The sequence below is a fragment of the Equus caballus genome, chromosome 10 (genome assembly GCF_041296265.1).
Source record: "Equus caballus isolate H_3958 breed thoroughbred chromosome 10, TB-T2T, whole genome shotgun sequence".
In the NCBI taxonomy this organism is placed as follows: domain Eukaryota; kingdom Metazoa; phylum Chordata; class Mammalia; order Perissodactyla; family Equidae; genus Equus; species Equus caballus.
Window position 1 is genome coordinate 20,650,221 of NC_091693.1, and position 104,016 is coordinate 20,754,236.

A 104,016-nucleotide genomic window follows, 5' to 3' on the forward strand; every position below is an offset into this window, starting at 1 on the left:
TATTTATTTATTTTGAGGAGGATTAGCCCTGACCTAACATCCACCGCCAATCCTCCTCTTTTTGCTGAGGAAGACTGGCCCTGAGCTAACATCTGTGCCCATCCTCCTCTATTTTATGTGGGATGGCTGCCACAGCATGGCTTGCCAAGTGATGCGTAGGTCTGCACCCGAGATCTGAACTGGCAAACCCCGGACCACCGAAGTGGAATGTGCAAACTTAACTGCTGCGCCATGGGGCCAACCTAGAGGTTCTTAACTTTAATGTAGTCAAATTTCCGAGTGCTTATGCTAGGTACTTTGGAGGACTCATTTAAGAAATTCTTCCCTCCCTGAGGGGGATAACGACATGCTCCTTCATTATCTTCTAAAAGCTTTGCATTCCACATTTAAGTCTTTAATCCATCTGAAGTTGATTTTTGTGAGGTGTAATGTAAAATTTTAATTTCATTTTTCCCTATGAGGATGATTAATTATTTCAACAGCATTTGTTGAATACTTATTCTTTTCCAAGTTCTCTGTGGTCCCTGTTCTGTCGTATTTTAGAATTTGTGGGTCTTTGTCAGAGCTCTCTATTCTGCACATTGGTTAATTTGTCTAAGCCTGCAGCAAGACCACGCCATCTCAATAATCATTGCTTTATACAAATTTTCACAAACATATATAGTTTGTATAAACTCTCCCAGAGATCATAAAAAGAAGTAACACTCCCTAACTAATTTTATGAGGTTACTACAATGTTAATACAAAAATTAGTCAAGAACAGAATAAGCAAGGCAAATCACAGTCTATTTCTCTCATGGATCAAAAAATCCTAAACAAAATGTTACCATCTGGTTTCATCAATATGTGAAAATATAATGCCTGATGAGGTTATAGCAGATATGCAAGGTTGTTTAGCATTAGAAGAATCTGTTAATTAATTCAGCACATTATCAGATCAATTGAGGAAAACCAGATGACAATCTTCAGAGATGGAGAAAAAGCATTTGATAAAAACTTTATCCAAAAAATTGTTTTTTCTAGAATGAGCTAAGCGTCTAACTCAGATGGTTTGAAAATACCAATAAAGCAAATCCACAGAAGCAAGAGCAAAATAAATGATTAAGAATATGGGCAGAAATCAAAGAAATGAACTAGGGGAAAAAAGAAGATTAATAAAACCGAAAGGTATTTTGATTTTTTTTTAAAGATTTTATTTTTTTCTCCCCAAAGCCCCCCCGGTACATAGTTGTACATTCTTCGTTGTGGGTCCTTCTAGTTGTGGCATGTGGGACGCTGCCTCAGCGTGGTTTGATGAGCAGTGCCATGTCCGCGCCCAGGATCTGAACCAACGAAACACTGGGCCGCCTGCAGCAGAGCACGGGAACTTAACACTCAGCCACGGGGCCAGCCCCAGGTATTTTGATTTTTGAAAAACTTCCTAAGATAGGCTGACTTTTGACAAAACTGAATGAGAAAAAAGTGATAGACTGCAAAGAAAATACAAGCTGTAAATGTAAATAATTATAGCCAGGGCAGAGATACAAGGAGTAATGAAATAATACTATGACTAACTATGGGCTAACATTTAAAAACCTAGATGAAATGATTAAATTACTAGAAAAACAGAAAGTGCTAAAAATTATACAAAAATAGAGAACTTGAATAAATCAGTAAGTACTAAAGTATTTGGGGTTATAGTTAAAGATCTCCCCCGTCTCTCTCTCAAAAGAAAAAAAAAACCCAACAACAACAATACACACAGAGATGTTATTTTAGGCAAGTGATATCGAACATTCAGGAATACTTAGTTTTTATCTTATATACATTATTCTAGAAAACAGAAACCAGGTAAAATCTATCTAGTTCACTTTTGGAAGCTAATGCAACGTTGATTCCAAAACCAGATAAGGAACAACAAGAAAAGAAAATTTTAGATCCATTTCCCTTGTGAATGTGGGTATAAAAATCATAACTCAAATAATAGCCCATGAAATCCAACATTGTATCATAATTCATCACGATCCAGTAGGATTTATCCCACTAATGCACGGATGGTTCAAAATTTTAAAAAAGAATCTTTCAATATAATACACCATATTAATAGACCAAGGAAGAAAGTGTAATAATTTCAATCAATGTGGAAAAATAATTTGATAAGGCTTTATATTTATTTGTGATCAAAAATTAAAACTAAGGAAAAAAGTAAAGGAAATTTACACTTAGTAAACTAGGGGAAAAAAAGGAAATGTTCTTAATTTCTTAACCTTTCCAGCATATGCCATAGAAATTTTGGATGCTTTCCTTTTAAGATCAAGAACAACGTTAGGATATCCTCATTATGGCTGTTGCTTACCATAGACTGCACATAAGTCCTAATGCTGTATGAAAAAAAGAAAAAGAGAGAAGAAGTGTAAAGACTGGAAGGGAATAGAGAAAGCTGTCATTATTTGAATGTGATATAATTATATACCCAGTAAAACCAATAGAATGAACAAGTTCTGAGAACAAATAATAAAAGACATCAGCAAGGTCCCCAGGTACAAGATTAACCTACAAAAATCCATTGCATTTCTCTACACCAACAATAAACTAACATAAAATGTAATTATGCTGGCCCAGTGGTGCAGCCGTTAAGTTCACACGCTCTGCTCCACTGGCCTAGAGTTCACCGGTTTGGATCCAGGCCACGGACCTATGCACCGTTCACCAAGCCATGCTGTGGCAGCAACCCACATATAAAATAGAAGAAGATGGAGGCATCACAATCCCTGACTTCAAAACGTACTACAAAGCCATAGTAATCAAAACAGCATGGTACTGGTACAAAAACAGGCACACAGATCAACGGAACAGAACTGCAAACCCAGAAATAAAACTGTACATCTGCAGACAGCTAATCTTCGACAAAGGGGCCAAGAACCTATAACGGAGAACGAAAATTCTCTTCAATAAGTGGTGCTGGGAAAACTGGACAGCCACGTGTGAAATAATGAGGGTAGACCACTATCTCACGCCATACACAAAAATAAACTCAAAATGGATCAAAGATTTGAAGATGAATACTGAAACCATAAAACTCCTGGAAGGTAATATAGGTAGTACACTCTTTGACATCAAACTAAAAAGGATCTTTTTGAATACCATGTCTTCTCAGACAAGGGAAGCAAAAGAAAAAATAAACAAGTGGGAATTCATCAGACTAAAGAGCTTCTGGAAGGCAAAAGAAACTAGGATCAAAACAAAAAGACAATGCACCAATTGGGAGAAAATATTTGCAAATCACATATCCAACAAGGGGTTAATCTCCATAATATATAAGGAACTCACACAACTGAACAACAGCAAAACAGATAGCCTGATCAAAAAATGGGCAGAGGAGATGAAGAGACATCTTTCCAAAGAAGATATACAGATGGCCAATAAACACACAAAAAGATGCTCAACATCACTAATCATCAAGGAAATGCAAATCAAAACTACACTAAGATACCACCTCATGCCTGTTAAAATGGCTATAGTCACAATAGCCCAGACATGGAAGCAACCCAAGTGCCCACCAAACGATGATTGGATAAAGAAGATGTGGTTTATATATACAATGGAATACTACTCAGCCAGAAAAAAAGACAAATTCATCCCATTTGCAATAATATGGAAGGACCTGGAGGAAATTATGGTAAGCGAAATAAGCCAGTCTGAGAAAGACAAACACCGCATGATTTCACTCATATGTGGAATATAAGCAAACACACGGACAAAGGAAACAGCTCAGTGGTTACCAGGGGAAGAGGGGTAGGGGGTGGGCACAGGGGGTGAAGAGGGGCACCTATGTGGTGACAGTCAAGAAATAATGTACAACTGAAATTTCACAATGATGTAAACTATTATGAACTCAACTTAAAAAAAGACTAAAGGGACCGGCCCCGTGGCCGAGTGGTTAAGTTTGCACGCTCTGCTCCGGCAACCCGGGGTTTCGCCGGTTTGGATCCTGGGTGTGGACATGGCACTGCTCATCAGGCCACGCTGAGGCGGCATCCCACATGCCACAACTAGAAGGACCCACAACTAAAAATACACAACTATGTACCAGGGGGCTTTGGGAGAAAAAGGAAAAATACAATCTTCTAGAACATATCAATTGTTTTAAAAAAATAGAGGAAGATGGGCACAGATGTTAGCACGGGGCCAATCTTCCTAAAAAAAAAAAAGTAATTAAAAATGCCACTCACAAATCCCAACAAAAATCTAGCAATTATCTAGGAACTAGCAAATAAGAAAATGTAAGATTCTGTGGAGAAAACTTAAAGGCTAATAAAGACCCAGTAGATGTTCTGAATCAAAGCAAAGACACTATGCTCTTGGTTGGGGGTGATTAAATATCATACCGATGTCAATACCTCACAAATAATTCATAGATTGAATACAATTTCAGGCAAATTTCTGCTTGGGTTACTTTTAACAGCTTTCTTCAGATCCTTATACCATACAGTTCACACAAAATGTACAATTCAGTGGTTCTCAGTATATTTAGATACGTGCAGCCACCACCACAGTCAATTTTAGAACATTTTCACCATCTCAAAAAGAAACCCTGTGCATTTTAGCTGTCACCTCCCTATCTCTCCATCTGCTCCCAGCCCTAAAAAACCACTAATCTATTTTACGTCTGTATAGATTTGCCTATTATGGGCGCTTTATATGAATGGAATCACATAAACGTGGTCTTTCGTGACTGACTTCTTTCACACAGCGCAACGTTGTCAACATCCACCCAAGTTGTGGCGTGTGTTAGTCCTCATTCCTTTTCATGGATGGATATCATCACGCTGTATGGATATACCACATTTTGTTTGTCATCCGCCAGTGGATGGACTGACGTCTGTTGATGCTTCCACCTTTTGGCTATTACGAACAACGCTGCTGTGAACAAGTCTACGAACTTCATCGTGGACGTTGGCATTCGTGTCTCTTGGATATCTACCTGGGAGTGGAATTGCTGCATCACAAGGTGACTCTATGCTTAACAGTCTGAGGATCTGCCAGACTGTTTCCCAAAGTGGCCGCACCATTTTACATTCCCACCAGCAGGGTATGAGGGTTCCGATTTGTCCACATCCTTGCCAACACTTGTGACTATCTGACTTCTTCATTCTAGCCATCCTAGTGGATGTGAAGTGGTGTTTCCATTGTGGTTTCGAATTGCATGTCTCTGATGACTAATGATGTTAATATTTTCATATGCTTTTTGGCCTTTTGTGTATCTTCTTTGGGAAATGTCTATCCAGATCCTTTGCCCATTTAAAAATTGAGTCGTCTTTTTATTATTGAGTTGTGTTCTCTACATATTCTGTTTTTTTTTTTTTTAGTTGCTACTTTGGGGCTTGTCATACACATTTCAATGGATCAGAATCAGCTTCAGATTTATATTAGCTTAATTCCAGTGAGATATAGAATAGTTATTCCTACATAGCTCTGTTCTCCTTTCTCTCTTTTTGTAGTATTATTGTTATAGATATTAACGTTACAGCCCAACAATATGTTGTCATCATTGACACTTCACCATCTGTAGTCATTTCCTCAGCTCAGTGTAGCTTTCTTCCCACCTACCTCCTTTGTGTTGTTATGGGCAACTATATTACAAATATTATATTTTTATCTTTCCTTTGTCTTGTAAAGAGATAACTCACATACCTAGGCCGTAAATTTAGCCCTGCCCTCAACCTATGTTTGCAGCTCTGCCCTGCCCATGGGTCCTGTCCCCCTGCTATTCTCTGAATAAAGGAGCACTATTACCAGAAAAAAAAATTGCATTTTTATATGTCATAGGCCCAACAATACATTATATACATATTATTTTATACGGTTGCTTTTAAAATCGATTAAGAGAAAACAGGGGAAAAACTATGCATTTATACTTTTTTTTCTAATTACATAATTGCCTTTACTAGTTTTGTCCTGTAGATTTGCATTACCATCTGGAAACACTTTCCTTTCAGCCTAAAGACCTTCTTTTAGTATTTCTTTTTTTTTTTTTAAGATTTTATTTATTTATTTATTCCCGTCTGCCCAAAGCCCCCCAGTATATAGTTGAATATTCTAGTTGCGAGTCCTTCTGGTTGTGGCATGTGGGACGCTACCTCAGCGTGGCCTGATGAGTGGTGCCATGTCCGCGCTCAGGATCCCAGCCGGCGAAACCCTGGGCCGCCAAAGCAGAGCACATGAACTTAACCACTCGGCCACGGGGCCGGCCCCCTTTAGTATTTCTTTCAGGCAGGTCTGCTAGCAAAAAATTTCTCTCAGTTTTCGTTTGTCTGGGAATGTCTTTATTTAGCCTTCACTTTCGAAAAATAGCTTTGCTGTGTGTAGGATTTTTGGTTGACAATTTTATTCTTTGAATACATTCTTTGAATATGTTATCCCACCGCCTTCTGGCCTCCATCATTTCTGCTGAGAAGTCAGTTATTAATCTTATTGGAGTTTCTTTGGACAGGAAAAGTCATTTTTCTCTTCCTGCTCTCAAGATTTTCTCCTTGCCTTTGACTGTCAACATTTTTACCAGGCTGTATCTGGTTGTGGGTCCCTTTACATTTATCCTACTTGAGTTTATTGAGCTTCCTAGATGTGTAGGTTAGTGTAATAAATTTGAGAAGTTTTCGGCCACTATTTATTCAATTTTTTCCTGTTTCTTTCTTTCTCTCCTCTCCTTCTGGTACTCCCATTACGCATATGTTGGTCGGCTGAAAGGTGTCCGTAACAGCAGTAGTTGTTACTGCATCTGCTACAGACCTTCTATATTTGGGTTTAATACTTTAAAATATGGAAATTCATGAAAGAAACCTCAACTAGATTGGAGTTGAGTGGACCTGAATGGGGAGTTCTCACACCCTGCTGCACATCGTCAATTACACCAAACAGGAAGCGAGGGACCTTTGCATCTTGGACAGAAAGTAAAACTACTTTGCTACTGAAGGAAGATTTCTTTCCCCACCTGGCAACAGCCCAGCCAATGAGAAACACTGCAGCCCAGCCAATGAGAAACACTGCAGCCCAGCCAATGAGAAACACTGCAGCTCAGCCAATGAGAAACGCCACAGCTCAGCCAATGAGAAATGCCACAGCTCAGCCAATGAGAAATGCCACAGCTCAGCCAATGAGAAACACCACAGCTCAGCCAATGAGAAACGCCGCAGCTCAGCCAATGAGAAACACCACAGCTCAGCCAATGAGAAATGCCGCAGTTCAGCCAATGAGAAATGCCGCAGCTCAGCCAATGAGAAACACCACAGCTCAGCCAATGAGAAACGCCGCAGCTCAGCCAATGAGAAATGCCGCAGCTCAGCCAATGAGAAACGCCGCAGCTCATCCAATGAGAAACACCACAGCTCAGCCAATGAGAAATGCCACAGCTCAGCCAATGAGAAACCCCACAGCTCAGCCAATGAGACGCTGTTGCCACCCTGAACTGTTACTCTCCCCCAATGGACTTTCCTTTAGAGCAGCCCCTCCCCCTCCCTCTCCCCCTTTTTCTCTATAAAGGCAGCTCCCCTCCTTTGTTCTCTGGATTTGAACTATGGTTCGTCACAGCACGGACATCCTGAATTGCAATTCTTTTGGCTGTTCCCAAATAACTTTGTTCTGAGGCTTTTCAAGTCGACAAGAACACAGAATGTCTAGGAGAAAAGAATTTCCTGTTTGTCATTTCAATTCTTTTAGCTCCCCTTGTTTTAAAATACTTAAAATCTAAAGGGGTGCAAGGGCACTTTGGGGTGCTGGAACCGTGCTGTGTCTGGGTTGGGGTGGTGGTCACACAATGTATGCACTTGTCAAAACCCTAAAACTGCCCCTGCAAGCGTGAATAACACTGTATACAAATAATGCCTTAATTTAAAAAATACTTAGAGTCAATTTTTTTCCTTTTTTCTCATATTAAGGATACAGATTTGACAACCTTAAATTTAAGAGCTCTGTGTATAAAAAACAACTCACACTAAAATTAAAGGTGAAGAAATAGACTTGAAAAAAACTGTACCTCATGTGACAGAAATAGCGTTAATAATCTTATCATGTAAAGTGACAGGAAGGGGAAGAAAACGGCTGGATTCCAGGAGGCAAGTGGGCAAAGGACACGAAGAGATAGATCACAAAAGAGGGACTACAGTGAATCACCAACCATTCCAGGAGGATGTTCCCTCACACAGGAAATCAAAATCACTCCAGTCACTCAATAACCAGGGGGAAATTTAACGAGAAGACCCAGAGCTGGTGGGGGAGGCTGGGGCAGACTCTCTCCTCCCCCGTTTTCTGTCCTCACCTCCTTCTGGGTAACAAAGTCAAGATCTTTTCTTCTTTGGGGGCCATTTCTGAGAATCCAAAGAAATAATCCTAAACATGGGGAAAAAAAGCTTTATCCCCAAAGATGTTATTTGCAGCACTATTTATAAAAGCAAAACACGTGCTGGGGGGAAATCAACTTAAATTGGTGCAAGAAAGAATTGTGTAAAACTGTCACAGTCACGGCATGAGTACTATGATTTTTAGAAGGTTGAAGAATGTCTACCAGCAGGGGAAATGACTTCCTTCTCAAAACCGATTGTACAAAACAAGGCTACCCACTTGAACATAGTATTTAGGATTTCACCATTGCAGGAAGTAATCCCCAACATGCAGGCAGAGCACAGCCCGGTGAGAACAATTATCATCTTACCAGCTGCCCCCAGTGTCCCCCTTAGAAAAAGGACTGGCTGTGATAAAGGAGGACATCAAAAAGGTAACGTATTTGATCAATTCTTAGAAGCACATTTCCCTACATCTTGACCTCTCTGAAACCGGGAGGCATCATCCAGAGGCTGGCACCCCACAGTTGCTGCTGGCAAGGCCCGAAGTCCTGCAGGAGGGATGTCCACAGCCTGGAAGAAAACCCTGCAGACAGAATGAGGCACGCTGAGCCCCTGAGAACCAACTGGATGTGCCTGGGGGGTGGGGTGGGGGGTTGGTGGTGAACAAGCTGTGTTTGGAAATGCTCTGGAATCAGAAATCAATGACAGGCTAGTGCACGTAATTGCAAAGCTGGCTCAAGAGCCTGGTGGCAATGATTTTTTAGCTCTCGCATGTCGTCATTAAACAAAGACTGCCTCACCAAAGCCAGCCCAGGGTCTAGTTTGAGGGTTGGAAAATCGCGGCCCACTGCCTGTAATTTGTACAGCCTGTGCGTCAAGAATGGTTTTTACGTTTTTAAATGATTGAAAAACAGGTCGAAAGAGTAATGTTCATGACGCATGAAAATTACATGAAATTCAAAATTCAGTGTCTATAAATAAAGTTTTATTGGCACACGGCCCCGCGCCATCAGTCACCGTTGTCTATGGATCTGCTTTCCACAGCGCAGGATTGCACACTTGCCACATCATTTGAGTGGCCTGCAACGCCGGAAATGTTTGCTCTCTGGCACTTTACCGAAAAAGTTTGCCCACCCCCGATCTAGATGGCCCCGGGGATGGTATTGTACAGAAAAACATGGACATGAACGATTCTGAGTCAAAAAGTGACCCAGAACAGTTGAGTCTCCCCTCAAAACGCTGTAATATTTATAAGACAATTGGAAATGTAAGCACTGACAGAATTTATTTTGTATGTGTTGAGGAATTGTTATTTTCGAGGCATGATAGTGCTGTTATAAATTTTTAAAGGAGTTCTTTCTTTTGGAGATAGAAGTTGAAATCTTTGCAATAAAATGATATGTCTGCAATTTGCTTCCAAATAATCTGGTTGGGGGAGAATGGATGGGAATACAAACGAAGCCAGATCATGGAAGTGGAGTGACGTGTCCAGGCGAGGGTCATTATACTATTTTGACTGCTTTTCTATGTGTTTGAAATCTTTTGTAATAAAAGTTTTTCAACAACAAGAAGGCACTCAAGCATGAAGAAATTTTACAAACACTTTCATCTATTTCACTTTCATTTTCCTTCTTGGCCGTGCACAAAATTCATCTATAGGGGATCTTTCAATAAATATAAAGGAAAATACACAGTTGTAAGAAGCATTGTGCTGTATTTTTACAGGTTTTCTTTTTTTTTTTTTTTTTCTTGAGCAAGATTAGCCATGAGCTAACATCTGCCGGCAATCTTCCTCTTTTTGTTGAGGAAGACTGGCCCTGACCTAACATCCGTGCCCATCTTCCTCTACTTTATACGTGGGATGCCTACCACAGCATGGCTTGCCAAGTGGTGCCATGTCCACACCCGGGATCCAAACCAGCAAACCCTGGGCCACCGAAACAGAACGTGCACACTTAACCGCTGTGCCACCAGGCCGGCCCCTGGGCTGTGTCTTTTCTTTCCTAGTGGTACCTATAAAAATGGCATGTCTTAGAGTCTGTGAAAGGCAGCAGCTAAAACGTTCTGCAGAAGAAATAGTCGCATGAATCAGGAGAGCTGACAGTTTTTGAGCACCTGCTGTGTGCCAGGCACTGTTCTAACGCTTTGCATGTATTAACTAATGTCGTTGTCCTGACAGCCCCTGCGGCATAGAGAGAGGAGAGAGGGGTGTGGGCAGATGGAGTATGGAGGGCCCTGTGTGCCAGAGACCAGCATGGGGCTTGCTAGGAGCAGTCGCGTGTCCCGACTCCCATGTCTTGGCAGTTTCCCAGGCCCCGGTGACATGAATCCTCAGGACCACGAGTTCAAGGGCACCCAATGTCTGCAGGGAAAGGAAGACGTTAAACCTTGAACATGGATGCTCAGAGCTTAATTCATTCCTCCTGTGTCTTAGCCCCTTTGGGTTGCCACCACAGAATACCACAGACTGGGGGCTTACAAACAATAGAAAGTTATTTCTCACGGTGCTGGAGACTGGAAGTCTAGGACCACGGTGCTGGCAGATTAGCTGCCTAGTGAGGACCCACTTCCCTGGTGAGGGAACTTTGGGGGATAAAGATGTTCGTATCTTGATCACAGTGCTGTTGATATGGGCGTATACCTTTCAAAGAAACTAAATGAGTATACGCTAAATTGGAAAATTTTCATTATACGCAAATTATATCTTAATGAAATTGATTTTTTAAAATATTGGACCTTGTCAAAGCTGGTTTCCTGGCTTTCTTCCGTGGAGATAAAAACATTTCACGCTCCATATTTTATTTGCGAATAATCCCTGGCTAAAAACTTGCTTCCCATATTCAGAATTCAAGTGTTACAAGCCTGCTGTTTTCTCTTAGCTGCAACCAAGACAGTTCTGGTGCTTGGTTTGGGAAATTCCAGCCATGCCAAACGGCCAGTAAAAGAAATCTTAGCAAGATAAGGAGAAAAGAAAAGCAGATACGATCCTCAGGGCCTTTGCACATGCCGTTCCCTCTGTCTGGAACACTCTTCCCTTCCTCTTTGCCTAGTGAATGCTTATCATCCTCAAGTGTGGCTTCCCCAGCAAACCTCTGGCCCTGACACCGTTTTCTTTGTTACAACTCTCATCAGACTATGTTCCCTTCCTTTAGAACCCTCAGTCCCATTTGTGAGTATGCTTGTTTCACGTCTGTCTCAGCACTCAGTTTCCCGTAGGTGGGGCCCCGGTCTGTGTGTGTCCACCCTTTTCTCCCCAACAACCAGCCCAGCGCCTGGCACAGCGCAGGTGCCTGACACGTATTTGAGGAAGACTGGGTGAGAGGGGCCGTTTGCCTGTGTACCAGTCAGCCTTTTCCTGAGACAAACCAGCCCCAAACCTAGAGGATGAAAACAGCAACCATGATTGTGCTCATGATTCTCCAGGTCGTTCTGATGGGCTGGGCTGGGCATTGCCGCTTATCCCCATGGAGCCTGGGCATCTGGGGGGGCCCTCTAGAGCTTGGGGTTTTCAACACCATGTCCCCACATACACGTACATTGGGAGAACGAGTGGAGAGCACATACATCTTTATTTTGGCTTTTAAAAAGGAAAAACACTACCCACCATTACACTGACCATCATCTCCCCAGAGGAGGGAGCAGTAGGAACGAGTTCCAGAGAAAAAAAGGACACTTTTTTTTTTTTTTTGAGGAAGACTGGCCCTGAGCTAACTACTGCCAATCCTCCTCTTTTTGCTGAGGAAGACTGGCCCTGAGCTTACATCGGTGCCCATCTTCCTCTACTTTCCATGTGGGACGCCTACCACAGCGTGGCTTGCCAAGCTGTGCCATGTCCGCACCCGGGATCCGAACCGGCGAACCCCAGGCCGCTGAAGCGGACCGTGCGCACTTCACCGCTGCGCCACTGCACCAGCCCCAAGGACACTCTTTTCTATTGCACACACACAGTCAATGGATTTGGAAAGAATCTTCACTGCCCTGTGGAAGGATTAATGTTTAATTCTATACAAAGAGCTCTAAGAGCTCTGAGAATTGGAAAAGAGAGAGAGAAAAAAAAGAAAAAGGAAGAAAAAAGAAAGACTTTCATCAGCAAACCCTCCGATGGCTCCCCATTTCCCTCAGAACAAAAGCCAAAATCATTATGGAAGCTCAAGGCCCCATGATCTGCCCCCTGTTAACTTTCTGACCTCGATTCCTATTACTTCTTTCTTTGCGCACTGGTTTCCAGTTACACAGGCCTCAGGGCCTTTGCATGGGCTGCTCCCTCTTCCTGAAATGCTCTTCCCCCAGATATCCTCAGGGTGCACCACCTCATCTCCTTTCATGGTCCTACCTCAGGACCTTTGCACAAGCTGTTACTGCTGCATGCAATCCTTTTCCTCCAGATGGTCACATAGCTCACATCCTCACCTCCTTCGAATCTTGGCTCAAATGTCACATTTTTAATGAGGTCTTCCCTGACCACTCTCTTTGATACTATAAGCAGCCTGTTTCTGCCTCATCCCCCACATTCCCAATTCCCTTACCTTAATTAGAGATTTTTTTCTAACCATCTTCATTCCTCTCTCTGCGTGTATGAGTTACCGTTTGGTGTCATTTCCTTTCAGCCTAAAGGACTTCCTTTAGCATTTCTTGTGGTCTGCAGGCAACCAATGATCTCAGATGTAGTCTGTCTGAAAATGTCTTTATTTCACCTTCATTTTCAAAGGATGTTTTCACAGGTTACAAAATTCTGGATCGACAGATTTCATCTTTTTTCGGCACCTTAGAGATACCGTTCCATTGTCTCGTGGCCTCCCCCGCTCTGTGGTGAGAAGTCAGCTGATATTCACATCATTGTTCTCTTGCTCATAATGTGTCATTTTTCTCTGGCTGCTTTTAAGATTGTTTCTTTAATTTTGGATGTCAACAGTTTGATAATAACGTTCCTGGGTGTGATTTTCTTGTATTTATCCTCCTTGGAGTTTGTTGAAATTCTTGGATCTGTACGTTAATATCTTTCACCAAACGTGGTAAATTTGGGGCCATTATTTCTGCAAATACTTTCCTGTCTCATTCTCTTTCCCTTCCCTTCTGAAACTCCACCTACTGGTAGGGTAGATTGATGGATATTATTCCACAGGTCTCTGAGGTTCAGCCACTTTTTAAAAATGTTTTTCTCTCTGTTCTTCAGGTTGGATAATTTCTCTTGGTCTATCTCCAAGTTCACTGGTTTCATGTCCAACCTTCTGTGAAGCCCAGCCAGTGAAATTCTCACCTCGATTGTTGTATTTTTCAGCTCTAGAATTTCCACTTGACTCTTTTTTCATAGCTTCTCTTTCCTACTAGGATTGCCTAACTGTTCTTTAATTGTGCATATCTTTTCCTTTAAGTCTTTGAACACATTTGTATTAGGAGCGTTAACATTTTTGCATATTGCAATACCTGTGTTATCTTGGCATTGGTTTCTAGTGACTGCTTTCTTTGTTGTCTATGGTTCATACTCTCCTGTTACTTCACATGTGTAATGGTTTTTAACTGGATACTGGCCACTATGCATGAAATACTGTAGAGACCCTGCATTGTGTTATGTTCCTCTGAAGAGTGTGTGTCTTGTTCTGGGAGGCAGTTAAGTCAGCTGGATTCCAACTCCAAGCTCTGTACTCTCTGCAGTGGGCGGCAGCTGAAAGGTCTGCTCAGTTCTTTCAAATTCCAGCTGTCGCTTTTTCACCAGGTGTCCCGGGTCCCCTCCGAACAGCAATAATCTAGTCAGCCAAGGATTTGGATGGATTTCATATGCAGATTTTTAAATTTACCTTCTCTGGGGCTTCCTTCCCTCCCACAATTTCCTCCTCTCTCACTGTCTTTCTGGCTGATCTGTCAGCTTCTAACTCTTTCCTCTCACACCTCAAGCCAGTGAGGATGCAGCAAGGGCACAGAGCCGACACCCAGAGGACAGACTCACAGCTCTGACCCCGGGCAGCTCCCCCCTCAGGGGTACACTCATCTTCAGTTTCTGCTTGATTTTGATCACTCTCCAATGTCTTTGAACAGTGAATTCGTTTTTACTATATTTTTCCAATTCTATAATTTTTTATCCGCCAGACTATTTGTCTGACAAACCTACTCTGACATAACCCAAAGTCAGAGGCCCCTCCTTTTAATTTTGTATTATTTTGTAATCTTCTAGAGCAGTTATCGTGGATTTGTTTATTATAGGCATTATGTTTCCCATCTGACGTCCCCCACTGGGATGTGAGCTTCATGAGGGCCTGTTTTGTCACATGACTCACTCCCAGTGCCTAGAACAATATTAGAGAGACATAGTAAGCGCTCAACAAAAAGATACTGAATAGAGAAATCAACGAAGGGGTCTTAGAGGGGCCCATGGGCTCTGAAAGGCAGCCTGTGGCTCTGACATGTGGTCATTCCTGTTCTAGAAAGATGAACCTTATCTCTGCTTCCAATTGCCCACCTCAGGAGGTGGCGTGCCTCCGCCAGCTGACGGCAGCCATCCTGTCTGTGTCCTTTGTGGTTGGCGTAGTGGTCAATGGGATGACTGCCTTCCACATGGCTCGCCCTGTCGCCACCATCTGGTCCTTCAACCTGGCCCTTGCCAGCTTCACTGTCTCATGGTCCCTGCCCGTTGCCATATACAACATAGCCTCCGGCCAGTGGCCCTTCAATGAGTTGACCTGCAACCTCTCCCTGGCCTTCACCTTCTTTCCCAGCATCTGCCTCCTGGTCTTCATCTCTGTTGACCGTTGCATCTCTGTCCTCTGCCCCCTCTGGGCTCAAAATCACCACACTGTGCAGCAAGCCACCTGGCTGGCTGTCGGCGTGTGGCTCCTGGCAGTGACCATCATTCACTTCCCGCTGGGCTTCTCGGCGCCCCTGGCCATCATCAGCTCCTGTGCCACCTCGTCCACACCACGCTCCGGCGGGAGGGCTGGGTCCACGCCAGCCGGCGGGCAAGGTTGCTGCTGGTGTTGGTTAGCGCCTTCTTCATCTTCTGGTTTCTGGTTAACTTGGTGCTTTAGGTCCAATTGGGGCGATTTTTGGTGCTAAAGAAGTCCTGCGACCCCACGATGCTGCTCATCCTCTGGGCTACCTTCTCCCCGGGCTATTTCAACAGCTGCCTCAAGGCTTTCCTCTATGTCTTCATTGGCAGAGATTTCCAAGGAAAGCTTTTCCAGTCTTTGCCTTCTGCCCTGGCGAGGGCATTTTAGTGAGGAGGGATTTCTCAGCCAGTCTGTCCCTGAGGTGAAGCCCCCAGGGGATGACGGAGACCTTCAGGTGGAAGCTGGAAAACTCCTGCTTAATCTGCAGCCTCTTCTCTAGGCTGGCTTCAAGGACTACATTTCCCAGTGTCCTTTGCAATGAGGTATGGCCATGTGACTATGGTCTGGCCAATAGGACGTGCGTGGAAGTAATCAATGTAACTTCCTTGAAGTGCCCTTAAAGGGAAAGGGGCCTGCCCTCTTTCTCCATTGCCCCCTTTGCATCATCTAGAATGCAGCTGTAACAGTTAGCTTCTGCTGCGTAACAAACACTCTAAAACTTAGACCCTTAAAACCATAACCATGTCTGATTTCTTGAGCCAGCAATTTGAGCTGGTCTTGGCTGGGCTTCCTCATGCATCGTCTTTGGGTCAGCTAAGCAACTCGACTTCTGGGTGGGGCGACTTGCTTTCAGCTGGGGTGATGGGATTGACTGAGCCATGTAGCTCTCACCGTCCTGCAGGCTGACTGGGGCGTGTTCACATGGTGGCTGGGGAGGGCTCCAAGACCAAGAGGGGACACATGAGACATAGACTTGACACTTTACACCATGTGACTAGTTTCAAGGAGTGGGGAAATCGATTCCACCGCTGGATGGGAAAATCTGAAAAGTGACATTGCAAAGGAGCATAGACACGGGAAGGTGTGCAGAACTGGGGCCACTTTTGCAATCTGCCACAGCACTCGCGGTGGCGTGCCACGTGGAAAGTGACCGTGAACCCATACTAGTCGTGGAATGCTTACACCCAGGCTGTGAAGAGAGAGATCTCAATTTCTAGCTCATCGAAGCCACTGTTATCTTGTGTCTCTGTTATAGCAGCTGAATCTATACTTTACTGGCCGTCGACCTTGTGTGAAGTGACATAATACATCTCCTTATTGTCAAAGCCATTTGGAGTCAGGTTTCCTGTTATCTTAAACCCACAGCAGCCCTGTGGAAGCATGCAATAAGCACTCCTTCCCGGGGACAGAAATCCTGGTGGTTCCTGGTCACAGTGGACCATTTCCTTAGTTCTAGGCAGAGGCAGAGAAGAACTTTCATCCAAACCAAAAGCTATCTGCTACTTGTTCATAATCTGAAAAGGCAGTTCTGGTCCCGCTGTGATGAGCCCTGAGAACTCCCCTCTCGGAGCCTTGATTCTCTCGACTCTGTAAACCAGGGCCAAATGCTTTCATCTTTCACAGATGCAGAGAGGCTGAAATGATATGATGACTGAGTATCAACGAAGAATAGAGGCGCCTTAAAAAAATAAGCTGGGAAAAGAGGTTTACTAAAGAACAAAAACGTTAAAACAAGATAGATACCTGGCAAAGAGAAAATGATTCTATCTTTCCAGACCCTGAAATTCCAACTTCTTCTCACTAGAGTCTGTCATCAGTTTCCTGTGCATCCTTCCCAATAGCCTATGCATGCATGAGCATTTTAGACTGAAATAGAGCATGCCATTTACATGATCCTACATCGTGTGTGCGTGTTACTAAGAGTGTATCTTGGAGGTGGTTGCCTATAAGAGGTTTGCCATATTATTTTTCAGTGCTGGCGGACAAGTGTTTCCCCGTCTGGATGTACCGTGTACAGAGGGATTTCGCTGATCTCCCGCCGATGAGCATTTAGGTTGCCTTGAATCGGCTTTGATGATATTTTTGAAACTTAAAAATCATTCCGTACAACCCACATTCCGAACAATTCGAGGAACTCATTGATTTATCACAGGGCGAACACCATGCCGCTTAACCAGGTCACGGAGCGGAACACTGTCAGCCACCTCGGCACCCCCTCCCAACCTCTCCTCCTCCTTCAAAGATAACCTCTCTCCTAACTTTTATTGTAAACCTTTTTCTGCCTTGCCTTTTTTTCCCTCTCAGGTTTTTCATTGGAAACATTTCAAACCTACAGTTACAAGAATAATACAGTGTACCTTCCAACTAAATTTATCAAATGCTAATATTTGCTCATCCCTGTATCCCCTATATTTAGTTTCTCTCTCTCCTTCTCTCTTTCTCCTTATTTGTGTATCTCTCTCTCTCTTCCACCCTTTATCCATCCATCCATCCATCCATCCATCCATCCATCATCTCTCCACACACAGGTGTACGTACCATGGTACATCCATCATGATGAGCAGATCAGGATCCCAGATGTCTGGGAGGCTGAGGGACGGAGCCCCCTACACAGTTACTATCACTCGATGAGCCCAGTTGTAAGAGGAACCTCTAGAAATCTTTGAACCTTTTGAAAGTAGGTGCACACATCACGATATTTCACCCACAAATTCTTTAATCTGTGTCTCCTAAGAACACGGCCGTTTTCCCTGTACAACCCTAGTATCATTACCACCCTCAAGACCTTTAATATTGATACCATCTAATAAATAGTCCATATTCAAATTTCCTAGTTGTTGCAATAATGAACTTGATAGCATTAAAAAAAAAAATCAGGCTCCTGCCTTGATATTCTTTTTTCCCCGACTAAAATGGACCATGCGTTAGGTCACAAACACAGCACGGCTCAATTCTCAAGAGCAGAAGCAATCCAGGCCACATTCAAAATTAGAAATTAATAGTGAAGGATAACCAAAAACACTCAAATGGTCTTGGGCATTTCAAAACACTCTTCTAAGTGACTCCTGGGCAAAATGGAAGAATAAAACTGAAGTGCCACTTTATTTAGACATGAGCACACTCTGCACCAAAACTGGTGAGGTGGGGCCAAAGCTGCACCCTGAGGAAAATCTATAGCTTTCAATGTTAATGAGGAAGAAAAAAGTCCAAAAGGAGACGAGAAAAGTGAAGAATTCGGGAAGCTAGAAGAAGAATAAATAAATACATAAATAAATGCGTGCCAAAAGTTGAAAGAAAGCCTTGATAGAGATTATCAAGGAAACTAACAAAAAAGAAGGAAGTGGATAATGACAAGAAGCTGGTTCTCTCTCTCCCAACAATAATGTCCTTTGACTTTTGTGCCTGCGTGCTTTGGTGAATACTCCAAGAAGGCAGATGGCATGATGGCCGCTTAGAGCTGGGTGACACCAGTTAAGTGGCTTCCACTCTCCATGCCTCAGTTTCCACCTCTGTGAAATGGGAAACTTATAGGACCTTCCCCAAAGAGGTGCTGGGATGGTGGTCCTCGTTCAGCGCCTGGCACCGCAGGGGGTGCCGTGTAAATATTTGCTGTTACCAATATTGCCACCTGTTAGAATAGACTCTCCTGGGGCACCGGCGGGGTCAGAGGGCACGGTCCACGTTGCCAGACTCCCCGCAGGGCGCCGGCCAAGCTGTTTCCCACTGTTTCGCCTGCAACCACGAAGTGAGTCTCTTTGATTTTCGCCTTCTCAGAGGAGAATAGTGGGATCCCAGTGAGGTTTTTAATTTGCATTGATTTTCTAATGAGCGCGGTTAAACAGTCTTTCAGGAGGACTCTGCGGTTTCTGGAGCCGCTGCAGGATTCTCCTCTGGGAGATGTGGTCCTGGCGGGGGAGAGCCCGGCATGGCGGGGAAGGTGGCGCCTTGAGACCCAGGGAGCGAGAAGCAGCGAGGAAGCCAGCGTTTCGGGTTGTGGAGCGTGCCCTGAACCTCGGTGTTTCGGGACTGAATAATCTGCCAACTAGGGACTGAAGATGCTTCTCTAATAAGATTTCTGAGAACCCGAGAAGGCAGTTCATTCCTTCATCCATCAAATATGGACAGCTCACGGGTATTGAGCGTGTCCTGTGCCCCAGGTCCTGTCCAGAGGGTTACAACCGTGGGAACTCCGGAAATCGGTATCCCAAATCTACGAGGGCGGTGTACGATTGTACAGCTGGGGAAACTCCAGACTCAGAGAGGTGAAGTCACTGACCAAAGGTCACACAGCGAGTAAGCAGTAGTCAGGACTTGAACGGTCTGACCCTGCTAATCCATTCGGTCATGGTTACTGAGTGCCCGTCAGGAGAACAGCAGGGTTCTAGGCACCGGAGACAGGAAGGAGAAGGAGACAGAGATCCCTACCTTGGAAGCACTGACCTTCCAATAGGAAGCACTCGCATCCCAGGAGAGGGGCTGACGTCTCAGGGGGAGAGGCTGACATCCCAGGGGGAGAGGCTGACATCCCAGGGGAGAGGCTGACATCCCAGGGGGAGGGGCTGACGTCTCAGGGGGAGGGGCCGACATTCCCTACCCTAAGACCCCACAGCCTCCGCCTCCCCACCATACTCTGTCCCTATGAGTACTGACTGAGCTCCTCGCAGGCACACATCTCTGTCACCCCTGGGATCCCAGCGCGCCTGACAGGAACGAGCCTCTGCCCTCGCGGAGGCCGCAGCCCGGGGAAGACAGGCCCGAACGGGAGGATCCACAGAGAGACGCTCACCTCCCAGGCAGGAGGGCGGCAGGTACGCGCTCTTAATTACAACCTCTGCTTCTCTGTGCCAGGAGAGAGGGGAGGCGCCGCCCCCAGCCTGGCCTGGTTTGAGATGTTCCCAGCCGTGGGAGACAGACAGACTGTCACCAAATGTCGGAAAATAGCTGTCATGAGACTCCTCAGCCCCTGACACCTGACACCTTCCCCTCCCCGCGCCTGAAACCCTCCCCGGGCGGCTGCAAAGTCGTAGGTTCTATTCCTGTCGGCTGAGCACCCAAATGGGGGTAGAGACTTCCTTGCTGAGGTCCCAGCCGGGGTCAGGAGGTCAGGGTCGGGATTCGAACTGGGGACCTCGGCCTGCTGTGGCTTTGATGGGCCACAGTGCAAGGCCAAGCTGAGGGGCTGGGACTTCGTCCAGGGGTACTGGGGAGCCATGAGCGGTGTGTGAGCAGGGGCAGGGCAGGGTCAATGTTGGGCGTAGAAAGATCCCTCTGGGGCCCGGTGGGGGGGTGAACAGAGGCCAGGAGAAGGCTGGGGCGGGGGTCCCGGGGGACAGGAGGAGGCCTGAGCAGGGGCCAGGCCGTGAAGATGGAGAAGAGAGAGTGGGGGGCGCGGCAGGACAGACAGGGCTGGAGGGAGTGAGGGAGGGAACGGCTGGGTGGGGGGCCTCTCATCCAGGGCCCCTCTGCTCCTCCCTCGCCTGCCCCTCTCTCAGTCTTGGGCACGTTGAAGCCACAGGAGCCGCAGCCTGGCCCAGCCTCCCATCCCCGCTCCCCCTCCTTCCTCTTTCCCCGACACCAGTCCCGCCCCTCCCACCCCAGCCTGGCCACTCCCGTCTGCGTCCCCACCCTCCTCTCTCTGCGGCCTGTGCCCAACTTCCCACTCCCCTCTCATTCCGTAATTGAGTGACTATGTGACCTTCACAGAGCGCCATCTGCTGGTCTGTAAGATGAGTGCATTCGTTTCCTACGTGCGTTGTCACAAATTCCCACAGACTCAGCGGCTCAAAACCGCACAAATTTATCTCATGACCCTGGGCGGGGGGGGGGGGGGGGGGGGCAGATCCTAAATAGATGTTCCTGGGTTCTAGGGGGAAACCCATGTCTCTTCCTTTTCCGGCTTCTAGAGGCGGCCCCCATCCCACGGCTCAGGGCCCCTTCCTCCGTCTTCAAAGCCGGCCGGGTAGTGGGTCTCTCTCCTCCTCTTAGGAGCATCCAGGGACCGCGCTGGGCCCCCCGGTGACCCGGGCCCCTCGCCCTTTTTTGGGGTCAGCTCCTCAGCGGCCTGACCTCCGTGACTTCAGTCCCTTTCGCCACCTCGTGTAACACACGCACAGGCTCTGGGGGGTCAGGACGGGGACATCTTTGGGGCCGCGGATGTGCCTGCCACCCCAGCATGGGGCTCCCTGTTCGCACCCACTCATCCATTTATTCCACGATATTCAGGGAAGACCTACTACGCGCCAGGCACTGCTTTAAGATGAGAATCTCCCCTCTTACGGAATTTCTGTGTTGCAGCCTTCCTGGCAGGGGTGCAGAGAGACAATTAAACAATATAGAGATGAAAAATAATACAGGGCCGGCCTGGTAGCCTACTGGTTAAGTTCGCGCACTCTGCTTTGGTGGCCCCGGGTTTATAGTTTCCAATCCCACGGACCTAGCACTGCTCATTAAGCCACACTGTTGCGGCGTCCCACATAAAATAGAGGAAGATGGGCACAGATGTTAGCTCAGTGACAATCTTCCTCAAGTGAAAAGCAGAGGATTGGGAACAGATGATAGTTCAGGGCCAATCTTCCTCAGCAAAAAAATAAATAAAAATAAAAATAATAATACACCATCATCCATGCTAAGGAGGGGCCAACAGGAGGGATCAGGGGAGAGTGAGTAATGAGGGGGCTGCTGCTCGGGGGGGCGGACCTTGAGGAGAGCCCTGAATGACGTGAGGAGGCTGGGAGGATAAGGGGGGGAAAGGCACTCCAGGTTCCAGGCAGAGGGCACAGTGACTGCAAAAGCCTGGAGGCGCGAATGTTGCAGGTGTTTAAGGAACAGCAAGGAGGCTCTGAGACGGCGATCTGTGACTTGCCAAATTATTCACTTACCGAATTGTTGATGGGTCCTTGTTCTCCCGCTGAGAAAATGGGCTCGTGGATGCACGAGGGATGGGGTCACACAAGGAGGCTGGAGAGGAGGGAGGGCGAGAATGTGGGTCGTCGCTGGACTCCCAAGACAGTGCTCACTCGGCCTGCCTGTCTCTTTTCTGGAGAACCAGCCCTAGGTTGTGCACATCTTTCTCATCCTTGGCTTTGAGCCCCTTTTCCCCCCTGGTCTGTCTCCAGACCATCAGCTGCACATGCAAATATGTCCCGAGGCCTCCCGTGGGCCTGGTCCTCAGCTGGGGAGTATTGGGAACACAGATGTGAACCAGTCTTGGGGGTGGGGGATTCCAAGGCTGCAGCAGGACACAAATAAGGCGCAGATAGTTCCAGCCTGGGGGGAGTAAGGGGATCAGAGAGAGAGAGGGAGGCTGTAGGAAGACTCTGCCTGGAAAAATCCAGGAGGGCTTCTTGGAGGAGGGGACATTTGCAATGGAAATTGATGTATGAGTAGGAGTTCACCAATTGGAGGTGGGAATGCATTCCCTCGCCTCTTCATTTACACATGTCCTGAGGCCATGTGTGGGTTGGTTGTTCAAGGACGATTTGTTCATTCATTCATTCATTCCATATGTTTTTGTTTGGGCGAGATAATACAATGGTCAGGACTTCAGATCCTGGAGTCCGTCAAACTCGATTCCTTTGTTAGTTCTTTCATTTACTGGGTGGCCCAGTTACCCAACCTTGTTATGCCTCAGTTTCCCCCTTGATAAAATGAGGACAGCAATAGTATCGTCCCCACACGGTTCTTGGAAGAATAATTTAAAATGCTGCGTGTGAGGGTCACAGCACACCGCCCCATGCATAGTTGATACTTAGTTCCTGCCCTCGGTGTAGCTGGAACCCGCTCTCAGAGACCCCTACAGACGAGGAAAGTTGACACCTGACCCAGTCTGGTGGGGTGAGCAGCAGACAGAGAGGAGTTTCTGGGGAAGGTGGTGCTCAATGGGGTTTTAATGGATGACTAGGAGTTTGCTGGCTGAAACGATGGGGTAAAGCAAAGTTTTTCCAGGATGAGGGAACAGCAAGGACAAGGATGGGTGTGCACATATGTGCATGAAACCCTGTGGCTTGTTCTAGAAACTCCAGAGCACAAGGGAGGGAAGGGGTGAGCGACCTATGAGGCTGGGGATGCAGGTGGAGCCACAACAGGCGGGGCTGCCAATGCCGGGCTCAGGGGCTCGGACCTTATCCTGGGGGCGATGGGAAGACAGCGCCCGGGCGAACAAGCTAATCCTTCAGTTCACAGGTGGGGAAACCGAGGCCGGTGCTCAGACCTGCGTGGTGGCCCCTATGCTTTCCAGCTCAGGCTGCCAGCTCCCGCTCAGACACCCCAGAAGACAGCTGCCCCCCACCTGCCGGCGAGCTCAGGACAACGAGGGAACGGAGCAGGTAAACCGAGGCCCACGAAGAGAACGGGCCGTGGGTGCAGCTCCCCTGAGTCAACAGCGGGCCTCTGAGGTCGCAAAGACGCGAGTTTGAATCCGCGCTCAGTCTCTGCTTTGTGTGCTTTGATTTTGCAAGTGGATCTCCACATCTGAGCCTCAGTTTCTCCACCTGCATGGTGGAGCCGTTAAGAGGAGCCAACTCGTCGGGCTCGGCACAGCATGGAGCCCGCCATCCTTCAAGGACACGGGCTTCCTGAGAGAATGGAGAAGGGCCGTGGGAGTGAAGGGCGTGAGACTGGAGAGGGGCTGGTTCCGGCAGCGGGTAGGTTTGACGCGACAAGAACAACAGGAGAAGGGGCTGCGGAGGAGGGTGGGGCCGACCCCGGGGGTTTCCACTCCAGGCTGAGGGGCTGGGATTTTGTCCAGGGGTACTGGGTAGCCATGGGAGGTGTGAGAGCAGGGGAGGAGGGCAGGTCAGCTCTGGAGCCACGTGGAGGGGGAGACTGGAGGCAGGGAGGCCGGGAAGGAGGCTGGGCTGGGTCCAGCCAGGTGAGGTGGAGGCCTGGGCGGGGCCAGGGTGATGGGGACAGAGCAGAGAGAATCAGAGGGCGACTTGAGAGGTGAGAAGCAGAAAGGGAAGAGGACGGTGCCCAGGTCTGGGTGGACGGTGGGGACGTCCCTGAGACGGAGGTGCTGGGGATGTTTGGGGGCACGAGTGCGGGACGAGCGAACGTGGAGGCCTGTGAGTCCGCACAGCACCGTCCAGCCCACGGGGACCCTCCGGAGACTCAGCGGCCAGCACTCCCGGGAGCCGTGTCCCCCCGGGGGCCGCCCTCACTCCTGCCTCCTCGAGGCGGGCCCACCACAACCTGCTGATGGGAGCAGCCAGCCCCCTCCTGCCTCCCCCCGTGTGGGCCGCCTAGTTTGGCCACCAGGTCACGACCCATGTCACCGTCATGGTCCTCCTGCCGCAGGCCCTGACCTGGAAGCGCTCCGCTGGCCCCTGGGTGGTGCCTTGGGCCACCAGGACCCTGGGCTCGTCTTCTTGACCTTCCTTGCAGTGGCTGCCGGCTACCCCTCGGGGCTGTAGCCGCCAGGGTGCTGGACCACCTCGCGGCCCGCAGTGGGGTGTCCTGGGTCGGCGGGTTCCGGCTCCTGGTGCTGGAGCTGGGCACCCGGGCCCTGCAGACCCTCATAACAGGGTGCTACCCAGGGGGGCCGCCCCCCCAGCCCCCCACTCCTCCAGCCGCTCTTTGGGTTCAGGGAGCTGCTGGGGATGCTGAGCGGCCCCCACAGCCTCCTGAAGGCTAGGCTGCAGCCGGCAGGGCACCTGGGGACCCTTCCACTGCCGGGGGTCACGGGGGCCACGTTGTTTCTCTCTGGTTCCCCTTCCACCTGCTGCTTCGGCTGCGGCCGCTGGGGAGGTGGAGGCCAGGGGGCTGCTCAGACCCCTGGGGCTCCACCTGGCGGGGCCGGCGGCTGCCTCAACCCTCTGCTGTATGGGTGTGGGTCTGAGGAGGGGAGGGTGCGGTCAGGCACTGGGGGTGGAGGCCCCGCCATCTGGTGAGAACCTGGAGGGACATTCTTGGGGATGGGGGAGAGGGCAGGGGTGAGGATGGCGGGAGGGGGGTCTCCCATGTCCTCAATCTCTGGAGAATGTGAAACACTGGGAGGTGTGGAGAGATGAGCAGAAGTGGGAGGCACAGAGACGGAGGTGAGAGAGGGGGACAGGGACCCAGAGAGAGGGGTCGGGGACCCAGAGAGAGGGGCATGGGGACCCAGAGAGAGGGGGACAGGGACCCAGAGAGAGGGGGACAGAGACCCAGAGAGAGAGGGACAGGGACCCAGAGAGAAAGCAGACACAGTGGAAGGAGAGCCGGCTGAGGGAGGAACGGGCTCCGATGTGGCCACGATGGGGTGACACAGACGCCGGAGGCCGAGGCTGAGGGACGGGGTGAGCGACAGGCCAGGCTCCGGGGAGGGACCCAGTGGGTGACACGACAGAAGACGACATGGAGACAAAGACCCGGAGAGAGACGGGCACGCGGAGAGCTCTGGTGCTGGATGGAAACGGAACTGGCGTCGGCCTGAAGGGGAGGAGGATGAGGGGAGAGAGACAGACGGACAGTGAGAAAGGGACAGAGAGGGACAGAGACTCAGAGACAGAGAGAGCGAGCCCTGGGATGGGGATTTGGAGCCGGGTGACCGGCCAGCCCAGTTATTCCCTGCTGAGCCGTTCCTGGGATGTGGGGCTTTTGGGGCTAAATCCAGGAAAGTCCCGCGCACACGGGGACCCGCTGGTCCCCCTGGGTGGGACCGAGGAACAGGACAGCACTGGGCCCCCGGATGTCCTGGGTCCCCGGGGCGTGAGTTGTCCTTGTCCTCTCTTGCCGCACGCGCCTCCCACCACCCCTGCAGGCCCTGCCCTGGGAAACGACGTTTTCTGCCATCTTTGGTTTTCCGACTCCCAAACGTTTCCAAACCGAAGGTTAATTTTTGCTCCGCGTTCTGCGCGTTTTCATGTACCCACGGAGCCACCTGAGAAAGGGCACCGACTCCAAGGGGACAATCTGTCACTTCCGTGTCTGGGAATCGCATTCCGGCGACGCCTCCCGCCCCCGCCTGCGCATCTGACTCTCGGGGAACCTTTTAAAAGCCGATCGATGCCCAGGCCCCGTCCCCGGACGCCGCGGTTTCAGTGGGCCCGGGGGTGGGGGATGGGGGGTGTGTGGGGGGGAGCTGGGCTCCGGGAGCTTCAAATGCTCCCCCGGGGGGTCCCGCGGGCGAGTGCCTGTGGTTGTGAAAATGCAACACGATATAGCTTCCGGGAGGGACTGAGAAACCCAGCACTGAGTGGTTGCAAAGCCCGCGGGCGGGGCAGGGACGCAAAGACCGACTTCTCTATCAATATTTGTTTGTTTTCTAAACCTCCAATGCCAAGACCCAAGCTGGGGGTCCAGCAGGAGTCAGGTCTTATTCTGGGCGGCCCCACCTCTCCCCCATTATCAAGCTCCCAGTTACAGCCACCAAAGATGGGACGGGAGAGGAGCGGGCGGTGGGAGGGAGGAGGCAGGCCGACTCATTGATTGGCAGGGATTTCCAGGAGGTCTTCCAGGGGGAGCTGACACAAAATAGGGCACTCCAGGCAGCGGGCACAGCATGTGCAAAGGCACTGGGGAATGCCATGGCGTTTTTTTTTTTTTTTTTTCTCTTCTTTCTTTCTTTTTTTTTTTTTTTTTTTTTTAACAATCTCTGAGTTATATGTGGTTAAGGATATACCACGGAGGGGGCGTAGGAGGTGAGTGAGGTGAAAAAGAAAGACGAGAGGGAGTCAGGTCACACACAACCTCCAGTGACAAAAGGAGGGTCTGGGACTCTTGTCCCAGGGTGGACTGAGGAGCCAAGGGAGGGCGGGTCAGGGTCAGCTCCGGATGTAGAAAGACTCCTGGGAGGACGGGAGGAGAGATGGAGGACCGAGGAGAAGCCCAGAGAAAGACCCGCCATCAGGCATCAGCTTGACGCTTTTGCGAAACCGACTTCCTCCAGGAGCCGCGGACCGACGGGAAAATGGGCCAGCACCGCCCCCGCGTGGCGGCTCCGAGTTCTGCACCCGGGGCTTCCCGCGAGGGAGACCGTCCTCTGTCCACACGCAGGAGGAGGGACCAGGGCGTCTGCAACCCTCCAGCGAAAGTTCCAGCGACGCCGTGAGTCCGTTCCTAACGGACGTTCGCGACGCCTTCCCCGGAAAACGCAAGAGTTCCCGTCATCCTCTTCAGAAGCTGCCTTTTCGGATCGTGAGCGAAATGAAATTGTTTCTCATCAGATGAGAAAGTGGGTGAAACTCAACCAAAGGCTGGGGTGTCACCCGGGGCGTCTCCCACCTGCTGGGAACGGAGGCAGGGGGTGGGGAGGAGCGAGGGAGCTGGTGACAGACCCTCTGTCTGGGGGCCTGGATGTTTCTATAAGATGGAGGCATGGATGATGGTATTGAGGGTTGAATAGGAGTTTGCTAAGAAAAGAGAAAGACGTGTTGATATGATATAACGGTGAAGATGATAACGGCAGACCCTTTGCAGCTTACACATTCCATTCACGTCTTTGATCTCGGGCCGGCCTTGCCGTGGCCTCTGGGGCCCATTGGACAGAGATTTTCACTGTTGTCTGGCCGAGAAGAAAACCGGGGCTCAGAGAGAAGGAACGGATCTGAAGTACCCAGCAGTCCGTGTGGGTACCAGGTGAATCGGCCCTGCTCTATCTCTCCTCTGTGCTCTTGCACCCAGAGTTGGAATGTCCGTCCCCCATCTCTAAACGCTCCTGACAGACTCCTATGCATCCCTCAAAACCCAGCTCAGACTCTGGGCCCCTAGCCTCAGACCTGAGAGTCCAGGCCCCCAGCCCCTCCTCCCTCAGACCCAGGAGTCCAGGCCCCAGCCCCTCCTCCCTCAGACCCGGGAGTCCAGCCCCAGCCCCTCCTCCCTCAGACCCAGGGGTCCAGACCCCCAGCCCCTCCTCCCTCAGACCCAGGAGTCCAGCCCCAGCCCCTCCTCCCTCAGACCCAGGGGCCTGGCCCTGAAGCAGAGCCGGCGAGGCTGTGACGGGTGGGGCAGTGGGATGGAGCACGGTGTGCTGATCGGTCACATTTATTTGGTCTCAGAGGCCGGAGTCACGGTCCGGGGCGAAGGCCGGGCTCTGGGATTGGGGAATCCTGTGTCTTCTCATTGCTGAGCCTGAGAGGAAGAGAGACAGAGACACACAGAGACATGAGCGAGAAAGAGAGACCAAGACGATAAAGTGGGGACCAAAGAGACAGACCCAGCCCGCCACCGCCGCCCTCTTCCCACTCACCTTGTTGAAGAAGTAGATGGAGGCGAGGATGGTGAATACGGCCATGGCCAGGGTTACATTCTGGGGGGAGGGTTCAGAGGTCAGGGCCCACCCCTCCCTCCCTCCCCTCCCCCCTAGGCCTCCCCCACCACCGCTGGACCCCTCCTCACTTCCTGAAAGTTCATGGCCATGGGGACTGAGCCACACGCGTTCATTCACGTGACCTCTCTCTCCCTTTCCTGGGTCTCTGAGCTAGAGAGGGGAGACAAGCCACCAGAACCTGAGAGGGGTTGTCTGGGAGACCAGAATGGTGGCCATGGTGACAAGAGAAAGGCATTCTGGGTAGAGGGGACCTTGGGGCAGAGGCTTGGGGGAGAAGAGGAATTGGATGCAGAATGTCACATGCAGTATCTGAATTTGGGATTGGGACATTTGAGATGGGACAGCCCAGACCTCCAACACCATTCCGAGCAGTTTGTCTCCCCTGAGGGTGCTTGGGAGCCATGGCGGGGCTGTGAGCAGGGGAGGCAGCAGTCAGCTCTTAGTGCCAGAAATATCCCGGAGCAGGAGGAGGGTGAGGCTGGAAGAGAAGGTGAGGTGGCCCAGGCCGAATTTCCGCCAGCAGCGTCTGCCAGAGCAAAGTTAAGAGACACGGCGCTGGCTAGACTGGGCATCCCAGCGCCTGGTCACCAGCTGTGGGGGTGGGAGTGGCAGTTCTAATGGTAGAAACCGTGGTAGTGGCAGCAGCTTCCAGCGGTCCCTGACTTTTACTCCGCCAGCCCTCCTGTTACTTTTGCAGATACTTCTTTTTGTCCGTCACGCCTTTAGAATTAACGTCCAGATTACCAGAAACACAGGAGAGAGAAACAAGTACAGTCGACCCTCTCTACCCGCGGATTCCATCTTTGCGAATTCGCCTGTTCGCTAAAAGTTATTTGTAACCGCCCAATGAAGACTCGCGGCGTTCTCGCGATCATTCGCGGACATGCGCAGAGCGGCTAAACTTTGGAGTCGGTGGATGCGCGCATCCCCAGCTGAGGTCAGACAAGGTGGTGCTCTGCCCTCCTGTCCCAGCTCTCAGCAGAGAGACGCCCAGAGAGGGTGCCTGGAGTGGGGCGCTGCTGTGCGGGGAGCTCCCACCCTGGGGCCAGCGGGAGGCGTTTGAATCCCAGCTCTGGTACCTGTGAGTGGGGCGGCCTCAGGCAAAGTTTCCAGTTTGTAAAATAAAGAAAATTGAATTTCCGTGGATGAGTAGTTCTTAGGATTTAAGATTATAATCTATGTGAGAGACATATACATATAGATTTTTATATATATACTTTTTTTCTTTTTTTTTTGGTGAGGAAGATTGTCACTGAGCTAACATCTGTGCCAATCTTCATCTGTCCTATGTGGGACGCCTCCGCAGCATGGCTTGACGAGCGGTGCTAGGTCCACACCCGGGATCCCAAACTGCGAACCCCAGGCCAGCAAAGCGGAGCACAGGAACTTTAACCCCTATGCCACCAGCGGGCCCCTCTGGGGTCTCTTGCATAAGGGCACTAATCCCATTCCTGAGGGCTCCACCCTCATGACCTCATCACCCCCCAAGGCCACGCCTCCTAAGACCATCACATGGTGGGTCAGGATTTCAAGATAGGAATTTGGGGGGCGCTGAGTATGAAGATGCATCTTTACTTATTTAAAGAAATTGCCCTGGGGCCAGCCTCCAAGACAGCCCCCAGGGATTGTCCCCTTCTGGTCTTCACCCCCCGTGTCCCCTCCCTCATCGGATAGGGCTGATCTGTGAAAACAACCAGATAAGGTGGAAACGGGTGACTTCTGAGGTGAGGCTATAAAAGGTACTGCTGGGGGGCCGGCCCGGTGGTGCAGCGGTTAAGTACACACGTTTCGCTTCAGCGGCCTGGGGTTCGGTGGTTCGGATCCCAGGTGCGGACATGGCACCGCTTGGCAAGCCATGCTGTGGCAGGCGTCCCACATATAAAGTAGAGGAAGATGGGCACGGATGTGAGCTCAGGGCCAGTCTTCCTCAGCAAAAAGAGGAAGGTTGGCAGTAGTTAGCCCAGGGCTAATCTTCCTCAAAAAACAACAACAAACAAACAAACAAACAAAAGGTACTACCAGCTCCTGGGTCCCTGGCTCTGGGGGGAAGCCAGCGGCCACGTTGTAAGGATGCTCAAGCAGCGCTGAGGACAGGCCCACGTGGGGACCGGCTGTGGCCTCCTGCCGGCAGCCACGTCCCTAAGCTTGGAAGTGGCTCTACCTGCCCCAGTCAAGTTTTCGAACGACCGCAGCCCTGGCCTGTAGCTTGACGGCAGCCTGGTGGGAGACTCCAAGCCGGAATCTGCCAGCTCGGCCACTCCCAAATCCCTAACCCGCAAAACCCAGGGATGATAAACAGCTGCTGTCTTCACCCAGCAAGTTTTAGGATAACTTGTTACGCAGCAATCGATCACTGACGCCGTTTGGCAGTTACTCTGCCAAACCCGGCTCGGAGTACCGACTATATTAGAACTCATGAATCCTCAAAGCAACTCTCCCAGGTACAGATTGTGCTCGTTCCCAAATGAGGAAATTAAGGCACAGAGAGGTGCCGCAACTTGCCCAAAGTCACACAGCTTGCAAATGGGAAAATTAGGGTTTGAACCCAGCCTGTCCAGCGCCAGGGTCTGGGGGTTCGACCACTGGGCCACGCTGGCTTGGGCCACCTGGAAGAAGGTGACATCTCCAAGAAGGCCAAGGGAGCCTCAAAGAGCCCTGACATTGAAGGGAAGCGGAAAGGAAGAACAGACTCAGAGGGAGGGGAGGGGAGGGAGGAGAGAGCAGACAGTGGGAGTCTAGAATGTGGGGCAGGGGTCTCTCTCCCTCCTGCTGTGCCCAGCTTTGCTACTCACTAGCTGAGTGCCCTCAGGCAAGGGACTTAACCCTCTGTGCCTCAGTTTCTCCGTTTTCAGGAAAGACGAAATGGGTAAATCCACGGGTTAATCCAAGGCGCTGGGGCCCCTGCGTCCCGGGAGGCTGGCGAGGAGGCATGTTGGGACGTGCTGTCCTGGGGCGCTGAGGCTAATGAGCAGCTGGGGCTGTGGTGCAGACTGCGGGCTGAGCTCAGCGTCTGGGCTGTGTGGACATGGCCGGCCCGGGGTTTTGGGGCCACCCAGCCGGTCGTCTCCTGCTGCTGCTGCTCCTGCTGCCGCCGGCCCTGATGGAGGGACCCCTGGTGTTCGTGGCTGTGGTGAGGAGCGCCCCCAAGCCCGGCCTGGCCCCTCTCCCGCCCCAGGCCAGCCCTGACCCCGTCCTGTCCCCAGGTGTTCCGCCACGGCGACCGCGCCCCTCTGGTGTCCTACCCCACCGACCCACACAAGGAGGCCGTCTCCGCCCTGTGGCCGCGCGGCCTGGGCCAGCTGACCAGGGTGAGGAGCCGGGTGGGGTTGGGGGGGGGTTGGGGGGAGGGGCCTGCTGAGTCTGCCCTGTCCCCAGGAGGGGGTCCGCCAGCAGCTGGAGCTGGGCCGCTTCCTGAGGAGCCGCTACGAGACCTTTCTGAGCCCCAAGTACCGGCGGGAGGAGGTACTGCCACGCGGACCCTCACCGGGCCTCCTGACCTCCCCCTCTGACCTCCACGGACTCAAGGCTTCCCTTGGGCCTCCACCTCTGGCCTTTGACCCCCATCCACATGACCTGTACCCTATGTCTGATCTCGGACCTCCAAACCATCCACTCAGTCACATTGACCTCTGACCCCATCTCAATCTGAGTCGCATCTTGACCTCTGACCTCCATCAACTCTGACTTTATTTTCTGGCCTCCACCTCTGTCTTCTGACGCCGACTGACTCCAGCCAGACCTCCTGACCTCCGGCCTCTGACTCCAAAGCTTGACTGAGTCTGTCTTTGACCTTCATTGATTCCACTTGCCCTCCTGACCTCCAACCTTTGACCTCTACCCTTCATCAAATAGGACTTTCCTTTCCTATCTCCTTCTCTGTCTTCTGACATCCCCCAGTCAGGATTTCCTCCTAACCTCTGACCTCTAATCCCTGATAGATATGTCCTGAACTCTGACCCCATGAACTCATCTTGACCTCTAACTTCCAGCCTCCAGCCATTCTCGTTTTCCTGACCTTCATTGACCCCACTGACCCCCTTAATCCTACATGTCCACCCAACTTCTGACCTCCAACCCAGCGGCTCTTGACATTCACCTCTGACCCTTGGTCCCAGCTTCCAACATTGAGGGCCAGACACTTGAACCCGCCCTGAGTTTTGACCCCCAACACCCGACTTTCGACCCAGAACTGAATCTGAAGCTTTCGGCTTGCCGCTGTAGCTGACCTCTGACCCCGACCCTGGTCCCCTTGCCTGCCCCGTCCCCACCCCCCAGGTGTACATTCGCAGCACAGACTTCGACCGCACGCTGGAGAGTGCTCAGGCCAACCTCGCGGGGCTGTTCCCCGAGGCTGCCCCGGGGCGCCCCGAGTCCGCCTGGAGGCCCATCCCCGTGCACACGGTGCCCACCTCTGAGGACAAGGTCAGGGGCGGGACAGGGCCAGAGGGTGGGAGGGCTGGAGGGAGACAGAGACGCAGATGGAGGGAGCCGGCGTCTCTCCTGGCTGCGCGGCTCCCTGGAGCCTGAGCTGCTCTGAGCCCAAGACCTTCCTGGGGGCAGAGCTGTCCAGATGGGGTGAGCCGGGGTCCCCACGCTGCACAGCCAGCACTGGGAGAGACCCTGGACCAGAGAGCAGGGCCCCACGGACCCGACTCCCCCGCCGGCTGTGGGGCCCCAGTCATGCTACTGTCCTCTCTGAGCCTCAGTTTCCCCCAGCTGCTGAGGTTCCCCATGCGCAGCTGTCCCCGATACCACGAGCTGCTGCGGGAGGCCACGGAGGCTGCCGAGTACCAGGCGGCGCTGGAGGGCTGGACGGTGAGCGGGACCTGCGGGGCGGGGCCAGCGGGATGGGCGGGGCTTCAGGAGAGGGGCGGGGCCGGAGGGGGGGCCTATGGAGGGGGCGGGGCCTGCCGGAGGGGCGGGGCCAGCGGGACGAGGCCAGTGGGAGAGCCGGGGCCTGTGGGGAGGGGCGGGGCCACCAGGGCCTGTGGAGGGAGCAGGGCGGGCGGGCGGGGCCTGTGGGAGGGGCGGGGCCTGTGGGTGGGAGGGGCGAGGCCAGCGGGAGAGGCGGGGCCTGTGGGGAGGGGCAGGGCCAACGGGAGAGAGGGCCGGCGGGTCCAGGTCTGCGGAGAGGGGTGAGGCTAGTGGGCGGGGGCCTGTGGAGAGGGGCGGGGCTTGAGGAGAGGGGCGGGGCCTATGGAAAGGGCAGGGCCTGTGGGAGGGGCGGGGCCTGTGGGAGGGGTGGGGCCAGCGGGACGAGACCAGTGGGAGAGCCGGGCCCTGTGGGGAGGGGCGGGGCCACCAGGGCCTGTGGAGGGGGCAGGGCGGGCGGGGCCTGTGGGAGGGGCGGGGCCTGTGGGAGGGGCGGGGCCTGTGGGGAGGGGCAGGGCCAACGGGAAGGCGGGCCGGCGGGTCCAGGTCTGGGGAGAGGGGTAAGGCTAGTGGGCGGGGCCTGTGGAGAGGGGCGGGGCCTGCGGGGAGGGGCGCGGAGATCTGCCAGGCTCACCCTGCGCGGTCCATCCAGGACTTCCTGATTCGCCTGGAGAACTTCACCGGGCTGTCGCTGGTCGGGGAGCCCCTCCGCAGGGCGTGGAAGGTTCTGGACACGCTGATGTGCCAGGTGAGTCCCCCGCCCCACTCACCCAAGCCAGGTGGTTAAGGGCACTTTGGTTCACATCCCAGCTTTGCTGCTCACCACCTGTTTTCCCTCAAGTCACTTAACCCTTGGTGCCTCAGTTTCCCCATCTGCACAATGGGCTTGGCGACACCCGTGTCAGCACCCCCTGGGGTTGCTGTGAAGATCCAAACGGTGTGATCCACGCGATGCGCTCGGAACAGCGCCTGGCACGCCGTGAGGCGCGCACGAGGGTGTGCGGCCACGTGTTTGCAATCCCTCCTGCGCATCCCGCTATCGGAAAAGCGCCGAAACCAAAACTTGGGCAGCAGGGGCTGACCCGGGGCGGGGTGGTGCTCTTCCTTCCCCCAGTTCATGGAGATGTTCCCAAAGGCACGGCGGGAATAGCAATGCGTACCATTAAGGGGGCTGCCGCACTCCCCACGGGCCGTGTTCTGAGGTACAAGGCATTGGCACCATCGGACCCTTCTAAAATCGAAAACGTCTGCATTCTGAGACCCCTCTGGCGCCAGGGGTTTCAGATAAGGGCTTCTGGACTGTGGACTGATGGTCATTACTATTGTTAATTAATATTTGCTATTGCCACCCCCCCCCCAACTTCCTGGCCAGACCCAGACCATGAGGGGGTCAGGTGAGGGGCGGGAGAGATGATGGCAGCCAATGGGGACAGCACGGGCATTGGGAGAGCCTGAGAGGAGCATGACGAGCTCGGGATGACCCGGTCACTTTATCCTCTCTCCCTCTTTCTCCCCAGCAAGCTCACGGGCTTCCCCTCCCATCCTGGGCCTCCCCGGATGTCCTGCAGACTCTAGCCCAGATCTCGGCTTTGGATATTGGGGCCCACGTGGGCCCACCCCGGGCAGCAGAGAAGGCCCAGCTGACAGGGGGTGAGGTGTGGGGCTGGGAGGCCAGGAGGCTGAGGACCCTTCCTCTGGGGGCTTCTCCGCATTCTGTTCTTGCTCTCTCAGGGATCCTGCTAGATGCCATCCTTTCCAACTTCTCTCGGGTCCAGCGCCTGGGGCTGCCCCTCAAGATGGTTATGTACTCAGCTGTGAGTCTTTGGGGAGGGAGGCAGTGTCATGTGGGCACAGGGATGAGGGGGGTGGTGATTTGGGTGAGGAAGAGCTGGTGGTCTCAATGGAACCTCAGTCTTGGGTAACTCCTATCTCCAAACCATACTCTTGGGCCATATCACTAGAGGAATAGACTCTGGAAGGAGGGAGGTGATAGTGTTATGAGAGAAAGAATTTACTTCTTCTGGAAAGACAGGCTGTGTGACTGAGCTGGCCAATCATATCTTGCGTCCATTTGACCAACCTTTATTAAATGATCACCTGTAACTGGTGGGCCTGCCTCCAGGGCGAGCAGATGGGGTGGGAGGGTTGGTGCTAAGAGGTCCGGGGGACCTGGATGCACCAGCCTAGAGTTCGGGAGAGGAGACATCCGGAGAGGAGCCCTGTCTCAGCCCTGGGATCCACCTGCAGCACGACAGCACTCTGCTGGCCCTGCAGGGGGCCCTGGGTCTCTATGATGGGCACACCCCCCCATACGCTGCCTGCCTTGGCTTCGAGTTCCGGAGACGCCTCGGGGACCTGGACGAAGACTCAGGGTGAGGAAGGGGGTGGCGCCTGGGAACAGGTGGGAGAGAACTCTGGAGAGGAGGGACGGGTGCCCGGCCCAGGTGGGTCAGGATGGCATCAGCAGGTGGACACATAGGAGTCAGAAGCCCAGTCTCTGCACTGAGCTGCTCTTCTCCAGATTGAAGGTCGGGGGAGGGAAGGCGAGGAGGGGCCTGCGTGCCACCCCGTCCTCTCTCCCTCCAGGAACATCACCATCTCCCTCTTCTACCGCAACGATTCCGCCAGCCCGCCCCTGCCCCTCCGCCTCCCCGGGTGCCAGGCCCCCTGCCCGCTAGGCCGCTTCCACCAGCTGACGGCCCCCGCCCGGCCTCCGGCCCACGGGGTCCCCTGCCACGGCTCTCGAGAGCCTGCCGCCACCGCAGGTGATGGCCCTCGGTGCTGGGGTGGGAGTGGGGGGGGCACGTGTCGAGATTCACACCCCCGTGTTCTCCCCGCAGCCACCGTGGTGCCCCTGCTGGCCGGGGCTGTGGCCGTGCTGGCGGCGCTCAGCATGGGGCTGGGCCTGCTGGCCTGGAGACCGGGCTGCCTGCGGGCCTGGGGGGGCCCCGTGTGAGCCGGGGAACCGGGTACCCCCTCCCCATGGCTGACGCTGGACCCCAACACGTCTGCTCACCTGCTGCTCTGGCTTTCTGTGATTTCCTGCGTGTGCCTGTCCGCGTGGGGGACACGGGGAGGGCTCCCTGGCCTGGAAGCCACAAGTGGTTCTCTGTGTGCTCAAGCGTTCATGTGTGTGTGCGCGTATCCACGGGCCTGTGACAGGCTGTTTCTGTGTACGCGTGCACGTGGCACGTGTGTGCATGCAGTGGTACCCGCACACGGACATTCGTGTGGACGTCCCTGCACTTGTCTGTGCATGTGCGTGTGTACAGGTGGCTGCACACGTGGGTAATGTGTTTAGGCAGTTTATGTCTAAGTTTCCAGGCGTGCGTGAGAGCGTGCAGTATATGGGCGGGCACATGATGTGCAATGAAGCTGTGCCTGCTGGGCAAGCCCCTGCTCTGTTGGGACCCGGCTCTGGTGCCCGCTATTGAGAGGAGACCTCAGAGTACAGGGTTCAAAGCCCGGCCCCACAGCCAGCCAGCTGGGACCAATCCCGAGACTGTGTGACTCCAGGCCAGTGACTGGCCTCTCTGTGCCCCCATCTCACTTGGCAGAGACAAGATTCCTCCCTGAGGCTCCACGAGCCCTGAAACTAACCTCATGGGGCCCAGCAAAGCAGGTGGGGCTGGGGACCGTCCCCAGGGCTGCCCAGCACAGCACACGCTGCCGTAATTTGGACGGGACAGGTCACCACCTGAGTGCTGTCCAGTGCAGCAGCTACTGGTCACCATGGGACGGTTTAAATTACATACAATGTAAACTGGAGGTGCCAGTCACAGTGGCCACAATTCAAGTGCTTGCTGGCCGTGCATGGCTGGGGGCTGCCCCCTGGGCAGTGCACAGTTTCCACTACCGCAAGTGTTCTCTGGGACAGCACAGTAGGTAAGGACAGCCACCACACACCTGCTAAGCCAGGAGCCCAGGCACTTGTGCTCCTGCACCCCAGAAGGGGGCTCCACCCTCCTCACATGCCGGGTGCTGGGCAGCAGTCTGGGGGCTGCCTCCTCTCGGTGTGGCCCTGGCCAAGGCACCAGTCCCAAGGGTCTTGTCCCTTGTGCACAGCACCAACGGCTGTGCCTGCACCATTGGGCAAACGTGTGAACACCCACTGGACTACCCGGGGAGAGCCTGGTGTACAGCAGGCACTCAGTAAGTCACTTGGTGCCCGTTTAAAGGGGTAAGAGGCTCAGAGGCAAGGGGAGCTTGTGACCAGAAGCAGAGCCACTCCTAGCCACCGGGACCCCTGGACTGTGGGAGGGAACGGGCCGGGGCCAGCAGCCTTGTCCTCATATCCAGAGAGGCAGGGACATCCCTTTTCCTTGTTGGGGCACCAGCACACCCTCCCCACAGGCCCATCCACTCCCAGTGCCATGGGGCGAGGGAGCCTGCCATGGGCCCCCCAAGTAGCCTCTTGTCAGGAGCACCCATCCCCAGGGACCTGCAGGGGGTGCGGGGTGGTCCCGGGGCCTCCGTGGACAGCAGCAGCACCCAGGGAAAGCCTCGGATACCCTCTGCGCTTCCTGGTCCTGGGAGTGCGTGCAGCTTCTTGCTTAGAGATCCAGGAGAGACCCAGAGTTCTGGCAGGTTCCCTCACTGCTGTGAGCGGCTCCCAGGGGCCGACAGAGCCCAGCCCGCGGGGAGGTGGCCACCCTGTGTCCCACCTGCCCCTGCCCCGGGAGGGGCCTGGATTAAGCTCCACCCAGGACTGCACCAATACTGCAGTGCACGCGCAGCGCCAGGCGCGCTCTGTAGCGCGCAGAGTGTGCCCAGCACTGACTGCAGGGCTGTCCACCCTCACGAGGCTGTGGTTCCCGACACTCTTAACCCATGTGACAAACACTGGCTGGAGGCTACACAGGCAGCTGGACAAGCCGGATGGGAACAGCCGCACCTTCCCCAGGTGAGTAAACAGCACGAGTCCACTTCAAAAGGGAAAGCCATGGCCAAAAGGTTTAAAAAACACTTACAAGAGAAATGAGTGCCCCTAAAACTAAGTGTCATCTATGCTTAAAGCGCTAAGTAAAAACAGTGCATTTGAAGAAACCTTAAGAAAAAGGGCACAAAATTCAAGAGGCTTACATGCCACGGACCATGGGGTCTCCCCGCTTGGCCTGTAGTGCTTTGCGGGCCCGGGTGGGAGAGGGGTCCACCCGCCATGCCCATCGGGCTCCAACAGACAGACTGAAACGTGCCGGGCTGTGTTGGGCTGGCTCACCCAGAGGGGCCACCACACCCGGCAGCCACCAGCCAGCCCCTTCCCCTCCACAGTTCTGGCCGGTGATGCCCGTGGGGTGGCCGGGGGCGAGGACCCCTCTGGGCTCCCCCAACACGCTGTCGGGGCCTGCCCACAGTAGGCTGGAGAACAGGCGGGCAAATGGTCCCTCAGTCTGTCCTGGGGACGTGCAGGAGACTCGTGGCCCTTGAGGTGCTCGCCCCCTGCCCTGTTGGCTCCCCAAGAACGTGGCCTCCCGCCTCCTCTCCGAGGGCCATGGAAGGCCAGGCCTGGGGGTCCTAATTGCGATGCACCGGTGGCGGCGGCGGCGGCTTGTCCCCCAGCACACAGGCCGGGTGGCCACGGCTGCGCCTGGCCTCTCTGATGTAGAGTTCCATCAGGACCTTGGTGGGCTGCTTGTCCACCCTCTCCCTGGGCACGCCGTGGCTCAGGAGCCAGCCCAGGAGGTCCTTGTGCGTCGGGTTGGGCCCCAGCACGAGCTTGGCGCCGCCCGGCTGGCTGTGACGCCAGAGCAGGCCGACGTCGGCGAGGGCGTGGATCTTCATCATGGCCTCCAGCACCGTCATGCCCTTGACCAGCAGGTTGACCAGCGAGACCCGCGCCTCAGAGGGCGCCGCCGTGAGCAGGCGCTGCTGCAGGCCGGGCGTGAAGGGCCCGTCCTCGGGCGTGGCAGGCAGGGGCGGCTCGCTGTAGATCCAGTCCAGCATGCCCAGCTCGCGCACCAGCTGGATGCCCTCCTCCATGGTGGTCCAGGGCTGGAAGGGCAGCTCGGTGGAGTCGAAATGCAGGAAGGACTCCCAGCGCTGGCGCCAGGCCAGGAGCAGCCAGGCGAGCAGCGGCTGGCGGCCGCCGCGCAGCGCCTTGCAGCGGTAGTTGAAGACGGTGTCGCTGGTCAGGTCGCCCAGCAGCGTCAGCTCCCCGGGGCTGAGGGTCAGGGCTGAGCCCCCCTGGTCATACACCCGCAGGATCCAGGTGATCATGAGCTCGCTGGGGTTCTGCTTGAAGCGCTGCGAGATGGCCAGGAGCTCGGTGTACGTGTACTGGCGGTCCCCCCGCCCCACCTCCATGGGTGCCAGCGCGCCCTCGGCCATGGCCACAGGTGCCCCGGGCGGGAGAGGCACAGGAGCCTGAGGCCTCGGCCAGAGGACCTGCAGGAAGGACACCAAAGACATCAGGCGGGGAAGCGGCCCCGCCCCCGTCTCTCCAGAGCGGCCCCTCAGAGCCCTCCGGGGTATCAAAGGGCCCGGAGGGCACCATGTCCTCACAGGCGGTGAGAGGCCAGTGCTGGACATTGCGGGGGACAGCCCGTTCAGGACCCCTGACACAGGATGTTGGCTGTGACCCCCCCAATTCATAGGGCAACGGTGGAGATGAAATGAGTCGAGCACTTAGAATGGCTCCCGGCTCAGAGCAAGCGCTCGGCACCTGCCTGTCGCTGCCACGGTCTGTAAGGTTTACTCACTACAAACTTAGAATAAATTTAATGACTAGCATGGTATTAACAAGAGGGAGCTTCTGTCCTTACCGAAGGACGGTGGGGCTGCTCCAGTCCTGGAGAAAGCACTTGCAGACGGAAGGGTGCCGGAGTGGTGCTCCAGCCAAGTCCAGGTTCCTGAGGGAGGGACAGAGTCGCGGCAGTGAAGGAAGAGACGTGAAACTTGAGTCGGTGCAATCAAGTCTGTCTTTACTGTGCACAAGTGTCGTTTTTATGTTTTTCAGATTAGTACAGAAATAGCTCTACAGATGTTCTGAGAGAGATAAGGAAGTACAAAGCGAGCACAAGAATTTTTATTAGCATTCCATTCTATAGAGCACGAGGTTAACGATCATCTTTTCCGCAATTAACGATTATTTATTGTCTCTAAACTAAAGGAGATAGGTAGCTTAGCATCTGTTGTAGTGGAGTATGTTTAAATTTAACTTCTAAACTTTAAAGGGTATAGAAATGACTTCCTCTACTATTTTGGGACGAATATACATTGACGTCAGGGATGGGGTCTATTTGAATCTTCTATTCTTCACGTATGGATTTGTGGGTTCAGAAACAAAGGTAATTTATGGTAAAGTTAGATCAAAGGCGGAGAGAAGGTCCAGACATCCAGACAGGACAGCATTCCATCTGTTCACGTCCTGGGGGAGCTACCCCTGCCCCCATCGATCATCTAGTCATTGTTCCGATGGTCAATGGGAACAAAAAGCAACTCCCGGGTATCTTATCCCCAGGACTATGTGCGTTCTCAGCGGATAAACATCTTTACCTTCCCGCGCCCCTTAGGGGGTGAAAGCATTCCTTTGTCTTTCAGGGGGTAGGACTATTTGTCCCTTGAGCACACTGCCCGGAGAAAATATCATTTTGCTAGTAAGGCATCAGACTGAAAAGCTAAGTTAAATTATCTATCTTCAAGAATGAAAAGCAGAGACAAGTACAGTCAAACCTTGATAGAAAGCATGCATACATTTCAGAAAATATCAGGGGTGACGGTCGGCCATTCTCCACCGAGGGGCGTCCCTGCGCCCCTCGGCCCTTCTCAGCCCGGACCCTGTCAGATGGCTGTACAGGCGTTGGTAACATGGCTCCCGGCAGAAGGGGAGGGTGGGGGCGTGGGGAGAGGAGGTGGGTGGGGTGCAAGGCACCCACGGGCCCCCATCCCTCATCCCCAGAGCAGGGCCCCTCAGACCCCCAGGTGTCAAAGGTCCCGGGGGGCACCGTGTCCTCAGGGCTGGTCGGAGCCCAGTGCTGGACATCACGGGGGCCCCGCGTGCAGCCCCTTTAGCACCCTCTGATGGAGCACCCCCCTTGTCTTACATTCCCCCAGCATCTGCGCGGTGGACTCCACGTCACGGAGGGGATGGCAGCTTCGGGGGCCGCAGAGGCTGGCGTCAACGCTCCCCCCTCTGCCACCACCTGGTGATCCTCAGTAGCACCAGCTGAGCCCTCGGCCACCAGCCCGGGGTCTCCCCAAGCCCTTGTGTGGCCAGCGGGGGGCAGGCAAGTGCTTACAACCAAGCCTGGCTCAGCAAATGCTCAGCATTTGTCTCTGTTAAATTAGTATTACCATAATCTAGAAATTTTTAGTTTATAAATTTTATTTATAAACAATACATTTATAACATAAATTGAATATGATCATCATGGTATTACTAAGAGGGAGCCTCTTCTGTTCTTACAAAGATGGATGGTGGGGCTGCTCCAGTCCCGGAGGAAACATCTGCACACAGAAGAGGGGGAGGGGAAGAGGAGGTGAGTGGGGCGCAGGGCACCCACGGCCCGCCAGCCCTCCCTCCCCCACCCAGAGCAGGGCCCCTCAGACCCCCGGGTGTCAAAGGTCCCGGGGTGCACCGTGTCCTCAGGGGCGGTCGGAGCCCAGTGCTGGACATCACGGGGGCCCTGGTGCCCTCATCCCCCTCCTCGCTCAGGTCCCAGAGTCCCTTGCCTATAGCCCTAAGGGGATGACACAGACAAGAGCTCAGAGACGCAGGCGGGACAAATGAGCAGTATCTGGTCCCTGGGAGGCCAAGTGGCAAGCCTCCATGACTCACCTTCCAACAGCATACCTGCGCCCCCAAGCCCCCCTAGACCACCCCTCCCTGCCTGGCTCCTCCCTGGGTGTCACTTCTTGTACGACCTGCAGCCACAGAACTAAGTGCCCCCCGCCCCGCCGGCTGTTTCTTCCTCTGGAAAATGGAACAGATCCGCCGGGCAGACAGGCGGTTGGCAGACTCCAGTGAGACGAAGGCGGCCTCCCCCGGGCTCAGCTCCCCGGCGTGCCGAATGAGAACACCCCACACCTCTCGTCTGATTTCCCAACTCTTCCCAAGTCTCTTGTTCGGCCGTGATGATTTATTTTTTTTTGGAGGAAGATTAGCCCTGAGCTAACTGCTGCCAATTCTCCTTTTTGCTGAGGAAGCCTGGCCCTGAGCTAACATTTGTGCCCATCTTCCTCTACTTTATATGTGGGATGCCTGCCACAGCATGGCTTGCCCAGCGGTGCCATGTCCACACCCGGGATCCGAACCAGTGAACCCCGGGCCACCGAAGTGCAATGTGCGTACTTAACGGCTGCACCACCGGGGCCGGCCCCGCAGCCGTGGTCTTGAGACAAACTGGCTGGGCGGGACCCACATCACTGCAGTCATGTGCTGTATCCCGTCTCGGTCCATGACGGACCCCATAAACAGTGGCGGTCCCATGAGACCAGCACTACAGTGCCCAGGTGGCTCTAGCATCTAGGTGTGTGCAAGCACACTGGATGTTCACACGACGACGAGCTCGCCTAATAACGCCGTTCTCCGAACGTGCCCCGTCGTTAAGCGACGCGTGGCTGTACTCCCTTGCTCTGTGATTTGGGGAGGCGACTGTGAAATGGGGAACGGTTATGCCTCTCACTGGGACCCCGGGAGGACTCAGAGAGCAAGTGCTCCCCAAGTGTGGGCTACTATTTAGCAAGCACAAACCCTCAAACCCATGTTTTGTGTAGAAATGCACTGTCCAAAGACACAGCTGCTACTTATAGGTACAATTTCAACATCTAGCTCCCAGTTGCACTTGCTGTTTCAGGTACTCGAGCCACGTGTGGCAGGAGCTACTGGAATGGACAATGTAAGAGAGGACGGGCACGTCCTGACAGCTGTCGGCCAGCACTGCCTGAGAAATCGACAGATGTGACACACTCCTCAGGTCTTCCCTATCCTGCTGTCACATCTTCCCTCTGCTTGCTGCCACCCCCCCACCGCCACATATCACTGCCCAGGCGGCCCCTTGCCTGCGCCACGCTTCCCCAGACATTCCCTCTCAGCCCGCGCTGACGGCTCAGAGCTCTACAGAGGACCCCTCGCCTGAGCCCCTCAGATGACCCACGATCTGAGCTCACCCTTCCCAGAAAGCAGCCGCTCATCCCTAAACGCTCATCAGCAAGAGGCGAAACCTGAGAATCCCGGAGAACACACTTTCAGTCCTATTTCCCCGCAGCCCCCATTCTCCCGGCTCCTTGGACCGGAAAATCCCCCCTAGAGCTGAGAACTCTCTTTTCTTTTTGGAGGACACGCAGATCTCTGCCCCTTTGATGATTCAGCTCTTTGAAAGACTTGTGAAACGTTCTCCCGATAATCTGTGTCATTTTAATAAGGGCTGGTGTGTAAAGTAAGGGCAGCTGGAATAACTGTATCAGTTTGTAAGCACAGGATTCATGGGAGGCTGGCTAAGCTTTGCTGAAAGGTACACTGTAGCCAGGCTGTACAAAACCCGCAGTGTGAGCGATGACAGCTGCCAGCCTTTCTGCTTCTTTTCTTCTGCTGAGTTTGAAAATTAGAGTTCTCCTTAGTTGTCTTGCCCCAAACCCAAACACATCCGTATTCTTTCCTTCCACAGCCCACACATTCTGTCTTATTCAACACTTACCTCTGAAGGCGGGAAACCTCACGGCCCACCACCCGCCGTGTGGAGGCCTCGGGCCCATCCACCCCTGATGTGTTGGGTCCACTCTCCAGACACAGAAGCTGAGGCTCGGGAGAGCAGTGTCTGACTAACACTACCAAGCCATCAACAGTGGAGCTGGGATCTGGCATAAATCCCAAGCACAATGGTTGGCACATAAATTAGGTCCCAGAGATACTGGGTATGAAGTCACCCAAACAGAGGGTGAGGTGTTTTCGATGTGGGTGCATGAGGGAGTGGGAGCAAGGGTTCTTACCAAGAGGGGGTGGTGGTGGGTGGCTCCTCCGCTTGAAGACACACCTGTAAACACAGAAAGGACTTGGTGAGGGTGGGGGGGAAACCGTCTGGGGGTACAGAGACTATCAAAACCAGGGCTCCTCAGATCCCCAGGTGTCAAAGGTCCTGGGGGGCACTGTGTCCTCAGGGGTGATAGGAGCCCAGTGCTGGACATCATGGGAGCCCTGGGCCCTCTGCAATCAGGCCCCAAGGCCACTCACCTTCAGGGACAGAGGCCAAGCTGAGAAGAGCACTGAGACTGGGAACCACGAAATCCATGAGGGTGAGAATGCCCACAGCTCTCCCTATGGAGACGGCAGGATGCCCCCACCCCCCCAGCGTCCCAGGGAACTGTCCTCAAACCCACTCTGTGGAGAGAACCAGGGGTCCCCGCGCCCCTGCCCACTTTTGCACATTCTCGGCACTGGCTATTCCTGCTAATAAGCCTACAGTGAAAGCTAAGATGCAGATCTCTTGGAAGAACCTGTTGGGAGGAATGAGGGGGCTATTCTAGGAAAAAAAAGCCAAGATACAAGGACCACGAGCAATGACTGGAGACTCTTCGCAGCACCCATTTTTGAAAAATCAGCCGTGAGAGACATTCTGGGGATGTCTTAGGAACCGTGACCACAAAGCAGACAGGGGACGGCGTCACTAAGGGATCAGTCTCATTAGAGGTGACAACAGCACTGTCGTTCAGAAGAAAAATTTTACTTTAAGAGTCACAACGGTTAACTATTTTGGATGAAATAAATTTACTTTCAAAACACTAAATACACAAAAAAACAAACAAAGCCAAATGGTACAACTGTGAAACTTATGTCTATTTCCCTGTAGGAGGGTTTTAATAATAAGTTAAAAAAATAAGCTATGAAAAAGGAATATATTGGACAACGGCGAAAGAGGGCATGCCAATGATGGATGCCGGAGAAAAAGTCTTCCACAGAAGACATGGCGATGGTGAGGATAAAGTCAAGGGTTTTCTAGGTGGCTGCCTGAAGAGAGGGACACAGCCAGGGGGGTTCTTCCTGGGCCGTGGTGGGGAGACAGAAAATCAGCAAGCTGCCCCGGGCTGGGCCTCCTCGGCAGGGGTGCGGCCTTGCTCGGCCATCAGGAAACGGATGATCAAGACGACCTTAAGCACCAACCAGCCCAGAACTAACCTTTAACAAGACTGTGATGTTGGAGTGACCACAAAACTCTGATATTTGGAGTGACCGTGTCATAACGATTCCTGAAGATGAAATAAGCCCCCGGTTGGTTTCTCCTACGACCACTCCTGGCTGGTTCTCAGAAACAACCCCGTCACTCCCGTAGAGACCCCCACTCCCACTTCTTGCTTAGCCATCCCCGAAATCTTGCCTCCACCTGCCCCATAGGATGTGTTCGGGCTTGCACAAAAACGTCAGCCGCCCGGAATCGAAAAACACAAGTGCGATTTCCTAAAGAAATCACGTGCCTAGCACGCGGGTGGGAAACCTCAGAAACTGAATGTCACCACCCCCCACTCCTGTCCCCCAAGAAGAAGGGCCAAGATGGCGGAGACGTGCAACGTGGGCCGCAGAAATGGCGCGGCCGGGCCGCGGTGCAGACACAGGACTAGCCCGGCGCCCCCGTTTGCTGGGGCAGCAGGAGACCCCCCTGACCCTCGGCGGCCGCCACCACCGCCCCGCAGGGAGCCCCCAGGCTCGCCTCGGAGCGCGCGCGAGCGCCGGGTCCCTTCAAAGGCCCTGACCCCACCCAGGCGGCGACGTCGCAGCTTCGCCGCCGCCCCGGGCACCGCCCGGACCCCAACCCCGCCGCGCAGACAAAAAAGTACCAAAGACGAACAGCACTCACCCTCCACTCATTCTCTTCAAAGCGTGCGCAGGCGGGCGCGCGTCCCACTTTATACTGCGCGCCGCTCGCAAGGTCCGCCCACCGGCGCCAGCTCGGGCTCCGCCCTGAGGCGTCCAGTGCATACGCCGGTGTCGGAAACCCTGCTTTCGTGCTTGGGGAAGGGAAGAACGCATGTTTCCGCGAGAATCTCCCTGAGCAGCGATGAGATGGAGGCAGAGCAAAAGGAGTAGGGAAATGTCGGGGCCCATTGTCCGGTCATGGGCGTCAGGCAATTCTTCGGACGGCACTCAAGGCGGGCCGTGGAGGAGAAGGACCCCCCCGGGAATGGGCGGGGCCAGAAAGGGAAGCCGCAAGAATTGCTCTCGCGGCAGGGGCGCGAGCTGAGGCTGCAGGGGCGGGGCCGAGCCAGGCGAAGTCCCGGCACAGAGCGGGAGGCGGGGTCAGTGCGGAGATTGACAGGGGGGCGTTTCTGGGAAAGCACCCACGTGGCGCAGACTTGGAGGCTGATTCTGCGCAGTGAGAGGATGGGCCAGCCCTCGAGGGAGGGACAGGAAGGCTGGACTTCGGGTCTGAAGGAGGAGGGCGCCGGGGACAGGACTCCTGGGGCTAAGGGAGGACCGGATTTGGGGCTCACCCCCGGTTTAGATCCTCTAAGCCCTGGGGGCTTGGATTCTTGGTAGGGTTGGAGATTGAAGGAGTGTCTTGCAACTGATGTGACTGTAAAATTTTTTTTCAGAGATGAAAAATGAAACTTCTCTACTCCAAACCCACTCACCACAATCGCCACTGTCAACAGTTTTTTACTTGATGGCTACACAGACACACACACACACACACACACACTATGGGTAAAGACGCTTTTTGTCCCGTAAGTAGTCTCCCCCAACATCAGTATGTACAGAGTGACCTCATTCCTTGAACAGGGGCAAAGTATTCCTTTGTGTGACACAACACACTTTGTTTAGCTGGTCCCCTGGACCTTTGGATGGCTGTCTTTCTTCCAGTGAGGAGACTCGTCTCGTCAAGGCTGTGGTCTGGATTAAAACTAAACTCCTCTCTTAAGAATGTTGGAGACTTGGGGCTGGCCCCGTGGCCGAGTGGTTAAGTTCGCGCGCTCCGCTGCAGGCGGCCCAGTGTTTCGTCGGTTCGAATCCTGGGCGCGGACATGGCACTGCTCATCAGACCACGCTGAGGCAGCGTCCCACATGCCACAACTAGAGGAACCCACAACGAAGAATACACAACTATGTACCGGGGGGCTTTGGGGAGAAAAAGGAAAAAATAAAATCTTAAAAAAAAAAAAAAAAGAATGTGGGAGACTTGTCCTTCACTGGCTCCTGCCTCACTCAGAGTACAGCAGAGTCCTCACGGTGGCCCACAAGGCCCGGGGTGACCTGGCCCCTATTCCTCTCTCTCTCCCTCACTCAGGCCACACTAGTACGCTGGCCTCCCTGGCCATCCTGGAACCTGCTCAGGACATTTGTACCTGAGGCCCTTTACATTTGCTGTTCCCTCTGCCTGGAACTCTTCTCCCCCAGCCCCCAGTCTATCCGCATGGCTCTCTTCCTCTCTTCAGCCGTGTCACTGCTCAGGTGTCACCTTAGCATAGAGCCCCCTGTCCCTTCGCTCTGTATAACGCACCCCGTCCTTCCCGGATGGAATTTCTTTACCCTCCTTTATTTTTCTCCTATCATATCTGTTTGTGGGCATATACTTTTGCCTCCCTGCTGAGATGTCAATTTCATAAAGGCGAGAATTTCTGTCTGGTTTGATCACTGCTGTAGACCCAGTGTCGGGCGCCTAGTTGTAGCTCAATTTCTGTTAAAAATGAAAATATTTGAGAGCCTTTTGGGGGAGACATGAGGAAGGGTTATTGTAGCAGTACTCAAAGAGCGCATACTCTGGACCAGGTGTACAGAGTTCATTGACCCTCCACCCCTCCTTCCAAGGACACGGGGCCTGGGCCCCACACAAAGGAATGTGTCTGGGCTCGGGGCCAAAGATGGCCACTTCGGCCTTGACTCTTAGGCACAAGTTACACAAAATACGTCCTGCGTCATGTTACTTGTCTGGCCTGGCCACCCCGACGGGCACCTGACAGGACTTTAGAAACATCCCATCCATGGGAACAAAAAAGATAAAAGCACCCCATCCGTGAGAACAAGAAGAAATAACTCAAAGTATCCAAATGTCTGAAACCCTGAGTCGGAACACAGAGAAACCTTAGGATAAAAGAGAGTCACAGGCATAGAACAATTGGCAGTCTCGCTGAGGAGAGGACGCTTTGCCTCAGACCCGGACAATCGGCACTCCCATCTGCCCTACAAACTATTGGGACTTCCCTGGCTGATTGCGGTGTGGATGTTGTAAGCACCAATTTGTTGTTCCCCTTTATGCCTGCTCCTCGTTCTGTTTCCCTTTATCAATACTCTGATTGCTTAAACAACCAAGTAGCCTTGGCGGTACCTGTCATTCCTTGCCCTTTGCCGCTGCAGGCGACACCAGGCATGTGTTCAACTCTGTCTAGATTGAAGTATTCTCATTATCCTCCTTTCACAGATGAGGACACAGAGCCGGATGGGTTCAACACTTTGTCACAGGTCACAGAGCTCGTAAGTGGCCGAGCCCAGACTCAAAACCTGGCAGCTTAACCCCTGTGTGAGAGGGAGACGGATGGGACCCCCAGGTCCGGGTCCTGCAGGAGGACCCCAGACATTGATGTAACTTTGTACTTGAGTTGCAACCCTGCCCTGTTCAGTAAATGACTCTGTTAGCCGCAAATCATCAGCTACACACAATGGCCTTAAGAAGAAAGAAGGAAAGAAGGAAGGAGGGAGAGAGGGAGGGAGGGAGGAAAGAAGAAAGAGAGAAAGAAAGGAAGGAAGGAAGGAAGGAGGAAAGAAAGAAAATCAGAGAAGGAAGGAAGGAAGAAAGACAGAAAGAAAGGAAAAAGGAAAGAAAAAAATTAGAGAAGGAAGGAAGGAAGAAAGAAAGAAAGAAAGGAAAAAAGAAAGAAAGAAATTTAGAGAAGCAACGGGACCCTATAGAAAATAAACAAAGTTTTTAAGAAAAGAATAGCCTTGTGTTGGGAGATTTGGGGAGAAGAAAGAGGAAGTGGTGGCAGGAGCTGCTGGTAATGGCAGCAGGTGAAGTGTGGGTGCAGGGAAAATTCATCACAGGAGGGGGAAATTATTGGGATTGCAAACAGTAAAAGTATGAAAAAGCACAAAGATACAGAATGACGTCCAGAGAGCTTGGGGAGAATGAGCTATTCAGCAAACATTGATTGAGCACCATCTGTATGCCAGGAGCCATCGGCTCAGCCTCTTTGCTGACCTTGTGCCTCGAGTCTCTTTCCCCTGAGCCCCTTTCCTCACCTGTCCCTCTAGCCTGGAGGGCCTGAGGGATGGCCCCAGGGAGGGATGGCATTTCCAAAGAACATTTACAAGGTACTGAGCTAAAAGAATATTTTGGGCGAAAAATACAGATTATTTAAAAGTACAAATTATTAATCTGAGTTGGGGAGGGATTCAGAAGAGACTGAAAAAGAGTCTTCTCCTTTTTCAAGTCCTGCCAGGTGCTTGGCAGCGAGCTGTGGGAGCAGGTCAGAGGCGGGGTCATTCCCACGTCCTAAGTCCAGACAGCCTGGATCGCCAGGATGGACCAGAAATTCATGTAGTTGAGATAGGACAAGAAACCTGGGGGGAGGAAGAGAGCAGAGGGTGTGAGATGCAGAGGTCACCGGCCCGCCCCTGATCCCAGTCCTCTCCCCATGCCCAACCACACCCCCTACCGAGTCCTCAAGCCCATCCCTAAACTCAAACTCAATCCCATCCCCTACTCTGTCCCCAACCCATTTCCAAACCCAGCCGCATGTCACCCTCTACCCTGTTCCCAAACTTGTCCCTAAAGCTGAACCCAACCCCTCTCCCTATACTTTCCCCAACCCCCACCCTCAAACCCAAACCCGAAGCCATCCTCTACACTGTCCTCAAGCCCAACACCATTCCCAACACTGTCCCCAACCCATTTCCAAACCCAACCCCAAACCCATCCCTACACCCAGCCCTACGCCCAGCCTGTCTCCCAACTCAATTCCATCCTACTTAACCCTGTCCACAACCCCAACCCCACCCCAAACCCTGTCCCACCAAGTCCCCATCTGCATCCCTGAACCCATGCCCAACCCAACCCCACCCCAGCCCAGACCAGTCATCATGAAGAAGAAGACGCTGGTCCATGCCAGGTAGAAGCTCCGCCCCAGCCTGTAGGTCATGCCTTCCTGCAGGAACTCGTCAGCCTGCAGCAGGTAGCACAAGACACCCAAGATCGTGCTCGTCCCTGTGTAAGTACAGGTGTTAGGAGGCCAGGCGTCAGCTGTGTGAGGACCCCTGTCCCACAGCTGTGTGGCCGCCCAGCTCTTGCTCATTATTTTCCCACTTTCTTTTACCTCCCTGTACCTCTGCTCACGAGCAGGAAAATGGGCTCCCACAACGTCATGGTAGAGGACATTGGAGCCTTGGTCTTTAACCAGGTGATGGTGGTGTCTAAAATCACAGGTTGTGGGGCCAACAGACTGGAGCTCTTGTCCTGCCTCTGCCACCCAGCTAGGGCAGCAACTCCACCTCTCTGAGCCTCATTTCCCTCATCTGTAAAGTGGGCATAATCATGGGACCCATCTCCTTGGGCTGTCATGGGGAATTATTGAGATTGGCTCATGTCCTGGCACACAGTGAATCCTCAAGAATTGAGATTGGTTATTATCACTATATTGGGTCTTTAATTTTGGGGCTTCTGAAGCAGTGGACAAGGAACCCAGTCACTCTGGATATTTTAACTTTATTTTGAAATGACATGAATTAAAGCTAATTTGTGAAAAGGAAAAGACTTGGTTTTAGCTCGGGTCGTCGAAGTACTGGGTAATTTTTTCTTTATGTTATCGAAAAATAATATTGGAAGTGTTTTCCATTTCATTAAGAGGCGAAATGGACAAAAATGATTTTCTTAGAGAAAAATGTCCCATTTAAGATGGCATAAAACTGAGGTGTTTTCTACACTTTGTATCTCGTATCTAAACAATCAGGAAGAGCTGCTAGACAAATTGGATGAATACCGTTCACTAACAGGGAAACAGGAAGTTGAGTGCTCTCCATTCTTGGCCTCATTTTCACTCTCCAAGAACGTGCTTCCTTTGATGCAACTGAAAGTTAGGGTCAATTACTACCAGAGATGGGAACGCAATATCCTTCATTTCCAAATTAAAGTGCTCCCCATCTTCTTTTCTAACAAAAGTATGACTTGGCTTGCCAATGGAAAACTAAATTATTCTAATCACAATATCAATTTTGAGTTATTTGGGTAGGGGTGGGAGGATTATCACCATAAGGATTCGTGCAAAGTGAAATAGCTACCATCAAGTACCAACATTTTCTAATTCAATCCTCATGACATCTCCGCGTGGTAGGAAATTTTATCCCCATCCTTCAGATGAGAAAACTGTGGCTCAGAAGGATTGAGTAGCTTGAACAAAATCACCCAGCTAGTGGAGGTGGGGAGACAGGATTTGAGATGGGATTGGAATGGGAAATGGGGTTGGATATTGGGTAGAGGTTGAAGTTTGAGTGACAAGGATGGAGGCTGAGTCTGGTGCTGGGGATGAGGATGGGTTGTGAGCAGGGATGAGGATGGATTGGAGATTGATGAGAGGATGGAGTTGGGAACGGGTTGGGTTGAGTTTGAGAGTGAGGTTCACAGGTGAGAGAGATGGGATTGTGTTTGTGGTTGGGCGTGAGGTTGGAAATTGAGAAGAAGATGGGGTCACAGATGGGTTGGGGTTGAGTCTGAAGTTGAGGTTCACAGGTCATAAAGTTGGGTTGGATTTGGAATGAGTGTTGAGGAGAGTCTGGCATGGGGTTGAGTTGGGTGTTGAGATTTGTAAAGGGGTTGGGGATGGTTTGGAGATTGGATAGAAGATAGAATTGGAATGGAGGTAGGGATGGGGATGGGTATCACAGAAGGGGATGTGAATGATCTTGAGATTTGTTGGTGATGGAGATGGGAGGTGAAGTGGAGGCTGGTATTGGGGCTGGAGATGGGGTTGGGTTGGAAGCTGACATTTTTATTGGGATGGGTTGGAAATTTGGAGGGAGATAGGACCGGGATTAGGGATGAAGGTGAGGATGGGGATGGGACTGGAGTAAGGTGGAGGGGGGTTGGGTATCACGATAGGCACTGGGCCGGGTACACCTCGCCTTGGGTCCTGAGGGAAGGATCTCAGTGCCATGCCTGTCAGGATGCTGAGGACGATGTTGGTGAAGTCCAGTGCTGGCATGTTGGACCAGCTGAAGAAGTTCATGTTTATGAGGATGATGCAGAGGCAGACGTTGGTGATGCTGGCGATGATGAGGAAGGCCCAGGAGAAGTCCAGAAAGTCTGGGAAAGAAAGACAATCAGGGACACCAAGGCAGGCCCTCAGGTCATGAGCTTGTGGAAAGGGTCCCCAGTGAGTCTAGGAGTATTTTTAAACCCTCTCCTTTGCAAACTCTTCATCCTCATCTTAAGAAAATTGAAACTGGGCTCTAGAGAAGGGATACTGAGGCAGATGCCTTCGGCATTGAGGATACACCTCTGGGTCAGTCAAAACAGGTTCTCGGGCAGTGAGAAGTGGGGTGGACATTGAGCAACCAGCTTGATAAACTGAGGACAGATTCCCTGGGGTGAAAAAGCCTCAGGAGACTGTGTAAGCTCCTAGGGTTATGAGGACTCTGAGGATGGGTAGCACGCAGGTGAGGATGGGCATAGCACAATGAGGATAGTCCTGGGGCAGTGAGGGCCATCCCGAGGGAGAGGGGACAATCTAGGGGGAGTGAGAACCATCCCAGGGAAGGCAGAAAGGGGTCTCTGAGACAAAGAGAGAAGACGAGTCCCAGGAATGGTGAATAGAGGGCAGGCCTTACAAATATCCTGGTTGTACTCATGCAGGCAGGAGCTGTCAGGGCACTGCATAAAGAAGATGGTGCTGACGGGGATGGTCAAGGGGCCCGCAGGGTCCCAAGGGGGCAGCAATGGCACCTGGAAGTGGATCCAGGGCTGGCCCAGAGAGATGAGACCGATGATCACCATGCCAGCCAGGCTCAGTGCCAGACTCAGCAGGCGGCTGATCTTCTTGGCCTCATGCAGCAGCCGCCAGCCTACGGGCAGCGGTGAACGGCTGCGTTTATACTTGTTCTGAAACCTGCAGCAGATCACCCCCCACCAATGTCAGCACTGAGTCAAGCCACTCAGCCCAGACACCCCAAGTCCAGCTGCCAGAGCCCGTCCCACCCTGTCTAGCCTTTGGACTCCATCTTCCTTCTCTGGATCCCCCACATCCTGCCTCTAGGACATGCCCACCGGGGTTCAGCCTCCAGGCTCCCTTGCCTCCAGATCTAGCTTCCTGCCATCCCCAATTTAGTCTCTAGGTTGAATCAGAGGTCTAGCCTCTATACCCTGCCACCCCTAGGTCCAACCTCCAGTCTCTGATATGATTCTGGTCTCTCGCCTTTCACTGCTGCCCGTCCCGCAGAATTCTAGCCCTGAGCCTGGCCTACTGCCTGGACCTACTTCCTCTCACCTGCCAGAATTGACCTCAAAGTCGTGGCCTGATGGTGAGCTGAGGGTGCTTTTCTCTAGAGTAGTTTGGTTGAATTGGGAGCTGTCCGTAGAGCCTTTGAGACTCTCCTGGGAGGCCCAGGTAATCGATTCCATGCTTTTGATACTGGCCTCGGGGCTGTCAGTAATTGAAGGGGGGATGTCGACTTTGGCCCGGATTACCGGCCAGATGCCAGTTTTTGGCCGGTGGTCCGGGAGACTGACTTCACTACTGTCGTCACTTGATTCTATACTCCTCAGGGTGGTGTGCGTAATCAATGGAGGGCTTTGGACGCTGGGGCGGCGAGTTTGGAGAACTGGTAGAAGCTCTTGGCTATTGACCCAGCGACTGTAGGTAAGTGGCGGTGTGTCTTGGGTACTGACTCGGCGACTGTTGAAAATGGATGGTGTGTCTTGGGTACTGACTCGGCGACTGCTGAAAATGGATGGTGTGTCTTGGATGCTGACTCGGCGACTGCTCACTGGTGGAGGGTCTTGGATACTGACCCGGCGACTGTGGCTAATGGGCAGGGGTTCTTGGATACTGACCCGGCGACTGTGGCTAATGGGCAGGGGTTCTTGGATACTGACCCGGCGACTGTGGACAATCGGTGGAGAGTCCTGAGTACTGACCTGGGGCCTGTAGGTAAGTGGCGAAGGGTTTTGGGTCTCATCTTGGTTGTTATTTGGAGATTCTGGATGGAAATCTGGCTGGGTGCTCTCGTGGCCAGATTGGGGCCTCTGGGACATGAGGAGACGCAGGGCAAGGTCAGTCCCCAGATGCACTCAACAGCCTGCCAACTGCCTCAGCCCCTCCTTGCAGGCACCTCCATGGCTACCTGGAAGTCCGTTGGTCTCTCTCCGGGGTTCAGGCCCTGTCCCTTGGCCTTTGCATCTCTCTGTCCCTTCTTCTGTGTTTCTTGGTCTCTCCTGCTGTCCACAGGCAGGCCTCCAGGCTGCAGTGTGGCCTGCAGTTGGGGGCAGGGGGGAGGTTCCATGACAGTTGGGGGAGTTCCAGGAGGTTGAGACGTTGGCCATGGACTCATCCTCCGTCCTAGCTCCACGTGAGTGACAATGGGGCTGAGGCTGATCAGGACGAGTTCAGCGTGGGGTCTGAGGAGGGTCAGGATTGGGTCAAGAAGAGGTCACTGCTGGGTTAAAGCATCAGGGCAGGGCAGGGGTGAGATGGAGGGTAGGGAGTAATCAGGGTGGAGACAGAGCAGGGTCAGAGAGGGGCCAAGGTGGGGTCAGAGTGGGGTCAGGGTGGAGACAACAGGGTCAGAGAGGGGCCAGAGTAGGGTCAGGGCTAGGCAGGGCTGAATCAGGGCTGGGTCACTGGCATCTGTGAGATCACTTCTTGCAGCTTCCGGAGGGCCTGAGATCTGCATTTATAATACCCTCCCCCTACATGCCCCCACCCGAGGCCCTTCCAAGATCTTCTCTGAATCAGTTTTATCCCTGTATTCCCTTCTCTGGTTCCACATCTATCCTTGGTCTCTTTCTTTCTCCTCCGTCTCTGTCTCTCTTCACCTTTCTCTGAGGCCTCAGGGATCCAGAGAAGATCGGGCCCTCAAAGACCTCCAGCTGGGTTTGGGGAGAGGCAGACGCAGCCACAGCTGGAGAAGGGCTCAGGAGAGGCCAGCAGGGGTGCGGGCACCCACCCAGTAGGTTCACTCTTTCCAGTCAAGAGAGGCGATTTTTCACACGGCTGCTTCCTCCACCCTTTCCTTTGGCTTCTGTGACGACCTTTTGAAAAAACAAAAAACCCCACAAACGTTTACGTCTTCAACGACATGAATACCTATTTAACTGCTCTGTGCCTCTGTTCCCCCATCAGTCAAAGGAGATAATGATACTTCAGAGGGTTGTCATAAGGATGAAATGGGTTAATAACATGGAAAAGCACTTAGAACCCGTTGCCATAAAAACTTGTTGAAGTTTACACTTCACAGATATTTATTTCGGTTCTAAAGGTTTCTTTCTCCTTGCTGAGTTCCAGACCCGTAGACCCAACTTCCCCTGAAATCCACACTGAGATGGACCACAGAAGAAGAGAAAGGCGTTCTTACCAGTGGATACGCTAAAGCATCCACCCACGCATTGATTCACACATTCATTTGTTGCTCCTTTCCTTCAACAAATAGCAAAGGCTTTGTGCCAGGCAATGAGGGCGCAGCCAGAGACAAAAGGGATTTGTCACCTACCTTCATGGAGATCTGTTCGGGAAGGCTTGTAGGGAAAAAAGTAATCAGTGATGTGATGAACCACAAGACTCTAGGACACCAGCGAAGGAGAATTGCACATGGCACTATGGGAGCATTTGATGGGTGATCTGACCAGGAACCGAGGCTGGGGGTGGGGTGGGGGGCTCAGGAAAGGAGAGGTGGAGGAAGTGACATTGGAGGTGAGGTGATTAGGTGGGCAAAGCTGGGAACAGAGTGCCCCAGCAGAAGGACCATGAACTGAACTGTGTGCAGACCCCAAGGTAGGAAGGCTCTTGGTGTGTGGGAGGGACCCTGTGACGTCTAGTGTGGCTGGAGGTAAGTGGGCAACGTCCCCACCAGCTGGGAAGGTCGGAGGATCCCAGTGGTTGGTGAATGTTGGGTGCACCACCTGTGTTCATTCTTTTAACACTTTGGGTCTTGGCCTCATGAACACACTTTGGGACCTGCGTCATAGTTGTGTGTGTCCTGCGTTGGGATTTGCCACAGGGATGCAGATAAGTGGATGAGGTTGAGGGCAGAGATGGGGCTGGGGTTTGGGGACTAGAGATTGGAGGATGGGGTTGGAGACAAAACAAGTGGGTTTGGGCTTAGGATAGGGTAGTGGATGGGAGATGGGTTGGGAATTAGGGTTAGAGATGAAAATGAGGATGCGTCTGGAGCTAGAGATGGGGATGGGGTTGTGTTTGGGGTTTAGGACAAGGAGAATATGGTGGATGGCTTGGGGTTGTGGATGGTGCTGGAGGTGAAGTTGGAGCTGGCTGTGAGACAGGCACAGATGTGGGGACGAGGACGGGATTGGGAGATGTGTGGGGATGGAGATGTGGCTGTGGCCGGACATGGAGACTAGGATGCAGGTGGATCTGGGCCCCCAGAACCCTATTCTTTCCCGGTGGACGCAGCCTCTTCCTGGGAGGAAGATCGCAAGTTCGTCCTGCGGGCCTGGTGTCTCATCTTCAGCATCCTCGCGACCCTGATGGCGCTCACCATGATGGACGGGCGTATGGCCTACATGCAGGGCTCTCACACTGGCTATGTGGGCATCTGGATTGACTGCAGGAAGCACCAGTGTGCCATCCCGGGCCAAGTCACCGGTCAGTAGGAGCCTGGACAGGCTACGGGGTGCTCTGGAGGGGGGCCGTCTCTGGAGATTATCAGGGGTTGGAATCTCTGGGGAAATCTTTTTGGGTGTTCTTGGGGGGAAATCTTTAGAACTCTCCAGAGGGTCTCTGGGAACTCTCTGAAGGCCTTGCGAGGGAGTCTCCTGGAGTTGTATATGGCTTGTACGGAAATGGGACTGTCTAGCTCATGGGAAGGAGAACATTACACTGGATCAAAAGCCAATCCAACTCATGATTAGATGGCTAAAGACACCATCATCCTCTCTCTCTCTCTCACTTTTTTTTTTTTTTTTTTGGTGAGGAAGATTGGCCCTGAGCTAACATCTGTGCCCATCTTCCCCTATTTTCTATGTAGGACACTGCCACTGCATGGCCTGATGAGCGGTGTGTAGGTCTGCACCTGGGATCCGAACTTGTGAACCCCAGGCTGCCGAAGCAGAGCATGGAAACTTAAGCTCTATGCCACTGGGCTGGCCCTCTCTCTCACTTTTTAAAATAGTTGGGTTTTTTTTCAAGATGACAGGAGGCTCCCAGCTTCTTCAGAAATGTTTTGCCTCCTGGTGGGTCTCTGTGCGTTTCCAGGGCTTCTGAGCATGGCAACAGGGGGTTGGAATCCTGGCTCAACTGCTTGGTAGCTGGGTGATCTGGGGCACCTCTCTGTGCCTCAGTTTCCTCATTTCTAAAATGGCAGCGATGGTAGTCCCTCTTCAGGGACTGTTTGAGGAAAAAGTGAGTTAAAACATGCCAAAGAATTAGAACAGTGCCTGGCACATATTAAGTGGGACAACAGGGTTAGCTATTTTATTATAAGGATTTTCCCCCCAGCCAATGCACCTGCCTTTATTTCAGATCTCAGATAACTGCTTATGAAACTTCCAGAACACTGTGTAGTGTTAATCTTACTTATTTATTTTGGAGGTCTCTTTCTCTTATACTTTCCAAATTCAAGTTAGTATAATTAAAATGAACATGGCTTTAAGTTATGGAAAAATCCAGAGGCATGGATGTAAGTGGGTTCAGGTACTGCTGGATCCAGGTGCTCAAAGGGTGTGAGTAGCAATCTGTCTCTTGCCATCTCTCTGTGACAGCTTCCTCTGTGTTGGGCCCTCAGACAAGCTGTGCTCACGCTGTGGCAATGGGGCCGTCACCAGTGCCCAGAGTCCCTCCTTTCTGTAAACAACCCTGGGAAAAAGAGGACTGATTGCCTTCTGTGGCTCTCAAGCGAAGGTCTCAGGATTAACTCCAATGGGATCAGATGCTCTTCCCTGGCATTTCTCACTCCTCCCAGTTGCTGTGGTCAGGAGAACATCATGCTGTGACTGGCTGGATCTGGATCACATGCTTTTCTTAAAAGTCAGTGGAGCGGTCCCTTCCGTTAGGAGCACAAGGACAGACGGTGGCTGGAGAGTTCCTCGGAACAAAATCGAGTTGCTGTTGCCAGAAGAACAGGAACGGATGCTGGGTGGGCAGAAACGACTGCGCACCATTTCCCCCTATATTTGTGATTCTTTATTTGAGCATAATTCCTTTGGGGGTAAGATTCCCAAGAGTGGAGTAACCGTGTTTCAAAAGGGCTGGTGAGATTTTGTAAGCCTTTGATAGACACTCCCCAGAGAGGTCAGGATTCTCATGACAAGCAGCAGGAGCCAATTCAAACTGGTTTAAGCAGAAAACAGATTTATACGGGACGTCTGTCGGGGAGCTTGTGGGATCTCTGGGAGGCGAGAGAACTGGGCTGCGGGGGTCGAGTGACCAGGACCATACCCAGAGATGCTCTGGAGGACTGGCTGGCTGGGCACACGCCTTGCAGCCTGCCCTGTGGACCCCGGCCTCTCCTGGCCTGGTCTCCCCTGGGGAACCCTTTTCTCCGCTGCCTCAGGACCTTAGAGATGGCTGCGGCCGCTCTGACCAGCCTGCTTCTTCCGGCTGCCGATTTCAGGGCGTGGCTCTGTTTTATTGGTGGAGCCTGGTCACGTGCCGAGGTCCTAGCTGTAAGGGAGGCTGGATTCCTTCCTGGGAGAGGTGGATGCCTACGATGGGAAAATTCCCCAAATGCGGGACTGCTGTTCAAAGGTACTGAGAAGACGAAAAAGGTGAATGTTCATTACATTCCCCGTTTATTCTAAAACGTTAACTTTGTTCACGTGACTTCAAAGTTTTTCTTTATTTGAAAGTTTAAATGACTTTTATTGAATTTGAACCTGTGATATATTTACACGCTTTAACATTTTAACAAGTGCAAATGTCTGCCCGTCATTTCCGTCCTCCTTCCCTCCCATCTCCCTTCCTGGGGGCTTCTGATGTCACCAAACCATTTTTAAGGTCTTTTGTGTTCTAGCCATATTCTCTCCACGTATGACAAAATGGCTATATATTTATACTTGCATATGACTATATATACATATACAAACATAGACATATACACACACACACACATAGGTTTGTGTATATGTATATATGTTTATTTATTTACCATTTTAAAAACACACATAGGGGTCTGGCCGAGAAGCATAATGGTTAAGTTTGTGCGCTCCACTTCAGTGGCCCAGGGTTCGCGGGTTTGGATCCTGGGTGTGGACATATGCACCACTCATCAAGCCATGCTGTGGCAGCAACTCACATACAAAATAGAGGAAGATTGGCACAGATGTTAGCTCAGCAACGATCTTCCTCAAGCAAAAAGAGGAAGACAGGCAACAGAGGTTAGCTCAGGGCCAATCTTCGTCACAAACACACACAAAAAACCCAAAAAACAAAAACACAAATGGCAGTATTGTAGTCTCTTTTTAAAGTAAATCACCATTTATTGAATGCTAGGACTGTGCAAAGCTTTATGGCTGGCATAAAGATGTAACATGTAAGTTATGAAAGTTTTTTTTTAATAAGGTGAAGAAATTTAGAATTTTTATGTAGTCTAATTTCTCCACCTTTGCCTCTGTGACCTTACCAATTGCTTCTCAGCTTTGGGGAGTTCTCCTCGCTCTAGATTTTTGGTGAATATTGAATTCTGGCTGTGTGTGTGTGTGTGTTTTAGGGTTTGACTGTGATTTTGGTGGCTGGTACGCAGGCAGCATTGACCCCTGTGTTCCTTGCCAACCTATGGAATACCTTGAATTAGGAGTTTTTGGGTCACAATGACAGAGACTCTAACTTGAACTAGCTTGGGTGAAGGAATTTACGGGCTCGCCTCAGTGAAAAAGGGTTGGGGTAGGAGTGCTTTCAGGCATGGCTGAACCCAGGAGTCCAAGTGATAGCATCAGACATTTCGGTCTGTCTGTTTCTTGGCTACTTGAATTGGTTTCATTCTCAAGGCTCCATGTAGTGGCAAGTCAGGATCCAGCTAGGAGAAGAAATCATTCTAGATGCTTCAGAGGGTAGTAAACGTAGGGAACTGGTTTCACGGGTCACAGAAGAGCTGAGAAGCCAAGTAGGGAATGATGAGGCAAGGCAGGGGTTAGCAACTCAGCAAGCTGCTAGTCCCTAGGCGAGAAGGACAAAGGGAGGACGTGGTATGACCAGAACCCAGAAGCTGGAGCCATCTGGAAGGCACTGACTCATGGTGGGATTTGCTTAGAGGTGGCTACATTCACCGAAGAAATACAGCTACTCCTGAAGACACCCACTGAAGCAGAGAGAGGGAGATAAATACCCTGGCTTGTCCCCTCCTCCCAGAGCCAGTCTTCTCCCAGTGCTTCCCATTAGCCTAACGTAGTGATAAGCCAGGAAGCAAAGGAGGCTGGGAAATGTAGTTCTTGCAATACAGACTAGGGAAGGACAGGGAATGGATCTGAGAGCAGACAACGACCGGCCGAACTCCTAACCTTGGGCCTCAAGTCGGGCAGGAAAAAGAGCATGAAAATTTTCTGCAAAGTCCTGTGTGGCTGGGTCACACGGGTACCCCAAACCAAGCCTGGTGGCTAGAGCATTGCAATGTACTGATTGATTAGCTTGTAACTGGGGCAGAGTAGGGAACGGGCGGGAGGGTGAAATGCATGTTGGTAAGGTAAGCTGCAAATATGGACTGCTGACCAAAGCACAGAGTGGCCCGGTCTGTGGGACGACAAGAGCCAGGAACTTGAGTGTCATCTCAGCTCTCTTTCTCTCTTTTTCTGGTCTGCCTTCCCTTCTTAGTTTTGCTCTCTCAGAGCTCCTTCCCTTATGAGGCTGGATCCAAGGCTCAGGCAGTTGCAGGCTCCTTATCTTCTTGATTGGAGGAGCGAGAGCTCATCCCTGACAGCTTTAGTCAGAAATAAGTCCCAGGGCAGAGCCTGATTGGTGGGCTTTGGTCATGTGACCCTCTTTGGGCTAATCACCATGGCTGGGGCATGGGGCACAGTGATTGGCTCAGCCGGAGTCACATGAGTACCTCTGTGGTCCCAGAGGGCAGGGTGTGTCTTGAGAAGCCCTTAATCAAGACAGTGTGATTGACCCCGAGAGCGCTATGGTCATTCTGTCTCTATTACTAACCTCCCGCTTTCTGGTTAGGTGTTAGAGACATGCAGTTTGCCAGAAACGAAGCAGAGGGAGTCTTAGCTCATTTGGCTCAAACAGTCTTGCATTGTTGAAAAGCAGACTCAATAGGAAGAGCCAAAAGGAGGAGACGTAATTCTCAGGAGGGGCTGAAGCTCTTGACATACTGAAACGTAAATTGGATAAATATCCGTTGTAAACGGAGTGTGATTGCATCTTTTAGGTACGTTGGCATTAGAGTATTTGATTGGAGGTTTTCCTTGTGTATACGTGTGTGTGTGCGCTCTGGGGGACGACGGGGGTGATTCAGAGAATGTGGGGGGCTCTGGGGTGTGAATGGGGATGCCACTGCGCTACCCAGGGAACTTCTGGGGCTGTGAATGGGGTGACCAGGGGACCTTAGGGTGGGAGTGGCAGAGACTTTAGCAGAAGTAGGGTGTCTGGAGATGACTAAGGTGTCTTGGGTAACTTTGAGGGTGCTATTGGGAGTGTCCAGGGGTGACACTGAGGGTACGAATGTGAGTGGCTGTGGGACATCTTTTGGAATTATGAGTGGGGTGATTTTGGAGCTGTACGTGGAGGTGACTCTAGAAATGGTTGAGATGCTTCTGTGGAGTGACTCAGGGTCATCTGTGGGGTGGCCTTGGGGGTGTGGGTGGGGTTGATTATGACGTTCTCTCGGGGCTGACTGTGGAGTAAGGTGGGTGCGATTTGAGACAGCTCTGAGGGTGTGAGTGGGGATGACTTTGAACAGACTTTACGGGGACTTGGGGATGATTTGTGAGTGAGAGGAGTCATTTTGGGGTTTCTAGGAGGTGACTTTGGAAATGCAAGTGGAGCTGATTTTGAGGATGTCTGTGGCTAAACTTTGGGGGTGTCTGTTTGGGATGCTGCTCGTGGGTGTCAAGCGGATGAGTTTGGAGGGTGACCTTGGAGAGCGTCTGGGGATGACTCCGGGGCATCCTCCCCCCCGCCCTTTGCCCCCCAGTTCTCATCCACATGAGCATGGGCTGCATGATGCTGGCCCTGATGCTGTGTCTGGTCCTCCTCCTCACCATGGGCATCTCCTTCTGGCCAGTCTTCCGCCGCCTTAACAAGATCGACCTTGTCTTCAGTTCCCTCAGCTTCAGCGTTGGTAAGTGTCGGCTTGGGGGAAGGGGTGCCCTCCCCCCTCAGCATCTCTCCCCGGGGCTCTCTTTCCAGCTTTGGGGAGGTGTATCTCAGAGTTTCTGTCCTGCTGGCTGCTGGGTCTCCGTCTTTGAATGTCTCTTGGGATCTCTGCTCCACCTCTCCCTGGTGCATCTGTTCTACTTTATCTTTCTCAGTCGGGGTGTGAGGGGTGTCTCTCACTTTGCCATGTTTCCCTCTTCTTTCCGCCTCTTTGCTGGTATCATTTTAGTCTATCGTGTGTGTGTGTGTGTGTGTGTGTGTGTGTGTGTGTGTGTTTGTCATGGAGGCGGGGAGAGGATGTCTCTGTCTCTTCTCTTTCTGCGAGTCCCGGGGTCCCTGTCCAGCCTCGTGTCCGTCTCTGGCCCCACCCCAGTGCAGGGTTCCTGATTGTCCTCAGCCTCACGCTCTTTGTAGTCAACTGCGAGACACTGCGCCCGAGGCCACAGGTATCCTACCTGGTGACCACCTACCTGTGCTGGGGCGCTGCCGCCCTGATGCTGTGGGCCGGTGAGGGCGGGGCCTCGGGAGGGAGGGGCGGGGCCTCGGGAGAGAGGGGCGTGGCCTGGGCAGGGGGCGGAGCCGAGGCAGAAGACGAGGCAGGGCCCGGGGTCGCATGGGGCGGACCCGAGGGGCATGTGTGCCTCGAGGGACGGGGCGGGGCCTAGGGCGGGGTTCCGAGTCCAACGGCCCACCTAGCCCCCGCCCCCAGGCACGCTGAGCTACCTAAACCAAGTGGGCATGTGGAGCAAAGGGACGTACAGCCGGGAGCGGTGGGTGAGCCGCCGGCGGGTCACGACCCAGAGCACCCCAAGGCACGTATCCGACCAGCAGTCAGACGCAGACCCCTAGCACACCGTGGACCTGCCCAATTCACTCACCCCCCCAGGTTCCCCCCCAAGCCTCTCTAAGCAATTGCACTCGAGCTTCTCGGATCATCTTGGCCACGAGTCCAGCATTACACCTCCCTTGGGGCCCGCTCTCTAAGAACAGGCCACGCCCTGGGAGGACACTCTCGAGCTAGGGCCCACCCCTTGCAGCTCTGTTCCCGCCCACTGAGTCCTCGCCCCGCCCCCACCCCGAAGTCCGACACCGCCCCCTCCAGTTGTGTGCAGCCCCAGGCAGCGTGGCCAGTTGGTGCGGCCCCGCCCCCAAGCCTAGCTAGGCCTCGACCCCAGAGCCACACGCCATCACGGGAAGTCCTCCCTCTCCGAGGTCCAGCCCCACACCCGGGTGTCCAGTCTGGCCGTGGGGGCAAAGGACAGCGCCCAGCATTTGGTGTAGTCCCGCCCTTCTGCGGGACAGTCCCCTCCCCAGGAAGGTGTGGCTTGCAATAACCTCCCTCTGTCCCCTTTCAGGCTTCCCAGACACAATAAAACGTGGGCGCCCCCCAACCTCTCAGAGTCTGACCCTCTACTGCCCTCTCTGCCCCCAGGGCGAGCTCGGGCCCTGCGTGTGCGAACCGGTTCCGAGTCCTTGCCTCGCCCTTTGGGGTCTGAACCTTTCTCTGCCTGTTTACACCTGTCTCAGCCCCTCCCTTCCCCTTCGCTCATGGCTCCAACCTGGGCCAGGTGGGTCCCGAGCTTCCAAGTGCCCGGCGTCTGGAAGCCCAGATGATACCAGGACTTGATGCGAATTCGGTTTTACTGGGGGTAGGGGACAGGGTGGGGGCATTCAGGGATTGGCTGCTATGGTGTCCTGGATCCACTGCACATGGGGTATCAGTTTGGTGTAGACGGCGGGCTTATTGGGCCTGCCACACGGGATGTGGCCCCAGGACGTGACTCCTTGAAACACACCATCGCAGATCAGCGGGCCCCCTGAGTCACCCTACAGCACAAGGGGGAGAGAGAGAGGTCCGTGAAGCCCCGGGTTCTGCCTGCGGGGCCCCAGCTCTCAGACCTGGGCTCACCGATCACACCCAGCGACCCCCCAGCTATGGGGAAAGAGACAGTTATCCCCAGAGTCCACTCCCAGAGAAGGGAAGCCAGATTCCAGCAGAGAGGACAGTGCCTCGAGTCCTGGCCCATGGGGATGGGTCTTCAGGGTCCAGGTTCTGCACATGGGGCAGGGTCCAGCAGGACAGTACCTGCAGACAGGTCAGCGCAGAGGAGGAGCAGGATACGTGTATGGGACCCGTCCACCCTTGGGGTCATCTCAGATGTCACCTCTGCCAAGAAACTTTCTCGGACTGGACAATAAATATGTGTCAGAGGGAGGAAGGGGTGAACTATGATGTGGAAGGAGATACAGGGATGTCTGGATGGGGGTTTGGGAAAGCGAGGGGGCACGGGGAGGGAGCTGAGGCACGGGGGCGGGGCTACAACTGGGAAAAGTGGGACAGATGCCTACTTTGCTCTCACACCCAGTCCGGAATCTGAGTCCCCTCCCCGAAGACTTCGAAGCCCTGGGGGCACAGGCTCACTTACCACGCATGTGTCCTTGCCGCCCTCCAAGTGCCCAGCACACAGCATGTACTCTGTCACGTTCTGAGAGTGGGCGTTGTCACACACATCGTTGGACAGGAGTGTGAGGTCCACACACCGGAGTTCATCCGGGTATGTGACTATGGGCCAGGGAGATAAAGACACGCAGGTGTCCTCAGCCCTCCTCCCTCAGACCCGGGAGTCCTGGCCCCCAGCCCCTCCTCCCTTAGACCCAGGGGTCCTGGCCCCCAGCCCCTCCTCCCTCAGACCCAGGACTCCAGGCCCCCAGCCCCTCCTCCCTCAGGCTAGGAGTCCGGGCCACCAGCCCCTCCTCCCTTACCCCCGGGGGTCTGGGCTCCAGGCTGCAGGTCTGGCCCCCGACATACACTTATCTGGTTCGATGCTGCCCCAGCCGGAGGCATAGCAGGTGCTCCCCAGTACAGGTTCCTGGGTGGGCAGGGCCAGGACCTGCACGGCGACTGTTATCTGGGCGGGCTGCGCCAGCTGGAGCAGCATGAGGTCGTGGCTGTAGTCCTCTCCTGGGAGGCGGTTGTTGTTCTCCAGGAGGCTCAGATTGAAGTCAGGGTGTGGGAAGCTTTTAGCGACGAGGAAGAACTGGGCTGTGTCTTCATCCTCAAACAGATTGTGGCGCCCCAGCCAGATCTGGTAATAGCTGGGGAGAGAGGGGGATGGAGGGAATGAGGAGAGGGGAGGCGGGAGGGGGGTGGGGCAGGGGAGCCTCGGGGAGGGTCCAAAACGGAAAAGAAGAACAAGGAGAAAACATGAGAGAGGGCGAGAGAGAGAGAGAAGGAAAGATTAGAGTCATGGAGAAATAGAGACAGTGAGGAAAAAAAGAATGTGACAGCGTGAAAGGCAGATCCAGGGACAAAGAGAAACGGAGTGAAAAAAAAGAGCTTAAAAAATATAGGGCATGAGGAAGGCAGGGGAACAGTGAGCTAGAGAGAGCACGGACGGGAGGAGGAGACAAGACAGTGAGACTCGTCACAGCAGGAGTGAAAAGGCGGAGAGGCAGGAGAAGGAGAAATGGAGTGAGTAGGCACGGAGGAAGTCAAGAGTGATTGAGAAACAGGACAGAGGGAGGGGAGACAGAGTGAGAGAGAAGGGGGGCGGGAGGTGGGGCAGGGGAGGAGGGGAGGCCTGAGGCGGCTCACCGGCAGCTGGGGCTGTGGCGCTGCTTCCCCAGCAGCTGGGTGGCCTGGCCCCCCCCAAGGCCAGCGTCCCCTCCCTCCCCAGCACCTTCTCCCTTTCTCCTTCTTCCTCCTTCCTCCATTGCCCCCACCCAGTACCAGCTGAAACCAGCCCTTCCCTGTGTCCCACTGAATGAACGACGCCCTGGAGGGAGGGGCTGGGCAGCGTGAGAAGTCCCCCCCCCCATACATGTTGAGGATGATCCCTTCCTCTTCTCTGGGGGTCCCCTGCAGTCCCATCCTGGGGGACAGTGTGCTCAGCAGTGATGGGGGAGAGGGAGTGAGGCAGAGACACAGAGAGAGACCTACAGAGACAGGGATGGCAGCTGAGAGACCCAGAGATGGACAGAGACAGGGAGAGACACAGAGACATGGAGACAGAAGACAGAGGAAGATAGAGACAAATCAAAGTCACACAGAGAGACACACAACAGAGCCAGGTATGGGAGAGACACAGGAAGACAGAGAGCCGGTTGCATGGGGAGACACAGAGAGACCAGGCAGCCATGGCAGGGCTTCCCTGGGGTCGTCCAGTCCCAGCCCCGCCTCTCTCCCTGGGCCCTGGACCAGTGCCATCCTTCTCTCCCTCAGCCCCCAGCCTCCCTGAGGTTATCCCAGGAGAACGGCCCTGGCTGACCATTCCTGTGGGAGCACAGACACCACCCTCCCCAGACCCCCTGATCCTACTTACTTGTTCTTTTCTTTTTCTTTCTTTCTTTCTTTTTTTTTTTTTTAGGAAGATTGGCCCTGAGCTAACATCTGTGCCCATCTTCCTCTGTTTTATATGTGGGACACCTGCCACAGCAGGACTTCACAAGCAGTGCATAGGTCCACACCCGGGATCCAAACCGGTGAACCCCAGGCTGCTGAAGCAGAACGCGCAAACTTAACTGCTTCACCACTGGGCTGGCCCCTACTCACTCGTTCTTGCAGTGAGCGGCTGTGAGCACCCACTGGGGGTCCACCAGGACGCCCCCACACTGGAAGCTGCTGTAATGGTACACAGCCGCCTGCCAGGGTTTGGAATGGTTCTTACACTCCCAGCCTCCTATGATCCGAGACTGGATGGGGGGCGCGGCACCTGTGAAAGGGGGGCTGGGTCAGGGGTGGGGGCGAAGGCTGACAGGAGAGGCCAGGGGACTGGGCTAGGAAAGGGAGCTGTGCTGTGGGGTTGGGGGGACATGTGGGCAGAGGACCAGGCTGGGGGTCTGGGGACATGGGCAAGGGGTGTTGGGAAGGACCCGGAATTCTGGAGCCGTCCTTGGGATGGGGGGTGGGTGGCTGGTCCTGGGTGGGGAGAGTTGATGCTGAGAGCGGAGCTGACCCCAGGGATCAGGATAGGAGATGACAAGACAGCACTGGGGCAGGCATCGAGGGTGGGGGTCGGGTGGCTTGGGGTCTCGGACAAGGGGCAGGAAGCTGTGCGTTCAGAGGGGAAACAGAAACCAGGAATAAAGGCCCCAAGGGAGAGGTTCAGAGCTGGGGGAGGATTCGGAGGGTTGGGGGCTACCAGGTGAGGAAATGGTGAGGTCCCGGATGGAGTTTTGGGGTTCTGGAAAGGATACAGATTTGGGGAATCAGGTGTGAGAGGCCAAGGAGAACATCTGGGCTGGGGAATTTGGGGGTCCCCGGATTTGGGACTGGAAGGGGCCAACTGGGCTCCGAGAGTTGGTAGAAGTTGGGGTTGCAGGTCAAGAGCGAATGAAAGGGTTAGGCTGGGAGAGGGATCCTGTGAGGGTTTGGGGTCCTGCAAACCAGGGATGGCATTGTGAGGGCTCTGGGAGCAGGTTTGGGGTCAAAAGTGGGTTGGGCTCAGGAGGACAGAGAGCCGGATGATAGTCATTCTGGACCAGGTGGTTCCATGGGGATGGGGTTCATGGTCTGAGGGTGCTGGCAGGATGTGGGGTTCTCTTGGGAGCGGTGCCAGGACACGAATGGCAAAGGAGGCATATTGGGCCAAGCAGCTGTGGGAACACGGGGAGGACCCCTTCATGTGGGGCTTTAGAATCACGTGTTGGGGCACTTGGGGGAGGCAGGGCAGGACAGCTGGGCTGGAAGGTGTTTGGGATCCTGGGGATGGGATCCCAGAAAACCAGAGCTGTACAGGAGGATCTCAGCTGGAGAAGGGCTGGAGTTTGAGAAAGGATGGAAATTCTACAAAGAAAGGAGCATGTGGTTGGGGGTTCTGGCTGTTTTTCGTGGGGGAGAAAGCTGGGGGTACTGGATGTGAGCTCTGGGGCAAAGAGTCAGGAAAGGAAGAGACATTCACACAGCCCCCAACCAGGATGGGGGGCCCACCAGATGTCATGGACCAGAAAGTCTGTTTGGGAAGAAGTGTAGGTGTCTGGTGGTATTTGGGGGTCCTGGGAGGATTGGGGGAGACCAGAGGCCACAATCTGGGGGACCTAATTGAGAGCTAACAGCTGGAAGGGAAGTCACCAGGGTGTGGTAGGATATGGGGACTCAGGAACCAGACCATTGGGTCATAAAGAACCAGAGGGTAGGAGCAGGTGGTCAGGGTCCCAGGGTCTGGTGGGCTTGGCAGGGTGGGGGGTGGGGGCGTCCTTGGAAGAGCTGGAGTCGCCCAGAGACAGAGATGGCCCAGGACCTGCCCCTTTGGTAAAGGGACTGGGGGCAGGGTCTGAGTGGGGAGGAGGAGAAAATTCTGGGAGGTCCTGGGAAGACCTAGTGGAGGAGTGAGGCCTGTGAGGAGGGGCTGGGGTAGGATGTTAGGGTAGGGCTGGGAGAGAAGAAAGAGCCTGCTACCCTGATCTGGGGCACAGTCTAGGGTGAAGGGTGACAGGGGAAGGACCTATGGGGGGGAGGGAGAGGGCAGAGAGTCGGGGCCCGCTCCCCCGCCCACATCTTCCCCACTTCTCACCGGTCCCCACCAGGGACAGGGCAAGGCACAGAACTGGGAGCCACATGGTGACAAAGGCGTCCAGGGGCAGCCAGGCGGTGAGCTCGGAGCTGGGGAGCTTCTCGGAGGAGCGTTTTAAAGCCTTCGTCCCCCCGGGCCCCGCCTCTGCCCTGCTGGCAACCCAGACGCCCCGCCAAGGCTCTGCCCCTGCCACCTGGGAGCCGGACACCTCCTCCCACCCCAGGAGGAAGGGAGCGCGAGCACCTGTCGAGCTGCAGGCCCTCAATCATGCTAGAAGCAGTCCTGGGGCCTGAGGCCAGACGGGGCAGGGCCTGGAGCTCCTGGGGCCTTGCTCTTGGGGACAGAGCCAGTGAGGGGAGGGGAGAGTGAGAGGGAGCAGAGACTGCTCCCTAATCCCTAATCCAGACCCCATACACCTGAACCCCAAGTAAGGCCATGCACCCCAAGACCTGTGCACCCTCAAATACCAACAGTGGGGCTCATTCTCTCCTCCCCGCACCACTTAGAGCCAAGATGTCAGCTTCCCAGCTTCCAGCTCCCCCTGAAATAGCTTTCTGATTCTTGTACTCCCAGACTCGGATCTAGGTCCCCCAAATTCCTGCTCCTCTCATGATAAAAGCTTAGGGTACCCATCACCACCATCCTAGCATCCTGGATCCAGAACGTGGAATTTCAATGGTTTCCCTGGATAAGTTCCCTAGATTTCAAAATCAATCTTCCCGCCAAACAATGTTGGGTTCCCATTACCATCCCCCACTCCTTATTCTCCAAATCCGGATGCTCAAGGTTACGTCATCCAAAGTCCCAGGAGTCCCAAACGATCTCCCCTCCAAGGTCAAGAGCGTCCTCTCCTCAAATTCCAATCCACCCCCACAACAATAAATTATTTAGGTCTGAGGAGCCAAGTTCACGTACTTCAACACTGAGTGACCTTGAAAGTCATGTATTTGGGATCTCTGAAGAGAATCAGGAACTGGATTCCTGCAGCCTCAATGGTAAACCCATGGGCTTGCGACAAGTTCCCTTGGCTCTTCAGTAAGATCCAAGCGGGTTACAGGGTCCCAGCCTCCGCGGTAGGTCAGGAACCTGCCTAAGCAAAGGAGAGTATTTGCCTTTTTGCTATGGCTACCAGGAAGCCCAGAACTAAGTCTTGAAGAAAATGAAGTCATTCTTGATAATTTATTGTGTGGTGGGTCCTTTCACCAGAGTCCACAGATATATAGTGTTTTCCCAGTGCCAGGCATTATTTGAATCACTTCATATGAATTTCCTCATTCAATCCTTACAACCCTATGAGGTAAGCAATACGATCCCCGTTTTACAGATGAGGAAACTGAGGCTGAGTGGGGTTGGGTCTTTTGCTGAAGATCACACAGCTGATCCTACGTGCTGAATGAACAGAGTCCTCCTTCAAGCCTCTTCTCTTCACCTAGGGATTAGGGCGGTAGGTGAAAAGGAACAGTGTTCGGTGGCTCTGAGGTCCCCACCCAGCCTCTGTCCCCCATTTCCCTTCACCCTCAGAAGAAAGTCACAGAAAAATTTGCATCAGCACTCTCTGTTATGTTGGTGTTAAACAGGTGGCCTTGAGCGCCAGCTCTGGCCTGAGACGGGACAAGTCCTTGGCTAGCATCTGGGCCTTGGACAAATGGGGTCTTGGGGAATGGCTTAATTCTGTCCCAGGTCAGGACGGGTCTGCTGGCCAGCCGTGGGAGCTTCTGCTCAGTCAGGGACACCGGCGGTTAGGCCAGAACAGTCAGTTGCTCTCCATGGTTTCCCTGATCCACTCCAAGTAGCGGCAGACTTTGGTATAGACACCAGGCTTGGTGGTAGTGTCGCAGGGAACGTCACCCCAGGACACAATGCCCTGCAGGACGCCCCCACAGACCAGGGGTCCCCCGGAGTCACCCTGTGAGAAGAAGAGGAAGCTTGAGTGGGAACCTTCTGGATCCAGTGCCCTCATCCCCATCCTAATCAACATGCACAATCTCAGTCAAAATCCAGTCCAACGCCACCAACTCAACTCAGTGTAACCCAAACCAACTCAACCGGAACCCAACTCAACTCAACGCGACTCAGCCAACCCACGTCCAACCCCACCCCATGCCACTCTAACTCAACCCCACATCTTCCCCATTTGAAATTGAACCAGAGCCACGCCCATCTTCACTTCCAATACAACCCACCCCAGTCGTCACGTGTTTGGCATCCCAAACAAAATTTACTCCCATCCCCAATTCAACCCTGACACATTTCCCACCTCACATCAAACCAAACCCGTTCCCCTTCTCCACACCAGCCCGCGCCATCCCAAACCAAGCAACACTCCACACCACGCACACAACCCACCCCTATCACCGTCTCTAACCCCAACTCCAATCTCACGCCCATTCTAACTGCTCTGCTTTCTCCATCCCCAAACCTACCCGTCGGATCTTCTCCGGCCCCAAGCAGGCAAAACGCGACCCCATCCCAACTCCAGCACCTGTTCCCCTCCCCGCTCCGTCTCCCCTCCGGGCATGGCCCCCGGGCTCTGACCTCACAGGAGTTCGTGCCTCCGCCCTCCACGCCCGCACACACCATGGTGTCCATCAAGCACCCCGGGTAGGCCTTGTTGCAAGATGCGGCCGAGATCACGCTGATGTTGGCACAATGCAACGTATCCGGGAGACTCACTGGGGAGGACAGTGGGCTTGGAGCGAACCCGTACATTTTCAGGCCCTTGTCCCCTCCGCCCAAGACGCCTCGGGAACATGGTCCTTAGGGGCCCAGCATCCAGCTCCATCCTTTCACGCACCTTGGGGCACCGAGCTCCCCGTGGTCCTAGGCCCGCCGCCAGACACCAGGCCCCACCCGGACACCAGGCAGGCGTCGCCGGGCTGAGGGCAGCGCGTGGGCAGCGCCACCGGTCGCACTTGCTCGGAGATGAGCGCGGGCCGGATTAGTCGCAGCAACATTACGTCATGGATATGGCCGCGCGCTTCGTAGCCCGGATGTACGATGACGCGAGAAACAGCCCGCAGTTGCTCGGGGCCATCGCGCTTGCGCAGATTGTGCTCGCCCAGACGCACTCTCATGGAGCTGTGCGGGCGAGTGTTTTAGCCGCAAGTGGAGTGAGGAGTAGACAGGAAAAATCAGAGAGCGGGCAACCTGGGGTCCCCTGACCCTTTAGGAATCTGGATATCCGTTCCCCTCTCCCCAAGGCCCTGAAGCCAATAGTTCCAGCCTCTGCTCTTCAGGGACCAAGGTGTCCAGAGTCGTGCACACACCTGGAACTCACTCCCTGGCTCCAGCTCTTTCTTCCTCAGAATCCAAGATCCTCAGCTCCCTGGACCCTTCCCGCCATGCCCCCTCAGGACCCTGAGCCCTGCCTTCATACCGGGTTTGGCAGTGGGCTGCAGACAGCACCCAGCGCGGGGAGATGAGGGAAGCACCACAGTTAAAACGTCCACGATGGAAGAGGGCCGCTTGCCACGGCTGGGAGTGGGGTGCACACTCCTCATCTTCCAGCATCTTGTCACTGTCGTCCTGTGAGGCTGGGAGAGGGGGGAGAGGAGGATCCCTGAGGACAAAGTACTTTTCCTCGCACCCTGCCCTCATTACATATTTTTTCACCCATGTCTTCCCCCAGTTTCTTAAGATGTCCCTGCTGTTGATTTTTAAGCACTGCTTTCTTTTAGCTTTTACAGCTGCTGCTTGTTTTCTTTAGAACTGTCCCCCTGCCCTCGGCCCCACTCCCATTTGCTGCAGGACTCTGGGAGAGAGAGGAGGGGAGAGGACCAGAGGACAAGAAGTCCTCTGTGATTGGGAGTGGAGGCAGGGACAATGGATACAGGTCCAGACAGATGGCCCCTTGAAACAAGTCACTCAAGGTTACTGAGCTGTCACAGACATCAAATGGATGTGGCCATTCCATAGGTATGACACACAGTCTTGGCTCCAGAGTCTGGACAGCTCAGCCAAAAGCAGTGTGTCATACAAGGACACAGATGTGGCCGCACAAGGTCATGGGGAAACAGACAGCCACAACCAGTCTTGCAAACTCAGGAACTGCTATGGACAGTGTTTTACACAGAAACTCACTTGCGTGTTCATGGGTTGCAGCTTCAAGAATCATAGCACAGACGTGCATATGGGGGTATGAACATGGAGAGTTAAGACGTGGGCGTGCACACACACAGACACGTTCACAGATGCAGATTTGGGCATGGAAGCTCAGACCTAAATTTATAGTGTGGGTCTGCATATACCAGGTCACAGACGCATACACTTGTACATGGGGTCTGCACACACAAGGTGGGGTCCTTAATAAAGGTACATGGGGAGAGACACCGATATGCACTCAGGCCCCCTAAGACTTGTTCACAGACATCAGTCTATAATATCTTGGTTAAAAACCTGGAGTGATAAAGTCCCCTGGGCCCAAGCATATTATCCGTGAGACTTTGAGCAAACTATTTGACCTCTCTGTGCTTCTGTTTCCTCATCTGTAAAATGGGGTTGTTGTAAGAATTGAATAGGAGTCTGTGTGTGTGTGTGTGTGGTTTCTGGCACATTGTAGCTGCCTAATAAATCTTAGTTATTTTAAACAAAGGAGAATAGACTTGGTTATGCAGACATGCACAGCATATGTGGATGTTCAGGTTGTGGACTCAGATATGGCCAAGTTAGCCAGACACGTGTGCAGACCCAGATGAAGATAACCAAGGTCAAAACTGTAATTCATCCCCAAGCCTCTTTGTGGAGATTCAAAGGTATAACCACCGACACAGAGGCCAACACTGGATGTGGAGCCACTAGATCAGACCCCACAGCGACACCTGGACCCACGGCTGGGCAGTCAAGGTCAAAGACACATAGCTAGAGACACAGGCAGCCAGGACGGGACGTATTTATCCATCTCTAGATCAGCCGCCAAATCAGTCACTTGACGTCCAAGGTCACTCATCCGGTTTCGTGTCTGGGGACCTGGTTCGTACAGGTGTGCAAAATGTGGACACACAGGGCCTTGCACACCCACCACACACACACACTGACAGAATAGCACCATGCACAAGGACATAAACAGGGATGTTTCAAGGTCACAGGACTATGACTCCCTACACTGGGCAATGTAGATATGTCCCCTCAAGGTCACAGCCAGGTACACAGACACCCACACTGGGGCAGGATTTGCACAGCTGGACCAAATGCCCACACTCTGCCCACAAGAGTCAGGAACTGGGCCAGGGGCCCCCGCAAGGCAGGGGGAAGGCGGATGTGGTGGACAAGGGGCTTAACAAGAAAAGGGTGGGGTGTCCTGCGAGGGACAGAGGATGTGGGTTGAAGAGCTGGGCACCGAGGCCGCGCTTGGCCAGTCCAAGCCGGAGGAGGGCGGAGGCCCCAGCTGGGTGCAGCAGGCAGGCAGGAGGCAGGGAGGAGAGAGCACGGAGAGAGCCCGAGGGGAGGCTGGCGGCAGGCTGAGGGAGGTCCGAGGGGCCCCCAGGGACGAGGGTCATGTGAGGGGGGGGTTAATGAAAGTCTACCTTCAACTTCTCCAGGGTACAGGCATCAAGTTACAATTAATTTGTCCACGGGTGGTGGCTGAATGGGGTCTGGAGTTTTCCTGCCACACGGGGTCACCTTGACCTAGTGGCTGCCCCTTTCTGAGCCACAGCCCCCTCCCCTGTCAATTGAGGCCAGTAGAGCCCACCCATAGAGGATTAGCTGAGCATCCTAGCACTGAGCACTGTGCCTGGTATATACTGAGCGCTCAGCAATGCTAACACATCCGTACAGGGCACTATGCCCAGCTAGGCACCTTCTAGTGCCTCACGCGTCTGTTGTCATCTCCATGGTACAGTTGGAAAACCTGAGTCACAGAGACGGTAAGTAACTAGAAAGTGGCAGAGGCAGGATTCAAACGCAGAATCTGTGTTCTTGGCCTCTCAACGCTTGTTTAATGCTTATTATGAGCTTTACCTACATTATGCTGTTGAAACCTCATCATCCTACTCACAGGTAGTGCTGTCTGTCCTTCAGAGAAGGCACTTGAGGCCCAGAGAGGGGAAGTAGTTTCCTCAAGGTCACACAGCAAGGAAGAGGCAGCCCCAGAACTTGAACTCAAGTCTGTGTCACCCCGGGCTGTGCTCCTTGTCATGGGAACTCCAGAGCAGCCCCAGGCCCCTGACAGCTGTTGGGGTGGGCTGAGGACTCAGGAAGGGCTGGTGGCTGAGGTGGGGGTGTGAGTGAGGGAGAGATCATCACATGGTCTCCGGGTCAGAGAGGGGCTGGCAGATTGCAGGGCCCAGATATTCTCAGGATGGGGGAGTTAGGGGACATCACGCTCCCATAGCCCCGGACCCAACCTGGCCAAGCTCACCTGCCGATGTCAGCAGGAAGTAGAAGGTAAGGAGAAGCCACATTGTGCAAGAGGGATCAGGGCTCTGCTGAAGTCTGAGGAGCGGAGAGAGCGAACCAGGGTGAGGCTGGACCCTCCTGCCCCCACCTGGTCCCCTCCAGACACAAACTCATCCCACCTGTTGCTTAAGAAACTTCCTTTCACCATCTTTGTTCTCCACCTCCAACCTGCTCTTCCTCTTGCGTTCCCCATCTCTGAAGGATCTGCCATTTCCCCAGGCACCAGAAGAGACCCCAGCACCCTCCCACTTGCCTCCTGGATCTCTCTCGATCCCCAAAGCCTGGCTTAGGATACATTGTCTCCCCTGACCCTGTCCCAGTCTCTTGGGTAGCTTCCAATCTGTCCTTCCACTCATGTTCGCACCCCCTAGCCTGTCCCCCTGTATGGCCAGAGTTGGCCATATTCCCACTCACCGCCCTCATGGATCTCCAGCACCCCCAGTATAAGATTCCAGCCCCACTTTTGAGGACAGGAGTGGCTTTTCCCCTCCTAGCCCCTCTGGCCAGATCATAGCCAATTCTTCCATTTTCCTTCTTGCAATTTCATGCCTCTGTGCCTTTGCTCAGGTTGTTCTTTCTCCCAGGTAGGCCATTCCCTTCAGAATCCACTTCCTCTTTGAGGGCTTTTCTGAGCTCCCCCTCTCAGTGATGCCCACCTCCCCCACCAGACTGAGGACTCCCCGAGGGCAGGCTCAGCCTGACTGGACTCTGGATCCCCAGCATGGCCTGGTGCAGGGTCCCACCTTCAGCAAGCTTTGGGAATGAATTAAAGTCCTTCCTCCCTCCCCCTTCCAAATCCATATTTGCCCTCTGAGGTTCAGCCCCCCCCCCCCACCTCTTCTGAGAGGCCCTGATACCTGAGCGGCATCTCTTCTGGGTCCCACAGCACAGATCCCCAGGAACACTCATGTTGGGGCTTTTCTATGTCCCCAGTACTGCCCAGCCTGGGGCCTGGCACACAGGACGCCTCAGGAAGGGTGTGCTGAGCTGACCGGAACCTCTGATAACTCCTGACCTTGTTCTTGGCTCTGGTACAACCGCTTTTGGGGATTCACGCCCTCCCCCACCCCCCGCGGGTCCTTCTTGCATCTCCAGGACATTTTCTTGGTTTAGGTTCAACTTGGGGCCTCAGTGAAGGACACACAGACCTACCCAGGTGCCCTTGACACTCAGCTCCCTCAGGGTGATCCATGTTTGTCCCTTAGGATCAGGGCATCGGTGTCTCCACTAGACCGGGGCAGACTTGTGCCTCCCAGCCCCACCACTCCTGTCTCAAAGATCTTACCCCCTTCCAGATCCTCCAGCAGCATCTGCGGCAGCTTGGATGCCAGAAAAAGGAGAGCAGGCACCTGAATGCCTGCCTTTATAAGCTCCCAGACCCACCCCGATCTGGGGTGGGGTTGGGTAGGATGAGGTGGGAGGTGACTGAGAGTTGGGTTTACAGGCAGGGACGCCTAGGTGGCTGGTGGGGCGGGGGGATGATGCCTATTGAGCATTTATTAGTCTCAAGCTTTTGTCTGAGTCTACAAGGTGGAATTCTCTGCCAGGGGCAGGGGCAGGAGGAGGAGACAGGAGGGAAAGAGCAGAAAATAGGAGGATATCAAAATATAAAGCCCGGAGTCTAGAGGCTGTAACCTGGAATTTGGGGTCTGGAGTGTTGAAATTGGATTCTAGAGTCATGCTTCTTGTGTCTGGAGGAGGATTCTGGATCTTGGATCCTGGACCTAGATCTGGATCCCTGATTCTGGATGCTCAATTCTGGATTCTAGACCTCAGATCTCTGATTCTGGATTCTGGACAGTGGATTCTGGATCTAGACCTCTCAATTCTGGATCTTGGATTCTGGACCTCCCAATTCTGGATTCTGGATCTGGATCTATGGTCCTGGATTCTGGATCAAGATCTCTGGTTCTGGATCTTCAATTCTGAACCTCCAATTCTGGATTCTCAATTTGGGGGTCTAGATGTGAGCATTCATGGCCTGAAGTCTAGAATGTGGATTTTGGAGTCTGAGTTCTGGAGTTTGGGTTTGGAATCTGGATCCTGGAATGTGGCTTTTGAATGACAAGTCTCAGGCTTGGATTCTAGATCCTGGGCCTTCACATTTAGAGTCTAGACTAGGAGTCTGAAGTCTAGTGTTTGGAATCTAGGACTTGAGATTGGAAACCTTCACACCTGCTGTGTGAAGCCTGGGGCCTGGAGTATGAATGGCAGATTTTGGATTCTGAATTTTGAGACTTGGATTCTAGAGTCTGGGTCTTGATTCTGAGGTTTCATGGGTTGACTTTGGATTGTGAAGTCTAGAGTTTCAAATCTCCATTGTGCATTTAAGAGGCTGGATGGGGAGACACGGGCCTTGCTTCCGTGATTCTGAGATTCTTAGAATCTTGACTCTAGAGCCTGAATTTAGAGACTGGGAGACTGGAGCCTTCATTCTGGATCCTGCAGTCTTGATTCTGGCTTCTGAGGCTTAAAATCTGGATTTTGCTTCTTGAGGCTGGATAGCATCACTAAGATGACCCAAGGCTCTGGGAATTTGAAGTTGTCTTCCAGTATCTTGGGTCCATGGAGGGCCCTGAACAATTGTCTAGAGTCTATCCTGACTCGTTTAACTAGTGAGGATACACAGAGAGCAGTAAGAATCAGCCTCAGAACACCCAGTGAAGGATGGGTTCTGTTGTCAGTATGGCCCCTCCCTGCATCTGGAAAGCCATCACCTTTATGGGAAGAGGCTGCATGATTAGGGCTGACTGTTCAGGAGATCAATGGCCAGTGCCTAGGGGTCCCTGGCCCTTGACTTCCCCACAGATAATATGGGGCAATGATGGTCTCTAAACTCCCAAATGTCTTTCAGACCAGAACCACAGGCCCTCTGTTATTCCAGAACCCTAGGGTTCCAGTCATTCTAGAACCATAGATCCTCAAAATCTCTAGAATACCAGGCCTTCTAGAATCTCTAGCCCTAAGACATTCTGGAAGTCTAGGTCCTCGGACGCTCTAGAACGCCAAGATTTACAAATAATCTAGAATCTCAGATCTCCAGGCATCCTAGAACCCTAGATCTTCGGATGTCCTGGAACCCCCAGACCTTCAGACATTCTGGATTCCCGGGCTGGGAGCTATTCTAGAACTCCTCTCTCCCTTCATCTCGCCGTAATTCTGTGCTCAAAGTCTGTGGGCGTTACAGAGGGCCGCAGCTTCAGCTGAGCCGTCCCTGTTTCCATGATCTCATTTATCCTCCTGCAGCCCTGTGAGGTGGTTATTATGGCTTCCTCCCTAGTAGGGAGGGAACTGAGGCCCAGAGAGGGGCGTCACAGGCAAAGGTTGCAAAGAGGAACCCAGTGTCTTGACTCTGGGAACACCTGGTTGGCCCTTCGCCCCCACCCCTTGAGCCACCTCCCTCTTTTGGGGCTGGGCGGTGGCGAAGGGAAGATGGTGAGCCAGTGGGGTGGCTTCCCAGGTGCCAGGCTAAGCATTTTCCATCGCAGTCGCACGTGCTCCTCCCACTAACGCCCAGAGGCAGGTACTGCCAGAGTCTCCGTGACATAGATGGGGACACTGAGGGAGTCCCCGGAGGCAGCGCAGCCCATGCTCACACGCCCCGAGCGCTCGGGGGCTCCCCGGGAGGGCGCCCCGCCCCCACGCGCTGACGTCAGCTCCCCTCCTCCCGCTCACTCTGGCGAGTTAGACCTGAGCCGTCGACGTCCTCCCGGGCATCTCCTCAGATGTCCTTCACGTCCACCGCGGCCTCAGTCCCGCCTTCTGTCTTGTTCCTGCTCCTCCCCAGAGTCTTTCATCAACTCTCTCGAACTTAAGCTCCCACCAGGCAGCTCTCCTCCGTCTGACCCTGAGCTCCTGCCTGGGGCAGCCACCTGCTCCTGGGAGCCCCCCTCCCCAGTGTCCCCAGGCCCTTCTCACTCACTGTGTCCTAACTCATTTCTCCTTTTCCCCATACCCTCTGCCTCCCATGTTTCTCATCTCAGGGACAGCCTGGCCGTCCACCCAGCCATGTGGCCCGACTCCCAGGGCGCCCCCTCTTCCCCTCATCCCCTACCACCCAACAGTCCCCAGCCGCGCCCTCTTGCTTCTGCCTCTTTCTGCCCCGTTCCCTCCTCTCTGTCCCTTGGGCCTGGCTGTACTTCGGGCGCCCTCCTCTGCCCCTGGACCCTCACCCCAGCCTCTTCCTGTCCTCCCACCTTCCAGTCTAGGTGGCCTCAGAGGGTCTCTCTACACTCAGAGCTGACCCATCCCTCCTTTCCTCACTGCCCTTCTGTGATGACTCCCCATTGCCCCCCGGGCAAGGTCCCGGCCCTCAGCCTGGCATCTGAAGCCCTTTGGGACCCTCCTACTACCACAAGCCTCATCTTGAGCCCCCTCCCCCAGGCAGACAGTCACTGCGTCCTGCTCACCCTGGGAGGGGCACTGGGCTCCTGGTGCCCGAGCGAACCCCCATGTGGCATCTGCCCTCTTCTCCTTTCGTCTCACCACAGCCCCCATCCCTCATGGGGCCAGTCCAGGGTGCTGGCTCTGGAGTCAGACGGCCTGGGCCCCGACCCCTGCTCCCCGCTTGCTAATTTGGGAGATCCTGGTGTCTTCCCTTCTCTGTACTTCAATTTCTCATCCTTAAAATCGGATAATCAGAGGATCCTCTGATAAAGTTTTTTGAGGAGTAGCTAAGGGTTAGTGCGTGTAAGGAGCTAAGAACACGGAGTGAACCACGACTGTTAATCCCACCCCGTTTGACGGGTGAGCAGGCAGTGGGGGAGGGGCGGGCCCCAGTCATTCAAGGTCACCCGGGCTGCAGGAGCTGAGGGGGCAGCCAAGTCCTGTCGCCCCTTGGGCGTACAGCACCACCTCTCTGGTTATGAGGTGCTCGTCTGTGAAGGGGTCTTCGGGTGGGGTAGCTAGGGTTGGATGAGGTAATCCACATGGAGCAGGTGTGTAAATCGTAAAATTAGGCAGCCGCTTGAAAGACCGGTTAATGCAGGACGTGATTCAGACCACTGACTCTGGAGCCAGGCCTGGGTTCGAATCCTGCCTCCAACATATAATGCTGTGTGTCCTTGGACAAGCCACTTGGCCTCTCTGTGCCTCAATTTCCTCATCTGTAAATGGGAATGATAGTCGTTTCTGCCTTGTTGGGGAGTTTTGAGGTGTTAATGCCTGCAATCCGTGGCTGGCACGCATTCAGTGCTGAGTAATCCTGGGCCATTATTATCAGTTTCCCCTGGGAACAGAATCCTGGGGAGGGGTGGTCGTGGGGTCTGTCTCAGATGACATAGCCTGGCAGTGGCAGATCCGGGACTTTGAGAGGCAAGGTCTCTCCTTTTCTGAAACCCCCTTATCAAGACAGATGGAGAAACTGAGGCCCAGGGAGAGGAAACGGATGCGTGAGGCCCTAGTGTGAGTGTGACACCGAGCAGGGAGACGCCGGACGACGCAGAGCCTAGTTTTTCTCTGAGACTATTTCTTGGGCTGTGCTGGGCGGAGCAGGAGGGAACGGAGCCTGAAAACCCGCCTCTCTCTTCTTGTCGTGGGAGTGTCCCGCCGCTAGACGGCGCAAGTGTGCGCCTGTCTGTAGGAGGTTTGCTCCCGCGTCTGAGGGAGGAGGGGCTGGGGGCCAGGTCTCCTGGGTCTGGGGGAGGAGGAGGCTGGAGGAGGAGCTGGGGCTCCGGACTCCAGCGTCTAAGGGAGGAGGGGCTGGGGGCCTGGACTCCTGGGTCTGAGGGTGGAGGGGCTGGGGGCCTGGACTATGGGGTCTGAGGGAGGCGGGGCTGGGGGCCTGGACTGTGGGGTCCGAGGGAGAAGGAGCTGGGGGCCCGGGCTCCAGGAGCTGGAGGAGGAGGGGTAGGGGCCCGGGCTCCTGGGGGTGGGGGAGGAGGAGGCTGGAGGAGCGGCTGGGGCTCCGGACTCCTGCGTCTGAGGGAGGAGGGTCTGGGGGTCCAGACTCCCGGGTCTGGGGGAGGAGGGGCTGGAGGAGGAGCTGGGGACCCGGTTTCCTGGCTTTGAGGGAGGACTGCGCTGATTGAGAGGGCTGGGGGCGGGGACTCCGGGGTCTGGCGGAGGAGGGCTGTGGGAGGAGGGGAAGGACTCAGAATTCTGGAACTCTGAGGAGAGGGGTGGATCTTGGCGGCAGCGGGGAGGGGAGGCTGGAGACGCCTTGGTCCTGGGATTCGTCCTTAATCGGCCTGCAGGAGTTCCTGGATCCAATTGCTGAACGGGGACATGTTTGTGCCGATTTTTTGGCGTGTCGGGTTCCTCACAGGGACGCCCTCGCGTGGGCACAGGCCCGGCAGGATCCTCCCACCCCAGACCAGAGGGCTCCAGCATCTCCCTGGGAGAGAGGGAGAGGGGGACCAAGATTCCAGTCAGGCGGAAGGTCAAAGGTGGGGGAACAGAGAGAGATGGAGAAGAGAGGAAGCGGGAGAAAACAGGACAGAAGACAAAGGCAGGCAGGACAGATCTTTCCCCCCAAACCCAGCCCTCTCCCACTTCTACCCCCCACCCCCGAGAGGTCCCGTCCCAGAGCCTGGGCGCCCTCTGCCCGCTCAGTTGCTTCCTTTTCCTGCCCTCCTCCCGCCCGAGCTGTTCCTCCTCCGTGTGCCTGTCCTTGCTCGTCCTGAAGTTTAATCTGTGCTGTTCTCAGCGTCCCGCAGTGTTGGTCTCTCTCTCGCTGTTTCTTTATTTTACCTCTGGTTCCCTCTGTTTCTTTGTTTTCCTTACCCTTTTCCCTGCCTCTCTGCGTCTGATTTTCTCCCTTCCTCCATCTCTCTCCATCTCAGTTTGGGCATCTCCCTCCTCCTTTCCCCTTGATGTCCCTCATTTCTCTCCATCCCACTGTCTCCATTTTGTTCTCTCTTTATGCCTCCAGCCTCGCGCGTCCCTCTGCCTCCCACTTCTCCTCTCTCTTCCACCCTCTTTCTCTGAATGGGGCCTCACTCTCCTTCTCTTTGACCTCCCCGGGTCTCCATATTTTGTGTCTCTCCATCCTGGGGTCCCGGTTCTCACTCTCTCCTTCTCTCTGCCCCACTCCCGTCTCCCTGTGTGTACAGGTCTCCTCCTTTCTCCCCGAACCTGCCTTTCCCAGATCTGACATGCAGGGCCCCTCGCCTTTTGGCCTCTGCTGGAACAGAACATGCCCGGAGGGCAGAGCAATGGGTAGGTGGCTTTGCGGACCTTCTCGGTCATCTCCCGCACGTTGACACACTGCAGCACTGGGGGACTGGCCTGGGACACACCATAAGGAGAGCAGAGAGTCAAGCACAGAGACACAGTGAGGGTCAAAGTCAGGGCTCCCTTTTCCTCCTCCAGCCCCAGCTGGGGATGAGGCAGGGGGCACCCGGCCTGGTGCACTGGGAGGTGATGCTGAGGGAGCCGACGCAGTCCGACTCGGTGGTTGTGGCATTCAGCTTGAGTAGCATGAGGTTGTTGATGTTGGTGGAGCGGCTGTATGCTGGCGTGGCACGGAGCACGTGGCCTCCATCACCTGACTGCCCGGCTGTAGGTTGAGGTCAAGGCCCTACAAACTCGGGCTGCTGGTGGAGGAGCTAAGGACCAGAGGGCAGGTCAGCTCCGCAGAAACTGCATCCGCATCGCCATCCCCATTGCCAGCCCAGCTCCATCCTCACTCCCAACCATCTCCAGTTACATCCTCATCCTTTGCCTCAAGGATGAGGGATCAGGGCTCATCAAGACACCTTGCCTGATCTCACTCACTGCCTGAGAGGCTGAGCTGGGTTTCGGACCCAGAGCAGAATGGGTCTCCATCACAACAGACTCCACCCTCTGCCCTACTCTCTGGGTCCTCATGTCCAGGTTCAAATCATTCCCTCCATGCTAAGTCTCCATAGCTGGGTCACCCGCCCTCTCCTGAGCAGAGATTTGACTTCTTAATTCCACAGCCTCGGTCTAGAACAGTCCACAGAACAAGTGTAGGCCACGCCCCCATCCCGGCCCACTAACAGAGCCTAGGCCCCGCCCCTGCCCAGTCCCGCCCACGGAGCTGGTACCACGCCCCCATCCCGGCCCACCAACAGAGCCTAGGCCCCGCCCCCTGCCCAGTCCTGCCCACGGAGCTGGTACCACGCCCCCATCCAGTCCCGCCCACACAGCTGTGGCCACGCCCCTGGCCCAGCCTTGCCCATGGTTCTGGGACCACGCCCCCATCCAGTCCCGCCCTCGTAACCAAGGCCACGCCTCCAGTCCCGGCTGTGCGCGGGTCATAGAGAGCAGCTCACGGAGTGTGCCCAGGCCCGTAGAGTGCAGGGCTCTCCGCTTGTAACATTTCCCTGAAGTGACCACAGAGGCAAGGGCAGCTCTGAGATTGGAATAACCCACTGGGGCAGGTGGGGGATAGTGTAGAGCGGGAGACAGGGTCAGGAGCCTGTGTAGAAGGCTGGAGTGAGAACAGGTGGGAACAAGGCCACCTGTTAGTGGAGTTAGTGCAACAGAGAGGAGGGGGCAGTCAGTGAGAGTCAGGGGACAGGAGGGACCAGGCTTGGGGACTGATGGGTCGTGGAAGGGAAGAAAAGGGGCGGCCCAGAGACTGCGGGGCTGGGGGGTGAAGTGGGAATGAGTTTGGTGGAAAACGCTGGGCTCAGGTGGCACTTGGTGGGTGTCAGGGGCTGTGTGTGTGCGCGCACATGTGTGTGTGGTGGGGGGTGTGAACGTCTCCTTGGGGCTGCTCAGCTGACACTCAGGCCAAACCTCAGGATCATCCTTAGTCCTCGCCGCCTCTCACTCCCACTTGCACTCGGTCAGCGAATCCTGTGGGCTCCCTTTCGAGGTACCCAGAGTGGACCCCATCTCCCCTCGTCTCTGCCACCACCCTGGTCAGCCTCATCCTCACCCCCCCACCAGGCCCCCTGCCTCTCCTCACCCCTGGACGCTGACCCCACACGGATGCCACAGGGACCTGTGAACACCCAAGTCAGACCCTGTCCTGCTCCTGCTCAGCACCACCTGCCCCTCCTGGGTCCCTCAGAGGAAGAGCAAAGTCCTCCCCTGGACCCAGGGAGGCCCCACAGGACGGGCCCTTTCTTCCCCGAGCCGTCACCTCCCGCCCTCTCCCCTGCTCGCTGGGCTCCACCCACACCGGCCTCGCTGGGCCTCACACACACCAGGCCCACATCCCTCGGGGCCTCTGCACCTGCTGTTCCCTCTGCTCTTCCCCCAGACAGCACGCGGCTCACCCTCACCTGCCGCAGGTGTCTGCCCAGCCTCACCTTCCACACGAGGTCACCCCTCTCATCACACCAGCCACCTCCCTGGCTCTGCTCTCTCTCCTCCCGCCCCCAGAGCTCCCTCACCTCCTGACAAGCACCACCACTTCTGTGCCATGTTCACTGTGTCTATCTCTCTGTCTCCCCTCCCTAGAATGAGAGCTCCACGGTGGAGGTTGTTCTCCGTCTGATCACTGCTGTCTTCCCAGGGGCTGGGACAGTGCCGGGCACATAGCAGATGCTCAGTAAGACATGTTGCATGGAGGACGGAATGAAGGATGACGTGGGGGCATGAGATGCAGGTGGTGCCTGGGTCGGGGTTTGGGAAGGCGAAGGCAGCACAAAGGAGAGAGCTGAGGCTCGGGGCAGGGGCTGAATGGGGGAGGGGTGAAGCGGTGGAGACATATGTCTGCTGCGCTCTCACACCCCCGCCTTGAATCTGGGTCCTCTCCCCCGCCCAGGTGGTCGACCCAAGGGGAGAGTCTGGCTTACCAGGCAGGTGTCTTTACCATCCTCCATGTTCCCAGTGCATGGCATGAATCTGGCACCCTGTGGACATGGGCCCTGGCACATGTCATTAGACAGGAGTTTGACGCCTTCACTTGGGAGATCCTTTGGCTTCCTGGCTGTAGGAATGGAGGAACGGAACTGTTGCTGACCTCGGTTGGCTCCTCAGCCCCTTCCCCTAGGACCGAGGAGAGTCAGCCCCCAGCCTCCTTCTTTTTTGGATCGAGGAGTCCAGATCTGTCCCCTCTTCAGTCAGACTCAGGGGTTCCCACACTCAACCCCCTCCTCCTTCAGATCCAGGTGTCTGAGTCCCAGCCGGCAAGGCGGCCTTGACATACGTTTTCTGAGTCATTGTCCTAGCCAGTGGTGTGGCAAGGGCTCCCCACTTTGGGTTCCTGGCTGGGCTGGCCCAGGACCTTCACGGTCGTGTTGACAGGCTCCGCCAGGTGGAGCAGCCTGAGGTTGTGGCTGTAGTCGTCCAGGGAGGGGGCCAGCGTCTGACTTCAGTCCACTGCTCTTCGTCTTTGTGCTTCAGAAGGCTGTGCTGACCTAGCCAGACCTTGTAGCTGCTGGGGAGAGAAAAGGATGCAGGGAAGGAGGAGAGAGGAGGGGGAAAGGGAGATGGGGCAGGAGGGCTTGGGAAAGGCCCAGAAGAGAGAAGGAAACAGTGAGGAATACAGAGAGAGAGAGAGAGAGAGAGAGGGAGGGAGGGAGGGAGTAACATGAACTCATGGAGAAACCGAGACAGTGAGAAAATAAATGAAGGGGAGATAGAGGGAGAGTGCGAAAGAGATAATGACAGGAAGAAATGGAGTGCTGAGGGAGCATCAAAAGTTAGAGAATGGTAAAGGCTGAGAGAAAACAGTGAGAGATGGAGTAAAGAGACAGCATGGAGGAAACAGGACAGAGACAGTGAGAACTCATCCCAGGAAGGAGCAGGAGAGAAAGAACAGAACAGGCAGGAGAATGAAAAATAGATCAAGTGAGGAAGGGATGGAGGAAGTAGAAAGAGAGACAGAGGAGATGAGCTGAACGGTGATGGGAACACTTCTCCACAGCCCTCTCGCCTTTCCGTGTGTCTTCTCAGAAACTCATTAACTACTGTTTCTTTCTGGGCTGTCTTTTCAAGGATATTCACATAGAACACAGAGTATGTATGTTCACCATCCTGGATGATTAAAGATAATGTCCCTCCATAACAGATTTATTTATTGTCCAAAATATATAAATATAGTATGCCCCATTCAGAGCAGGTCTGTCCAAGATAATAAAGATACTATCTCCCTCCTGTACAAAAGTCAGACAAGTTTCTTCCCAGCCCCCTTCTAAGATGAAGGATCTGCAAGCCTGGGTTCCCCAGCAGTAGCACAAACGCTGCACAGCATCCACGTTGAACCCCTCTGATCATCCTGTAGGACTTGGGGGTCAAGGCGAGCCAGTGTGAACCCGGAGCTCATGCTGCCTGCTGAGTCAAGAAAGGAAAGTCCTTTCCCAGACCCAGGAGTCTCAAGTGTTCTGCCAGGATCCGTGGAACTGTGACAGGTTAACCTATTTGACTGCAGGCAGGTAAAATCTCAGGTCCTTCACAGTTCTGGACGACACAGGGCTCTGAGGGTGCACCTGGCCAGGTGGAGCCAGAGTAGAGCGGGGGCCTGAGCTGGGAACAGGGGCCAGGTGGGAGCTGGAAGGAGAGAGGGGCAGAGAGAGCCTGAGGGGAGGTTGGGAGCCTGAAGGAGGTGAAGGATCCCCCAGAGATGAGAGTGGGTGCTGATTTCAGTCCACTGTCACCCTCTCCACGGCGTGGGCATCACGTCACAGTTAATTTCTCTGTATGTGGTGGCTGATGGTGGGGGCCAGAACCCCTGCATCCAGGTGAACTTGGCTGACTGTTATAAAAATGAGCCAGCGGTGGATTTTGTATACTGGTGTGTACGTTTATTTCTTCACAGCAGGCTGAGACCCATCAGCTCAAAAGCCTAGGATTGCAAACTCAAAAATTTACATATCCAATAATTTAAAAATAGCCCAAACAAACATACTTTTAGCCATTTGCTTTGAACACCCCAAGAAACTTCATCTGCCACCTGTGCCCTATGAATACAGGCCCTTTGCACTGTGGCACGTTGGAGCTCTCTTACCCATGGGCTTCCCAACTTGCTGGGCGACATCACCAGGGAAACCTCCTCTCTGAGCTCCCTCTCCTCTAGAAGCTCCCTGGACCTGCCTCCCCTCTGCCCTCTGGATGGTGGGCCCCTGGAAATTGGTCCACTGGAACGTCTCATGTCATGGGGGAATCCTCTAACCCCCCACCAATGCAAACCAAATAAACATCCAAATAAATCTTGTGCATGCTACTGCCACTTGCAGTAGCCTCCAAATCCTGGAACTCATTCCCTCCACCTAGTGGCTGCCCCTTTCTGAGTCACAGCCCCCTCCTCTGTCAGATGAGGCCAGTAGTGCCCACCCCGTATAAATATTTCAAGGATTAGATGAACATCTGTAAGGATTAAGCCTCCTGCCTGGCATATAATAACTGCTCAGCGATGCTAGGAAACACAGGGCACTACCTTTCTCACCTCCTTTTGTGTATACATTTAAAAAATATTTTCTTACTGTTAATTGGAGGGGTTACGATTAACATCTTAAATTTGTAACAACCTGATTTGAATCGATACCAACTTCACCTCAAGAGCGTATGAAAACTACACCTCTGCTCCCCCTTTATGTCATCGTTCTCACAAATTACATCTTTCTAAGTCATGTGCCAAGTAAAACAGATTTATAATTACTTTTCATGCATTTGTGTCTTAAATTCTGTAGGAAAGAAAAAGCGGTGTTACCATCCCAAAATGTAGTATTACTGGTTTTTGTATTTACTTATGTAGTACCTTTCCGGAGATCCTTATTTCTTTGCATGGCTTCAAGTTTCTGTCTAGTGTCCTTTCATGGCAACTTGAAGGACTCTAGCATTTCTTGTAGGATGGGCATTCTGGTCACCTCCTCCCTCAGCTTTTGTTTTTCTTGAAATGCCTTACTTTCTCCCTCATTTTTGAAGAAATGTTTTGCCAGATGTAGAATTCTTGTTTGATGGTTTATTTTCTTTCTGCACTTTTAATATGCCATCCTACTGCCTTTAGGTGTCCTGGTTTGTGATGAGAAATTGGCTGTTGGTCTTGCAGCAGGTCACTTGCACGTGACCAGTTGCTTCTCTGTTGCTGCTTTCAGGATTTTCTCTTCGTCTTTGTGTTTTGACAGTTTAATTATACGTCTCAGTTCAGATGTCTTCGAGTGTGTCCTACTTGGAGTTATTGAGCTTCTTGGATGTGTAGATTCATGTATTTCATCAGATTTGGGAGGTTTTTGGCCATGACTTTTTCAGACATTCTTCTGCCTCCTTTTCTGTCTGTTTGCCTTGTGGGACTCCCATAATGTGTATGTGGCTTTAGTTGATGGTATCCCACATGTCCTTTAGGTTCTGTCCACTGTTCACTGTTCTTTTTTTTATTTCTGTTCCTGAGACAGGATAATTTCAATGACCTTCCTTCAAGTTTGCTGATTCTTTCTTCTGGCTGCTCAATTCTGCTGGTAAATGCTTTTTTTTTTTTTTTTTTTTTTAAGATTGGCACCTGAGCTAACATCTGTTGCCAAACTTCTTCTTCTTCTTTTTGTTCCCTCCCCAAAGCCCCAGTACATATTTGTCTAGTTGTAAGTCATTCTAGTTCCTTTGTATGGGATGCCACCACAGCAGGACTTGATGAGCAGTGTGTAGGTCCACACCCAGGACTTGAACCGGTGAACCCTGGGTTGCCGAAGCAGAGCACACGAACTTAACCACTTGGCCACAGGGCTGGCCAGCCCCAAGTGACTTTTTCATTTCAGGTATTGTACTTTTCATCTCCAGAATTTCTGTTTGGTTCCTTTTTTTTTTTTTTTTGATGAAGATTGGCCCTGAGCTAACATTGGTGCCAATCTGCCTCTATTTTATGTGGGATGCTGCCATAGCTGGCCTTGACGAGTGTTGCTAGGTCCCACACCCAGGATCCAAACCCATGAAGCCTGGGCTGCTGAAGTAGAGTGCACAGACTTAACCACTATGCCACTGGGCCAGCTCTGTTTGGTTCCTTTTTATAAGATCTATCTCTTTATTGATACTCTCATTTTATGCATTCATCATTGCCTGATTTCTTTCAGTTCTTTGTCCGTGTTTTCCTTTAGTTATTTGAGCAAATTTGAGACAGTTATTTTAATGTCTTTGTATAGAAGTAATCCAATGTCTGTGGTTCCTCAGGGATGGTTTCTGCTACTTTATTTAGCTCCTTCGAATGGGCCATATACTCTTGCTTCTTTGCATGCCTTTTTTGTTGTTGAAAATTGCACATTATAGCATGTTAACCATAAAAATAAGATTTCTCCTTTCCCTCAAGTTTTTTTTTCTTTTTGACTGTAGTAGGCTGTAGTAGTCCATTGGTTTAATGATATTTCAAAACTTTTTTTTTTCCTACAAAAGACTTTATTCCTTGTTGTGTGTGGTTACTGAAGTCCCTGTTCCTTTAGGTTGCATTCAGTTAGTGTTTTGATGGACATCTCCTTGAGCATCAGGAGGAATATCTACACCTGTCCCAGCCTTTGTCGATTGGCTCAGTGTTGCATTACTCCTCTGACTCTTAGCCAGGTTTTTAAAATAACCCAGCGTTTGTCTTCACTTCCTCCTGGTGCTCAGCCTAGTGATCAGCAGGAGATGAAAGCTTAGGGACTTTTCAGGTCTTTTCTGTGTATATGGTCTGCCCTTGGCATGAGTGTGGCTTTCTAAATTCCCCTAGTGTACATGTACCCTTTGAAATGCCCCAATTTGCCAAAAATATTCTCCAGTTTTCTTTCCAGGCTTCAGATAGTACCTTTTATGTTGTAACTACAATCTTTTGTCCCAGGCAGCTGTGGGGTTTTCCTTTTCCTGGCGATGTTTTTGGACAATGCCTGCCACTTTTCCTCCCTGAGTGAGTTCTGAGTTGGGGGAATAGAGACAAGCACCCTTTGTCAGTCCTTCAGGTTAACCAAGACAGGTAGGAATAGACAAACACAATAATTTGTGTATAAGATCTGCTGTGCTCCCTTCAGAATCAGAGACCACGGTCCCACCCTGGGAGTGTAGGCTGCCATCCTCAGGACTACTGTCAAACCAGGGAGGCGCCAGATCTGGAGCCAATAAAAACTCTGCAAAGCTTTTCTCCCATTTCTAAGTTGCCTTTTTTCTTGACTCAGCATTTGCTTGGTTGCTGTAAACCTTTGACTGTTCCAGAGTTCTGACATACTTGGTTCTGACGGTGTCTGCTTGTTTTCAATCTTTCTGTTGATTAATGGGTGTCTGTAGCTGCCTACTCTGTCATTTTGCTGATGTCTCTCCTGAGGCTGGTTTTTTAAAGGGAGGGTGACCAATGCTGCCTCTGTTTACAAACCTGTCTCTCTTTCCATGCCTGGGTCTCCGTGTGTGTCCCTGAGTCTTTGTCCTTGTGTATATTCGGCTGCCCTGTTCCTTCTGAAAGTCTCTCACTTCAGTGACTCACTTCCCCTCTCACTCTCTCCCAAGGGTGACCCTGGGGGCATCCTGGACTGTGATAGTTTCCTTCAGGGCTTCATATCCTTGGGACGATTTCTGTGTGACCTACTCAACAAACTCAATGTGTACACCAACCTCTGCCAGTTGTCTGACTGGATACAACAAAGTGGAAGCCAACTAAAGATAAGCCCAGAGCCTAACCCCTGCTCCTTGTGAATGTGACCATACTTGGAGACAGGGGCCTTTGTAGATGTTATGAGTTAAGATGAGGTCATCCTGGATTAGGATGGCACCTAATCCAATGACTAATGGCCTTGTAAGAAGAGAAAACAGAGACGAGGATGCAGTGGGAAGATGGCCATGTGGACATTTAGAGAGAGACTAGAGTTATGCTACCATAAGATGAGGAATGCCAAGGAATGCTGGAACAAAGGGAGCCTAGAAGGAGGCGTGGACAGATTCTGCCTATGAACCCCTGCGAAGGAAACAACCCTGCCAATACCTTGGTTATGGAGTTCCAGCCTCCAGAACTGTGAGAGAATAGATTTCTGTTGTTTTGAGGTACCCAAGGTGTGGTACTTAGTTATGGCAGCTCTAGGAAACCAATATAGCCAGGCTTTAAGGTCCATCCTTGTTGTGTGTGTGTCTGGTGCATCTCACTCCCAAATTCTGCTTATTGCTCCATAGGAAGCATCTACCACATGTCACTGTCCACTCTCCCAAAATGGACACCTGTCCTGCCTCCATCCCTCCACCGCCACGGAGAACGTGGCCATCCACCTCCTTGCCTGTGTCCTTGCAGAACCTGTGGGAGAAATGTCTCCAGACACTGCCAATGTTTCCCGAGAGGGAGGGACAAAACTGTGTCCATTTGAGAACCACTGGTCTACACCTGTCTCTGACTCTTCCTTTCTCCCCACCCCTGACTCCACAGCGCAGGACACACATCAGGAGGGCTGGGAGGGTCTAGCCTTGGCCAGGTGGGTCCTGAGCTTCCGGGGGCTCCACAACTAGAAAAGACAGATGATGCTATGACTTGCTTATTATTCTATTTTAATCGTGTTAGCAGGAGGGCCGGGCGTTCAGCTGTTTTTCTCTATGGTCTCCTTGATCCACTTCAGATGGGGCATCACCTTGGTGAAGACAAAGTTGTCGTTGAAGTCGGCACACTCGCTGTAGCCCCATGACGTGATTCCTTGAAACACACCGTCGCAGATCAGCGCGCCCCCTGAGTCACCCTAGGACGGAAGAGGAAGAGAGAGAGCGAGAAGAGTCAGTGGGGCCCCACCTCTCAGACCTGGGGTCAAAGATCACACACAGCGACCCCCCCCCAGCTATGGGCAAAGAGACAGTTATCCCCAGAGTCCACTCCCAGAGAAGGGAGGAAGGGATTTCAAGGGAAGGGAGAGCGGCTCACGTCCTGGCCACTGGGGATGGGATGCAGGGTCCAGGTTCTGCCCATGGATGGTCCCTGCAGACGGGTCAGGGGGAGGAGGAACAGGATCCATCTCCGGGACACTTCCTCCCTCAGGGCTCATCTCCGCTGTCATCCCTCCCAGGAAGCTTTCTCTGATGACACCCTCCTCTCCCAGGGGCACTGGGGAGCCATGGAAGGTGGGTGAGCAGGGGAGGGGCAAGGCCAGTTCTGAGATTAGAATGACCCCCTGGGCCAGGTGGGGACGGACTGGACAGAGAGACTGAGGGCCGAGAGCGTGTGAAGAAGGCTGGGGTGAGGGTCCAGGTGGGAACAAGGCCTGATCTGGGGCTGGGACGATGGGACAGAAAGGAGGGGACGTCAGTGAGAGTCAGGGGGCAGGAGGGACGAGCGTGGAGGGAGGGACCAGAGGGAGGGCTGCTGGTGGACTGAGGAACCAGGGGGAGGAGAAGGAGCAGGTTGGGTGGGAAACGCTGGGCTCAAGTAGGACTTGGTGAGAGTGTGTGTGTGTGTGTGTCGTGGGGGGTGTGAACATCTCCTTGGGGCTGCTCAGCTGACACTCAGGCCAAAGCTCAGGATCATCCTTAGTCCTCACCACCTCTCACTCCCACTGACACTCGGTCAGCGAATCCTGTGGGCTCCCTTTCGAGGTATCCAGAGTGGACTCCGTCTCCCCTAGTCCCTGCCACCACCCTGGCAGCCCCATCCTCACCCCCTACTGGGCCCCCTGCCTCTCCTCACCCCTGCACACTCACCCCACACGGATGCCAGAGGGACCTGTGAACACCCAACCCAGACCCTGTCCTGCTCCTGCTCAGCACCACCTGCCCCTCCTGGGTCCCTCAGAGGAAGAGCAAAGTCCTCCCCTGGACCCAGGGAGGCCCCGCAGGACAGGCCCTTTCTTCCCCGAGCCGTCACCTCCCGCCCTCTCCCCTGCTCGCTGGGCTCCACCCACACTGGCCTCACTGGTCCTCACACACACCAGGCCCACATCTCTTGGGGCCTCTGCACCTGCTGTTCCCTCTGCTCTTCCCCCAGACAGCACGCGGCTCACCCTCACCTGCTGCAGGTGTCTGCCCAGCCTCACCTTCCGCACGAGGTCACCCCCCTCATCACACCAGCCACCTCCCTGGCTCTGCTCTCTCTCCTCCCGCCCCCAGAGCTCCCTCACCTCCTGACAAGTACCATCACTTCTGTGCCATGTTCACTATGTCTGTCTGTCTGTCTCCCCTCCCCAGAATGAGAGCTCCACGGTGGAGGCTCTTCTCCGTCTGATCACTGCTGTCTTCCCAGGGCCTGGGACAGTGTCAAGCAGGTAGTACATGCTCAGTAAACACATGGTGAAGGAAGGAATGGGGGAACTATGATGTGGAGCAGTGAGATGCTGATGGTGCCCGGATGGGGGTGTGGGAAGGGCAGGCATATGGGGGAGGGAGCCGAGACACTGGGGGGCAGCTCCAGCCGGGAAGCAGGAGAGACAATGCCTGGTTAGGCACTCACACCCCGGCCCTGAATCTGGGTCCACTCCCCCAGAGCTGCAGCATCTTAGCAGGAGAGGGCGGCTCACCAGGCAGATGCTTCCGCTATCATCCCTGTGGGTAGCGCACAGCACGAACTCGGTCATCTTCTCTGGGTAGGCTCGGGCACACTTCTCATTAGACTGGAGTCGGAGTTCCACACACTGGAGTGTGCCTGACCCTCTGTCTATGGGCAATGGAGAGACAGAGCTGTGGCCAGTCGCACCTGGCTTTTCAGTCCCCTCCTCCCTCAGACCCCACTGTCTGGGCCCCCAGCCTCCCCCCTCAGACCCGCTGTCCGGGCTCCACGCGGTGTGTCCGGCCCTGGCGTACTTGTAAACGTGCTGATCAGGCCCCAGCCCGAGGTGTAGCAGGTGCTTCCCAGTTTGGGTTCCTGGGTGGGCAGGTCCAGGATCTTCACAGCGTCTGTTATCCGGGCGGGCTGAGCCAGGCGGAGCAGCATGAGGTCGTGGCTGATGTCATCATAAGGGCGCAGGTATTTCTTCTTCAGGAGGCTCAGGTCGAATTGTGGATCTAGGAAGCTGTCACTGACCTGGTGGAACTGGGCTGTGTCTTCATCCTCAGACAGATTGTGGCGCCCCAGCCAGATCTGGTAATCGCTGGGGAGAAAGAGGGATGGAGGGAATGAGGAGGAGAGGGGAGGGGAGAAGGGAGATGGGGCAGGGGAGCCTGGGGGAGGGTCCCGAAGAGAGAAAGAGAAACAGTGAGAAAAACAAAGAGAGAGATAAGAAAGATCATGAAGAGAGAAGAAAGAGTCATGAGGAAAAATAGAGTGAGGGAGGAAAGAAAGAAATGTGACAGTGTGAAAGAGGCAGATCTGGAGAGAAATGGAGTAAAAGAGAGGTTAAAATGATAGAATGAAAAAGACAGAGAGAAGAATGAGAAATAGAAGGAGCAGTTAAGAGAGAGGATGAGAAAAAGAGACAGTGAGAACTCATCACAGGGAAGAAGCAAAGAGTGAAGAGGCAGGAGAAGGAGAAATAGAGAAAGTGAGTAAGCACGGAGGAAGTAAAAAGAGCAAACGAGAAACAGGGGAGACCAGGCCAGGGATGGGGAGACCGAGTGAGGGAGAAGAGGGGGGAGGGCGGGAGGGGGGGCAGAGGCAGGAGGGAGGGGCTGTTCTAAAGGAAAGTCCATTGGGGGAAAGTAACAGTTCAGGGTGGCAACAGCGTCTCATTGGCTGAGCTGCAGCATTTCTCATTGGCTGAGCTGCGACATTTCTCATTGGCTGATCTGCAACGTTTCTCATTGGCTGAGCTGCAGCGTTTCTCATTGGCTGAGCTGCATCACTTCTCATTGGCTGGACTGTTGCCAGGTTGGGAGAGAAATCTTCCCTCAGTAGCAAAGTGGTTTTACTTCCCGTCCAAGATGCAGGCATCCTTTGGTGTAACTGACGATGTGTGATAGGACGTGGGAGCTCCCCCTACAGGCCTTCGCCACTCCAATTTAGTTGAGGTTTCTTTTATTAATTTCCACCCCTGTGTCCCCCTGGATGGACAACTGTCCTGGAGAGAGGGGCTGGGCAGCGTGAGAAGTCTCCCCCCCCCCCCATGTTGGGATGATCCCTTCCTTTTCCCTGGGGGTCCCTGCAGTCCCATCCTGGGGGTGAGTGTGCTCAGCGGTGATGGGGTAGAGGGAGTGGGGCAGACACCGAGAGAGAGAGAGAGATGGGGCGGAGAGATGGAGGGTGAGACACCCAGCGACAGAGATGGCAGCTGAGAGACCCAGAGATGGACAGAGACAGGGAGAGACACAGAGACATGGAGACAGATGAGAGGGGGAGATAGAGACAAATCATAGTCACACAGAGAGAGACACAACAGAGACAGGACAGAGGGAGAAACAGGAAGACAGAGAGACAGTTACATGGGGAGACACAGAGAGACCAGGCAGCCATGGCAGGGCTTCCCTGGGGCCGTCCAATCCCAGCCCTGCCTCTCTCCATGGGCCCTGGACCAGTGCCATCCTTCTCTCCCTCAGCCCCCAGCCTCCCCTGAGGTTATCCCAGGGCAATGGTCCTGGCTGACCATTCCTGTGGGAGCACAGATGCCACCAACCCCCCCAGACCTTCTGCCCCTACTCACTCACTCATGCAGTGAGCGGCTGTGAGCACCCACTGGGGGTGCACCAGAACGCCCCCACACTGGAAGTGCCCTTGATGATACACAGCCACCTGCCAGGGTTTGGAATGCTTCTCACACTCCCAGCCTCCTATGATCCGGGACTGGATGGGGGGCAGGGCGCCTGTGAAAGGGGTGCTAGGTCAGTGGGGTGGAGGTTAGCCATGGGGCTGGGGGGCTGGGCTAGAAGAGGGAGCTGTGCGGTGGGGTTAGGGGCACATGGGGGCAGAGGACCAGGCTGGGGGTCTGGGAACATGGGCAATGTGTGTTGGGAAGGACCTGGAATTCCTGAACCGTCCCTGGGATTTTGGGATATTGGTTGTTTCTGGGTGAGGAGATTTTATGCAGAGAGCAGAGTCGACCCCAGGGATCAGGGTAGGAGACAACATGGCAGCATTTGGAGCAGCATGTGGTGTGGGAGTCGGGTGTTTTGGGGGTGACTTGGGGTCTTGGACTGAGGGAGAGGAAGCTGTGAATTCTGAGAAAGAGATTCTGAAAACCAGGGATAATGGTCCCAAGAGAGCAGCCCAGATGCTGGGGGCAGGGAGGATTTGGGAGGTTAACGGGACCTCAGGCTGTGAATGTTTAGGGCCAGCGTTGGGCTTCCGGGTTCTTAAAAGGATGCAGATTTGGGGAATCAGGTCCGAGAGGCCAAGAAGAGCGTCTGAGCTGGGGAATCTGGGTGTGATTTACGGTGCCTGGATTGGGGCTGGGAGAGTTGGGAGAATTTGGGGTTCTAAGTCAAAGAGCGAATGAAAAGCTTAGACTGGGAGAAATCCTGTGAAGGTTTGGGGTCCTGTGAACCAGGAATGGCTTCCAATGGGGTGAGGGTTCTGGGGGATACGGTTCAGGTCAGGCTGGGGCCAGGGCTGAGCAGGGAGGGGTGAGTGATAATCAATGGGATAGGATATTGATTGGGATCTTTGTTTTTAAAGGGGATGAGGGTCATGGAGTGATTTATGGTTCATTTAGTCTGCTCCAAGGGCAGGAATGGAGAAGGGAGGGACGTGGGGGCCAAGTGGATGTAGGGTGGACTCAAGGCCCTGCTTGACGTGGAATCCTAGAATCACCTATTGGGGAACCCAAGGGAGGTCAGGGCAGGACAACGGGGCTTGTAAAGTATTGGGGCTCTTGAGGGTCCTGGAAAAGCAGAGATGCTAAAAGAAGGGATTTGCATTGGAGAAGACCTGAAGCGAGGGAGTGATGGATTTTCTGTGAGAGAGAAGTTGCTGTTGGGAGTGTCTGGGTATTTTTCTTGAGGAGAAGACTGGCAGTGCTGGATAGGGGTCTGGAGCAAAGATTCAATGAAGGAGGGGAAATGTTCAGAACCCCCATACCAGGGTGGGGAGCCCACATGGAGTCACAGCTCAAGTAGCGTGGCTGAGAAGAAGCAAGAGTGTCTGGAGGAATTTGCATGTCCGGGTGCAGGATTAGCAGCCAGAGGTCCAGGTCTGGGGGACAAGGTTGAGAGCTGACAGCTGGATGGGAAATATCACTGGGACCTGGTGGGATTCATGAGCTCAGGAGCCAGATCACTGAGCCATAGAGAACTAGGTGGTAGAGGGGGATGATGAGCGTCCCAAGGACCCGTGGGATTGGGAGAAGACCTTGGAAGAATGGGAGACCTGAAAGAGAGACAGAGATGGCCCAGAATTTGCCTCTTTGGTAAAGTGGCTGGGGGCAGGGAGAAGGTTCTAGGAGCCCCTGGGAGGGAGCAGGGACTTAGTGTGGAATGAGGACTGTGAGGAATGTGATGAAGGTGCAGGGGCTGCGATAGGTTTTTAGGATGGAGCTGGGGAGACAGGGGGAGCCTGGTACTTGGGATGGACTGTGGGTTGGAGGGCTGTGTTGGGGTGGGCCGTGGGTTGGGGGATGAGGCTGGGGTGCTGGGGGAGAAGGGAAGGACATATGAGGAGGTGAGGGCCCGCTCCCCATCCCGCATCCCCCGCTCCGTCTCACCAGTCTCGCCCAGGGATAAGTCGAGGCACAGAACCAGGAACCACATGGTGACAGAGGTGTCCAAGGGCAGGCAGGCGGTGAGCCTTGAGCTGGAGAGCCTCCCTGGGGAGTCTTTTAAAGCTCTCCTTCCCCCAGGGCCCCACCCCTGCCCCGCAGGCACCCGGATGCTGGCCAAGGGCCTGCGCCTGCTGGCTGGGAGCTGGACACCTCCTCCCACGTGCAAGGCTGTTGAAGGGAGGGAGAGCCAGAACTTGTTTTCCTGTAGGTCTTAGATTACCCTGGGTGTGTTTTGGGGGCTAAGGCCAGATGGGGCAGGGCATGTGGCTCCTGGGGGCTTGCTCTTGAGGACAACGTTGGTGAGAAGTGCCAGTGGGAGGGACAGAAATAGTAGGGTATCACTGACCCTGATACCATGCCTCATACGCCTTACCCCCAAGACTTAGTGTCCCCTGACGTACCAGCAGTGGGGCTCTGAGACCCCCTGATCCTTGCTACGCTCTGAGCCGATAGGAGAGCACTCCCACTTTCTGTGTCCCTTGAAATAGAAGACTTGGCTTTCAGAACTCCCCGATTCTTGCTCTCTCAGGCTAAGAAACTAGTTCTCTAATCTATTGATCCTCTCAAAACAAGCCCTTGGCGTCTCAAAGATCCATAATCATAGCACCCCCAGAACCACAGGTCCTGGCGTCACCCAGAGCAAGGTCCCTAGCATTCCCAAATCCAATGTCCTCCAAAACAAGGCTGGGGTCCACATGACATCCACTCCTTAGTCTCCAGCTCTGGGACCTTGAGTTCCCAAAGATTCTGGATGATGTGCCCTCCCGGGACAAGAGCATGATCCCTGCAAAGTCTAAGGTGCCCTACTCTGTAAATAAGATATTTAGGGCTCAAGAGCCAGGTTTGTGTACCTCAAGATTGAGGTGGTCTTGAAAATCCCATTGTGGGGTCTCAGAGGAGAATCAGGAAGTATCCTCCCGTGGCCTCCATTGTTAATCTGATTAAGTTTTCTAGGCTTCCAGCACGTTGATTATCTCTGCTGTTCAGTACAACCAGAAGAGGTCACGTGGGGTCAGCCCAGCTGTGTGTCAAGAACTTGGTAAAATCTTCCTTCTTTCCTACATGAGAAAACAGAAGATCCTAAGATAGTTAGTGAGATGGAAGTGGGAACAGATAAGCACAGTTTAAAACCTTAAGGACTAGGGTAGAAGGATATGCTCAGCCAGTGGCCGGATCTCTGACACTCCCTCACGTACATACCAAAGGTTACCAGAATCACCAAGTGGAGAGAGGTGTGCCTCAGCCTGAGTGAGGACCTCCTTGATCCAGTGCCGCCATCTTGTTCCCATCTACAACACAACCAAAACTCGATCCAACTCAACCAACCCAATCCAAACCAACCCACAGAAGCCCAGCCAATTCAACCAACTACAGCACAACCTAACCCAATTTAACCCAACCCAAACCAACCACACCATACACACCTAAATCCAAGGCAACTCAGTGCCATCCAGTTTAGCTCAGACCAGCCCAAACCCATCCACACAATCCTGATCCAACTCAACTCAACCCGCCCAATTTAACCCAACCCAGCCCAACTCCCCATGTCTTCACCTTTCAAAATCAAACCAAACTCATGCCTGTCCTCGCGTCCAATTCTATCAACCCCTATCTCTGTGTCTTCTGCATTGGAAACCAAACCGACTCCCATTCCCAATTCAACCCACACATACGTCTCAACCGAAAGCAAAGCAAACCCATCCCCAACCCCAACGGTGCCACAACAAACCAACTGCACCATTGTCAGTCCCTAACCCAACCCCAGCACAATCCTGTCCCCATCTCTAATCCTGCTCCAAACCCACCCCCATTTTAACTGCTTTTCCTGCTCCATCCACAAGCCCACCCTGGCATCTTCTCTGACCCAGGGAAACCCAGATCCAGTCCCCTCCCAACTCTCAAACCGACCTCCATCACTCTTCTTAACTGATGACACCCTGGGCTCTAACCTCGCAGGAGTCCAAGCCTGTGCCCTATACTGCAGCACACCCCATGGTGTTCATCAGGGGCCCTGGATAGTCCTAGTCACAAGCTGTAGAAAAGATGATGAGTCCTTGCCCATCAGGACTTCAGGAAAGGGCACATTACCAGTCTCCTCTGTTCTCTCTCAAGAACCTAAGAGTTTGGGTCCCATAGCCCTCTTCACATGGGGCCGGGACCTATAACTTCTTCCTCTTTCAGAACCCAGGACTCCTTCAAAACCAGCCGTCCAGACCCCAGCTCTGCCACCCCAAAGGCACGCTTTCTGAACCCAACTTATGCCCCCACTGGACCTGCCTTCATCCCGGGTCTGGCATTGGGTCTCAGACAGCACTCCGTGTGGGGGGACGAGGGAAGCACTGCCGTATCCACACTTGAAGGGACCCCTTGCTGTGGCTGGGGGTGGGATGCACACTCCTCACCCTCCAGGAGCTCGTCACTGTCCCGGGCCACCGGGAGAGGTGGTGGAGGACCCCTGAGGACAGAGGCTTTTTCTTCAGCCCTTGCCCCATCCCTGCACCTGCCCTCCCTGCATATTCTTCACAGATGCCTCCACCGATTCCTGCAGAAGTCTCTGATTTTTGTTTGCAAATCACTGCCCTCTCTCTAGCTTTTGCAACTGCCGCCTCTTTTCTCCAGAACGTTCCTGTCTCACCTTACCCCATTTTCTGTAGGACCTGTGGCACAGAGAGGAAGGGGGAAGGCAACAAGTTCCCTGTGATTGGGCGTTGAGATAGGAACCGTGGATGTGGGTCCAGACAGGTGGGCACTTGGAACCAGTCATCCCAGCTTGCCGACCTGTCGTGGACATCAAATCGATGTGGCCACTCACATACGACACACAGTTTTGACCTCAGAGTCTGGACATCTCAGTCAAACTCAAGGACACGACTGTGGCCAAACAAGGTCATACATGCACAACCAGACTGCCAAACGTAGATACTGGTATAGCCGGCACTTTCAGCTAAATTCAGTCCCATGTACATGGGTTGCAGCTTCAAGCATCACAACACAGACGTTCGTGTGTGTGTATATGAATATAGACAATTAAGACACAGGTGTGCACGCACACACTCAGTCACGGACACATTTGGACATCAAAGCTTAGCCCTTAACAGCCTTTCTGAACTGGACCTCTCTCTCACGGATGCTTGTCTAGTAGGCAGTGTGCAAGATGGTCTCTCCATCAGAGCAGGTTTGTTTATTGTCCAGGATAATAAAAATAACTTGTTTCTCCAGAACAGATTTGTTTACTGTCCTGGATAATAAAGATAATGTCTTTGCAACAGATTCATTGTCCGCTGTTCAGGATAGTAAATAGACTACGTCCCTCCAGAGCGGTTCTGCTTTTGATCCAGGATGATAAAGATAATGTCTCCTTCCAGGGCCAAGGTTGGACAGGTTTGCTGGCAGCTCCCTTATGAGACTGATGATTCCTGAGCTCGAATTCCACGTGGCTTATGCATAAACTACTGTGTGCACAGCACCCACCAGCGCCTCTCTGATCATCCTACAGGACTTGGGGGGCAAGGGGAATTGATGTGAACATGAAGGTCGTGTTTCCTGCTATGCTGTGAGTAATACGTCCTTTGTCTCTGACCCAGGAGTATGGTGTGTTCCGCCAGTGTCTATAAATCATGACGGGCTAACTTAATTGTTTGCAGGTAGGAAAATCTCAGACCCACCCCTGTTCTTGTCATACACACGGGCACTGAGGCTGCACCTGACCAGCTGGAGTTGGAGGTGGGTGGGGGCCCCAGCTGGGTGCAGTGGGGAGATAGAGGACAGGGAGAGGGGAGGACACAGAGAGAGCCTGAGGGGATGGTGGGGTGGGGGGAGGTTTGGAGAGAATCTCAATGATGAGGGTTGAGCGAGGGGGTTGATGAAAGTCCGCCCCACCCTCTCCAGGGTGGGGGCATCAAATCACAACAAATTGATTAGCATTTGGTGATTGATCATGGTGTCTGGAGTCCCCTTCCCTCAGAGTAACCGTGATCTTATCGCCGCTATTCTCTGAGTGACAACCACTTCCAGTGTGAAATGAAGGAGTAGTGCCCACCTCACAGGGCTGTTGTGAGGCTCAAGTGAGCATCTGTAAGCTCTGAGCACCGTGCTTGCCACACACTAAGCACTCAGCAGTGCTGGCACGCCCTCACAGGGGACTGCCCTGGGCCAGGCACGTGCAAGTGCCTTACACACATGCCTGCACTGAATTCTCTACAACAACCCCGTGAAGGAGGGTGTCTGGTAGAGGATAGATCTTGCTTAAAGGGAGATGTTGCCTTTTCCCTGGACTCCTGAGAGGTGATCTGCACGTCTTTGGGACATTCTTCCTGCAAAGAGTGCCTTTGTTTATCTGCAAGACTTGAGCCCTATCGGATAATCTAACAATGTCATTTATAGTGGGGGTCAGAACAGCAGGATTTCTGAGGACTGGGGTGGGGCACTGACGTTGGCAACCCCAAATCAGGATGGATTTGTGGTTTGTCAGAATCCTTGGTTGGGACTGTCCTTCCTTATCCTGTGTGGTCTCTGTTGCATCCAGCCAGTGAACAGGCATAGGCTGGTGTGGATGTTGGGCCAGTTGGCAATGCCATAGATGATTTCTCCAGTGGATTCAAGACCATGCATGAACACCACGAATGCCGTAGGCTTGTAGGAGTTGCCCAGAGAAAGAGACTGAGAGTCATGGAGATAAAGAGAGGAAGAAAAAAAGGCAGGACAGCCCCACACCTCAAAAACCACCTTGCAAAGAATGACTTCCTACAACCTATGTCCACTCCAGAGCCCTGAGTCTCCAGTGTGCTCCACCGTGACCTGGAAAATGGCAGAGTAGGACACTTCCGGGGTTAGTCCCTCCACCAAAATGACCATTAAACTAGAAAAGATGATCAGAACCAACGATTTCAGAACTCTAAAATCTGATCAGACAGTTACAGCTGCTAGGGACTTCTTGATGAAGGTAGTGGTTGCTGGAATTCAGTGAGAGAGTACTGCATGTGGACCAGCTCCCATCCTTATTCCTCAGCCACAGTTGTAGGGACAGCAGTCGTGCTCCTGCAGTGGCTGGCGAGTGCCTGGGCAAAAGGTGAGGGCCTTGTCCTGCAAAATTGGGGTTATGAATTGTGATCTGTTTGGTGATTCCTTTTGTTCTCAGCTCCTTAAGCATTGGGGGCTTCCCTGGTGGCGGCTATACAAGACTCAAAGAGACACACCCCCTTTTAAAAATGGGGTATAATTGTGTACAATCCTTTTCGTACGCTGCCGACTGCAGTTTGCTAGTATTTTGTTGAGAGTTTTGCATCTATATGCGTGAGAGATATCTTAAGGATTCAAGGAAACCTCTGTTATGTCACAGGCTGACTTGGAGATAATGGAACCAAAACTTCAGTGAGTACATTCAACAAGGAATACAGGGTTTTCAACATGATTTGGAAAAGTCCAATAAATTGGAACAGACAGAAAGGACTACAGCCCTCAAGAAGCAAAACTCAACCATTTCTAAGGACGGGGGGTGGGAATCTGATTTCCAGCTTTGTCCAGCACATCATAATACTAACATGTCCAATTCTTGACAAAAATCTACAAAGCATACAAAGAAACAGAAAAATATGGGCCATTCACAGGGAAAATATAATTTTATGAAACCAGCTTTGAGGAAGCCCAGACATTGGGATTACCACCCAAAGACGTGAACTCAACTGTCTTAAATATGCCCATTTAGCTAAAAGAAACCATAAGCAAAGCACTAAGGAGAACAATGTATGAAGAAATAGGGAATGCCAATAAAGAGATACAAATGATAAAAAAGGAGTGAAATAGAAATTCTGAAGATGAAAGTACGCTAAGTGTAATGAAAAGTTCACTAAAAGGTTTCCATGGAAGATCTGAATAGGCAAACAAAGAATGTCTGAACTCGAAGATGTGGAAGTGAAATTATTCAGTCTATGGAGCAGAAAGAATAAAGAAGGGAGAAAAATGAACAGAGCCTGAGGCATCTGTGGGACACCAGCCAGTGTACCAACACATCATGGGAGCCCAGAAGGAGGAGAAAGACAGAAAGGAACAGAAAAAATGTTTGAA

General features: G+C 53.5%; 8 protein-coding genes and 4 non-coding genes across 26 annotated transcripts; 3 read left to right on the forward strand and 9 right to left on the reverse strand.

Moving 5' to 3' along the window:
* The first annotated feature begins 14,741 nt into the window (after positions 1-14,741).
* GPR32 (G protein-coupled receptor 32) lies at positions 14,742-15,526 on the forward strand. The gene is given in 2 exon segments (XM_070225595.1): positions 14,742-15,210; positions 15,213-15,526. Coding segments are annotated over 2 exon segments (783 nt in total).
* An 11,557-nt stretch (positions 15,527-27,083) lies between these two features.
* Positions 27,084-36,278, forward strand: ACP4 (acid phosphatase 4). 2 transcript variants are annotated; one of them, XM_070223197.1, is made up of 13 exons: positions 27,084-27,290; positions 27,536-27,694; positions 28,114-31,515; positions 31,589-31,693; positions 31,761-31,847; positions 32,661-32,807; positions 33,102-33,200; positions 33,910-34,005; positions 34,775-34,907; positions 34,989-35,071; positions 35,505-35,629; positions 35,844-36,022; positions 36,098-36,278. In XM_070223197.1, the coding sequence occupies exons 3-13, from the start codon at positions 31,411-31,413 to the stop codon at positions 36,211-36,213; spliced, it is 1,275 nt and encodes a 424-aa protein (XP_070079298.1). In that variant the 5' UTR covers positions 27,084-27,290; positions 27,536-27,694; positions 28,114-31,410; the 3' UTR covers positions 36,214-36,278. The 2 variants fall into 2 exon arrangements, with proteins under 2 accessions (XP_070079298.1, XP_023506028.1); XM_023650260.2 differs by lacking the exons at positions 27,084-27,290; positions 27,536-27,694 and having other exon boundaries at positions 31,301-31,515; positions 35,844-36,278.
* Positions 36,279-38,183: 1,905 nt separating this feature from the next.
* Positions 38,184-46,368, reverse strand: LOC106780914 (Friend virus susceptibility protein 1). Of its 5 annotated transcripts, XM_070223198.1 has the most exons (6): positions 46,043-46,129; positions 45,367-45,437; positions 44,184-44,227; positions 41,300-41,702; positions 40,019-40,105; positions 38,184-39,641 (listed from the first exon to the last, which is right to left on the reverse strand). In XM_070223198.1, exon 6 carries the CDS (start codon positions 39,582-39,584, stop codon positions 38,772-38,774), a length of 813 nt encoding a protein of 270 aa, XP_070079299.1. In that variant the 5' UTR covers positions 39,585-39,641; positions 40,019-40,105; positions 41,300-41,702; positions 44,184-44,227; positions 45,367-45,437; positions 46,043-46,129; the 3' UTR covers positions 38,184-38,771. The 5 variants fall into 5 exon arrangements, 4 of the variants coding, with proteins under 4 accessions (XP_070079299.1, XP_070079303.1, XP_070079301.1 ...); XM_070223202.1 differs by lacking the exon at positions 45,367-45,437 and having other exon boundaries at positions 46,043-46,362; XM_070223200.1 differs by lacking the exon at positions 45,367-45,437 and having other exon boundaries at positions 40,019-40,241; positions 46,043-46,362.
* Positions 39,703-39,796, reverse strand: LOC111775535 (small nucleolar RNA SNORD88). Its single transcript, XR_002811242.1, has one exon. It is a non-coding gene; the product is annotated as a small nucleolar RNA SNORD88 (small nucleolar RNA).
* LOC111775533 (small nucleolar RNA SNORD88) lies at positions 41,159-41,249 on the reverse strand. The gene has a single exon (XR_002811240.1). It is a non-coding gene; the product is annotated as a small nucleolar RNA SNORD88 (small nucleolar RNA).
* On the reverse strand, positions 41,792-41,882 carry LOC111775532 (small nucleolar RNA SNORD88). Its single transcript, XR_002811239.1, has one exon. It is a non-coding gene; the product is annotated as a small nucleolar RNA SNORD88 (small nucleolar RNA).
* On the reverse strand, positions 44,299-44,389 carry LOC111775534 (small nucleolar RNA SNORD88). The gene has a single exon (XR_002811241.1). It is a non-coding gene; the product is annotated as a small nucleolar RNA SNORD88 (small nucleolar RNA).
* Positions 46,369-47,888: 1,520 nt separating the features above from the next.
* Positions 47,889-54,905, reverse strand: LOC102151082 (transmembrane protein 202). 2 transcript variants are annotated; one of them, XM_005596427.4, is made up of 5 exons: positions 53,655-54,905; positions 52,999-53,276; positions 52,328-52,474; positions 50,252-50,383; positions 47,889-49,740 (listed from the first exon to the last, which is right to left on the reverse strand). In XM_005596427.4, the coding sequence occupies exons 1-5, from the start codon at positions 54,419-54,421 to the stop codon at positions 49,673-49,675; spliced, it is 1,392 nt and encodes a 463-aa protein (XP_005596484.2). In that variant the 5' UTR covers positions 54,422-54,905; the 3' UTR covers positions 47,889-49,672. The 2 variants fall into 2 exon arrangements, with proteins under 2 accessions (XP_005596484.2, XP_023506029.1); XM_023650261.2 differs by having other exon boundaries at positions 49,297-49,740; positions 52,999-53,232; positions 53,655-54,647.
* TMEM277 (transmembrane protein 277) lies at positions 54,630-64,045 on the forward strand. Of its 3 annotated transcripts, none has more exons than XM_023650265.2 (5): positions 54,630-54,735; positions 56,796-56,987; positions 62,473-62,619; positions 63,033-63,161; positions 63,364-64,045. In XM_023650265.2, exons 1-5 carry the CDS (start codon positions 54,708-54,710, stop codon positions 63,501-63,503), a joined length of 636 nt encoding a protein of 211 aa, XP_023506033.1. In that variant the 5' UTR covers positions 54,630-54,707; the 3' UTR covers positions 63,504-64,045. The 3 variants fall into 3 exon arrangements, with proteins under 3 accessions (XP_023506033.1, XP_023506034.1, XP_023506035.1); XM_023650266.2 differs by having other exon boundaries at positions 54,658-54,735; positions 63,033-63,100; positions 63,351-64,045; XM_023650267.2 differs by having other exon boundaries at positions 54,658-54,735; positions 63,033-63,100.
* Positions 64,046-64,277: 232 nt separating this feature from the next.
* On the reverse strand, positions 64,278-69,257 carry KLK1 (kallikrein 1). Of its 2 annotated transcripts, NM_001081892.2 has the most exons (5): positions 69,167-69,257; positions 67,207-67,366; positions 65,464-65,750; positions 65,081-65,217; positions 64,278-64,481 (listed from the first exon to the last, which is right to left on the reverse strand). In NM_001081892.2, the coding sequence occupies exons 1-5, from the start codon at positions 69,210-69,212 to the stop codon at positions 64,326-64,328; spliced, it is 786 nt and encodes a 261-aa protein (NP_001075361.2). In that variant the 5' UTR covers positions 69,213-69,257; the 3' UTR covers positions 64,278-64,325. The 2 variants fall into 2 exon arrangements, with proteins under 2 accessions (NP_001075361.2, XP_023505175.1); XM_023649407.2 differs by lacking the exons at positions 67,207-67,366; positions 69,167-69,257 and adding an exon at positions 66,250-66,383.
* A 1,074-nt stretch (positions 69,258-70,331) lies between these two features.
* On the reverse strand, positions 70,332-76,947 carry KLK15 (kallikrein related peptidase 15). 4 transcript variants are annotated; one of them, XM_014729934.3, is made up of 6 exons: positions 76,848-76,947; positions 75,525-75,598; positions 72,543-72,699; positions 71,961-72,244; positions 71,702-71,838; positions 70,332-71,072 (listed from the first exon to the last, which is right to left on the reverse strand). In XM_014729934.3, the coding sequence occupies exons 2-6, from the start codon at positions 75,565-75,567 to the stop codon at positions 70,920-70,922; spliced, it is 774 nt and encodes a 257-aa protein (XP_014585420.2). In that variant the 5' UTR covers positions 75,568-75,598; positions 76,848-76,947; the 3' UTR covers positions 70,332-70,919. The 4 variants fall into 4 exon arrangements, with proteins under 4 accessions (XP_014585420.2, XP_023506031.2, XP_070080865.1 ...); XM_023650263.2 differs by having other exon boundaries at positions 71,744-71,838; positions 76,848-76,935; XM_070224764.1 differs by lacking the exon at positions 76,848-76,947 and adding an exon at positions 76,420-76,566 and having other exon boundaries at positions 71,744-71,838.
* A 14,933-nt stretch (positions 76,948-91,880) lies between these two features.
* Positions 91,881-97,982, reverse strand: KLK1E2 (glandular kallikrein precursor). 3 transcript variants are annotated; one of them, NM_001081893.2, is given in 5 exon segments: positions 91,881-92,082; positions 93,847-93,983; positions 94,130-94,416; positions 95,902-96,061; positions 97,897-97,982. In NM_001081893.2, coding segments are annotated over 5 exon segments (786 nt in total). In that variant the 5' UTR covers positions 97,943-97,982; the 3' UTR covers positions 91,881-91,926.
* Positions 97,983-104,016: the final 6,034 nt, after the last annotated feature.

Coding starts and splice junctions, on each gene's coding strand:
- ACP4 (XM_023650260.2), top strand. CDS start 31,411: ATGGCCGGCCCGGGGTTTTGGGGCCACCCAGCCGGTCGTCTCCTGCTG. Junction 31,848..32,660: donor CCAAGTACCGGCGGGAGGAG/GTACTGCCACGC, acceptor CCCACCCCCCAG/GTGTACATTCGCAGCACAGA. Junction 35,072..35,504: donor AGATGGTTATGTACTCAGCT/GTGAGTCTTTGG, acceptor ATCCACCTGCAG/CACGACAGCACTCTGCTGGC.
- TMEM277 (XM_023650265.2), top strand. CDS start 54,708: ATGGACTCATCCTCCGTCCTAGCTCCAC. Junction 54,736..56,795: donor ATCCTCCGTCCTAGCTCCAC/GTGAGTGACAAT, acceptor CGGTGGACGCAG/CCTCTTCCTGGGAGGAAGAT. Junction 56,988..62,472: donor CATCCCGGGCCAAGTCACCG/GTCAGTAGGAGC, acceptor TTTGCCCCCCAG/TTCTCATCCACATGAGCATG.
- KLK1 (NM_001081892.2), bottom strand. CDS start 69,212: ATGTGGCTCCCAGTTCTGTGCCTTGCCCTGTCCCTGGTGGGGACCG. Junction 67,367..69,166: donor CCTGTCCCTGGTGGGGACCG/GTGAGAAGTGGG, acceptor CCCCTTTCACAG/GTGCCGCGCCCCCCATCCAG. Junction 65,751..67,206: donor GCCGCTCACTGCAAGAACGA/GTGAGTAGGGGC, acceptor CTCTCTCCCCAG/CTATTACCAGATCTGGCTGG.
- KLK15 (XM_070224763.1), bottom strand. Junction 72,245..72,542: donor GCAGCCCACTGCCAAACCCG/GTATGAAGGCAG, acceptor TCGCCCGCACAG/CTCCATGAGAGTGCGTCTGG. Junction 71,073..71,701: donor GAGGCACGAACTCCTGTGAG/GTCAGAGCCCGG, acceptor TTCTTCTCACAG/GGTGACTCCGGGGGACCCCT.
- KLK1E2 (XM_070222702.1), bottom strand. CDS start 97,942: ATGTGGTTCCTGGTTCTGTGCCTCGACTTATCCCTGGGCGAGACTG. Junction 96,062..97,896: donor CTTATCCCTGGGCGAGACTG/GTGAGACGGAGC, acceptor CCCCTTTCACAG/GCGCCCTGCCCCCCATCCAG. Junction 93,978..94,129: donor CCTGATCAGCACGTTTACAA/GTACGCCAGGGC, acceptor CCATAGACAGAG/GGTCAGGCACACTCCAGTGT.
- LOC102151082 (XM_005596427.4), bottom strand. CDS start 54,421: ATGTCCCAGAGGCCCCAATCTGGCCACGAGAGCACCCAGCCAGATTTC. Junction 52,475..52,998: donor TGAGTACAACCAGGATATTT/GTAAGGCCTGCC, acceptor TTTCTTTCCCAG/ACTTTCTGGACTTCTCCTGG. Junction 50,384..52,327: donor CGTCCTCAGCATCCTGACAG/GCATGGCACTGA, acceptor GTACTTACACAG/GGACGAGCACGATCTTGGGT.
- LOC106780914 (XM_070223199.1), bottom strand. CDS start 39,584: ATGGCCGAGGGCGCGCTGGCACCCATGGAGGTGGGGCGGGGGGACCGC.